The sequence below is a fragment of the Microtus pennsylvanicus genome, chromosome 1 (genome assembly GCF_037038515.1).
Source record: "Microtus pennsylvanicus isolate mMicPen1 chromosome 1, mMicPen1.hap1, whole genome shotgun sequence".
NCBI classification, from domain to species: Eukaryota; Metazoa; Chordata; class Mammalia; order Rodentia; family Cricetidae; genus Microtus; species Microtus pennsylvanicus.
The window spans coordinates 124943076-125087254 of record NC_134579.1 but is presented as its reverse complement, the minus strand read 5'-3'; the positions used below and the strand labels follow the sequence as shown (position 1 = coordinate 125087254).

Below are 144179 nucleotides of genomic sequence, written 5' to 3'. Positions count from 1 at the left end.
AGACAGCCTCCCTGCCACTACCATCCTGGGAACCTGGCACGTGTTCCCAAATCCTGCCACATCTGGATTCCAGAAAGCAGTTCCTGGGCCCAAGTAGGAGCTTACCAACACAGGAACTCACCATCAAAAGGAAGAAAGAAGCTAGAACTGGGGGAGTTGAAGGCTGGGTGGGTGTCATTGTCCCTGAGGCCCCGTTAACACTCACCCCACCTACGGAGAATGGGCAGCTGTGCCCTCACCACTGCCCTGTCCCACAGTGCAAAGAGGAAGTGGCTGTGGTGTGGCCCCACAGCAGACCCAGGCAGCAGTGTGTCGTGTGTTTGACACACTACCTCCAGGGATCCTCAGGTCTGTGGGCCCTGACACCTGCGGGCACCCATCTTTCTCTTTGCCACCCCCATCCTCAGCTCTTGGACCTGGCTGATGCCCTCCCCTTATGCTTCCTACAGCCCATGAACACCCCTGACTGCAGCCATGGACAGTCCAGAGACTTGAGCCAGATCAAGGTTTATTATGTGTTATATCTCCACACCTGAAGAGCTGAGGAGTCCTGAACTGGAGGTGTGGGGAACCCCCCAAAGCCCCCAACTGGACAAAACCTCCACACTGTCGAGGACTGAGGAATGGTGTGGGCTCAGGCTGCCAGACCACTGTGTGAGCAAAGAATGGGCCAAGCCCCTACTCCAGGCTGGGTGTCAGAATCCAGAGCAACACTGTCCCAAATGTCCCTTGGCTTCCCGGTTGCTTCAGGGCCCCGGCAGAGGAGAGCTCTGCTCATCCCCCTCATCCAGGCATCAATAGCAAGATGAGTTGCCCACTCTCAAATCAGGGTTGATTGACACTTGAGAGAACTGGACTCCCTGCATCTCACATTCCAGCTCTGAACCAGAATCGTCCAATGGGGTGCTCCAGAGGAAACCGAGAATGGTATTTCCCAGAGTGGGTGTTGTGAGGCTGGACTTTACAGCCATCGTCACTGCCCTAATACTAACGCATGGGGGAAAGAGAAGCGAAGCCAGACCAATAGGAACCCTTAGAGTAGGTGCATCAGCTCAGAGAGGGCACAGCGGATCCTCAGCTCACGTGACTTTGAGTTTGCGGATCCACGGAGTGCTTAGGGGAACTCTGTGATGAGGCGGGGGTCCTTGCAAGGAGCTTCCTAACTAATCAAGTCCACTGAGCAGAGGAAAAGTGACGCCGACATTCTGGGGATGGAGAGATGAGAAGGCAACCCGCAACAGTTCCTGGCGCAACTGGACACAGGCTGTACTTTGTTTTTCCCCTGTGGCGCAAAGGCAGCTAAGGTCCATGACAAGGCCATTCACTTGACGCGTTCAAATCCAGCAGCCCTGCTTGTCGTCCCAGCCAGATGGAACCGACAGTGTTTGCTGCCTCACCAGGGGCCTCTGGCCTCTTCCTCTTCTGCTGTGTGGCTCCTTTTGGGCGCTGCCTCGATGCAGCTCCATCTGGGGTGTGTCTGTCATTCCTCTTGTAGAGAAGTGGTGCTTTAGGGTGAAGCCCCCAGGAGGGCAAGAGGCATTAAAGGCGCTGGAACTTGGCCAGGTGCTTCCTCGGGTGCATCAGAGGTCATCAGCTCTGCCCATTCAGGGTCAGGATTGGTCAGTAATGGTCAAGGAGGGTTGTCAAGAAGCAGTCAAAGCAGAAGGCTTTTCTTGACCAAGGAGGTGATCCTCGAGGACCCGACAGCCAGACTCAGCAGTTCTGGGGCCGGTTAGACACTGGGGGAGACGCTGCCGCAAGCACAGGAACTTTCAGGGGGCCCGGCTGGTCCCTGGGATTCCTCTGCTGCCGAGAAAGACCCTTCCTGTCCCCCTTGACCGTCACTGGCTTTAGAAGCCCCTATAGCCTCTGCCGAGCCTGACTCTTCTGAGACCCCCAGCTTCTCTGTGGTGGCCCCGCACACTGGGGCTTCTTGGACCTCCTCCTGGCTGCTGGGCACCTCAGCCTTCACCAGCTTTGTTCCCTCCCCACTGCCTGACACCACTCTGGCTGGAGACCGGAGGTTCTGGGTAGCGGCCAGAATGTCAGCCTGGAGCTGCTGGGAGGAGCCCAGGGCCTCTTCCTGCCGGCTGTCAGGTGCCCTGTCAGGGACCTCACTGAAGGCAGGGGGCCCCCCAGCCCGGTCACTCTGGTTCACATACTTCTTCTCGGGGAAGGAGGATGGGTAATAGGCTGTGGCCTTGTGCTTCTGGCGGGTGATGAGCGCGGCGCAGACAATGAACATGAGCAGGAAGGCCAGAGAGCCCACCACCGCAATGAGCATCACGTACTGGCGGAAGAAGTCCATGATCCCATCCAGGAGGTTAGTGGGGGGCACAGGGCCCTCCAGAGCTGTGGGCTGGGGTCTCCCTGATGTGGGGCTGAAGGTTGGAGTCCTGGGTGGCGGCAGGCTGGGGGAAGAGGCTGAGGAACCCTCAGCTTCTCCACTGCCCCCCACATCCTCCAGGAAGGTGGCTGGGAGGGACACAGAGTAGGCCACTACAGGCACAGGCCTCAGAAGTAGCAGCAGAGACAAGAGGAGGCTGGAGTCCATGTTAACGTCAGAACCTGCAGAGAAGCGGTAAGGGAGAAATTAGGCCAAGTCTCCTGTGCCTCCAGGGTCTCAGGTCTCAGGAGTAGCTCGCTGACTCCCAAGGACAACAGAGCCCAGAACACGGTCCAGCAGTCACTTAGCTGAACCCCTCACCATGCAGCAATGTGAACACACTCCCAGGCTGTTGTACATGGAACACCACCTGCCCTGCTTCCTTCTGATGCTCCTGAGGACATCTTGCTCACCTTGGCATCCTCTGTCTTGCACCCGCGTATACACTAAGTGCCCAGTAGATGCTTCTGCACCCATGTGACTGGGTTCACATACCAGCTTACGCTCTCATGGTTTACTGGACATGGGACACCAGTTGAAGATGGGTGCAAAGCCAAAAGATGACCTCGTCGTCTTTTCCCTCAGCACCCTCCACTTTAGTGCCTCTTACTGAAACCTAGTGCTCATGTATTAGGATAGGCAGGCTCCAAGAATCCTTCTGTGTCCCCATCCCTACCGTGGGTATCACAGGCATGTGCCACCATGCTGGCTTTTGACATGGGTGCTAGAGATACGACTCAGGTCTTCCAGAGTCACCACCTGGGCCATCTCCTAGCACAAATGGAAATTTGTCATTGGTAGGGCGGTGGTGATGCATGCCTTTAGTTCTAGCACTTGGGAGGCAGAGGCAGGAGGACCTCTGTGAGTTCAAGGCCAGCCTGGTCTACAGAGTGAATTCCAGGACAGCCATAAATGTTATATAGAGAAACCCTGTCTTGGAAAAAAAAAAAAGAAAGAAAGAAAAGAAATTTGTCATGGAAGCCTGAGAGCTCCCCAGTGGGAGAAGGGGCTATGATTGTGCCCATTTCCAGTTGGCAAAAGACAAGGCTCAGGGGAAACTGAGGCTCAGGGGATCACGTGACTTATCCAGGAAGAGCTGTCAGGCATAAAGGAAGCAATGTCCTGAGGACTCTGGCAGATGGAGGTGGGGTGGGAGATCAGATGTCTGAGGGACACCTCTGCACAGGAAGTGTCCCCAGGACCCCATTACCCTAGGACCTTGGTAGCTCTAGCATAGGCTTTTTCATTCAACTCACTTTCTTTTCCAGAAGATTCTAGGCTTTGAAGCTACCAGGTACACACACACACACACACACACACATCACATACATGTGCACCCTCACACATGGAGGAAGCCTGGCTACCAGGAAGGGGATCAGGGCATTTGTATTCCCGGCCCCCCAATCCTCAGAGGCCTGGACTCCTCTGTGAGCCTCCAAAAAAGTAAGAGGTTCCAGGGGAACCACAGTTCCTGGGGAGACAAAGCTAGCTAGCACTGCAACTCCTCTCTAGTGCCGCGGCCCCTCCCCACCGTGGCCACTAAATGGGAACCAGATGCTTCCCTCCCCCCCTGGAAGGCTGCTCCTGGCATGAACCGCCCAGGCCCCATCTGGCCCAGACAGCCAGGCTAATTAATAAATTCCTCATTGCCCAAGTTTACACTAACTCTCGCAGTCAGGAGAATGAGAGCTGGGGTTCAGACTGTTGCTAGCCCGGCGGAGCGCTCTGGTCCCCTGGCTGGCTAGGGCTAGGAGTCTAAGACAGAGAAAGTTTCAGGGCCCTGTCTCAGGGGGTCTCCCTTGGAGGACTGAGATGGGGAGATAGAGGCAGAGGCCCAGAGCAGGCAACAGACCACACAGCAAGTTCCTGAGATGCACCATGGCCATGCTCCTGCTTGATGAGACAGGTGGCATTACCTGCCCCTTGTGTGGCAAGGACTCAGGAGGCTGGTCATTTAGTGACTGTCCCAGTGGCCTGAAGTCTTCCAGTTATGTGCACTGAGCCCTGGGTATCACAGGAAACTGGCATCAGGGTGTCCCCACCCCCACCCAAAAGAGCCCAAATCAAGTCATTGCATGGAGCCCCTCTCAGCCTCTTGTCTTTTCAGTCAGCTCTGGGTGGCTGACAACACCACAAGGCTGTGGGGAATAGTTACGCTGTTTGCTTTTATTGTTTAACTCTTATAGTTTCTATCAGTCCTCTTCCAAGGTCCATGCCTACAACGGATACATTCAGGTTCAGAGTAGGTGGTGACATGGCCAAGGACATACAGATGATGCGTGACCGGGCTAGGTTTTGAGTCCTCTGCCAGGAATGTGTTATTCTCTTAGGGTGTGCATGTATGTGATTGCGTGTGCATGCATGTGGAGGCCAGACGACAATCTGCAGCATTATGCCCAGGAGTTTCTCTCTGAGAACGAGGTGTCACCAAGTTGGCTAGGCTGGCCCCTGTCTCCACCTTTCCAAGGCTGAGATTTGGGGTGCACATCACTATGCCTACCTTTTTATCTGGGCATTGGGCTTCAACTCATTTTTTTTTGACAAGCATTTTACTGACCTGCTCCCCTTTCTACACCATCCCCCTTCTGGGGTGGTGCTGAGGACTGAACCAAGGGCCCTTTGCAAGTGGGCAAGGGCTCTGCCGCTGATCTATACCCCAACACTGGGTCAGTACTTGGGAGACAGCATGGCAAATTTAAAAACATCCTGGGCTACATATTAAGACGCTGTCTAATGGGGGCTGGAGAGATGGCTCAGTTGTTAAGAGCATTGCCTGCTCTTCCAAAGGTCCTGAGTTCAATTCCCAGCAACCACATGGTGGCTCACGACACCATCTGTAATAAGGTCTGTTGCCCTCTTCTGGCCTGCAGGCATACACACAAACAGAATGTTGTATACGTAATAAGTAAATAAATAAATATTTTTTTAAAAAAAGACGCTGTCTAATAATACGGTTGTGGCAAGTGAGGACTGTTGCTCCAGAAGGACAGGCCACCGTGACTACAGTGCCTGAGCACCACAGAAGTCCCCAGGCAAACTGACTGTCCTGATACATCAGCCGGAAAGTCACTGGGCCGGCTTCATCAACCTGGCCGCCATCATGTCTAAATCTGCCTTACTTTCCCTATCTTCAAAGGGGCAGCAGTGGGTGACTCCAGGCTGAGACTCAGAGAGCTGCTGGGACTGTGTGAGAGAACATTCTAGAGGTGATGGGACAGGCTTGATCCCACAGAAAAGCTGGAATTCAGGAACGGAATGCGCCAGGCAGGATAAGCCAGCATTTTCCCCTCAGCAGACCCATGGCTGTCCTCACTTGCTCTGGCCCCCAACAGCCCCAACAGGAGAGCAGGACACACATGCATACATGTGTGCATGGACACACGTGTGTAGACAGCAATGCCCCGACAAGAGAACACTGGCCTCCTGCTGGCACCCCAGATCAGCCAAAGGGATCCAGAGAGAGCAGAAACTGCTCCCACCTCAAAAAAGGAAGACCCTAACTCCCGGAGCCCCCAACCTTCCTCAGTTCCTCAAGGCTCTCCCAAGAAAGGCAGCCAAGTGTGGGGACTCAGCCCTGCAAAGAACTAGCCAAATCTTGCCGGAGATGGCCATGTGACCCTGAGTGGTTCCTCTAAACTCTCTGGGCCTCAGTTTCCTCTCTGTGGAGTGGAAGAAACTGACCTGAAGAGGCCTGAGATGACCGCTAGACATGTCAGGCAACTTTGGCTGCCTTCTGGGAGGACAGGGCCTACCCGGCCTCCTGGATCCATCCTAAACAAGACTCAGGATCTCAGGCCGGTAAACCTGTTTCCAGCCCAGAGGAAACTCATTGCCCAGCAGAGCCCTTTGGAGAGGTGGCTCAGAGCAGCTGAGTCTGGGGCTGGATGCGTCCACTCCCAGAGCTCCAGCTTCCACATCTGTGCGATGGGGACAGGTCACAGAAGTGCCTGGCACATATGTGTCAGCAAGGGGATGCAGCGGACACTCCAGGACCCTCTCTCTTAGGAGCTGCTGCTTGAAATCGAGATGGTTAGAATAGGCAGATGAGGAAGTTTACCCCTAAGGACTGGGTACCCCAGGATCTGAGACTGCCTAGCCAGAGCCTCTGTTCCACCCCCACCCAGAAAGTGGGGGCCAGGGATGGAGAGGCAGGCCATGGAAACCTGGCTTCAATTAGACTTGGGGGAGGGGGTTCTGGAAGAAGCATTATATCCAAGCCCATTTCCCTGGGGCTGCCAAGGACAGCGACCCCTTGAAAAGCGGCCCAGAGGAAGGCTGAAGTCTCGGAGCCCACACACAAGCTTACACACTCGCACTGCCAGCAGCAGCGTCGGAGCAACAGTCAGAGCCCACAACACAGCTCCGAGACACTCCAGCAAGCTCCCACAGCCTCCAGCTCTCTCACACACACACTAATGGGTGGTATCGGACATCCCAGGCACAGCCTACAGCCGCACGCGAGACAAGTTCCCACCAGCAGCCCCGTGGCCTTGGAAATGACACCCTGACATTCCCAGGACACACATGCACAGTTCTGGTGACCCCAGCACCCATGCACACACAGTTTACCACAGGGTACTCACAGCCTCAAACACATGCTCAGATTGTTCTCCCCACATTCAGGAATTCAGGCAAAGTTCTCTAGGAGTCTGCAGCTCCAAACTCCAGCCCATCTCAGACTTCCATAGCGGCAGGCTGGGACTTACCGGCTTCCGGTGAAGGAAGGCCTGCCAGGTAGAGGAGCCTGGCCCACTAGAGCCAGACAGTCTGCTGTCTGCCGCCAGCTGCTCTGGCTGGTGCCTGCCCGCCTCGGCCTCCAGGCCCTCCTCTTTCCTCCTCCCCACTGGGCTGGAGGACCAGCTTGATTTCATTAAGAGAGCTTGGGGTGGGGACAGTGTAGGGCGGGTCTATGCCGGCCACACGCAGTCCCACCCTCCTCACACTCCCAGCTTGCTTCCTCCTGACCTCAGGTCCCCTGGGCAGACTCAGACAGACTGACAGACCGAGGGGCTTCCAGGAGCGCTTCCCCAGAACGTCCAGCTGAGGTCTTTCCCATCTCCCCACCACATTCCCTGAGGGAAGTCAGGAGGCTCTGAGGCCCTTGGAAGCGGGCAGGAAAACTCTCCATGGCCCATTCCAGCTCTGACTCAGGATTTCCAGACTTAGGGTGCAGAGTGGGAATGGGGGTGTTTCAGGGAAGCCGGTTGGCTCTGAGTTCAGGCACTGTCCCAGCCCTTCCTCCCCAAGTCTTGGTTTCCCCATTCTTGGGGATGAGAGGGATCTCCCTGAAGTACTGGCATTCTACCCCACAAAGCCCCAGCAGGGCAGCTTGGGCAGAAGTTAAGAGCCCATTCCACAGAAGCGGAAAGAAGAGGGGGGAAGTCAAGTGGTGCAGTGAGGTCCTGAGGACTGCAGCTAACCGGCCCTAAAACACTATGGGCGTCTTCACAGGGGAACCCAGTGGTCCCTGGAGCACTGAATTCACTCCCACACACACTCACTCAGGCACTCGCTCACTCACCCGCTCTCACATCCACTCACTCACCCACTCAGCCACTCATTCATTCACTCACTCACGCATGCACTCATACACCCACTCACTCACACACTCACACACTTATTTCTGTCAGTGCTGAACAGATCCCAGATGGGACACAGACTCAGCAACACACACCCCCCTCCAGGAACTCGCGGGCTCCCAGAACTACCTGCACCAAGATTCATCATGAGGTGCGCCTTGCCTTCTGTAAACCAGAAGGGGTTCCATGGCAAGAAAGGGCCTGCGGGGAAGCCATGCAGGGAGGCTGGAACCCCACCTGTAAGCCTGCTGAGCAAAAGGGGGCCTGGCAAGGCACTCGCGGCAGTGAAGGGGTGAGGGCGGCCCTGGCCGTGCCTAACCTTAGACTAGACAGCAGTTTCAGGGGCAGCCAGACCTTCCCAGGGCCACTTCCCAGGGAGCAAGCGCTGTTCCCAACAGAGTTAGCACTTCTGTCAGGACTCTGGTTCTCTCTGGAGGGCCAGATCCCCAGCCTCATCAAGGATTTGGGAGCTTCCCGCATGACGTGGCTTCAAGCATCCTCCTCCTCCGTGTCCAGCAGCCATGCAGAATCTTCAAGCAGTGAGCCCAGTGTCTTGACCCTCTTTCTTTCCCCATATGAAAGTCTCCTTGGGGTGACCAACTAAGGTCACGTAAGTAATACTCTTTACCATGGAGGCTGTCGTGACACAGTCACAGGGTATAGACAATGTAGGTCCCAGATCAGGGTCTACGCACGCCTGTCTTCTGCTCCAGGGATACAGGGTCCGCCCTGGTGCTGACCGGGGCTGGTTCCAGACTCAGATGCCAGAGTCCACGCGTGCTCAAGTTCCTCACGCAACTCTGCATAGTGCCTGTGCAAAACCAGACTTGCTGCCCCGCCCCCACCCTGGTGTCCCTTAACTCATCTATCTCAGTGTGCCTTGGTGACTTCTCTTCCTTTTCATTTCCCCTCTTTTCTTCTGAGACAAGAGTCTCCTGGACTCCAGGCTGGCTCAGATTTGACATGTGACCGAGTACATTCTTGAGCTTCTGATCCTCCTGCCTCTACCTCCAGAGTGCAGGGCTTTCAGCCCCCAGCACAGACAGCATAGGACTCAGGTTTGCATGCCTGCTGGGCCTGATCTGCCTCCAGGTGACTGAGTCTTCTGCAGTAAGGAACAGCCCCTTGCTCTACTCGGCTGTCAAGGGCACGATGTTAAGGGAAAGTCTGCACCTGCTCAGTGCGAATGTTGTCATCTCTGCTGACCCAAGGACACAGGGCCCAAAGATGCTGGGCGGCCACACCTTGCCACTTGAGAGAGGCCTGCCTTTCAGAGTCTGGTGTCCACAGGTTCTGGAGGTGTGAGAGAGGGAAGCTCCAGAACAGGAACCTGAGGCTCACAGTGGAGTGGCAAGGCCAGGGTAGTGGAAGGCTGGACGCAAGGCCCCTTCTGAGGCACCAGTTTCTATTTCCACATCTTCCAAACTATCAGCATCAGATCAGTTTCCACCTCAGACTGGACCATACCCACAGCACAGCCCTCTCCTAGGGAATGTGGGAACACACACACACACACACACACACATCTATTCGCACATGCATGTGTTCACACAGCACATACAAAGGTACACACAGGTATACCATTCCTCACCGTGCACCTCCACCCGTAACCTGTAGATGCTCAGCAAATGCCACTCAGGAGCAGAGACAAAAGAGCCCAGCCCCCAGCCACCACAAACCCCAGCACTTTCCCTGGGCCACAGCTCAACTCCGGTTTGGGTTCAATGCTAGTCACGGACTGCCAGTCCTCAGGCTCCCACCTAGAAACGTTCCAAATTTCACTCACTGTGCAGGTACGTCCCAAGACTCTGGCATCCAGCTCACAGTCGCGTTTTTTGGAGCCAGTAATAGGCAAACAAGTTCACAAAAGAGGTAGGAGAATTGCAACAAACAAAGGAACCACAGGGGGACCCCTGCCTGCACCTGGGCTGAGCTGGGAGGGATCACTCAGGGCTCCATGCACTAGGCAGTCAACTCTGTCCCAGGCTTCCACTGTAGGTAGTGGATGGAGAGAAGGTACTTAGGAAGGCATGAAGGCGGGAGAGTTCCCAGCAGCTGGACCAGCGTTCCCAGTGTGAAGGCCCAGGAGCACAGTGCCCCTGAAGCAGTCCCTAAATACTGTTAGGCCACATCTCTGGGGACTGAGGACTTTGCTTGTTTGGGGCCCTATCCTGACTCTAGCATCTAGAGCCGTGGTTGTCAACCTTCCTAAAGCTGCGACCTTTTAATATAGTTCCGCATGCAATGGTGACCTCCAACCATAAAATTATTTTGTTGCTGCTTCATAACTGTAATTTTCCTACTGTTATGAATTGTAATGTAAAGATCTGATATGCAGGATATCAGATGGGGGCCCCTGAGGGGCGTGTGACCAACAGGTTGAGAACCTGTGGGTTCTGATCTAGGACAATACCGGAAACACAATGGGGCTCAATAAATGGGGCCAACTGCCTGAAGGACGCCTGTGCCGTCTGATCCTGCACCTTCAGGCATCGGTCAGCCAACGCTATGAGAGAAGTTCCATCCTTCCGCAGTGTCTCACAGCACGTCCCGCAGTTTCTGGGGCACGTGTGGGGCCCTGCGATGGCATCTACGGGGCGTGGGCAGGCCTGTGGTGTGGAGCACAGGGTGGGCTGTTCACTTGCAACCCCTAATTTCAGAGTCCCAGAGCAGGGCCAGGGTTTCGCTCTGCCTGGAAACACTTCAGAGACCCTGCCCTGAACCCCTTACAATTAGCTACCACACTGCCCCACTCAGCAGCCCTGGCCAGGGGAGCTCCGGAGGGCTGGGAACGCCCTTAGCTTGTGTCTCTGCTGAGTCTTCCTGCTGGGCTCTGGGCAATGCCAGCCGGCCGCAGTCCCCAGCTCCAGCCCATCATGGGTCCAGGACCACATCTAATTACACAATGCTGGGCCTGCCTTCCAAGCAAAAATAGCTATGTCTTTCATGTGGCCAGAGAGGCCTGGGCTGCAGCTCCATCACAGCCCAGGCCTGTGGCGGAGTACCCTGGAGGAGTACCCATGGAGGAGTACCCATGGAGGAGTACCCATGGAGGAGTGCCCATGGAGGAGTACCCATGGAGGAGTACCCATGGAGGAGTACCCTGGAGGAGTACCCATGGAGGAGTGCCCATGGAGGAGTACCCATGGAGGAGTACCCATGGAGGAGTACCCTGGAGGAGTACCCTGGAGGAGTACCCATGGAGGAGTACCCTGGAGGAGTACCCATGGAGGAGTACCCATGGAGGAGTGCCCATGGAGGAGTGCCCATGGAGGAGTACCCTGGAGGAGTACCCATGGAGGAGTACCTGTGAAGGAGTACCCATGGAGGAGTACCCATGGAGGAGTACCCATGGAGGAGTGCCCATGGAGGAGTACCCTGGAGGAGCATCCTGGAGGAGTACCCTGGAGGAGTACCCATGGAGGAGTACCCATGGAGGAGTGCCTGTGAAGGAGTACCCATGGAGGAGTACCCATGGAGGAGTACCCATGGAGGAGTACCCTGGAGGAGTACCCATGGAGGAGTACCCTGGAGGAGTACCCATGGAGGAGTACCCATGGAGGAGTGCCCATGGAGGAGTGCCCATGGAGGAGTACCCATGGAGGAGTACCCTGGAGGAGTACCCATGGAGGAGTACCCATGGAGGAGTACCCTGGAGGAGTACCCATGGAGGAGTACCCTGGAGGAGTACCCATGGAGGAGTACCCATGGAGGAGTACCCATGGAGGAGTGCCCATGGAGGAGTACCCATGGAGGAGTACCCTGGAGGAGTACCCTGGAGGAGTACCCATGGAGGAGTACCCATGGAGGAGTCCCCTGAAGGAGTACCTGCAGAGGAGTGCCATAGAGGGGTACCCTAGAGGAGCACCCTGAAGGATTACCGTGGAGAACTACCCATGGAGGAGAACCCTAGAGGAGTACCCATGGAGGAGTACCCTGTAGTAGCACCCTGGAGAAGTACCCTGGAGGGTTACCCATAGAGGACTACCCGTGGAAGAATACCCTGGAAGATACCCTGGAGGAGTACCCATGAGGAGTACCCGTGGAGGAGTGCCCTGGAGGAGTACCCGTGAAGGAGCACCCATGGAGGAGTACCCTGGAGGAGCATCCTGGAGGAGTACCCTGGAGGAGCATCCTGGAGGAGTACCCTGGAGGAACACCCTGGAGGACTACCCGTGGAGGAACACCCTAGAGGAGCACCCATGGAGGAGTACCCTGGAGGGGCATCCTGGAGGAGCACCCTGGAGGAGTACCCTGGAGGAACACCCTGGAGGAGTACCCATGGAGGAACACCCTGGAGGAGCGCCCTGGAGGAGTACCCTGGAGGAGCATCCTGGAGGAACACCCTGGAGGAGTACCCATGGAGTTTCATCAGACATTTGTCAGTCTAACCAAGGTGACCATCAAGCTTGGCGACAACAAGCTGGAGACACAGGTAGCTAGACTAGCTTCTTCTTGTTGTTGTGACAAACACCAGGAGCAACTTAGGGGAGAAGAGGCTGGTCACCATCTATGGTCACAGCCCATCATGAAGGGAAGTCAGGGCAGGAAGTCAAGCGGAACACAGCTGCCTGGCTTGTTTTCAGGACTGTGCTCGATCAGCTTTCTCATACGTCCAGGGCTACCTGCCCAGGGCAGTGCTGCCCACCGTGGCATGGGCTCTTCTCCATCCGTCAACAAGACAATCCCCCCACACTGTCAGGTGACTCTAGGCTGTGTCCAGTTGAGAGAGCTAAACACCTGTGGCCCCGACTTCCACCTGCGGCAATGCAGAAACCAGGCATGACAGCACATGTCTGTGATTATACAAGATGGAAGCAAGAGGCTCAGGAGTTCAAAGACATTCCTGGCCACATACTGAGTTCAAGACCAACCCGGGCTACACGAGACCCTGTCTCAAACAAACAAATAAATGAATAAATACACACCCCAAACCCTCAAAACAACAAAGTCAGACTCGGCTGTGGGTTGAGACATCAGAAGAGTAATTCTTGGGGGGTTCTGGCTGGCAAGGGACTTGAGGAACAGGGTAGTCCTGGACACTGTGGCCTTCAGGTCTGGGTCCCATTCAAGGGACACCCGGTGCGGGAAGGCACAGCTGGACACTGGAGATCTGCCTGTCCTGTCCAGGTTATGAGTCAGTTCAAAGTATGCTTAAAAACCCACATCCCTCCACGGGGGGTACGCGCTACAGGCCAGGGACAGGGTCCCAGAGCTTTCTGTGGCCGGGTGGCCAGCCAGCTGTGGCTGTCTTGCAAACATTTACATTCTCCGAGTGGAAGGAATCTTCTCATGAGACTCACAGGGACCCTGGTGGTGTGGGCAGTGCAGCTGGGACTGCTGGCTTTGCCTCAGGCTTCAGCTTGACCAGCTCCATACTGGGGGCTTCCAGGCCATCACAGACCTCCCTGCTCTGCACTGGGGCGGGGGGCGGGGGGATCCTGTACATCTAAGAGCAGGGAGGCCTCTGAAGTTCCCAGTTGCAGGACATCTCCTCCATTTCTCCTGCTCACTATAGCCCTCTAGTTCCTCCAGATTTCACTCCCCTCCCCTTCCTTTCCCTCCCCACCCCCTCCTCTTCCCTCCCTTTCCCCTTCCTCTTCCCCTCCCCCTTCCCTTTCCTCCTCCTCCCCTCCCCTCCCTTTCCCCTTCCTCTTTCCCTCCCCCTTCCCTTTCCTCCCCCTCCCCTTTCCTCCCTCTCCCCTTTCCTCCCCCTCCCCCATCCCCTCTCCCTTCTCTTCCTTTCCTTTCCCTTCCCTTCCCTTCCCCCCCCCCCGCATGGAAAGTTCTGGACATTTTCCAGGTGCCACTCAGCCCTGTCTCTGTGGAACCTACTTTCCGGTCAGAGGTCATGGACCATTTTGAAGATGCCGAGATGGTGCCTTGGTGGTACAGGGCTGGCAGAGCAGGGGGAAGGTAACATTCCAGCAAAAATCTGAAGGGAGGTGACAGCAGGTCCGGAACATGTTCTGGAAAGGTCCAGGCGGAGGAAGAGTGATACAAAGATTCTGGGGTTTGGTCACCCGGCACCATCCAGGAATAAGAAGCAGGAGATGTCACCGGAACAGAGTGGATGAAGAAGGCAAGGGAGGACATGAAGTCAGAAGGCAGTGGGCCAGGCCTGGGGCTCTGGGAACATTTGAAGGGGTTTGGTCTCCATGTATGTAAAACATGGCCACATCCTTCATCCATCAAGCCTCTGTGCACCCACTCTTTTCTCAAGAACCCAGAGAAAGAAGTTTTCAGGATCCCATCTCTAGGCAGGCTCTGTGCCAACCGCCTGATGGCTGGCTATGCAGGCCTCTGGTCCCTGCTCCGTTCCTTCCATCTGACCACATAGTTCCTTCTCAGCTGGCTCCAGAAGCCCTGCCTCATCTTCCTGCAGGTAGCTACTTCGGTCAGCCTCTGCCCCGGACCAGAGGTTACCCAGGGACAGCTGCATGGGGGGTGGCGGTCTTCCAGGACATCGGGACCACCTGCCAGGTGGAACCAGGCTCTTAGGGTGGGATCAACTGATGTCACCAATAGCACCAGGAACACACTACCTACCCTGAGGGTCTGGGGCTTGGCAGGGACACCATGCATTGAGTGGTCAACCAGTCAGGGCCTTTGCCCTCTGTTGTCAGCAAGGATTCTGTGGGAAGTCCTAGAGCTCTTGGCACCCAGATGAGCACCCTCGTGGCAACAAGGGCCGCAGGAGGAACTAAGGGTGATGGTCACAGAATCTGGGTAGAGTCACTCAGCTGGATTTCACAAAGCAAAGAACCCTCAGCCCCCCACCCCTCTTTAATCACACAGTGAGGCCCCCCCATCGTATCTTTACAGAAATGGCTATTCTTGGGCAGCTGCGCACACAGCCACCCCCCCCCACTGGCCACTAAGCCCCAGGGTCTAGGCAGCTGAAGCAGCAGACAGACCCTCAAGCCTGGGCTTAACCTCTCGAGCCTGGGTAGAGGCTAGCAGTGTGGGTCAGCCGGGGTTGGGGGGGATGGGCCCAACAGCTGAAAACATCTGGTTTGAATTGTCACTTAGAAGTTCAGGCCAGGCAGCCAAGGAATTTGTGAGTTAATTTTAGGCCAAAAAACAGCACTCAGCAGGGCGGGGTCTGGGTCCCTCAAACCACAGAGGCAGACAGTCCGAGAGGGTTGTATGGCCCCCATGGTGCCCCAGGATGGTCCTGCTTCCCCACAGCTCTAGACTTACTCACCGATGGGCCCAGATTGGCACCAAGGGCTCTTCTCTCCCCTTCAAGGAGAGGAAATGAGGCTCAGAGGCGAGAGAGTTGTGCTATATACACACCCCATGAGCAAGCATCAGAGCCACGGTTCAAACCAGCTACTGACTTCAGACCTTTGGAGGCTTCCATTTTCAGCTGTGCCTTTAGCCTTTGCAAAGCTTCTCTTTCTATTTCCTTGATCCGTGGGTGTTTTCTGAATCCCCACTGTGTGCCATATACAGTGACAGGGAGGGTGAGCTAAGCCTCACATAGCATCCATCCGCAGTGCCTGGATGGGGAAAGGGGCTGCGGTGGTGACCTCTGATAGAGTGGTTTACCTGGACAGACGGACTTCAAACTGAGACCTAAGGAATCCAAAAACGCCAGCCATACAGAGATCCGTATGTGTATGGAAAAATTAACAAGGATAGAGTGTGGCCCCGACACTCCCATTGGTAAGTGAGCAAGTCATACTCATGAGCCTTGCCTTCAGTGTTCCCACAGGGACTGCTGAACTCTTGGGGGACATCACCTGAATTGTGTCTCTGCGGGACACAGAGGCTGGAGCCAAGGCCAGACAACCATGTGTCCAGAGTGAGCCTCCCTAGGGAGTGAAAGCGTGACCAAGCCAGCAACTGGTGCGTGGGGTTCTGAGCCCACAGTAGCTCTCACCTCCCACTAACCTTGGTCACACGTGGGGTTCTACAGCCCATAGCCACAAGCAGAGGTGGTGGCACCAAGAGGCCGCTCTGCAAACAAGTCATGGGGACCCAGAAGTCAATCGGAACTTCCAGAAACCCCTGGGAAGGAAGCTCTGGGGTGTGGGTGTCTCCTGCTATGTGAGGAGCCTCAGAGCCAAGTCCTCCCTTAGGCACCATGGACACTGGGGATGGTCCTGTAGGCGGACATTGTGTCCTGTTGAGATCCACCCTTATAAGGCTGTTATACCCACCTACTGTGACAACCAGAAACCTACAGGATGACCAAACATCCCCTGGGAGCTGCTGCTGCCACAACTTTCCTGTGTGGGCAGGGGTACCAGGGACGGTGCTTCCACTGCATGGGCGGCTGGTCCCCAACACCTTCACACTAGCAGTTTTTTCTGACCATAGAAATCTTTTTTTTAAAATATTTATTTATTTATTATGTATACAATATTCTGTCTGTGTGTATATCTGCAGGTCAGAAGAGGGCACCAGACCTCATTACAGATGGTTGTGAGCCACCATGTGGTTGCTGGGAATTGAACTCAGGACCTCTGGAAGAGCAGGCAATGCTCTTAACCACTTGAGCCATCTCTCCAGCCCCCTGACCATAGAAATCTTAGGAAAATGGATTCAGACTTCATTTAACATAGATATCATGGACATTTCCCCCTACGTCTTTTTAAATTGTGTGCATGCGTGTGTACGTGTGTGTATGGCACACACATGCTATGGCATATATGTGAAGTTCAGAGGGCAGCTCTGTGGAGTCACTCTTGCCTTGCACCCTCCTGTGAGCTTCTGGGGGATCAAATTCAAATTGTCAGGCTTGTGTGTCAAGTGCCTTTGCCCAGGAATCAGCTCACTGGCCCCTAGTCAGTTGTTCAGGTGTTATTCTGTGGCTCAGGCTGGTGTAGTGTTTGCTATACAGCCCAGGTTACCCTTAAACTTGAAGCTATCCTCCAGCCTCAGCTTCCTGAGTGCTGGGATGACAGACATGGACCACCACAACTGGGTTCCATGTTGTTCTTCAGAACATCACTTGCAGAGGCTTGGGGAATACTCTACTGGGAGAACCTGAGCCGCCTCACCTCACTTCCAGCGGCTAGGGCGTTCAAATGTTTCCCGGGCACCTGCTCTGTGCCAGGGGCTTTGGCAGAAAAACTGAGTCTCTCTTCCTGCCCACAAACATGCCCCATGCCCCATCTATGCCTGGGGACTGTAGTTGGTCATTTTTTAGTTGGTCGCTTTTGCTCTTTACTTTTTGGGGGCCCACCACCCGGCTCTCAAATACACACACACACACACACACACACACACACACACACACACACACACAGAGTCTTATTCTTTCTTATGAATGCCTGGCCTTAGCTCGGCTTATTTCTAGCCAGTTTTTCTTAATTTAAATTATACCATCTACTTTTTGTTTGTTTTTGTTTTTTGAAACAGGGTTTATCTGTAGCTTTGGAGACTGTCCTGGAACTAGCTCTTGTAAACAAGGCTGACTTCAAACTCACAGAGATCCCATGCACCTTTTGTCTCTAGTCTATATATCTTTCTTTCTTTCTTTCTTTCTTTTTTTTTTTTTTTTTTTGGTTTTTCGAGACAGGGTTTCTCTGTGAAACAGTCCTGACTGTACTGAAACTCACTACTTTGTAGACCAGGCTGGTCTTGAACTCAGAGACCCACCTGCCTCTGCCTCCTGAGTGCTGGCATTAAAGGTGCGCATCACCACCACAGGGCCTTTCTTTACTTCTTACTCCATGGCTTGCTGTGCAGCTTGGTGGCTGGCCCCTGGAGTCCTCCTTCTTCTCCTTCTTTCCCTTTTGCTCCTTCTCTTCCCAGATTTCTCCTCCTGCCAGCCAGCCTACTCTTTCTCCTGCCTACCTATTGGCCATTCAGCTCTCTTTATTAGACCAAGTGGGCATTTTAGACAGGCAAAGTATCACAGCTTCACAGAGTTAAACAAATGCAACACAAAAGAATGCAGCACATCTGTGCATCATTAAATATTCGACAACATAAAAAAATTAAAAATCTTTAATATTCTACACCAGAGGACTGCGTGTGACATGAGCAGATGGTGGTCTTAAAAGCTCGAAAGAGAGGAGGCTGGAGAGATGACTGCGGTTAAGAGCACTGGCTGTTCTTCCAAAGGACCAGGTTCAATTACCAGCACCCACATGGAAGTTAACAACTGTCTATAACTCCAGGGGATCTGACACCTTCTCGCTAATGCATATAAAATAATTTCTTTTTTTTAAAAAAAGAAAAGCTCAAAGGAAAAGCCAGGCACATTGGTACACGCCTTTAATCCCAGCACTGGGCAGGCAGAGGCAGGAAGACTGATTTTGAGGCTAGCCTGGTCTATGTAGTGAGTTTCAGGACAGCCAGAACTCTGTAGAAGAGTTTATCTTCCTCTTACAATGCCACACCACTGAGGTTGCCATGGCACTCCACTCTCATGACCTCATTGAACTCCAATTACCTCTCAAAAGCCGAAAGCCCCACTTCTTAATTCTATAAACACATGGATCTCGGGGTCCTTTTCAACACATCCGGGGTCCTTTTCAACACACGGAAACCTCAGCAGCTCCTGCTTCACTCCAGGCAGAGGTTCACACCTTACCGCCCCTCCTGGCAGAGGCTCACACCTTACCGCCCCTCCTGGCCTTCCCTCTACACAGCTGCACTCTCCTGCTGCCAGGTGGGAACTCTGAGCCACTGCCTGCTGTGCAAGCATCAGGCCCTCAGACCTGCTTCCGGCCCCTAACACAAGCTCCCAGAAGAGCAAGTGCAGGGCTGAGAGCATGGTGGCCTGCTCCAGGGCTTCTTCAGGTTAGCCCAGAGAGGTGGACTAAGGTGGCCTCTCTGCTTCCCCCGCCCCAGGCCACTTCCCCTCTGGCCAGATGGCACCACAGTCTTGACTTTTTTCCACCTTTGCTGCCAATTCAAAGTTCTCTGGGAGAGTAATCTTGCTGCTGAAGAGAAGTCAAACCAGAACCTGACTTAGCGATTTAGAAATTTAGGGAGTTCCCAGTCACTGCTCAGAGGGCTAGTTTGTGGTCATGGTTGATCTCAGATCTTTAGGAGCTGGACGGAGTTTGAGCCAGGCACCTATGTCAAGCTGCTCACAATTCCCTACCACTCCAGCCCAGGGGATCTGACATGCTCTGGCCCTGCAGACACCTGTACACACATAAACCCACATCCACCTAAGATTTTAAATTCTTTCAAAATAAAAAATCCTGAGCTAATTAAACTCAGAAAAAGGTGTTTTTTTAGTTTATTTATTTATTTATTATGTATACAGTGTTCTGTCTGCATGTATCCCTGTGGGACAGAAGAGGGCGCCAGATCTCATTACAGATGGTTGTGAGCCACCATGTGGTTGCTGGGAATTGAACTCAGGACCTCTGGAAGAGCAGCCAGTGCTCTTAACCTCTGAGCCATCTCTCCAGCTCCCAGAAAAGGTTTTTTATACTTTATATAATATTGTGTGTTTTTTTTAAAAAAAAACTTTTTGTACTTTTATTTTATTTATTTTTATTTGTTTATTTTGTGTATTTTTATTTTTTGAGACAGGATCTCCATTATTTGGCTCTGGTTGTCTTGGAATTTGCTATGTAGGTCAGACTGGCCTGGAATTTGCTATGTAGATCAGACTGGCCTGGAATTTGCTGTGTAGATCAGACTGGCCTTGAACTCAGAGTTTCACACATCTCTGCTTCCTGATGTCTGTCCTGCCCACATCTGGTCAAAAACAAAAACCAAAACAACACAAAAATTACGCTTTGAAAGGGGTGGGGTGGGGGAGAAAGAGAGCGAGACAGAGACACAGAGAGATTAAGTCCAGGTCTCTGATATCCAGCCTGGAAGGAAGTCTCAGTGAGGCAGTGTTTAGGTTTGGCTTGTTGGCCAGTGGGCACTTTGACAGGGGATTGACTCGAACAGGGAGAAGCCTCCTCTGTGGGCATCATCACTCCTTGGGCAGGGGATTTTGAACTGCACAAGGCTGGAGAAGTGAGCCGAGCAAGATCACATGAGTGCTCGCTCCCTCTCCCAGCTCTTGACTGGATGTGATGTGACCAGCAGTTCCGTGTCCCTGCCACTTGACTCCTCCACGGTGACAGACACGTGAGATAGAATAATCTCCCCAGAAGGATGCACCCTGGGTAGGGAATCTGCGGAGGTTGTTTGTCTCGGGGGAGGGCATCCTATGCCCAATGTCTCCTGAGCCTTGGGACCACCCAGGCTGCAAACACCTAGCCGGTCTCAGGCCGATGTCTGCCCCCTTCCTAAACTGGAGAAAAGAGAACCTGTGAATCTTGGGGTGATTCATCTGAGGGTAAACAGGAAAACAGTGGTCTTTGGTTGACATGAGCAGACACAGAGGCAGCCACCCTGCAGGTGGAGGGTCTGCTGAGCACCCAGGCTCATCTTCACGTCCAGCACCAGAGTGAGGATGGGGGAGATGGCATTTTCCAGAAGAGTGGGGACAAGCACAGGAGGTTGGCACAGTGGCCAGATCCATCCAGAGCTCAGAAACAGCTCCAGTCAGAGAGCTGAGCCCATGAGTGTTGGAGATTCTTCTGTTGTAGTACTTGTTGGGACTTATCCTCAATTATGGAAGCTTGGCCTTTAGCTTAGGCTTGTTCCCAACTAGCTCTTGCAACTCAAATTAACCTGTTTATACTAATCTATATTCTGCTGAAAGACCCTACAGACCCCCTCCTCAAAACCCGCAGCTAGCATGCTCCCGGGGGAATGTCCTGTTTGCTTAAGAACATCTCATGTGCTTGAGAGAGCAGGATGTCTATGAGATAGGAAGACTGCAAGGCAGGATATCGATAAGATAGTACATCAACAAAGCAGGTTGACTACAAAACAGGATATCTATAAGATAGGAACAGGATGACTGCTGCCAGACATCCATGCTGAGAGAGGAAACCATTCATGCCCCCCGCCTCATTCTGATAACCACGCTTTTGCTTCTGTAAACTTGCTTTTTGCTCTTCCCTATAAAAAGCCCACCCTCCAGTTGGCAGGCGCGCAAGTCTTCCAAGAGATCTTGCCGCCCACAGGTACCTGTGTCTACTCAATAAACCTCTTGCAATTTGCATCTGTGTGGTCTCGGCCTGTTCCTTGGCGTTAGGGAGGTCTCCTCCGGAAAAAAGGTCCTCGTCGAGGGTCTTTCACTGCCACATGGCTTTTTACCTTCTGTTCATTCTGTTTTCCTGGGTCCCTCCCTGTCTTCCTGACATCTCTCGCAGGCTAGATTCATCCCCCTGAGTTCCTCCTTCTCCAGGAAGTCCCACCTAACTTCTTCCTGTGTAGCTATTGGCCATTTAGTTCTTTATTAAGCCAATCAGAAGGCAACGACACATCCTAACAGTGTACAAAAAGATTATCCCATGAATTTTTGTCTCTACAGCCCACCTTACCATAGAACATGTGGGTTTCAGGGATCTAAACTCAGATCCTTGAGCGTTGTTGATAAATACTTTACTTACGGAGCCCTTTCCCTAGCCCTTCTGAACTTTAAAAATCGTTTTAGATTTTTTAGATTACACATGCGGATGGATATGTTTCTGTATAGGCATATGTGTATGCATGCAGTGCTCAGGAAGACCAGAAGAGGGTGTTGGATCCCATGGAGCTGGAATTGCAAGTGGTTGTGAGCTCCCATGTATCCAGAAAGGAACGCAGACTCTCTGGAAGAGCAGCTGGTGCTCTTAACCGCCAAGCTGTCTCTACGGCCCCTTCCTGGACACTATGTCCTTCAAATCCACACTCTACACACAGCCTCTGTGCCTGGCTTCTGCCATTCAGTGAGTAGGCATGCTGGTATCTGCTCTTGTTTATGCTGAGTGCTATTCCACCGCGTGGACATACCCTTCACCAGCTGAACCTGGCTGTCGGACCAAGGCAGCTACCAGACTGTGAATGGCTTCAGACCAGCATGTGTTTGCATTCTTGTGCACAGTGACTGTGGTGAAATATATGGGAATCTGTTCAACTGGTCTCCAAAGCAGATGCAGCATCTGGGACCCCATCAACCATGGCAAGGGCCCCAACCCCTCCCCATCCTCATCAGCAGTTGGGTGCTGCCACGAATAATAACTCTACCAGCCACGCTGCACCTCGGCCTCTCCCCAACCAGCTGCATGTTGCTGTCCCCTTCACTTTCAGCCTTGCTGTGCTGTGGCCCTCATGGGGTTTCCCTAAGCTTTCTCCTGATAGCTGATGATGTCAAACAGCGTTTGTCTTGGAAAGCACCTGAAGGGCCTTCACACCCCACAAAGCTAAAACCCCACTAGGGACCCCTCCCTTCCTCATCCCAGCCCTTTACCCACAGCCCCTCTTCAGAATGGCTGCCCATGTCAGAACCCTGAGGTCTTAGCTCGTGTTTCCTTCTGTTGCTGCTAAGTCCAGCATCCCTAGGTGTGTCTCAACCACTCCTTCACCCACATCCTCAATCGCCCCTACCCCTGCAAGAGCTCTTCCTCTTCTAGATGCCCTCCTTTGCCTTGTTCTCTTCCCTCACACACACACCCGTGCTCACACTCCCACACTCTGGCACCCTGTGACTTGTGCGTGTGGCAGACAGGAAAAGCCTGAGCTCTTGCAGCTCTTGCCCAGATCTGCTGTCAAGAGAAACACTCATGTGATGGGTGGGAGAGGGCAGCGCCTGACAGGGAGGAGGCAGAGACTGGGCATAAACTTAGCCTACCAACTACCTGCCCACCACCTCCTGCCTGACCCGAATCTCCTCCCTGCCTGACCCCTTCCTGCCTCTCCTGGCTCTTTGACAAAATGCAACCTGTTTGCTCTGGGTTTCTAAGCTGCAGTCCTGCCCCCCTCCTTCCTTCCCCGCAGCAGCACTGTGATTTCTGCCCCCTATTAGGCAGTCCCCTTAGGACCTAAATGAAGCAATAGAGACAAAGGTTAGGCGGGCAGGGCCTCCCACCTCGGTGCTGGGCCTCCCACTGCATCATCCTGATATCTACAGAGAGGGGCTAGTTCTGCTCTGTCACCTTTCCTCTGCTCCAAGGAGCAAGGGGGTGACAAGGGGGACTTCAAGATGACAGGAAGGTTAGCAGAGTGAGACTTTGGGGCACAGGATTCCCCCAGAACCCCACTGTGGTGAGGAGAATAGACTGATGTCTATAGCATCACTATAGAGCTAAGTGACACTATAGACATCATCTATAGAGCTAAGAGCCTGGCTGCAGGACCTGGGTTCCAGTCCCACATCCTCTGTGTTATGGGAGCTGGAAGTTCACGTCTCTGAGCCTCCATTCCCTCCTCTATGAAATGGCAAGGCTGTTTGAGGGGTTCAGGAGATCCTGCAGACGTGTGTGGATCGCGAGTGGATGCCTTGACTGAGTCAGATTCTGTATGATCAGGGGCATACAGAGACAGGGCAGGGCAGTGTGTGCAAGGGACACCTGGAATTTGCCCGAGGGCCAGGTATCAAGTTTTGAGAATCAGCTGATCAGCAACTATACCAGAGTATATGTCCACACTCAAAACCCCAGGCTGCCCAGCCCCTCATCACAACATCGCCCTTCAGAAGCAGGTGACCAGCGCCCCCTGGTGGCTGTTCCTCCCATCCAGGGTGAACCCCATTCCAAGCAAGAAAACCACAGCTGCGTTTTCACAGCATCCTCAGGAAGGTCCCAGGGAACTGCAGCTCAAGTCCTGTCGTCGCTGGATCTGCGAATCCTCCTTCCTACTCTTTTTGACCCAGGGGAGATAAACCCCAACCGGCCCAGCCCACCAGCTGACCTCCTCTAGCGGCCCAGAGGGAAGCACCTCCAGATACTGGGCCATCTCTCCACAGTCCCTACTCTCCCCGAGGGGCCCATCCCCTGCCATGTTCCTTCCTGTTTTCCCTGTGGCTCTCCTAATGGTTTTCCTATTCCACTCTCCCAAGATGCAGCCTCCTCTTGCATGCAGGTCACGTCCTGAGCAGGTGGGTCAAGGTCTCTTCGTCCCCGACAGTGTTTTCCCTCCTCCCTGGTGCTGTGTTCCCAACAGCTGTCTCTTGTCTATGGAAATGATGGGAAGAAAGGCCGTGGGGGTGGGTCAAGAGTGAGAGCTCAGGGGTCCATGTGGGGTTGGGAGGAGTCAGGGCATGTCCACCGTTCATGTGACCCACGTACGGGCAGCCCTCCTGACTTGCTAGAGTTGGGGGGTTTCAGAACATAGGCTCTAGTGCCAAGATCAGAAAGTCAGCAAATTTGTGACCCTGTGTGACCCTGCCCTGCAATTAGGGCTCAAACTTACAGAACCCAAGTTGGCTTGCTGTGTGTGTGTGTGTGTGTGTGTGTGTGTAGGTATATGTGTAGGTGTATATGTGTGTGTAGGCATGTGTGTAGGTGTATATGTGTGTGTAGGTTTATATGTGTGTAGGTGTGCGTATGTGTGAGTGTGTAGGTATGTGTATGTGTGAGTATGTAGGTGTGTGTAGGTGTGTGAGTGTGTAGGTGTGTAGGTGTGTGTAGGTGTGTGAGTGTGTAGGTGTGTGTAGGTATATGTGTGTAGGTGTGTACAGGTGTGAGTGTGTAGGTGTGTGTATGTGTGAGTGTGTAGGTATGTGTATGTGTGAGTATGTAGGTGTGTGTAGGTGTGTGAGTGTGTAGGTGTGTAGGTGTGTGTAGGTGTGTGTAGGTATATGTGTGTAGGTGTGTACAGGTGTGAGTGTGTAGGTGTGTGTAGGTATATGTGTGTAGGTGTGTACAGGTGTGAGTGTGTAGGTGTGTGTAGGTATATGTGTGTAGGTGTGTACAGGTGTGAGTGTGTAGGTGTGTACAGGTGTGAGTGTGTAGGTGTGTGTAGGTGTGTGTAGGTGTGTGTAGGTGTGCGAGTGTGTAGGTGTGTGTGTAGGTGTGTGTATGTGAGTGTGTACGTGTATGTGTTTGTACATGTATGCATGTGCACACGGAGGCCAGAGGACAGTCTCAGCCGTCGTTCTTCTGGAGCTATCTATCTTCCTTTTGAGATTGTCTCTTATTGGCCTGGAGTTTTCAAGGGGACAGATTAGCTGATCAGAGAACAACCAGTTTCTGCTGCCCCAAGCCTGGGGTTCAGAGTGTAAATCACCAAGCCTGGTTTGTGTGTGTGTGTGTGGTGAGGGGTTCTGGGGATTAAATTCAGGTCCTCACGTTAGTAAGACACGTGGTTTCCCTACCGAGCCAACTCCCTATAACAGAGCACAGTGACATCATCACCACACACGACACCATCATCACCACACACTGTGGTTTAGAGAACCGATGTAGGGAGCTGCAGTAGAGACGGTGTGGTACCCACAGCCGAAATACTCACCATCTTAGCCTTGAAAAGAAATTGGTTAATCCCAAGCTCTCGGCAACAGCCCATGGGGAGGGCTGGGAGGTAAGGGACAGCCTGGAAAGGGTCTTGGATGGCAGGGGCTATGCCAGTGCGTGAGGATCCGCTAGAAGACCTTAGTGGGGATGGGCACCCTGTGGAGGGAGAGGTTTCTGGGCAGGATCATGTGGACAAACTTGGTAAGGGTGTATTCAATGAAGCTCTCCAGTTGGTTTATTTGCTCAGTTTTGTTTGTTTATTGTGTGTGGAGGTCCGAGGACAATTTCTGGGGAGCAGTTTTCTCCTTCCACCATGTAGGCCCCAGTCAAGCTTACGATACCAGGCGTGGCTGCAAGCGCCCCTACCTGCTGAGCCAGCCAGCCAGAGACAGGGTCTCAGGGACCCCAGGCTGCTCTCAAGCTTGCTACAATGTCAAGGATGCCCTTGACCTCCAGCCCCTCAGCTCTCTAGTGCTGGGAGCATAGATGTGTGCAATTACATTGTGCTGTCCCCTGCAGTCACCCAAGGAGGCACTAAAAATCTCTATTGTCTGAGAGGAAGACAGAGATTGGCCTGAGAGCCCTTCAGGAACCCTGCCTGGAGGTGGCAGCCTGGGCCCACAAAGGACTCAGCCACCATTTGTCATACACATTTATTGAGTGCCTGTGCTGTGCCACCATGGGAGGCTACTGTCACCAGACAGAAGCTCAGGGGTTCACAAGACCCAAGCCTGGTCCTGGGATCCTCAGACAGGTGCCTGGGAAGGCCAAGAGCTGCCCCTCACTGCGGGTAGAGAAACAGACATGGCCAGAGGGCAGCCTTCCCAGAGATCCTTTCTTATCAGGCAACCATGGCAACTGAGAGGAAGGTTTGGGAGTGGGGTAAGGGAATTCGTTCTTTCTTGGGGATGTGCAGCCAGGACTTCAGTGACCTGCAGGAAGCTGAACAGCACTGGGAGGCATTGTGGCTGGGGCGACAGAAAAAGCAGCAGACAGGTCGGAGAGAGGCATCTAGGAGCAGCAGCTGCTACCATGGTCCTTGGCTTGGAGGCCACTGGATTCCATGAATGAAGCAGAAGATGCAGGACTTTGGAGGCTCTGGGCCCTGATTGGGGTGGGTCCAGGCCCCTTCCCTAAAGATCCCTATGGATAAAGTCCACCTAGGAAGCCCAGCTCTGTGGCCTTGGCGAACAGTGGGTGGAGGTACAGCAAGGGCCTTGCTCAGGTAGCCAGGGAGGCTAAGGGAGGAAGCTGCGCAGGGTGAGGTCATCCCCATCTCGGTCCTCACTGGGCTCTGTCTTCGGGTCCTGGACCTTGGGCAAGTCCCCATTGGCTGTGACAGGGGCCCCTTCACCCCCCTCAGGCAGTAAGGATGAGATGCAGATCATCTCAGTGGGGGAGTAGTTCCGCACCGGGTACATGTGGTTCTTACGGGAAAGGCGGACTGCCAGCACCACCGTGCACACCAGGAAGATGGTGGCCAGAGAGGCTAAGATGAGGATGACCAGCAGGCATTGCTTCACGGGAATGAGGTCCGAGATCCCTGGGGTCGTTGTGGCCAGAGAGCTCCTAGGAGTCACAAACAGCCCATTCTTCAAGCCATTGTCATTCAAGTGGCCAGTTGCCACGTCATTGTCCTTATGGGTCACAGATGAGCCAAGGAAGATGGTAGAGTCAGTGGACATGGTTTCCGTGGCAGTGGACTCCATGGGCATGGTCTCTGTGGCAGTGGGTTCTGTAGAAGGTGCTTCTGTGGCTGTGGCCTCTGTGAACAGACTTTTTACAACCTGACTCCCGGGAAGCTGTGAGGTCTCTACCTCCGTGGGTGCTGGCTGTGAGGTCTCTGCCTCTGTGGGTACTGGCTGTGAGGTCTCTGCTTCTGTGGGTGCTGGCTGTGAGGTCTCTGCCTCTGTGGGTACTGGCTGTGAGGTCTCTGCTTCTGTGGGTGCTGGCTGCGAGGTCTCTGCCTCTGTGGGTACTGGCTGTGATGTCTCTGCTTCTGTGAGTGCTGGCTGTGAGGTCTCTGCTTCTGTGGGCGCTGGCTGTGAGGTCTCTGCCTCCGTGGCTGCTGGTTGGATGGTCATCTCCACTGTGCTTGGCCTCCACTCTGTGGCTGATTCTGTACTCACTATTTCAACAGCCAGTCCTCCTGCGTCTGGACCAGCAGGGCTGGTGGCGGTAACCTCGGCAGTAGTTGACTCAGAGGTTCCGGCCCCCACAGAAACTCTCTGCTCCAGCATGGCCAAAACGGTCGGAGACTCAGGGTTTGCAGCCACAGCACTGGTGACATTGATCAGCGTTTCTGGGGGTTCTGTGCCTTCCAGGAAATAATAATACTCCCCCAAATCATCATCTCCAGTTGCTTGTCTCCGTTCCCGAAGAGGCACAGGGCCTGAGGCTACCTTGGTTCCGTGCTCCTGGATGTCCCATGACTGGAGGCTGTCGCTAGGGCCCAAGAGGCTCAGCAACAGCAGGAAGCGTGGAAGCATGGTACCTGGGGAGACAGGGGCAGAGAGGCGGGGATGGCATCACCCTATGCCTGCTGAAGACCTCACAGGCAAAGCTGGTCTGGTCTGGGGCAGGCACTGTGGCATCAGGCATCTCTTGAGGTGGGACCTGGCTGCATTGAGAAGCACTGTGCTCATCCACACAAGCAATGCCATCCAACCATCAGAGACGGTTCACTAACCTCTCTGGCATTTTTGGTTAAATTTTGTTTCCTTTCTCCTCCTGCCTCAACCTCCTGAGCGCTGAGATTATAGCTATGAGCTATACAATGCTCAGTGGTTAATATATAGATTAATTATATTAATTTATATATATATAACATAATTATATAATCTATGTATTTTCATTTTGTTTGTATGAATGTTTTGCCTTCTTGCATGTCTATGCACCCACCATATGTGTGCGTGTCTGAGGAGGCCACGGGATCCTCTGGAACTGGAGATATAGCTATAGGCTGCCACGTGGGAGCTGGGAATCAAACCCTGGTCCTCTGGGTGAATAGTCAGTGCTCTTAGCCACTGAGCTGTCTCTCCAGTCCTAAAATGTTTTATTTCTACTAGGCTCAAGACTATAATCCCAGGGCCGGGCGGTGGTGGCGCACGCCTGTAATCCCAGCACTAGGGAGGCAGAGGCAGGCGGATCTCTGTGAGTTCGAGACCAGCCTGGTCTACAAGAGCTAATTCCAGGACAGGCTCCAAAACCACAGAGAAACCTTGTCTCGAAAAAACCAAAAAAAAAAAAAAAAAAAAAAAGACTATAATCCCAGTATTGAGAGACTGAGGCGGGGGACTGCAAATTTGAAGTAGGTCTATCTACGTAGTGAGATCAAGGCCAGCCTGCGTGGCTTAATGAGATTCTGTTTCAAAACAAATAAAAACAAAATTAAGAAGAAGCCCAAAGGGTCTGGGGATGGTGGCACGTGCCTGTAACCACAACACCCAGGAGGCAGATCCTGTTTTAAACATGAAAAAAAAAAAAAAAAAAGAGGAAGGTGAGGGGCTGTGAAAGCCAAGTCAGCACTGGGAACCTACTGAGAGCATGTGTGAGTCTCCAGATTCAGTCCCGAAACCTGAAAATAGGAAATAAAAAATGAGCAGGCACGGTGGCTCCTTCTGTCCCAGCACTCTGCAGGCAGAGGTAGGTGGATCACTGTGGGGTCAAGACTAGCATGACCTATATAGAAAATTCCAAGCCAGCCAGGGTCAGTAGCAAGACCCTGCCTCCAAAAACAAAAGTAAATAAACAAAAAGAATGAAAACAATTGATCTGTGGGCAAAACAATCCATTGAGGTAGAGCAAGTGAATGGATTTTCATCTCCTTTTTTTGTAGTTTTGTTTGGGATTCTCTTTCTTTGTTGTTTTGTTTTTGTTTTGTTCTGCTTTTTTTCCCCCCAAGATGGTGTTTCTCTGTGTATCCCTGTCTGTCCTGGAACTCACCCTGTAGACCAGCCTGACCTTGAACTCATAGATCTGCCTGCCCTGCCTCAGAGCGTGTGTGTGTGTGTGTGTGTGTGTGTGTGTGTATTTGTGCGCACACACAAGCCATGTGTGCAGATGGGGGTCTGTTCTCTCCTCATGGGTTCAGGGATGCAAACAGCTGCCAGTCTTGCCAGCAGATGCCTTGACAGCTGACCTCTCACCTGCACACTGTTTCTATTTTAGATAATAACAACTTCAAAAGAAAAAGTTACACACGGACCAGTGGGCGTGGCCCTCACAAAACAGAGGCTGAGTGGAAGAGCCCACCCTGGTCTGAGAACGGCAGCTTGCTGGTCCCTAATGCTTCTCCTTCACCCCCACCCCCCGCCCCATCTATCTGTCTCCTCCCTGCCCCCGCCCCTGCCCCCACCCCCACCCCCATCTATCTATCTGTCTCCTCCCTGCCCACACACAATTTTTTGCCTTTCCTTAGGTCTTTGTCTCTTTTACTAAAAAAGTGATCTATTTGAACTGAAAAAGGACAACATCAATAGACATGCCAAAGTGGAGGGGAGGACCTCAGCCCCCAGGCAAGAACTAGAGCCAACTAAGGAAGGAGAATGGAAATTGTGTCCCCAGGAAAGAGCACCCTGACTGGTTATCCACCGCCCAGTAGTCGTTTCTGAAAAGACACACAAAGCAACCTTATCCAGAAACAACAATTAATGAAAAAAGAGGTTATGAGTTTGAAATAGAACAAGGAAAGGCATGGTGGGGGGTGGGGGGGTTGGCTTGAGAAAAGCAACAGAGGAAATGATGTAATTACAGTCTCAAAACAAAACAAACCCTGCTGGGCAGTGGTGGCACATACTTTTAATCCCAGTACTTGGGAGGCAAAGGCAGGTGGATCTCTGTGAGTTTGAGGTCAGCCTGGTCTACAGAGTGAGTTTCAGGATAGCCAGGGCTGTTACACAGAGAAACCCTGTCCTAAAAACCAAAAGAAGACAAAAAGAAAATCAAAAACAAAACAAAACCTTTAAAAAAGGGTTTTTAAAAAAACCCTTGGCATTTTAAATTATTCATATGATGTATCTGTGTGGGGGTCTGTGCACCTGAGTGCAGGTGTCTGCAGGGACTAGAGGCATCCGATCCTCTGGAGCTGAAGTTACAAGTGGTTGTGAGATGTCAGACATGGGTGCTGGGAACCGAACTCAGGTCCTCTGGAAAAGCAGCAAGTGTTCTTAACCATTGAGCCATCTCTCCCCTTGGTTGGTCTCTCTCAGCATTGCCCTTTGTGTCTTTGCTTAGACACCAGGGATGGCAAGACCCGCCTCAAAGGCACTGTGAAGGTCCTTTAGAAAGGGACAGCAGACAATGGTGTCGGATGGGAGGCGGTTCAAACACTGCCTCTTAGACGCTGTGACTTTGAGACAGACGCTTGGCTCTCTGAGAAGGGTTCCTTCTTAGAGGAAAAAGACACAGCCTGCCTTGCCTCGGTGCCACTTTCCTGTGGGGAGAGCAATGCAGGAAGAAGCCCCGGTGCCGAGGTACAAGGTACGTGTCATCACCATGACACAGATACCAACACAGCCCAACACCCACTACCTCCCCTTGGTTCCTGGAAGGCAGAGACTAAACCACTTCCTGAAACAGTGGGGGTGGGAGGTTAACCCTTCAGTTCCTGGGGGCAAGGCAGCTTGTGGGGTACCAGAGGGACTGAAAGTCAGGGGTCCTATCTGCAGGTAAGGGCCAATCAGAAAGGAGCCAGGCTACTTTCTACCCACAATCCCAGGCACACAGAGACGACCTGGGGTGAAGGTAGGGCTGGCCCACATTCCCCCTTCAGCAGCTATATGCCTCTGACACTCAGCTGCCACTGTACGTAAAACGAGTGACATTGGTTCAAAGATGTCCAATGGAAGGCCACAGATGCTGGCTTCTGAAAGGAAGAAATAGGGGAAACCTTCTGTGGGGACACAGAGGCTCAGGCTCAAAGGGGCCATGGAGATGAGAAGGCTGCTCTGTGGGCAGTCAGGGAACAAGAGCCCTTCCCTGCTGTGGGCAGGTGCTGGGCGGGAGCGAGCAGGTGGAAGCTCTGGGCATCCCAGCTATTCCAAAGGATCTCTGGAGCCCAGAGTCTAACACCAGCCTGGGCAACACAGCAAGACTGTCTCGTATAAAGAAGTAAATACATAAATTAATATAATTTCTTTTTAAAATATGGGCAGGCCTGCTGATGTGTAGCTGTAACCCCAGCATTTGGTTGGTAGAGGCAGAAGAACAAAAGCTCATATGGAAAGGTAAATAAACAAGAGCTGGGGCCGTACCTCCTGGTTGAGGGTGCCCCTCAGTGGCAGAACATTTGCTCAGCACAGAAAAAGACGAGGCTCCTTGGGAGAGCCTGAAGCTCTGTCCCTGGGCCTGTCCAGAGTGACCAGTTTGACCCACAAGTCAGACATCACAGAAGTCCCTCAGTCTCTACTAAGCAGGGCCACCGGCCACCCCAGGCCAGTCCCTGCCATCTGTGTACCCTTACAGGCCTGATCCTGGAACACCAGGACCTGGGACATCTGCCCTCTGCAAGGATAGGATCCCACAGCTCCGATGGAAGCCATGTCCTAAATAGGTGGGCTGGAGCCCAGCACCAGCTGCATCACTGGTGACGTCTCCTGAGGTCCAGGCATGTTCTACAGGGAAAGCGACGTTCATCAACCCCATCACGCTGCCACTGCGGTGGGCTCTTCTCTGGATGAACTCCCCCGTCTTCTTCCAGGGAAGCCCAGCTCCCAGGACCCCCATGACACAGATGAGGGATAGCAAGAGTGGGCTAGGCTCAACTTTAAGGTGAAGCCACATCCAATTTGTCTCGATACTCGCCTGCCTATTTCCTGTCCTTCACCCCCAAACCAGTAGCTACCCCCCTAGGCCCTGGAGTTTATGAAGGGTGGGCTTTGAGAGGCCTCAGTCCTCTGAGAAGCTTGGACCCTCCCATTTTGAGTCCCTGAATATCATCTTAGAGCTTCAGACTCCAAGAAAGGCAAAGCCTACACCAACAATCAGGGGAGACTGAGGCACAGGTACCCCAGGTCCCAAGAGGGGTTTATAGGAGAGTCAGATAACAGTCCATCATAGGTCTGTCCCAAGCAAAGCTGTGTGACCTTGGGCAACTCAATTCACCTCTCTGAGCCATGGATATCAGATCTGCAATGTAGGTGCGCCTCAGTTTACCATGGGGTTTAGGGCCTATAAATCCATGGTAGATAAACATGTGAGCACACTTGACCTGAAAAACATTGCGGGGGGGGGGGGGGGGGGGGGGTAGCCAGGCCCACGTGAAAAGTGTTGGAAAGGCTGACCTTAGCCTGCAGTTGGCAACAGTGTTGCTAACTCCAGCCTGCAGTGTTTAAGAATCAATAGCCCAGGATAGATAAGATTCAAAACTTAAAGTGTGGGTCCTGTCCTCCACAATGGAGAACTTCCTTTTTTGTTTTTGTTTTGTTTTATTCTTTTGTTTTTCGAGGCAAGGTTTCTCGGTAACTTTGGAGCCTGTCATGGAACTAGCTCTTCTAGACCAGGCTGCCCTCAAACTCACAGAGATCTGCCTGCCTCCCCTAGTGCCAGGATTAAAGGTGTGGCCCAGAAGGGTGAACTTTCACACCACAATGAGGGCAAAGCGTCACAAATCAGGTCAAGGGTGAGGACAGTTGTGTGAAGAGGCAAGAGATTCCACGGCTCACAGGGCTGCTGAGGATAGTGAGGATGGGATGTCCCCGTGGGATGTTTAGAACCCAGTAAATGCTCAATAAAAGCCAGCTTAATTAACATCATCATTATCATTATTTTCAAACGGGGTCTCACCATGTGGCCCTGGCTAGTCTGGAAGCTCACTATGTATACCAGGCTGGTCTTAAACTCACAGAGATCCAACCACCTCTTCCTCCTAAGTGGTGGGACTGAAACCACGCATTGTCATAATTTTGAATTTTGCATTTAGGGCAAGGGGCTCCCTGTTAACCATTGCTGGGTCCTGGGAAATCCCCAGCTTGGGAGCAGCCTGGAACTGGCCTCTGCTTCCTTAGAGAACCGAGAAGCCCAACAGTCGGTCACTATAGCAGGATCTAGATGCGGCCTCCATCTCATCGACTCCAGGCTCGTGAGTCATGCACACTGAGTACGACCTGTATGTGTGCTGGGCCCTGCTCTAGGTCTCGCCTGGCCCATTAAAGGATGGGAACCATTGTTCTGAGGGCCTCCGGGCATCTAGAGTCACCCTGACCAGGAGCAGGGCCTGGAAGCTAGGCAGTGCCTCTGCAGAGCGAGTCCCAAACCATCTTTGCTTGGAGCCATCCAGATCATCTCAGGTTTGGTCCAGCATCTTCCATTTTGTAAACCTTCCTGAAGTTTGTCTCCTAAAACTCCACTCAAGTTAACCCATGAACTCCAGAAGCTCAACACTGCAGCCACGTGGAGACAGTGACACATGCCCAGGGTCCAGCAACGGGCGGGCACAGCTGGGGTCTCTCTTGGCTCATGGGCACTGTGATAATCTGCCCTGTGCCACCTCACCAGCCCACAAGCTTACGGAGGGCAGAGACTCTGAGGTCTCAGAACCAACAGGCCCGATATCCCTAAACAGGGCCATTCCAGACCCCAGAACTGCAGACATGCGGTCTCAGTCTCTTCGCAGTGTATTTGTAAACTGCCACATCCCACCAATCAAGGGCTCTTTTTTCTTTTCTTTTTTTAAAATTTTCAAAACAAGGTTTCTCTGTAGCTTTGGAGCCTGTCCTGGAACTAGCTCTTGTAGACCAGGCTGGCCTCGAACTCACAGAGATCTGCCTGCCTCTGCCTCCTGAGAACTGGGACTAAAGGTGTGCGCCACCACTGCCTAGCTTGGACCCCGCTCCCTTTTTTTTGTAATTCCCATTCCCACCCTATAAACTTTTTGTTTGTTCTGAAGCAGTCTCATGTAGCCCAGGCTGACCTACAACTCTGTAGCCAAAAATGACCTTGAATTACTGAGTCTCCTGCCTCTGCCTCCTGAGTGCTGAGATTATAGCTGTGTGCCTTGACACTCAGCCCCTATCATTCATTCATTCATTCATTCTGAGACTATGTGGCCCAGGCTGGCTTCAAACTCATAGAGGTCTGCCTGCCTCTGCTTCCAGAAAATGCTGAAATTAAGGGCGTGCGCCTTCACTCCTGCTCCTGTGACTCTTTACTAGTAAACACCCTGTGTGTCTAATTAATATCCTGTGGGCCCTTGCAAGGTCACAAGCATAACTTTAGATAACGTAGGGGCTCCTTAACCCCAGGAACTAAGCACGACTTGTTGGAACCCCAGGGCACTGGCCAGCTACAGATTAGCCGTGAGATTTAGCGCAAGTTCAAAGAGAGCTTCCCCTGGCTTTCTCAAGTGGCACAAACAGCACATGTCCTAGCCGGCCAATCTGTCTGTCCAGTGCATCACTTCCTGCAGCAAAGGGGACTGACAGATATGGTCACCACAGGGCCAGGGTCCTGCAGCCATAGGCCTTCTTGACCATGACATCACGTGTGGCTGTCATCTCTCCCTCAGAGCCTGGTTTCCCCACCTATAAACAGCAGCACCATCCATCGGAACACTCAGGTGACCTCAAAGCACCAAAGCCCCTCCGGTGACCCAACAGGGATCCAACCCAGATTTTCTGGAGAGCTTGGCAGGGTGACCTAGTCCCTTTCTTCCTCAGTTTCAGCTCTCTGGCTGCTGGCCAATATGGTGAGGAAGGAACATCCTCACAGGGTGTGGTACCACCAGAGGCACCCAGAAGAGCTACCTCCCTCACCCTTGGCCACCGAGAGGTCAGACCCTTGTAGATAGAACCTAGTTCCAGGAAAAGAAGTAAAAATGAGGCCAGCAAAAAACCGCGTTGTTAGACAAAGGAACCAATTTCTATCTAGAGGTGAAGGGCTGAGGATGCTCAGTGGTAAAGCACTGGCCAAGCTTGACAAAAGGCCTGGACTCAAACCCAACATCATTCAGCAAAGCACAACACAGATCTGTAGGTGTGGGGGCTGGGCTCTGCTTGATCTTCAGCCCCTGCCAGTCTCCAGTGGGCAATACACTTGCCTAGCTTGCCTGAAGCTCTGGTTTTGATTCCAGCATCAAGGAACCGGGTGTGGTAGAGGTACATGCCTGTAATCACAGCACTTGAAACTGGAGGTACAGAATTTAAGATACTCCGTGGCTATGTAGGAGATTTGAGGCCAGCCTGGACTAGACAAGATTGTCTCAAAACACTGAGCCTGGAGAGATGGCTCAGCAGGATTAGAGAGCACTAGCTCCTTTTCCAGAGCACCCGGTTTGATCTCCAGCACCCACACAGAGGCTCTCAGCTTCCAAGGGATCCAACATTGTTTTCTGGCCTATGAAGGCACCGTACACATATGATGTGCAGACATACATGCAATCAAAATACCCATACACATAACATTTTTTAAAACTTAGACTAATTTAAAAACAATTTCCCATAAACAAGTTTTATTTTCTCAATCTGATTTTTTAAAAAAAAAGCAAAAAAGATCTGGGTGGGTTAGATGACTCCAAGGGCAAAAGGGCCTGCTAGGAACGTCCACTGACCTGGGTCCAATTCCCAGAACCCACAGGGCAAGGAGAGAACCAACTCCCTCAAGCTATTGTCTGACCTCCACACATGCCGATGACACTCCTGGGCTGTTCGTGCACACAAGTTCATAGGCACACACCCCCACACAAAGTAATATGCAAATAAAAATTTAAAATAATCAAAGAAGGCTGGTATGGCGGTGTATGCCCGCAACCCCAGCACTAGGCCAAGGCCAGAGGATAGCCTGGGCTTCACAGAGTTCCAAGTCAGCCTAATGAACCAACGGAAACCACATCTAATTTGAAAGAGAGAGGAGAGAGAATTCCAAAGAATATTCTCATGCTTTAACAACCTCAAGACAGACCGCAGTCTGTCTTTTCTCGACTCCTCTAGGCTCAGTCTTAACACTGGCCTTAAGTTTCCCACTCATGAAAAGAGGGGTAGGATGGTTTCTAGGGAGAGGGCCCAGACTTCTCTGAACCTCCATTCAGTGACTACAAGGCGGCAGCCATAGCCTGGCACCCAGACAGCAGTTAGTATCAGGGGAGACCCACAGCTAAGGCTGGAGAAGATCCAGTCTCTATGGAGACCACGGTCCAGAGCCTCAGTGCCACTCGGAAGGGCTCCTGGTTCTGCCCTGTGTGCTATCAATGGAAAGGCAAGCTTCTTATCCCTTGGGCCACCAGCCACTCCCCAGTTTTGCAAATCAGTACTTACCTGCTCAGCAAAGCATGGGGCAGCTGCCTCGGGGCCCAGAAGCAACTCTGCCTCAATGACAAGGCCCCAGCCCACACTGCCAGACACTTGCAGTCCCAATCGGACAACCCCCAACGGCAGGGTGTGGAAGAAGGAAGTGAGAATGTGGTTACTCAGGCTGGTCACGTGACACCCCACACCCCCTTGTTTGTGACAGTTTTGGTGACAAATCTGATTCAAGTTGGGTGGGCAGTATGACAGTGAGGTGCTTGGCCTGATAGCACTCTTGGAAATACAAGGAAGGAATGGGACCTTACAGGTGAGGGGACCTCTGGGTGAGACTTCGGAGAGAGAGTGCTGGTCAGAAAGAACCCTGCCTTGGGAGGCTGAAAAGGAAGACAGGTCTCAATTCCATTCAAGGCAGAAAATGGGAGGCAGAGGGGTGGGAACCACAAAGTACCCATCTCTCTGGGGCTGGTGCAGAGAATAGCTTTCATGTTGTGTGAGTGTGTGTGTACCTGTGTGTGTATGCATGCATGTGAGTACATGTGTTTGTATGTGTGCATGTGTGTATGTGCATGTGAGTGTGTGTATGTGTACGTGTATATGTGTGTATTTGTATATGTGTGTATATGTATGTGTGCGTGTGTGTGAGCACATGTGTTTGTGTGTGTATGTGCATGTGAGTGTGTGTATGTGTACGTGTATATATGTATATGTGTGTATTTGTATATGTGTGTATGTATATGCGTGCGTGTGTGTGAGCACATGTGTTTGTGTGTGTATGTGCATGTGTGTGTATGTGTATATGTGTGCGTGTGGACCTCCACCTCTATAGCTCTGCTTGGCCTCAGGATCCTCCTTCTCCTGGGCAATAGGATGCTTTTCTTCTCAATAGGATGGTGAGGCCAGCCAGTAAACAATTACCATGACCTCATGCCTGAAGTAAACGTGTCACTCCAAGGTGGGTTGTAGAGTCAGGCAGAAGTGGCAGTGACATCAGGAGTGACGGGTAGACAGGCTGACAGATCAGGATGAAGAGGAGGGGATTAAGCTCCAGGGTCTGTCCTGCGGTTTGACAGGGCCAGGCTCGGGAGCCATATAGAGAAAAGCATACAATGCCTTGCACGTAGATTGTTTAAAAATGAAAGCCAGCAGGACAAGGTGTTATAGCCTGTAACCCCAGCACTCAAAAGCTGACAATAAGAACAAGGGTCTGCGGTCAGCCTGAGCTACAAAATGAGAAGACCCAGCCCAATAAAATAAGAGGCAGGTATGGTAGTTCATGCCTGTCATCCCAGCACTTGAGAGGCTGAGCCCAGCCTGGATAATATAATGAATAGCAGGCCAACAAGGGTCCCATAGCTCATCTCAAAAAACAAAATAGGACCATTTATAAAGTTGCCTGCTACCAAACCCCAATAACTTGAGCTCAAGAACTGGAATCTACCTCGTAGAACAGACTCCTGAAAGGTGATTTCTGTCTGTCTGTCTGTCTCTCTCTCTCACCATGGCATGAATATGTATGATGTGGGATTTCCCTCTGTATGCTGTGAATACCACTGGCAAATAAAGAAACTGGCTTGGCTTGATAGGGTAGAGTAGAGCTAGGCGCGGGGTGGGGTGGGGGCTAAACTGAATGCTGGGAGAAAGGAGGCAGAGTCAGAGAGAAGCCATGTAGCTCCACCAGAACTTTATCTGGTAAGCCACAGCCTCATGGCGATACACAGATTAATAGAAATGGGTTAAATTAAGATGTAAGAGTTAGCCAATAAGAAGCTAGAGCTAATGGGCCAAGCAGTGACTTAATTAATACAGTTTCTGTGTGGTTCTTTTGGGAGTCTGGGTCAAGCGGTCTCCTACTACATGTATATGCATGTATACACACACACAAAATAAATATATAAAACAAAATAATGTTTAAAGTAAAGCAAACACATAAAACAAGGCAGACAGACAGACCTGATACTCCATGGTGAGTCGGGACGGGATCTTTCAATAGCCTGAGGAAGCCAACGCTAAGGTCCACAGCTGAGCCCACCAGAGTAGACAGATAAGCTGCAGCAACAGGACTCACATCTAGGCTGTGATGTAGCGACATGGAAAGGAACCGTGACCGTTCTGTCCCGGAAAGTGCCCTGCCATCTAGCTCCGCCCCAGCCAGTTTACGTGGCGGGAGACAGAGGCAGCAGCCTTTGAGCCCTATCAAGGCCCACTGAGCAGAAGACATGCTTTCTAGAGGTGCACACACTGCCAAGTGGAGTCCAGTTCATGCTTTCTGTGTGGAGACCATGAAACCACATCCTCCTGCACCTGACACCTGCGAGACCAGCATCCACAGTGAGCAGTTTGGTGACTCTAGGAATGGACCCTCAAGGACCTCAACATGAGAGAACACTTGGGGAAACAGAAGTCCCACACCAGAAAGATCTGTCCCTTGGTGGAGTACAAAGCAGGCACTAAAAATCACATCTCTGCTTGTTAAAGCAGATTTAGAAGGAGACAGACTGAAAGGTCATGAGCATACAGCCAGGTGGTTACAGACAGACAGGCCTGCTTGATTTGCAAACAGACATAAGCAAAGTTTCAGTCACTTCTTGGAACTACCTAAAGACAGACTGAACTCGCACTCAGCCAATCAGAAGTAGCCAATGCAGTTAAAATCAAAAACTAAGAATCTTCCAAACCAATCAGATCTCTGTTTTCCTTTTGAGTCTTTTGAGTACCCTCAGCAGGACTCCTGAAACCTCACTGGCTTGAAGCTTCTTGATTTACTAATTTTCATTACAGTGTGTGTGTGTGTGTGTGTGTGTGAGAGAGAGAGAGAGAGAGAGAGAGAGAGAGAGAGAGAGAGAGAGAGAGAGAGAGAGAGAACAGGTCAAAGGGTAATCTTTTTGAGGAGGGGGTTCGAGACAGGGTTTTTTTTTTGTAGCTTTGGCTGTCCGGGAACTAGCTCTGTAGACCAGACTGGCCTTGAACTTACAGAGATCCGCCTGCCTCTGCCTCCAGAGTGCTAGGATTAAAGGCATGTGCCATCACCACTTGGCCAAAGGGCAACTTTAAAGAGTCAGTTTTCTCCTTTTCCCCTACTATATGGGTCTTGGGGATTGAACTCAGGTTGTGAGGCTTGTTGGCAAGTGCCTTTGGCCATCTTGTCAAGCCCTGAGCATCATAATTTATGCATCATTGTTGGAGTAAACTTTCCAAAAATGTTTTTTCTTATGTCTCAGCTTACCTGAGGGCAAAGCACACAGGTACCTGTTATCAAGGAGGTAAGCACTCTCCCTCCCAGACTTTTGTTGAGGCAGGAGCTTGCTAAATTCCCAAGACTGGCTTTGAACTCATTCTGTGGTGTAGGCAATCCTTGAACTCATGGCCCTACGTCCCACATAGCTGGGACAGCGGGCCCATGCTCCAGCCACGTTCTGCTTTTCAGAAATGGAGCCTGGAAAGATTCAAAATCTCTCACAGAGCACAGCAATGATTATTTGTATAAGAGATTTGAGGAGCTGAATGTGGTGGCACACACTTGCAATTCTAGCACTCTGCAGGCCGAGACAGGAGGATTACAGTAAGTTCAAGTTCAGCCTGAACTATGAGTGGAGATCCAGGCCAGCCAGGGCCAGGGATCAAGGCTCTATGTCAATAAACAGGGCCAGGCCTGGTGATGCATGCCTTTAATCCCAGCACTGTAAAGGGAGATAGGAGGAAGCCTATGAGTTTGAGAACAGCCTGGTCTACAGAGTGAGCCCCTACTTGTGAGACGCAGGCACTGGATCTATGCCCTTATCATGTGTCCACAAAGCATGTCCTGCTCCTCGAGGGAAAGGCAAGGCACCGACACGTGTGGTTGGCAAAGCTTAAATGTGTGGGTGCTCTGAGCTCACATGGCTGTCCCTGAGAAGCAGGATGGGCACCATCTCCTTTGCCACTCTCTACTTCTTATAGAAACTTTTAAATGCTCATGATGATGCCGTGTTCCTTTGTCATCCTTTATGTTTAGGTATTATTGAATCTGCCCGTGGCCCTCGCGTGCGCTAGACCTCTGAGCTATAGCCTCAGCCCTGTTTACTTTATAATTAGGAAAGAGAGCTCTTGAAGGCGGAAAGGACCTTATGGACATTCTGTATTCTTGACTTCTTTCTTTTTCTGGGATCCATGGGGTCAGTTTCCTACATGTCTTACCACTTCTTAGAGCTACCAACTGTGGCTCCTTCCCATGGCCACAAATGGCACTAATCCTGCTGTTTTCCGGATCTCTGTGGAGGAGTTTCTGAAGGGTGTGGCAGTCTCTTTAGGCATTACAGAATGAACTTCCAGAGGGTAACTCGTTACCCACAAGAGAGCTTTCGTCTGAAAAGGACCAGATAGTAAATCTTCCCTGTTTTATGGATCTGTTAAGTCATAAGAACAGCTATGGTATGTAAACAAATGTATGGACTGTGTTTCAATAAAACTTTATTGACAAGAATAGGTGGAGGGCCAGATTTGTCTCTGCGGTCTGCAGCTTGTCTTCCTTCTGCCTTGGGTACTTTTTTATTTTCTTTTAATCAGCAACTGCTTCTGACTCATTGTACTCTATCTCACGTGTCTCTTCAAGCCTTCCCAGTTCACTGTACCCCTTCCCCACCATTTCAGAGCACCCAGCCCCACCCCTGCTTGATGTTTGCCTGTCTCCCTGGAAGCCACAGTGAAAAAGCCATGTCAGTTTTGCTCATCGTGGCTTCTCCTTGTCCTCTCTCCGTACCTAGCACTAAGAGATAGCTGCTGCTTGGGTTCCCAGGCCCTGTGCTGGGCTCTTCATTATAGCTGTCCCGTAGGTAGGTACTATTGCTGTTCCCATTGTACAGGTGAGAAATACCAGGTCCAGAGGATCCAAATATCCTGCCCAGGGTGATCTACTGGTGGGTGGCAAAGCTGGAGTAGATACAAAAAGTGCCTCTCAGACACTGTATCTCAGCTCCTCCCCATACCCCAACCTGCTGTGATCTGGAAGGATGCAATGTTTCTAGCCCCTCACAAGTTATGAGCTCCTGGGGTGTGGAGTAGGAATCATAACTAACAATGCTGATGGGTGCTGGAGTCCAGGGCTCAGCTAAGCCTGGGGACTGAGGTCTGTCTCTGGGCCTGCTGGGGAGGTCATTGCTGACATAGTCCCATCTTAAAAGTGAAACTGTGGCTTCTGCTTGGTGGACAAGTAAGGATGTGATGACCAAAGCACCCTCAGCCTCCTGATCCCAGTCTCCTGGACAGTCATCCCTGCCCTGAACCTGGTCTTGTTTCAGCTGATTTTGGGGGGAGGGCTCCCCAGGCTCCTGGACACACAGTTTTAGGGACAAACATCACTATGGCCACATGGGTCTGCCAGGCACCTTTTAATACACTTTGTGCCAGTTATTTCTGAGTGAAGGTTGAGAGGGGAAACCGAAACCCAGTGACTTCATTAAACAGGGAGGAAGCATTGGGTGATCAAAACTGGCTCGAGACTCAACTGGCCAGGATCATAACAGGCAGGTACACACTCAGTTATTAAGGGAATCTTGGAATTAAGTAGATGGGCCATGACTGAATCTATCCATCCCAGTACAACCTGAACTGTAAACGAGTTTTGTTTTTTTTGTTGTTGTTTTGTTTTTTTGTTTTTTAATTTTTATAGCTGGGTGGTGGTGGCAGATGTCTTTAATCCTAGCATTCAGAAGGCAGAAGTAGGCAGATCTCTGTGAGTTTGAGGCCAGCCTGGTCTACAAAGAGTCCCAGGACATCCAGAGCAGTTACACAGAGAAACCCTGTCTCAAAAAAACAAAAGTAAACAAATAAACAAACAAAACTTATGAATGTTTCACCTGCATGTTTGCCTGTGCATCACAGGTGCTCCCGTTGTCCGTCTTCCTCATCGCAGGTGCTCCTGCTGTGTCTTCCTCATCGCAGGTGCTCCTGCTGTGTCTTCCTCATCGCAGGTGCTCCTGCTGTGTCTCCCTCATCGCAGGTGCTCCTGCTGTGTCTTCCTCATCGCAGGTGCTCCTGCCGTGTCTTCCTCATTGCAGGTGCTCCTGCCATCCGTCCTCATCGTAGGTGCTCCTTGTTTCTTCCTCAATTACCCACCATCTTACTTATTTAGTTATTTGGAGACAGAGTCTCAGGGAACCTGGATCTCAAGGATTCCACTAGACTAACTGACCAGCAAGTGCCAGGGACCCTCCTGTCTCCCCATCCCTAGCCCCAGGCATACACTATTAGGCCCAACCTTCCTGTGGAGTCAGGGGATCCAAACCAGTTCCCCAAGTATGGCCACTAAGACTGGACTCTGCTTAGCCTGGGAGATAGCCCCAGGCTCAAATGCCCCCATACTGTCCCCACAATGTCACCTTTCAGAAAGAAAAATATGACTGTGTAGGAGGATTCCTGGCAGGACATCTCCCCCAAGTTTATCATGTTTAGGAGCACATAAGACAAACTTGAGAGGGATAAATAGTGTTGCTTTCAGCAGGAACCAAACGTTCTTTGGTTCCCAGGTTAGACCATTGCTGAGCTCCAACACCCATTGACTTTGCTGAACATAGATTACAATGACCAGAGTTCAGGTCCCAGCTCCCATATGGCAGCTCACAATGGTCTGTAACTTGTTTCAGGGAATCCAGTGAATTCTTCTGGCTGGCAAACCCATTGTACATAGACATACATGCAAGCAAAGCATCCATACACAGTAATAATTAAAAATAAAAATAATCTTTAAAAAATTAAAACCAGGCCTGTTGGATACAGTCTTTGCCATCTATGCATTTCTGAGATTCTCCATCTCCTGGAGGTGAAGGTGCCATAAAGAAAAGGGCTATTTTGCTCTGAAAGTCCTGGCTGGCAGAGGGATTCATTCCCACACCCAGTATCTTCCACTCAAGGTGGCCTGCAGGTTTGCTCGTCTGAGTCATCTGAAGGGGAAATGGCTACTGCCTCCTCCTCCCCACCAGATTCGATTCCCTCCTCAAACAGGAACAGGGTATGGAGTGTTTAATTTCTTTTCTTTTTTTGGGGAGGGAGGAATAGTTTCAAGATAGGTTTTCTCTGCATAGCCCTGGCTGTCCTGGAACTCTTTCTGTAGACTGGGCTGGCCTTAAACTCAGAGATCCACCTTCTCTGCCTCCTGAGACTAGAGATGTGTGTCACCCCTGCTGGCTGGTGTTGACTTTCAAGCCCAGATTCTGAATGCCCGCATGGACAGTACCTGAAGCTGTTTCCACACTGGAGACTGAAGTGTAGGGTGTTCCCTCAGAGGCAGCAGAAAGTGGGTGATAGTTTCTCCCCCCACCTGAAGCTGTGCTGTGCAGGGCAAAGCCAAGCATGCAGATATGCACTATAATCCCAGCAATGACATCGTGAACTGCAAAAGTGGCCAAAAAATCAAAATCAAAATAAATAGCCCGAGCAATACACACCTGCTATAACCTTCCCGAGGCACCAGCTGGAACCTGTGCCCAGCAGAGCACACGACAGACTGCAGATTTCAAAGGGGTCTCCTTCCAGGTTGCTGGGGGAGACAGTCCTTCTCTGAAGATCCACCAGGGTCTTGGCTGCATACCCAATTATCATGGGTGTAGGAGGTAAGGTCCCCTCCAGGATTGTGCCTTGAAAACTTGCTTCCTTGGCTTGTGAAGTTTCAGAGGAAAGTCTGAGAGCCCCTTAAACACTCTTCTTAGGGCCACTCCCTAGCTTGAGCTTTAAGAATGTGTGGTTCTAGTGAGCTGGGCTAGAAAAATTCTAAGTACGTGAGTCAGGAGAGACCAGCACCACCGAAGTGAAACCTCTGCTTTGCTGGGACAGTCAATGCTGGTGACCTGGAACTGTGAAATTAGCAGTGATTAGAAAGAGACCAGCACTGCTGAGGACTGTAAATTTGGATTACTTCCTCAAGTAAGCACACAGAAGCTATGGTCTGTGGTCTAAAGGTAGCTAAGGCTGCATCTTATGCTGGCCAAGCTTGGCAACTTGTAAGAGTTTCCAAGGTGTTACTAGCTTTGAAGCATGAAGTGCCATGGAGGGCAGAGGAGGCTTGGCACCAAGTGGCAGGGTCAGGCTCCCTGCAGAGCCTAGGAGAGGTGCAGCCCAGCTGCAGCAAAGACCCGGACATCTTGGAGATCACAGTACTGTGGAACAACCACCATGGGCAGCAGCAGCTGAGGGTTGGAGCTGAGGATGAAGCTGACAAGGGGCCTGGGTCCTCTGGAGCCCAGAGGATCATGAATGGGTCCCAGAAGTCAAGCATTGAAGTCTTTACATCGTTACACTTTGATTCCATCACAACTGTGCTCTGGTTCTACCCTTGTGGGAGTAAAAAAGTATTTTAACTTGTTCTGATCTTATAGGGGACCACAGTGTTGTTCCTTTGGTCCCTGCCCTGGCCACGCCCACTCCTTTTAACTCCTGACCCTGCCCTGACATCGCTCTCTTTCTGCTTTTCCTCTCACACGGGGCTTTTGTCTCTCTCTCTCCTCTCTCTCTCGCTCCCCCCTTCTCTCTCTCCTCTCTCTCTCTCTCTCTCTCCCTCTCTCCCTCCCTCCCTCTCTCTCTCTTTCCCTTTATTTCTTTCTTTCCTTGTTAATAAATTCTTATATGGCTATTTCCTGTGTTTATATGTCTGACCCGCCGCCACCGCCACCGCCGGGACCCGCCGCGTGTGTGCCCTCCCGCTGGTGAGAAGCTGTAGCCGCTTGCTCAGGTGCCTAGAGCTGGCGCCCGGCACTGCTGTGACCCTCCGGAGTTTGCTGCGGGCGGGGGGACCCCAGAGATTTATTATTTAACAACAATTGGCGCCGTTTGACTCATCTGAACCGACTGCCTACCACGGCCATTCACCTCATCATCATCCGTGAGTTAACCTAAGTTGGCTTCCCTTCCCCCGGGGCGCTCAGAGACTGTCCGGCTTTCTCTGCTGTGTCCCGGACTGGGTCGCCAACCTCCTTTCCCACCCCCCCCTTGCTTCTTGCCCTTGGCCTAGGCCTGCGTCACCCGCAACCGGGAGTTCGGTGCTTCCGGCCTTTTTTCTCCTTTTTTTCTAAACTTTCCTGTCTCCGGCCCGCTACGGTGCGGTGCCTCCGGGCAGTACGCCCTAAAGAGCTTAATTGTCTCCTCCCAGCCGGGGTTTCTTTCTCCCCCGTACAGTTGTTGGGTTCGGGCCAATTAAGCCTTAGCACGCCCCAAGAACCTCGGGGACGCCCAAGTTCTTGGCCTTGCTGTGTTCGCGGTACTTTTTGGGGTACCTTTTTTGCGGGTGAGCTGCGCTTCAGCTATGGGCTCTGACCTCAAACTCCATACCCCCCCCACCGCTCCTGGAGGGGCCACTCGCTCTCGCTCCGCCCAGTCGAGCGATAGCGATTGGCTCACACATTCCTCCTCCTCCCAAGGTTTACTCGCCTGCACCTTTCTCCCATGTCGCCTGCACCTTTCCCCCTTTTGCCCCTCCCCTCTGCGGCTTTTTGTTATGGCATGGCGGCTCACCAACAGAGCAGACAACACGTGGCAGTCGCCATCTTGGCTGAAGGCCAGATGGGTCAGGTGACCTTTTCCGCCATCTTGGCTGAGGGCCAGACCACGTGACCACACTCTCCCGGTTTTAGTCCCAGTTTTACCCTGTCTTCTCACCCGGTTTTCACTAAAATCCTCCTGTTAACTCTGTTACATGTGTTTTGAGCAATGGCATGTCTCTGATAGGGCCCATCAGAATTGTCCACTTGCCCAATTCCTGTACACTCTTTCTATACATAATAATACATATATTTTAAACTGCTATGTACCTTTAAGTCTCTTAAGCTGTTCTCTACCATTGTCAGTTCTGCCACTAATTACAAGCAGTTTTTTCCCTCTATCTGCCTTTTTACAAATGTAAATCTTACCTGTTGAGAGCCAGTGCGGTCAAGCTCAGACCCAACTTTCCAAACGAATTCTATGCTATAGTTATACCTGATAAACAGCCCTCAACTGCTCAGAGATCTGGGGAATGTGATATTTAAGTATTTAATTTTTAAAAACTTTTCACAACAATAAAAAAGAGACAGGTTGGCTCCTAGCAGCAGCTCTCTGCTCCCTCCAAAGAAGACAAAAGACAGACATGCGCAGAACAACGTCCTTCAACTGCAGAGTGCTGACCATTGGGCAAACCTGCCTTTCATCTGAAGTAAAGACCTCTAGACGTGGACGGAATCACTGGAATCGACAGCCTAGCTGCTCAGGTCAAGGTAGGCCTGTCTTCCTACAGATTTCTTAGCCCACAGGATATTCTGGAGCCTGGCAGGCCCTGCGCTAAACAACAAAGTTCAAGTGCAACCTTCAGCGACCATGGAGGACCCAAAAAGAGTAGCTCTGGGTGCCAACCAAGTAAGTTCTCTGTTATTTTCTAATCAGTAACTCAAGTAATCTTATCCTTCTCAAAGATCTCTGACAGTTTGACAGCTGAGAGGTTTTGCAAAGTGACCTCACCAAACAAATTTCAAACCAAATTTATCTCTTATGCTACAGTCATTATGTGTCTAAAACTTCTGTTTTCACAAATCCAAGGAGTTCTCGTGAGTTCCAGGGAGCCGAATTAAAGAATCCATCTTAAACAGGTCAGATACCCCCTCAATCCCCTAGTCCTAAAAATTTTTTCCCCTTAATTTAACTTTGTTCTGCCAATACCTTAAACAGGATAAGAGATATCAGTTCCATGCCACAGACATCGGTCAAGGGCGAAGAGACCAGCTATGCCAGGATGTTCCCAGCACCCAGCCTTCTCTCGCGCCCCCCCAAAGACGACGCCCACAATCAGCCGGAAGCAGTCTTGAGAATTCGCCGCCCCAATTCCTTCAAACTGGAGTGTCTAATTTGCTTTTTATTAAAAGCAAGATGTGGGAATGTTGTTCCTTTGGTCCCTGCCCTAGCCATGCCCACTCCTTTTAACTCCTGACCCCGCCCTGACATCGCTCTCTTTCTGCTTTTCCTCTCACACGGGGCTTTTGTCTCTCTCTCTCCTCTCTCTTGCTCCCCCCTTCTCTCTCTCCTCTCTCTCTCCCTCTCTCCCTCCCTCTCTCTCTCTCTTTCCCTTTATTTCTTTCTTTCCTTGTTAATAAATTCTTATATGGCTATTTCCTGTGTTTATATGTCTGACCCGCCGCCACCGCCACAGCCGCCACCGCCGGGACCCGCCGTGTGTGTGCCCTCCCGCTGGTGAGAAGCTGTAGCCGCTTGCTCGGGTGCCTAAAGCTGGCGCCCGGCACTGCTGTGACCCGCCGGAGTTTGCTGTGGGCGGGGGGACCCCAGAGATTTATTATTTAACAACACACAGTGTTTTAGAAACTTTGGAATTTTACAGACACTTTGGAAATTTTAGAGATTTTTGGATATTCTAGAAAGACTTTGAACTTTGAAGGAGACTTTGAATGCTTTTTTCCCCTAATTTTTAAAGACTCTTATTGTTTTATGTGTATGAGTGTTTTGCCTGCATGTATGGTTGTGTACCACACGTAATGTGGTGTCCACTGAGGTCAGTAGAGGACATTTGATCCCTGGGAACTGGAGTTAAGAGATGTTGCAAGCCAATACATGGATTCTGGGAATTGACTAATGGAAAAGCTGCTTATGTTGTCAATGACAAAGGACACGTGGTACAGACAAAACCAGCTTCAGCTCAAATAGTTGAACTGCGGGATGTAGCTCTGGTATTTGAAAATTTTGATAATAAGGCCTTTAATTTATATACTGATAGCCGGTATATTTATGAAGCATTAAGGATCCTCAAAACAGTGTCGTATATAGCAACTAAAAATGAACAAGTTAAAATATTGTTTCAGCAGATTCAGAATGCCATACAATGTAGAAAGTTACCATGTTTTGTGGGACATATCAGAGCGCATTCAAGTCTTCCTGGTCCGTTAGCTGAAGGTAATGCTCTAGCTGACGAACTTACAAAAGTAATTGCTGGATCTCAGGTTGAACTTGCACAGCAGTCACATGCTTTGCACCATCAAAACAGCTTAAGTTTAAGAAAACAGTTTAAGCTGACCAGAGAAGCTGCTCGACAAATTGTTAAACAATGTGAAAGATGCCCACAATATCTACCTGTGCCTCATTTGGGGGTAAATCCCTGAGGACTGCTTCCTAACCATATATGGCAAATGGATGTAACTCACATTACTGAGTTTGGAAAATTGAGATATATACATGTGACAATTGATACTTACTCAGGATTCATAATGGCCACAACACAAACTGGAGAAGCTGCCAAGCATGTAATAACTCATTGCTTAAAATGCTTTTCATACATGGGAACCCCAAAGGTAATAAAGACGGACAATGGATCCAGATATGTTAACAAAGCTTTTCAAAGATTCTGTACTCAATGAAATATTGTTCATAAGACTGGTATTCCATATAATACTTAAGAAAAAGAAATTATGGAGCGTGCACACAGCTCCTTAAAAACACAACTCCAAAAAATAAAGACAGGGGAGTTGTATCCTCAGATGCCACACAATGCCTTAAATCATGCATTGTTTACGCTAAACTTTCTAAATACAGATGTCCATGAGCGATCAGCTGTGGACAGATTGTGGCATAATGGTACAAAAACCACATTTGCTAAAGCCAAATGGAAAGATCCTTATAATGGGACTTGGAAGGGACCCGACCCCATTTTAATATGGGGTCGAGGGCATATCTGTGTTTTCTCACAGGACGAAAACCAAGCGAGATGGCTTCCAGAACGTCTAATACGATGCATTCAGCAAAAGGACAATGGACCTGAGGACAGCGTAGCTGACAACCGCACTGCAGAAAGAACAGAAAAAAATCGGCTCCAGGAGGAATCCAGTAACCCAGTCCACAGAGAGGAGCCTGATCTGGACCTGCAGCAAAGAGACTTCGGACAAAGAGATCCTGCTGAGACGAGCTGACTGAAACCTGTTGCTTCAGAACTAAGATACAAACTAAACATTTGAGTGTTCTCGGTTTATGGGACAGGACTCATTTTGAATAAAATATTAAACCTAAGAACTAAGACCTAAGCTTTCCCCTCAGGGAAAGAAAGATGCAAAATAAAGTATGTCTAAAACCCCCCTTTACTTAACAAGGGGGCAGACTGAGGGTTTAACAGCTACACAGAGACTGAAAATGAGATTTAATAACAGCAAATGGTATTATGCTCTTAACGGTAATGACCTGATATTTACAGCTGCATATAAGGTGATGGGAAAAATCTGGTAATGACCAATGATGCCAAATACATCGGTAATGACTGAAAGGAATATGAATTTATGGTAAAGAAAATTATGAAATTATGAATAATTGGAGAGCTGGTACTGACCAGCTAAACATGAAAATATGAATAATTCGGAGAGCTGGTACTGACCGGCTGAATATGAAATTATCAATAATTGGGAAAGCTGGTTTTGACCGGCCAAACACGAAATTATAAAAATTGGGAGAGCTGGTTTTGACCGGCTAAACATGAAATTACGGTATTAGAAATTTAAAGATCGATATTGACCGATGTGGAAAAATCATGATTGTGAGTTGCTGCAATTAACAGTTGGCTGAAAGAGAGGTTGTGACGATGAATGTTGAGAGTTGATACGCATGCTGAGAAAGTAAACTCTGAATGATGGTCTGTACCAGCGGAAGAAACATTTTCAACTCAGGCAATTCTACTTTCCTTTAAGATAGGAGAATATAGTCTTTGGGAGCATAATTATACATAAAGCATTGTGATGCATCCTGACAAGATATGGCTGATACACAGGGCCTGAAAAGTATATTTCTCTCCGCTAATCTCTTCTCTTTACAGAGGTCGGCAGTCAATGACAGGTTTGAAGCTTCTTCTCCCCAGATGCCTAAGACAGGGGCTTGCATAAAAGATGCCTGTTCCAATGACGGAAAAATTTGGGTAAATGAAGAGGACTTTGCCCAAGTCAGGAGCGACGTATCTATCCTATTGCAGAAGCACAGAGTTTATTAAAATTAATAAGAGAGAGTGGATTGTGGGCCCATATTTCGATATGGCACAAAAGCCATTACCCTGGTCCGAGCTCTGCAGACAAGCTGTCTCTGCCCTTAACAAAAGCCAGGATGCCTGCTCCTAGCTTCTTTTGTTAAAATGTGGATTACCTGAGAAGAGATGTTTGACTGAAGCTGATGACTTAGGAGTTTAGATGTTTGGTGCTTCCTTCCTTTCGTAATTTGGAGGATGTCTTATAGAGACGCTAATTCAGGGCCTACCTGACTGCTAGATGGGGACGTGACTTGAGCCCAGGCACCTGGTTGCCTAGGTGATGGCGTAATGTGTCCCCCCCCATGCTCAATTCGGTGTGGGTATATAAAATGTTTGGACAATAAACGGGGATTCTGGCATTTTCCATGATGACGGTGTAAGCTGTGTCAGTTTTATTCCTTGCGACTCCGTTCCAGCCGGGTTAGGGAATTTATGTTGGACCCTCACGGGGTCCTATCTTGCAACGGAGGCCTCTCTTCACTAGCATTAGAGCCTGCCTCTTCAGGACTCTGATGTAAACTGCAGACCAGCTGAGATATCAGCCTCATGGACCAAACTACTGGGTCCTTGGACTTTGCCCCAGGACGCAGCCATTGCTGGCCCGGCTGGAGCACAGCCTGCAAACCACTGTTGTAGGGACCCTGACTCCAAGAGGTGAGGTGAACCGGACCCTTTCCTCTTTTATAGACACTAAGGTGAACCGGACCCTTTCCTCTTTTATAGACACTAAGGTGAACCGGACCCTTTCCTCTTTTATAGACACTAAGGTGAACCGGACCCTTTCCTCTTTTATAGACACTAAGGTGAACCGGACCCTTTCCTCTTTTATAGACACTAAGGTGAACCGGACCCTTTCCTCTTTTATAGACACTAAGACAGCAGCAGTATTCTAGGTTCCATAGCAAACAGTGCCACTCAGATCGCCCAGTGCTCAGGAAAAACAGCCACAATGTAAGGCATGCTCAAGTTAAAATAACCTACATTCTGTTTTTGATTATGTCTATCTTTCCGTATGTGTGTGCAGCAAATTACAGGTGCTCAGAGAGGCCAGGAGTGGGTGCGGGATGCCTGGTTGTGAGCTGCCTGATGTGGGTGCTGAGTACACACTCAGCTGCTGAGCCAGCTGTCAGCCCCAGCATGTTCCAATTGTTTACAGAGTAGGCTTTGAATTTCATGATTCTTCTCATTAAATAGGTTTTTGTTAACTACTTAAAAATGCAAATACCACCAAGTATGCACACACCTTCAGTCCTAGCCCTGTGAAAGCAGAGGCAGGTTAATCTCTTGAGTTCGAGGTCAGCCTGCTCTACAAGAGTTCTGTGACAGCCAAGGTTACAGAGTGAGCTCTTTTCTCAAACAAGTCAAAACAACAACAACAACAAAAAACCACCCCAGCTTTTATCATGATTATTGCTTTTCTCCCCCCCTTCCATTTTTTTTTTTTGTTTTTTCGAGACAGGGGTTCTCTGTGGCTTTTTGGAGCCTGTTCTGGAACTAGCTCTGTAGACCAGGCTGGTCTCGAACTCACAGAGATCCGCCTGCCTCTGCCTCCCAAGTGCTGGGATTAAAGGCGTGTACCACCATTGCCCGGCCCCCCCGTTCCATTTTGTTTTTTCAAGACAGGGTCTGAAAAACCTGTGTAGCCCTGGCTGTCCTGGAACTTGGTTGAGAGACCATGTTAGCCTTGAACTCTCAATCTTCCAGAGTGATGGGATTTAGGTGTGTGCAGCCATATCCAGTCAGTTATGTACATATACAATAAACATTGTATATTAAAAGCAAAAGTCAGAATCAACTATATCCTACTTTTTCTAAGATTTTTTTTTTTTTTCGAGACAGGGTTTCTCTGTAGCTTTGGTGCCTGTCCTGGAACTAGCTCTTGTAGACCAGGCTGGCCTCGAACTCACAGAGATCCGCCTGTCTCTGCCTCCCGAGTGCTGGGATTAAAGGCGTGCGCCACCACCGCCCGGCTCTAAGATTTATTTTTATGTGTATTTGTGTGTCTGTGTACCAGGGAGCACATGTGTGCAGGTGGTCTCTAAGGCCAGACAAGGACATCAGATTGCCTGGAATGGAGCCACGTTTGTGTGTCTAGACACACGCTCCTAACTGCTGTGCCCTTTCTCCAGCCCCCAACTACAACCTTTTTAAAAAAATGTTTCTTACTCAATATCCTTCTTAAATGACTAAATAGTCACAGGCATTACAGGAATGTGACCAGTGACTGTGGGGCCAGTTCCCAGCCTTCTAAGTCTTTATGCCCCACTGGTGTTTGGGGCAAAACTCTCCAGTGAGAAGCAAGGGTAAAAGCTATGCATATTAAGTCTGGACTTGCCCGTGGGCCTGCCTGCCTTCCAGAAAGGTGCTGTCATTGTGCACATGTGACCTCTAGTGAGGGAGTAAAGGACCCACCTCTCCAGTGTTCTTTGGAGGTTACTGCATCCCGGGCAACAAATGCAAACTGTGCCACTGGCCGCAAAATCATGTCCACGAGTCAGTGACAATTTCAGGACTCCTAACTGCGCTGGCAGGAGACAGGGCTACTTACAGTCAACAGCTTCCTTGAGACACAACAGCAAGCTTTCCTGAACACAGAGCACTAAGCAGAGGGGGGGAAGTAACCCTAAAAAGTAAGTTCTCTCCAGACAACGTCTGTCTGTCTGTCTGTCTGAGAGTTAGCGACACAGAACTGTCAGGTCTCCTGGCAGAGGATCAAGGTGGCCAAAACCAGACAACAGGCCAGTCGTAAACAAACCACCAGGCTACTCCCCCACAGCTGGGGTCCCCAGAGAGAGACCTGCCAACTTCCCCTCCCAGGGGCATGGAAAACCAGTTGCTGCTCCCTCTGCTCAGGAGGAAGGACCTGGGGTGGCGGTAGGGGCATCAGTTTCCTGTTACTTGCTCATCACATCATAAGCACCAAGAAAAGGTAAACACGGAGACTTCTTCCCTACAAATACTGAAATGTCATCAGGGATGGAGTAATAGAAAAGAAGAAGTTGGAGGGTACAATGAAGACACAGCGAACCTGCTGGAACACAAAGCACAGGCAAGGTTTCTCTTCTACTGAAAACCCTGCTTTAACACACACACACACACACACACACACACACACACACACACACACACACCCATGCACCCCAGTTACTCAGGTTACAGAGGCAAGAGGCCCAAGGCTATCTAGCATACAAGAAGTTCAAACACAGCCTGAGGTACCCAAGACCATGTCTTTCTTCTTTTTAAGATAAGGTCTTACTATATACCCCTAGCTGTCCTGGAACTCACTATGTAGACCAGGCTGACCTTGCTTCTGCTCTGAGTGCTGGGATTATAGGTACGTGCCCCTACTCCTGACTCTGAGACCTTGTCTTAAACAACAACAATAAAACAACAAAACCCTAGAACAAAAGTCAGGTCTGAGGGTGTGGCTCAGTAGGTAAAGTGCTTGCTGAACATGCACAAAGCCCACATGAACCAGGCATGGTGGAGCACGTCTGTGATCCCAGGCACTTGGAAGATGGAGGAAGAAAGATTTGAGGTCAGCAAATTTAAAATCACCCTAGGCTACATGATGCCTTGTCTCAAAATTCCAGGAAGCCCCTTCCCCAACCCCTATTCTGGCCATGTTGTCTCTGTGCAAGAGGCCCAGTGGTCAGCTTGGGTGTTTCTCTCCTCCAAAGCACATGGGATTAGCATCCTTTCCCTAATCCAGGGAAGAAACAGGGGAAGATGAGCTTGGCTTCGGGTCACACTGGCCGCCAAGGCTGGAGGCAGGATCTACCAGGCAGGTCTGAGAGTCTGGACCACAGCACCAGCTGCTGAGGCCCCCCTGATCACCCTTCCTTGGAGCACAGGGTCCACCCAACTCCTCGTACTTACTTCCAGAGAGCACTGTCATGCAGCTGCTGCAGCATGCCTGTGTCCAGCAGGAGTGAGGTGTGAAAGAAACACAGCACACAATTCTAATCAATGTCTTTTATATTTGAAAATGGAAGCAAGTGGTTTGACAGAACACTATGGCCACTCTATAAGAGCGGATCTGGGAGCAGTTCACTGTCCTCTGGTGTCCCAGCTTTAGGAAGACAGCGACAAGACAGGGAAAGATCCAGCATATAGCGGGTGCCTACTCTGAGCCTGGCACACACTGTGGCCGCTGGCTTCTCCTCGCTCCTTCCTCTCTCTGAACCACATTCCCTCTGGTGCTCCATCACCAGCCCCAACAACCGCTACTTAATTAATTCGACCAGACTCCAGCACATTTCTGAATTCTGGAACAAAGATGCTCGCCCAGCAGCGCACACTGCTGTCCGTGCAGTGTGCCTGTGAGTCGCTCTAGCCATTTCTTCACATCTCAGTATCCACGTCAACATTAAAACACAAGACAGACACACAAACCCACAAAGGTGCAGACGCCCTGGAGCGGAGCTGGCAAGCCCATATGGTGGCTGCGAACCTTTCTTATAACACTACCCAGCCAGCCCACACACTCTAACTCTGCCTCTGTCCTGATACCCTGTGGATTTGCTTGCAGCCAGCACTGTGCCCACACCAGCATGGACACATGCCAAGGCCTGCCTTCTATGATCCCCTGACACTATCTGATCAACTGCTTTCACAAACATGCAATACCAGGAGCTAAGTTCCAGCTGCCCCAGGAGGCAAATAAGGCTCAGCCTGTCCTCTGTAGGTCCAGGGAACGCAGTGCTCCACAGTCATGGTCAGTGCTGGGGAACAGTAGCCTGATTTGTGTGGCACTGAGGACAGTGCCTGCCCATGGTGAACTACAGCCTATCTCTACAACCCCCTTTCTACTTTCTTCTGGACTTTTCCCTCAGTCACAATGTTTAAGAGCCCTCAGGTCATATCCTGCACACTGATTAGGCCTGACAGGCAGTGGGCAGACAGAAGTGGTTGGGCTCCAGAGACAGGAGGCAGCAGAGTGAGGTGGGGGGGGGGGGTCACAGAAGATGTGGGAAACACGACCGCCAGGCAGAGGCTCCACTCACAGCTCCTGGGTTCAAGCCCCACACCATGCCCAAGGGCCAAGGCAAGCTGCATCACTGGACAAGAACACCTCAACACACGTGCATCCTTTTGTCTTGGGCGCCCTTGTCCAATATGGACCGAAATGGAACCACAATGCTGGAGGGGACAGAAGCAGCAGAGCCTAGTAGAACAAAGCTGCAGAAACACATGCTAGTTTGGGTTAGATCATAATCATGTGAAACATCAAGAAGCTAAATTCCATCTGTACAACCACCCACTCCTAGAAGAGAGAGGACAAGAGCTGTTTGATCGAAGACTCAACGGAGTGGAGGGTGGTGTGTGGGTCCACGTGATTCCTCAAGTCTCCCTGCTGGACAGCCATTAGATGACTGGGTTTGTGCTGCAAGTGACCAGCACTGTGTGGCTACGCTGATTGTTCCCGTGACACTTTATACAAAATAATCTTCTCATCTTCATTTTGTTTATAAACATACACAGTGCTGTCCCTTTCAAATAAAGAAGGGAAAAAAACCAAAAGAACCAACCACACAAATACTGTAAAGTAGCAAAGTACAAAGACAAAAGCTACTTTTGGTTTTGGCAACATTAAAAAAGGAGAAATACACAGAGCAAAGGTGGTGTTGGCCCCACTCAAAAGGTGTGTGGGCAGGACACTGGGTCGGGTGGGCTTTCTAAAATTCAGAATATCTGGCATTTAAATGTAGTAAAGTTCAATGTCACTGGGCCTGTCAAACACCAAAAAGCTTCCTGATAAAAAGCTCAGCTTTCATTTTTTTTTTTTTTTTTTTGCAAATTTGGGAGAGGAATTGAGTTCTTATTGGAATGTGGCCTATCGCTGGCTGACAGATTTGAAATGGAATGTCTCCAAATGGCAGTGCTTCCCTTTCTGCCCTCCCTCGGAGCACACCAATGAGCAGCTGCCAACTGTGGAGGTGGGCGGGCCTCAGACCGCCATCTTTGCCAGCTGCTGCTCTAACTTCGAAATGCGCTCGTCTTGATTGCAGATTGTGTCTTTTATGGATTTGATCTCTTTTAAAATCTCATCCAATTTGGCTTCGTTTTGCTAAGAAAACAAACAGAAAAAGGTGACCAACAACATTAATGAAGTCTAACAGGGCAGAACGGGGAAACTTAGCTCAACATTCCTACTCTGGGAACAGCTAGGACACCAGGTCTTTCCGAGACACGTGACACTCCTGAGACAGAGGAGTTCACAAGGAAAATGCAGTGCTCAGTGAGACTCCCAATCCTCACCTGCACATCTAGCTGGGCAAAGCCCTACAGCCCACTCACGCCTCTGGTTGTTAGCAGCAGCCCCCATTTGTTCTGGGAGACTCCTTCAGCCATAGAGGGCTTCCCGCCGCTAGGTCTTCTGAGGAAGCCCTATTTTCTCTTACTTGAGCTTATTCAGTGGAAACCTTAGGGCACCAAGTCCAGATGCCAACTTCTTGGTCAAGGCCCAAAGAACTAGCTTCTTCAGGCACTCTGGTCCACGTGGTTTCCTTTGCTCCTCCCCGTTCCTGGACAGATACCTATCCTTTCCTGTGATGGCAGTGCCCTCTGGTGGTAGGCTGGGCTGCCCCTAAACCCTATGGCTCTAGCCAAGGTCGTCCATATTGCTACCCCAGAGTCACTACAGCACTATGCAGTACCCACGGGTACCATGTCCTTCTCTTGGAACACTCACTTGGCTCCTGCAACCCTGAACCCCATGATGCTTTACTGGAGAAAGGGATGAAGAAAACCCTGCAGGGATCCTGTCCACTCTCAGACAGCACAGTAGGCAATACAAAGGCAGTGCTAGCTAGCCAAGAAACCACAGTCACCTTGTCACTGGACACTGGTCTGCACCAGGGAACTTTCCAGAGGACACACCAAGTCCAGCCCCAACTACACACTCCTTACCACACTGGTTGTGTCTGTGGTCTTCTTGGGAGCACTGATGAGATCACTCTTCTTATTTGCAGCTGGCTTGCTGTCCAGAATGTTCTTCTTGACCACCTTGAGATCCCTGTTCTTGCCTGGAATGTACCCATGCTTCAAGGAGATGAGGATCGGGTCTGCATTCTTCCCCTCAAACCACTCCTCTGCTTCCAGGGCAGCTTCCGGCCCCGCTGTGTCAGGGTATAGGTCATCTTGGAAGAGGTCAGACTACAAAAGGTATTTGGGCAACATTTGAGAAGCGAGAAAGGCTGGGGCTTTCCTGAGCTGTTCATCTTTCTGTAGTGCTGAAAACTAAGTCCTGTGCGCATGTATGCAGGGCAAGTGTTCTACCTCAAGCTGTATGTTCCCACTCTTTACTTATTTGCCTATAATTTGGATAGCAGGATTACAAGCATGTGCCATCACACTGATCTGAGTTTTTGTTTTTTTAAATATAAGTTACTTAAAAACTGGGTACGTGGAGCTGGAGAGATGGTAGACTGGCTAGTTTTATGTCATTTTGAAAGAGGGAACCTCAACTGAGAAAATGCCATAGACTGCCTTGTGGACAAGCCTATAGTGCATTTCCTTGATTGATGATTAATGGGGGGGGGGCACAATTCACTGTAAATGGAGCCACCATTGGGCAGGTGGTCCTGAGTGCTGTAATAAAGCAGACTGAGCAAGTCATGAGAGCAAACCAGCAAGCAGTGCTCCTCCATGGCTACTGTATCAACTCCTGCTTCCAGGCTAGAGTGTGACCCGAGAGTTGTAAAGAAACGCTTTATGGTCATGAAGGGTGGCTCAGGGCTTATAGCATTTGCTGTTCTTGCAGAGGACCTAGGTCTGACTGCCAGCACCCATGTTCCAGGGGAGCTGACACTACCTTCTGAACTCCTTGAGCAGCAGGCAGGCGTGCAGATGGCATACAGACACACACAGAGGCAAACACTTGGACACTTACCTTCCTGGGGACAGTCATGATGATAGGTTCACACTTTCTCTCATGAAGCTTGAAGAACCTTCAGAAGAGAAATAAAAACAAAGTGGCAGCTCAAGACTACTTTCCGAAGCGTCGGTGAGATGTGAACACACGTCACTGACTACCTCATCCGCTGTTCCAAACCTCCGCATGGCTTTGTGCTCCCTTTACAGAGGGGGGAACAGACTGAGGTCATCCCTGCAGCTGGAGACGGCGAGTGTGAGAGGTCTGTGAAAGATGTAGTGCCACGCCACGGGGACTCACAGTGTTCCCAGACATGAGGCACTGAGCATGCGACACATAAACAGCATTTTTCTCTTTGGGTTTTCATGTGTGTGTCTTGTGTTTCTGCACACATGGCACATGTGTGGTGCTCAGGAGACAACTGCTGGCGCTGGTCTGCAGGTTCTTTTCCACTTTCTTATAGTTTTTATAATTATTATTTCTGTGTGTGTTAGTATATAGGTGTACATGCCACAGCATACATGTGCAGGTCAGAGGACAACTATGGAGTCAGTTCCCTTCTTCCACTTTTACAGGGTTCTAAGGCTCACACTCTGGCTATCAGGTCCATGTGGCCAGTGTCTTTACCCACTAAGAAATTCTGCCGGCCCTGCCTTCCTCCTTTCATTTGAGGCCTGGAACACTGACTCTAGAGCTTCTGGGGATCTGTTTCCTCCACCTTCCATCTCATTATCACTGGGATTACAGGTGTGCAACATAGTGCATTAACATAGGTCCTGGGGACCTACATTTAATTTACACTCAAAAGGCCAGAGTTTTACCAACTGCACCATCTACTTTTTTTTTTTAAAGGCAGGGTTTCTCTGTGTAGCTCTGGCCACCCTGGAACTTGCTCTGTAGACCCGGTTGGCCTCAAATTCAGAGATCTACCTGATTCTGCGTCCTAAATGCTGGGATTAAAAGTGTGAACCACCGGGGGCTGGAGAGATGGCTCAGTGGTTAAGAGCATTGTCTGCTCTTCCAAAGGTCATGAGTTCAATTCCCGGCAACCACATGGTGGCTCACAACCATCTGTAATGAGGTCTGGCGCCCTCTTCTGGTCTGCAGACACACACAGACAGAATATTGTATACATAATAAATAAATGAATAGATATTTAAAAAAAAAAGTGTGAACCACCACCACCCACCGTACTGTAACTTTTAAAAAAGAAAAAAGAAGCCAAACATGATGGTGTAGGTCTGGAACCATAGCACGTGGGAGATGAAGGCACTTCATCTTACCCACTTGCCCATCAGGGAACACTACTACTCAGAATGAAGGAAGTGAGCATGTGAAACACGGGACCGAGTGGTATAACTGCTTTGCTCCATTGCAAGTCACAAGGTCACATGCTACAATCAGCTCCAAATACACCCAAGGTAGCCTAGTTGGTCTGTTCTGTCATGAACACTGGACACTTTGGGTTCAATTCTTTACCTAGCAATCTCACATTTGTTGACATCAAGTCCCCGCTTAGACATGTAGCCCATCCCTCGTTGAGGTTCCTTGCTGCTGAATGTGTTGAGGTAGTGGACATACGGGGATTCATCCGTGATTTCAAAATAGCGGATACTACTGTCACCCTACAAAAAACAGAGACAAGAAATGTTTTGTTTAACAGGGTAAAACCCCTTACCACCCCAGAATTCAAGGGAATCTAACTTCAGTAGCTGACTACTGCTTTTTCCAAAAACATTTGCCTGAAATATAAAACAGTTGTTTCCCCACCAAGATAAGTCCTTCCTACTTAGAATTTTGTAACACATTCTTTAGAAGGCTCCTCTGCCTCTATTCTGGGCCCAGAAAACAGGTCAGGGTCAGGGCAAAAATGTTACTGGTCCACACAACTGCCCCAAGCACCAACTTCAAAGTCAAGCAAGCAGAGGAGGCGGCTGAGAGCACAACCACCTGTCTGTGCATTCACTCCCTGGCCAGGGGAACAATGGAGTCTCTCTAAAAGAAACCTGGATAGCATCAAAGGCTCTCCTCGCAGTGTGTAAAACCCCACGGTCATCTTGTTTATAGTGGTCAGCTATTTTTTGGTAAGCTGCTTGAGGCAGGTGTTCACTAGGCTAAGAATAAATGATAGTTATGTCAGTGTGCCCGATGACTGCAACCTGGTCTGAAAGAGGACATGCATGCATGTGTACACACGTACACACATACACACGTACACACACACTGTGGGACTCCCCTTTGTATACCATGGGTTAATGAATAAAGAAGCTGCTTTCGGCCAATGGCTTAAAAGAATATAGCAAGGCTGGAAAAGACATAGAGAGAGAGTAGGTGGAATCAGAGAGAAGCTATGTAGCTGCTGCCAAAGACATATGCACCAGAACCTTGCCAGTAAGCCACAGCTATGTGGCGAAATACAGATTAATAGAAATGGGTTAATTCGTCAGTCTGCAAGCAAGATGTGACTGCCTCGCCAAAAAAGGTACCAAGTCACATGGCTAACACAAACAAGTATTATGAGCTAATATAAGTTATAAGAGTTAATAAGAAGCCTGAGCTACTAGGCTAATCACTTTATATTTAATGTAGACCTCTGTGTGATTTCTTTGCGACTTAACTACTGCTGGAACCAGACAGGAAAGAAAGACCTCAGTCAACAGAATGGCGTGCCAACTGTAGAACCTTAAGACAATTCTGAAGTCATTTCTGACAATTCTGAGCCCTCTCAGTCTCAGCAGTAATGCTCCCCACGTCCCCCCAGGGAACCAAGGACCTAACAATTGCCCCCACATGTACTAAAATGTTGGGAACTTTCCATCGTCTCCCTGAGTCCTTGTGAATGTTCTCCAAATAGAACTCAGTTATTGAATAGGGGCAAGATAACTGTTAGGTGTTGACTCAGTTACTGATGTTTTGACTTAGGCCCTGGGAAAGGGGCAAAGTGACCCTCAGATGTTTTCCTTTACCTCATCTGATCTCACAACCACTCTCCAGCCAATTATTGGTAATAGCCCTTTTGAATAAGCCAATCATAATAGTTAAAGAACAACCCCCAGACAATCCCTTCCTTCTGTGGCTTTTCCTTTAAAAATAGCCTGTACCAGCCATTTGGGGTCTTTCTAGCCTCCCGACTGCTGGAAGACCCTGTCACGACAGAATTAATAAAAATCCTCATGCTTTTATATTAGCTGTGGTGTGAGAGATGGTCTCTTGGGGGCGACTCCTCCTCGGTGATTGGACTCTAGGGTCCAACACAACGTGGGGCTAACCAAATCCACTTAAAAGCCTGAGAGAGCTTGGGAAGTTATTCTAGATAGAAAAGAATAGAATTAAGCACTGCTTCTTGATAGCAGCACTTTCTCAGGTAGCCTCTGCTTACTAGAGAAGCTTCCTGACTGTAAAACCTTGCAGCTCTTTTAAGAGGTCCTGCCACAAAACCACTTAAATGGTGTTGATGAAAAGCTGACTGCATATTGGTGGTGACAGGGACCTTGAAACCCAATAAACATGGCTCCGGCCAGTACCTCTGCCATGAGGCTAGACTCTCAGAAAAAAGCTAAGAAAAAATGGGCTAGATCCAGCTGTCAAAGCCAGGGCTTTAATCCTAGCCATACTGCTTAGCAAATTAAAGACTCATGTGGTCAGAAAAAGAGATATACAGTAAATATAGAAAGATGAAGAAAACCTCTAAATGGTTTACTGTATATTTAAAAATATATGTAGGCTTGGGAGAAAAAAAAAAGGTAAAGTCCTTAAAAGAAAAGAGAGTCATTGAGTGTTGTGGCACACACCTTTAATCCCAACACTTGTGAGGCAGAGGCAGGTGAATCTCTGTGAGTTCAAGGCCAACCTGGTCTACAGAGGGAATTCTAGGACAGCCAAAGATACACAGAGAAACTCTGTCTCAAAAAGCCAAAAATTAAAAATAAAAGAAATAGAGGTTAAAATAAAGCCACATAAAGATGAAAAATACAGAGAGAGTCTGGATACTGTATGTTATTGTGTTGTCTATAAATTGTCTGATAAGGGGCTGGAGAGATAGCTCAGTGATTAAGAGCACTGCCTGCTCTCCCAAGGGTCCTGAGTTCAATTCCCAGCAACCACATGGTGGCTCACAACCTGTAATGAGATCTGGTGCCCTCTTCTGGCCTGCAGGCATGCATGCAGACAGAATACTGAGAATACTGTATACATAATAAATAAATTAATTAAAAAAATTGTCTGATGACTGAGGAAGGAACAAAAGCTGCTAAAAGATATTTGATTATAGATGCTGTTGGATTAATCCAATATATATACTTTAAAAATGCTCTGACTTTAAAATTTAAGTACAAAGATATGTTACTTTGGAGAAGAGGTTTTGCTTTGGTTTCCACAGGAAATGAGGCACTGTGGATTCATTCTGCATTAAGAAAAATCAGGTTTGACCAAGGAAGACCCCTGAGAAATCTCTGATAGGAGGAATGGCCCAGATGTCTGAGTTCTGCATCCATGTAAAAATGGAAAATTCACTGAGAGTCTGGATTATGTATATTATTGTGTTTTCTTTGAATTTTTTGACTGTGAAGGAGCTAAGTACAGAGAGGTATTTCATTGTTCGGGCTGCTAAGCTAAACCAACATACATATTGTAAAGGTATCTTGACTTCAAGGATTTGCTGCTATGGAAAAGAGGTTCTGCTTTTGTTTCCACAGAAGATGAGAACCTATGGATTCCTTCCAGGATAATGTGGTTTGATGGACCAAGAACCCCTCCCCCAAAGGTCTCTGTGAACCTCTGAAAAGAAAATACTTTGCCCAAGAAAAAGCAAGAAGTTTGTAGAGAACTATGCCCCAATTCCCTAAAAGATGGTTTATACACGTTTGTTTACATTTAAAGGGGAATATGATATAGAGATCAATACTTTGCATTGGTACAGATCTTGGTCTACTGATAAAAATTTTAGACCAATTTTGTTATATGGATATTTCTGCTCTTGATTAAAGTACTGTGTGTGCAGTTCATTTAAAAGTGTAATGTATAATTAAGAAATATAGGTTAATAGTTAATCATCTATAATAGTCAAGCTTATGGTCATGTTAGGTTTTCTAGATATATTAGATAGGTATTCTTCAAATCTTTCAGAGACCTTCAGAATATGGCATTTAAAATGTTTTAAGAATTTAGGACTCATCATGACAATAAGACACATCTGCTCCTGGCAGCAGCAATTACTTCAAGAGGAAAATGGGCATCGAAGAGCTCCTTATGGAGTTTATTAGCTATTTGGGCAAGAAACTACTCTTGCCTGGACTGCTTGATATTATGCTATATGAACTGGACATGCAGGACTCACAGAAAAATGACTGCTGAACTTGTGTAAAGGTCCTTCAGGGTTCCTGCTTCATGAAAAAGTCTGCCAGACATTCTGCAGGACACAGGAGAAAGCGACTAAAAAACTGCCAATATAGGCGGAACTGTCTTTGAAATTTCCTATGTCATGGAAAAGTCTGCTACATACTACGGGCCTGTGGACTGAAGATGAATGCCCCAACGATACAGAAGAGCTCTGGGTAACTGTCCAGGCAGCAAGATGTCTCTGTCAATTCTAGAGTTTTGGAACTTGCTTACAATGCACTTCCCGTTTACTTAGGTAATATTATATCTTTCTGGAGTCTTTGATGGAGTTGAAGAATAGATAGTTATATTTATAATTTTTCTTAGTTATGACAAAAGATAAAGTAGATATAAATATTGTGACTGTAATCCTTGCTTGATACCTGTTCTGTTATATTTACTTTTACTATGTTAAAGTTAAAACCTTCCTTTTTATTTAGACAGAAAAGGGGAGGTAATGTGGGATTCCTCTGTGTATACCATTGGTTAATGAATAAAGAAGCTGCTTTGGGCCAATGGCTTAACAAAAGATAGCCAGGCTGGAAAAGATATATATAGAGAGAGTAGGCAGAGTCAGGGAAGAAGCCATGTAGCTGCCACCAGGGACAGATGCTCTGGAACTTTGCCAGTAAGCTACAGCCACGTGGTGATACACAGATTAATAGAAATGGGTTATTTCAAGATATAAGTGCTAGGTAGCAATATGCTTAAGCTATTGGCCAAACAGTATTGCAAATAATATAGTTTCTGTGTGATTATTTCATGTCAGCAGCCAGGAATAAACAAGTAGCTCCCAACTACACACACACGTCAGTTTAAAAACATTTAACCCTGTCTCTTCTAGGGTTGATGTCATATCAGACATAGGGTTCCTGTTTACCTTTCCACACAAGTAAATGATACTGGTGTCTGGGTCGTAGAAAGGCAGCAGCACCCCATTGCTAGTGTCCATCTCATGAAGAGCGATCGGTTCCTGCATGTTTTTCTGAAAATGAGTCCATAAACAACATACAGACATGTACAGACACATATTTAATATACACATGCATAGGGACGTATTTAATACACACATGTAGGCACGTGTTAGAAGACAAATTCTCATAACCTTATTATACATTCTTTAATATAATCCATTTTCCCAGCAGAATCTAGATTCTAAACAACATGGGCATATCCTTATACATGCAAACACCAGGGACCAAACTCACTGACAACTATGTTGACTGTATTGTACATGGGCAAACATCAGCATGGCTCCACAACACAGACAAAAAAAGCCTTTCTGCTTTGCAGCTGTTTTACTTTTTAATAAAGATTTTTGGCCGCATGTAAGGGGTGCACGCCTTTAATCCCAGCACTTGGAAGGCAGAGGTGGATCTTTATGAGTTCAAGGCCAACCTGGTCTACAGAGTGAGTTCCAGGACAACCAGGAGAAACTCTGTCTTGAAAAACCAAAAAAAAAAAAAAAAAAAGATTTTTTTGTTTTAAAAGGCCAATCTGGCCTACACAGCAAGTTCCAGGTCACCCAGGGCCATGTGGCAATCCCTGCTTCCAATGGCTATGCATGAGTGCAGTTGCCTGCTGAAGCCAGAGAGGACATTAGCAATCTGCAAATGCTCTTGCCCCGAGCCATCTCTCCAGCCAGCACTTGCTGTATAGAATACACATACTGAAAAAAGTTAAAAAGAAACAGCCCAGCCCAGCAGGCGGCAGGAGCACCGCCCTGTGGACACTCCTAAGTGGACTGTGTGCAGACACAGAACTCATTCCCAGAGCTAGCAGGTGCTGGGCCTCGGGAGCTCCACGAGTGCATCTCGAAAGTGCATTTACCGTGCTCCATTGAGCATGAGAACCTTCTGCTAAATTAAAGCAGCAGGATCTTAAAAATCACACTGAGGCTAAGAAGTAGCAGTGCACCCCTTTAATCCTAGCACTTGGGAGGCAGAGAACTCTGAGTTCAAGACCAGCCTGGTCTACAGAACTAGTTCCAGATCAGTCAGGGTCACACACAGTGAAACCCTGTCTCAATAAAAACAAAACAAAAAACAAAACAAACAAAAAACAATCCGCACCCCCACAAAAAATCCCCACACTGAGACCCTAAGACCCTGTCAGCCCCAAAGCCCTGCTCAGAACAAGGGAAAACTGGGAAGGGGCCTACCGGGTTCCAGAGTGCCAACTGCCGCTCACTCATGCGGCTAAAGCCAGTAGTGAAGACGTTGCCGTCGGCCAGGAAGATGGCACGCATGGGCCTGGCTCCTTCGTGTGCTTTTTCCTTCTCCTAGGAAGGAAGGGAGCAGATGCAGATTTTAGACATTTAGACAGGATGGGTAGGTTGAGTGTGAAGCCCATATTGGGAGCCAGTCTCATTTCACACACGCAGTGGGCCATTCCATGTTCCCTGGGCAAGACCTTAAGGTCACGGTTAACTACTGCCTCCCCGTCATGAGAAGTGACACCTAGTAATATGGTCAAAGTCAGCAAGCAGAGCCTAGGACAGACTGAGGGAGGAGCTCCATTCCTACACATTCTGTTGCTGTCCCAGCCCACACACTACAGCCATCAAACACACATCCAAGGGCTCTGCCATACACATTTCTCAAGAGGGTAACCTACAGGCTGGGGCAGCCACTAGTTTCTCCAACATCAAAGAGCATAAGGAAGGCTGCTCCTAGCCCTGTCTGGTTAATGAGAGCAGCTCAGCAGCCACCCTTGAAGATACTGGGTGGACAAGCACAGGGCCTGGAAAGACCCTGTGGTGGTGGGTAAGCACTCACCACGACTACTGTCCAGCACTAGACAGGGCTGTGAGTCACTACATCTCAGCTGGCCTCAGAGCACAGCTAAGGTGAGCTGTTCTTGGACTTCCCATCTGCAGCTGCAGGCCCGACATATACCTCTTCAGGCAGGATGTGCGACTTCGTTGAAGCCCTACTGGGTAGCAGATCCTGGGCACTAAGATGATGGCAGGACCTGCTGCAGGTCTGCAGGGCACCTGGATACTGTTCTGGGATTGGGATGGACATCAACTACAGAGCACCAGTGAGATTCCCAGACAGGTCATAGTTCGTTCGGGCTCATCAAGACCTGAAAACTTCTAGGGATATCATGAGCTGTTAAGTGCCCCTGCTGTACCAATACTCGGAAGGCAGAGGCTAACATATTTGTGAGTTCCAGGCTAGTAAGGACTATACAGTGAGATTCAGTCTAAAGCCACCATGAAGGGACAGAGCTGAGCCAAGGCTGAAAATGACTGGAGAGAAGAGAGACTGAGGCAGTCACCTCCCTGCACACAAGGACACCATGGCTTAAGCGTGCAGGTCCTCCAAGTAGAGTCTAGATCACTGATTGGCTACCAAGGCTGTACTAAGAACACTCACCGCAACGATCTCCTGTTTCCTGGGATCAATGACTCTCACTTTCTTGTCTTTGGACGCTGTGCAGATGAGGCTGCCGTTGCGGTTCCAGCTCACATTGTAAATCATGTCTGAATGCATGTCGTCCAAATTGATGAGGGCTTCCCCTGTCCCCACATTCCAGATGATAATGGCGTTATCACAGCCTGCACCAAGCAGATCAACCACAAGATGAGAAACGCCCACACAACATATGAGACAAAGCTGCAAGCCCACAGGGACACAAAGGCATGGGAAGGAAGATGCTGATGACAAGAGGCCCTACCTACTTACTGGGGGGCCGGAGTGATAGGATTTCTGTAAAGCAACACGGTGAAGCCATCAGCCAACAAAAACAAGAACCACACCAAAGCCAGAGTCCTGTTTTTTAGAGTCAGCTGGACTAATGGAACTAGGCAGTTTCAAGAAGGTACCCTTTTCCAGAAAGATAACATCAGAATGGACATCATTTCTGCTCCTGAGGAACCTGGGGTAGCACTGACTCAAGTCTGACACTGTGAGCCAGGGGTCCTTCCTGTATATGAAATCAGGGTAAGCTACAGCAACAGAAGGGAAACAGGACTGGCTTGCTGTTCTCAGAGATCTTATCTTAAAAAGGGAAGTTGGGGCCAGAGTGATCTGTCCATGATGAGAAGGCTGCAGTGAAATCACGCAGACATATGGATTCAGAAGATGTTTCCCAGAGAGGCCCATGATCCCTTAGACACTCAGCCCCATCCCTGCTTCAAAAGTATCTTCTAAGCCAGTGGTTATCAACCTGTGGGTCTTGATCCCTTTGGCAAACCTATCTCCAAAAATGCTTACGTAGCCGGGCGGTGGTGGCGCACGCCTTTAATCCCAGCACTCCAGAGGCAGAGGCAGGCGGATCTCTGTGAGTTCGAGACCAGCCTGGTCTACAAGAGCTAGTTCCAGGACAGGCTCCAAAGCCACAGAGAAACCCTGTCTCGAAAAACAAAAACAAAAAAAACAAAAAAAAAAAAAAACCCAAAAAACCAAAAATGCTTACGTTATTTACATTAGGATTCATAACAGTAGCAAAATTACATTGTATAGTAGCAGCAAAATAGTTTTATGGTTTGGCATCACCACAACATATGGAACTGTATTAAAGAGTCAAAGTGTTAGGAAAGTTGACAACCACTGTTCTAAGAACATACCTGAGAACCAAGAGCTAGAAGCAGGAAACTCGTGTTGGAAAACATGTACAACAATATAAAATGCTGTAGCTGACTTCTGGGGTGGAGAGCTGAGCCTTCCTGTACTGGCTCCTCCAGGGAGCCTGCTCTCGAGGGAGTGCCAGGCATAGAGTGGTCGGACAGTCCGGAGGTATAGGCCCAGCAGTCAACCAACCAGTCTCCTCTGCTTGCACAAGGCAAACAGGAAAACAGGGTGAGCCTGTATGGTCCCAAGTGACGAGGGAGGACAGCAGGTCCTTTCCATCATGCAGGCGCCCCCTCCGCCCCCGCTCAGGCTTTGGTCCCTAGATCGTCAGAAAGACTCAGGTATGGTCAACCATGGCTATGAAAATTGATGCCCTACAGTGTCTTCTGTGAAGAGGCCTTTGGCAGGTACCTGGAATTAAATTTTTAACTTCACTCACCATAAATAAACATCTCCTATTCTTGATGTGCCCAACTTGAAAAAAGACATGTTTTTAAAATAAGTCAGTATTGATAAGGTATAATTCACACATACCCATTACACTTAAGGTAAGCTCTGACAAATACCTATAACCAAGAAAGAGCTTACTTCCATTACCCCAAACAGTTTAACTACAGCCATCTGTATTCCCGTGTGTGTGCACTGTAGGATCTTGCCATCAGCTAGTCTGGTCTGTCATTTGATCCCAGGGACATCCATTTCTTTCTCTCCGCACTGGGACTGAAAACACTTGCGTCACACCTGGTTTCCCTAACAAGGGCTCTGGGGACCAGACTTAAGAGATCTGAAGCACTTTATTGAATGAGACATCTCCCCAACAGGCTAGTCTTGAACTTATTGAACTACCACATCCAGTTGATGTATTGCTTTTAGAAAAAAAGAAGGGAGGGAGGGAAGGGAAAGAAAAATCTAAAATTTGGGCATAAGCAAAAATTTCTGTAAGATGAATCTGGAAATGAGGCAAGAGCCAGTAGGAGCTGGAAGACAGACACTTCCATACTCCACACTGAGCTAGGTGCCAAAGTTCACTGTGGTGCAGTCTAACTGAAAATCCAGAGGCAGCATCGGTGCCCAGAGCCAGGGCTGAGTAGATAAACGGGGCTTTGCTGGCAGAGGGCAGCGGGAGTGTGTGCAAAGAGCACAGAGCACCACACCAAGTGTGCGACCCTGTCTACACTTAAAGAGTCTGCCATGGTCCTTGGTCCGCTTCAGTGGAGTCACACTCCCCGCCACACGAGGCCAGGCAGCCTGTGGGGCTCCTACCTGCACTAAGAAGCACATTGCGGGCCGTCGGATGCCAGGCAACGATGCCAACTCGTTTTGAATGACCTTCTAAAATCACCACAGGTTCAGTCAGGGAAAGGGTCAGTCCATTTTCTGGGATCTGCCAAACCTGTTGGAAAAGGAAGGAGAGTGTTAGTTTGAAAGCCCTGTCACATTTTATTTCCAGGTCACCGTGGCCACCCAGTGACACCTGGGTAAAACGTACAATAAAGTGACTGTCCTTTTTTTGGTTTTTCGAGACAGGGTTTCTCTGTGGCTTTGGAGCCTGTCCTGGAACTAGCTCTGTAGACCAGGCTGGTCTCGAACTCACAGAGATCCGCCTGCCTCTGCCTCCCGAGTGCTGGGATTAAAGGCGTGCGCCACCATCGCCTGGCAGTGACTGTCTTAAAAATGAAAATATATAGGGTTGGAGAGATGGCTCAGTGGTTAAGAGCACTGGCCACTCTTCCTGAGGATCTGGGTTCAGTTCCTAGCACTCACATGGTGGCTCACAGTCATCTATGGTGGAATCCAATGCCCTCTTCTGATGTGGAGGCTTTATGCAGATAGAGTGAGCACTTATCTACATAAAATTAGAAAATTTTTTAAAAAAATGTAAATATACTAAGTACTTGATAACTTTGTGTTTCCTCATTTGGGGCCTGCCAGACCAATAGAGTCCTTAGAAGCACAGGCTGTTCGTTTTGACTGAATCCTGTTTTCTTTTCTCTTCAGTAAGATTTCCTTTCTATAATGTCATAGAAATATTACCAACATCCCAATATAAAGCAAGAGCCTGTTCTTACAAGCATTCGTCCCGCAGAGGGCACACCTCAGTGCTTCTTTGGGGGGATTCAGTCATTTGTCCTTTCTTTCAGTGTTCCATCTCTCCCTACTGTATGGCTCTCAACTACCGCACATTAAAGGTCATGGGAGTCACCACACCCAATCTCACATTACTTTTTGAGATAGTGAAAATTTCTAAAATCTCTGTTGGTGGTTGTATGTATCCATGAACATATTAGAACTCTTTAAGCCAGACAAAGTGGCACATGTCTTTAATCCCAGAGGAAAGTGGATCTCTGTGAGTTTGAGGCCAGCCTGGTCTACAGAGCGAGTTCCAGGACAGCCAGGACTATAAAGAAAAACCCTGTCTCCAAAAACAAAACAAAACAAAACAATAAAAAAAGAACAAAAACAAAACAAATCAAAACCAAAAGAGAAAAATCATTGAATTGTACTTTTTTTCCCCATGTGAGATGGACAGGGTTTCTCTGGGTCACAGGGAGAGGAATGGCTTCTTTGGTCTTATTTTAGAGTCTTGCTATGCAGCCCAGTCTGGCATCAAATTCAAAACCACCCTCCCCACCTCAGTCTGATAACTCCGAGATCACAAGCCTGAGCCACAGACACAGCAGGTGAAGAGGGAGGTCTTAAAAGCCAAGCACAGGATACTCTCTCTTTCAAACCTGTTACAAGTAAGCGGAGTGGCACCGCTGCCCTAGAAGAGCACTAAGAGTGTACTAAGTAGTACATGGCATCTACTTCATAAAAGAAGTTTAAAACAATTATTCCTTAAGACCCAGGTACTCTTTGAGAACAGCTAGCAGCCTCAGGGGCAGCCCTCTCTCCAGACCAGCATACTGCCTCACCCCTCCTTGATAGGTCTGCTCCCTTGCGGTGTGGGGCAACTGTTTCCTTTCCAGTAGGACAGTGTGTTTTCATCCTGATACACAATTTCTTTACCTCAATAAAACTAAAAGGTTTATAATTAGCCAAACAGCTCTGGGTTGAACTTGGCCATCTGAGTATAATCAGGATTGGAACTGTCAACAGAACACACAGGAAACAATAATTATTACTTTGAGGAAAGCATGAAGTTGGCAGAGACAATCATGAAAACTGGTGCCTCAAAAGGTACTCGTGTGGCAGTGCCACATACTAGCTCCAGATGGCGCCCTCGTACCAGCCTGCTGGGGTTCCTATGAGCCACAGCAGTGAGCTTTGTAAACCCTGAGCATGACTGAGAGAGCATTTCCCCCTGGGAATACAGGAGCTGCAGAGGCCAGCACCGGCTTGCTTTCTCTAGCACCCTTCACCCATCTTCTGCTTGAATGGAGAGGAAACGTCAACATGGAAAGCAGCGTTGATTATAGGGTGGGAGTCTTAAACCTGGACAGCTGTGTCTGCACTGTACTGCGAGCAGACTTAATGGCTCTCCATCAGGTAGGCAGATGCCCTAGACTAGGCACTCAAGCTTCTTTTACTCCCTAGGTCCAACACACACACAGTATTTACACCACAAAGCAGGTCTGGTACTAATGATCTACTGGGCCCGACTCTAGGACTCCATGGCTGAACAAGAAACTGAGCTTTTCAATAGACTGACAACCAGGATCAGCAAATATAAGTGGTAGAACATGGAAGGTGCTGGAGCTGGATGAGATCAAATCACATAAATGTGCTACAAATGTAGTCTGCCCACAGCAGTTGTGACCTGAGGTGATGATGGTGGAGGGTGGATATGGTGACATGAACCAATGCATTTTAGATGATGCCCCGCATAAGCAGAAACACTGTAGCATCAGTTAGGTTTGTCCCTCATGTTATTTAGAGTCTAGTGTGACCAGAGCTGTGCTGCCGTAAGTAGGCGCTGCTGGAAAACACAAGAGTCTCCAGTACCATACTACACAAGCTGGCCCATCGATGAGTCCCTGAAGAGACGACCTCTAAGAATGAAAAAAAGTAGGCAAAAGGGAGGAATAAAGAAAATCAAGTAGCCAGTTTCCAAAAGAAACACCACAAATGCACAAAGCAATTTTCTAAAAAGCATTTAAACAATGCTTCAGAGAGGCTGGCTGAGGGGCCAGAGAAAGGAACCAGTCAAGATGATAATGCCACAGGCTCTGACAGCTGAAGAAGTGTCTGGGAAAGTCTGGGAAACAAAATGAAAAGACACCAGAACCAGTGCGTGGATGAGAATAAACAGTGCTCTCCCCGCCGGGAACTGTGGGAAAGGGCTGTGTGTCTTCCCACACTCAGCACACCCTCTGGCTGGCGCTGCAGACCCTGCTCATGGGCTGTCATTATCTGGCTCTCTGCCCAGAGGGTGCCTGCTACTTCTGGTAATGGCCTGTCAATGTGGACTGAAGGTCTTGCTTCCTGGGGACAAAGAGCATAGTGCCATTCTATGCCTGAGTCTTATGCACAAGTTGGCACTCTAGCCTGGGCCTTTGGGGCTACGATGCTAATTAGCCATGTTAGCACCAAACTCTTCACTGCTGGGAGCCAAACTCCTTGTTTATCCTGAGGGAGCATGGGCTGTGCTCACAGAGGGTTCTGGAAAGGTCAACTGAGCTAAGGCTCTGCACAGCATTACCCTAATAGGAAACTGCTAATGGGGAGGGACAATGGCTCTGGAGCTTAAAAGCCTGGGTCCTGGGCACTGCCCCCCTCAGCTGCATGACACCTCTGACAAAACCGTGCTCATGTGAGCCTGAGTTTCCTAGTCATATGACGGGTGCTGTCTCTGCCTCCCCTGTGCTACTGCAGTGATCACGTACACAAATGTACACAGACACACACACACACATCAAGGCTTGGGGAGTCAATGAGCTTGCTGCATTCATTCCAGACTGCACCTCTTCCCTACTGTGACCACATACATTTTTAGGTTTGAACACCATGATTTCTGAAAGGAATCTTGTCTTATACTGAAATAAATTAGTACCTACTTACACCCAACGTGTCCAACGTGTGAAAGCCTGTGTTTGTACCTGAGACAATTCATGCTGATGTTGTTTGTGCAGGCTGGTGAGCTTTGCTTTGTTCTGTGGCACCCCAGCACCAACCTGCTTTCTTACCAACACTGAGTGAGCAGGGAGACAAACAGCAGAAATACCCTCCACAGAGGGCCTCACAGCACAGCAGGGAGCAGGGACAAGTCACTACCTACCCTACTAAAAGAAAAAAAAAAAAACCAAAAGCTTTTGAGTCCCTAAAATGTTCTACTGGACAACACATTACCACAGCAATGTTTTGTTCCAAAAGAAAGGAAAGCAAGACAATGAGCTCCAAAGGGCTTCCAGATGAAAGCGGGCGTCAATCATTGAAAACCACCAAGGTTCTGAAAAAACTACTCAAGCATGTGTTTGTGACAACTGTGTCCTTTGCTCATTTGAAAGCAAGAGGACAGCAAGGGAGGCAGTTCAACGGAGCCACGCAGGGAGGAGCCGGGCTCCTCTGAAGTATAAATGCAATTGGTTTAACAGTTTTATTTCCAAACATGGCACAAATTTCAAGCAGACCCCACTCTCCTATCTTGATTGCCCTCTGGGAGCCTGCTGCTGGTGAGGCACTAGAGCTACACTGCAGAGTGCTTTCCTTGCCAAAGGCCGTGTTTTCAAAAAGCCAAAGACACTGATTTCAAGGGAACATGAAGTTGAGATGGTCTCTCAAGACACCAGGTGAGGGATTTGCTGTAGCAGCTTGGAGGGCCCTGTGTGAGGCAGAGTGTGGAGCCTCAGCATTTTCTGGAGAGCAAGCTGAGCCTGGAATTAAGTCTGGAGCCGCCAAAGGCAAAGGATCAACAACCCAGAGCAATCTGTGCACCAGACACACTACAGGACATGCCACATCACGGTTTCCACTTCTACTCCAAGAAATAAAGTTTGCTGGAAAATCCGTGATAAAAGAGCAAACAAACATGGTGCAGTGCCTACTTCTGTTCATTTCTATAGGCTAAAGACTGATCTGGGAAGAGGGGTGAAAACATTCGCCAAAAATAAATAATCTGCCGCTGTTTAGGACGTGATAGCTGGAGACAGCTAAGGGTTACCTTTTCATCTCCCAGACTCTGGGGGACACTGCTATGCACATCCCCTCCCCTATTGGAACTACAGCTTTTACACTTCTATCTGAGCACCGCTCTACAGACATGGGTAGCCAACAGCAGGCATGGACCTAACTTGACTGTTCTTGGAATTATTTCAATCACTGCCATTTACTGGGGCTAAAATTCCTCCAAGTAAAATATTTAGAAACCACAATCTCAAAAACTCTCTGTATGAAGCTATTGCCAAGGAACAGAAAGCACAATACAAAACCCTGGACTGGCAAAGGGCAAAGGTAGCTTCTGGAAAGAGAATTCACCTGCTATTTGTTAGTGTCAAACACTGTTCCATACAGCAGGACCTAAAATGCAAGCTGTCCACTGGACTCCACTTTTAAGTTGCCTTTAGGGTCTGGAGAGAAGGCTCAGCAATTAAAAGCACTGGCTGCTCTTCCAGAGGGCTTAGGTTCAATTCCCAGCACCTACATGGTAGCTCACACTGTCTGTAATTCCAGTTGTAAGGGATCTGACACCCATACACATGCAGACAAAACACCAAGAAACAATTTTGCTGGGTGCCTTTAAATCCAGCACTTGGAAGGCAGAGGCAGGTGATCTTTGTGAGTTCAAGGACAGCTAGGGCTATACTGAGAAACCCTGTCTCGAAAAACCAACACACACACACAGCCTTAAAAGATGGGAAGTGGGGCTGGGCGAGATGGCTCAGTGGGTGAAAGTGATTTCTGTACAAGCTGATGGCAGGGTTCAATCCCTGAAAGCCATGTGAAAAAGATGGACATGGTGGTGCACAGCTGCAGCATCAGTACTCCTCCCAGAAGGAGGTGGAGAGGAGGGCTGCCTGGGGATCACCTAACCCTGACTACACAGTGCACGGCACAGGGGACCCAGCCTCAACAAGGTAGAAAGAGAACCAGTTCCAAAAAATGTCCTCTGACTGGCACATGCCACTCCACACAACAACAAGTAAAACATAAAACAAACAAATAAAAGATGGAAAAGCCAGGCATGGTGGCCACACCTATAATCTAGCATTTGGGAGATGGAAGCAGGAGAACCCTAAGTTCAAAGCTATAAATAGATAATGGAGATTGGCCTTTCCTGTCCTAACACTGGAGAGATACTGCTTCAGGCGAGGCAGCTGACAAAATGAACAAACCCATGATCACAACTCAATGGGTGTAAATAATTCAAAAGCAATTTTTAAATTTAGGCTTATCCTCTCACAGGCATGGAGGAACCGGCTCTGCTGTCCCCCTACAGAACATCAGCTGAAGGTGTCCTTTCGGCCATGGATCCACAGCACATACCCAAAGTCACCACAGCAGGCCTCACAATCTTCCAGTTCCGCCTGACCCTCTCACACAGCACCCCACTGGCTATGTGAGGTGGAAGCTGAGAATCTGGGAACGTCTTGGCTGGGCACACTGCTAATACCTGAGGCTGTGGGGCCACCGCCACTGCCAATAACCCATGCAGGGCTCTTCTGTTTGAAATAAAAAGGTATGTGTGTTTGTGTGAAAGTCTCCAGCTACTACCCTTAGCACAGAGGTGGAGGGAAGTGTCACGGCAGATGGGGATGAGCAGACGTGCTTATAAAGGTCACTTCAGCTGCTCAGCTCTCAACTTCAACAAGTCTGTCAGAACACACAACTTAGAGTCACTGAGTGATTCAAGCATGATCTAAGTGGCAGGCCCGTACTTAAGAGTTTAGGAAAATTAGGGAGATTTAGCCTAGAACACTATTTAATTAAAAAAGTGTTTGCTCTGCCAAGATGGGGCAGCATCAGAGGATTCTGGGAAGAGAGTGGTCTGAATAACAGCTGGTATTGGGATGGCCCCAAACCTCAAATATACAGAGCAAGTAACAGACCAAAGCACTCAGGGACAGATGAGGACTCAAAATCCCAGTGATGTGGGGGGAGGGAGGGAAGAGTGGGAGGACGGGGAGAAGGGTGGGAGGAGGGGGAAGGAAATGGGAGGCTGGGAGGAGGCGGAAACTTGTTTTTTTTTTCTTTTCTCAATAAAAAAAAAAGAAAAGCTATATACAATAAAAAATAAATAAAATCTAAGTACCAAAACTTTAAAAAAAAAAAATCCCAGTGACAGAGCACACTTCTTCTCTGACCTGACACAGCAGGCTATGAACACACTCTGGCAACCAAGAGGGGTTTGCCTGTCTTAGCAGCAGCTGATCATGGGAGACCCCTACCCCCACCCCAAGGCCTGGAGAGTCAAATACACCCTGGACCTAGTGCTCTCAAACCCCACCAGCAAGGACTTCTTTTCCTTGACAAGAAAGGCCAATGGAAGAGAAAGAACCCAGAGGGAATGGTTGACCCCACTGGAGCAGGCAGGAAACAGGGGGGTGGGGTGGGAATAGCAAAGGAATGAGAGAGGCCAAACAAAAGGCAGGCCAGGAAAGCAAACCTCCATAAACATGCTTTGTGAGAGCACAGGCCAAAGCAAACCACCTTCTGGAAACTTCAAACTAAACTCACACAAAACTTCAGTGTGAGCACTCTTCCACGCACACACATGCGCTCCCACTCCCGTGATGAGAGTGGCGTGAGAGAGAGAGAGAGATAGCTCAGTAGTTAAGAGCTCTTGTTGTTGGAGGACCCAGGTTCTATTTCCAGCACCCACATGGTAGCTCACAAACTTATCTAACTCCAGTTCTAGGGGATCTGATGCCCTCTTCTGACCTCCATGGGCACCAGGCACATACTTGATGCACAGACGACACACAATAAAATATCCACACATGTAAAATATATAAACCTAAGAAAAAAAGTAATTTTAAGAGCATGCTAAAAAGACATGCTTTAAAAGTTAATAAAAAAGTGGCATGCTATTTCAAAATAAAATTAAAAAGACATTAAGAAAAAAGATAAATCAAAACTGAAAATTTAAAAGATAAATCCAAAAAAATTAGAAATTAAAAAAATATCACTTTAAAAATAAAGGAGGGGGCATACTGGAGAGATGGCTCAAAAATTAAGAGCATTGGCTATTCTTATAGAAAACCTAGGTTCAATTCTAAGCACCCACAATGTGGCTCACAACCTTTTTTAACCCCAGTCCTAAAGGATCCAATGGTATCTCTGGTATCTGTGGTTCTCGCAGGCACATGGCGCACATAAACTCATAAGCATAAACATAAACAAACCAATAAGGTACTCCAAATAAAAGCAGCCACCCAACAGGCCCAGGGGAAGATGGTAGCCTAGCTCCAGCAATTGTAAAGAGGTGGGAGGCCGTCTGAGGAAAGTCTAAGAGCACTGGCACTGGAGAGCACCTTCCCCACCACCTGCTGTGTGGCTGTAGCATCCCAAGAAGCTGCTCTTTGTAATGAGCTGGAAACAGCCTCCTGCCCATCACCAGTTCTTTCCAAGTGCTGAAGCTGGTCCTGGATGTCTCCATAGGAAACCACCTGGTCTACCTTAGTGGCTCATGATGAGTAACGGGCTGGGTGCTGACAGCACATGTGCTGTCTTCCTGTTAACTGTGCCATAGGATGGGTACTTTCTAAGTGCAGTGTCAAGGGGAAGACCAGATGGACATCTGGTCTACCCGAAGACTTGGACCACCATTGCCTACCCTCAGGTCATCTGGGCAGACAAGCCTCCATGAGGTCACCAGCACTGAAGGGTCATGTTCCTCATCCAAGGTCTGTAGTTCAACTGCCAAGCTGAAAAAGCAAAGACTGTAGGACTTGGCACTAAGCCAAATCAAACGAGTACTATACACAAAAGGAAAAGTTCTCCAAAGTAAATAGCATGGAAGAAACATCAGTAAGACCTACAGTCTAAAGAAGGAAGAAAAGGCCCAGAGCAAAACCCAGGTATACAAATCCTACCCAGGAAACAGAAGGAAATGAATCTGTGAATTCCAGCCCATCTTGGTTTATACAGAAATTCCAGGCCAGAAGGCTACACAATGAGTGTCTTAAAATACAGCAAAAAAGTCTGGACAAACTGACAAATACTGAAGACAGGAACAGGTCATAGGAGCTTCCAAATGGTGTGTGGTGGGCACACCTACAGTTTCGGCACTTTGCACACCGAGCCAAGAACATTGCTGGCTTGAGGTAAGTCTGGGCTATAATGCAAGACCCTATTTCACACACACACACATGCACACAATCCTGATAATTTGGAGTAATTTTCTGGGGTTGGAGAGATGACTTGAAACTATGGGGCTGAAGAGATGGCTCAGCGGTTAAGAACACTGGCTGCTCTTGCAGACTGGGTTCTGTTCCCAGCACCCATCTGGCAGATCATAACATAAATATCTGTAGGTGATGGTGGCGCACGCTTTTAATCCCAGTATTTGAGAGGCAGAGGCAGGCAGATCTTCATGAGTTTGAGGCCACTCTGGTCTACAAAGTAGGGTCCAGGACAGCTAGGATTGTTATACAAAGAAACCCTGTCTCGAAAAACCAGGGGGATAAAAACAAACAAACAAACAAACAGCACCACTAACAACAACTCACCGCCCCCTGACAAAAAAAAAAAACAAACACCTAAAAACAAACAAAAAAATCTGTAGCTCCAGTTCCAGGGAATCCAATGCCCTTTTCTAGCCTCTTTGGGAACCAGGAATACAAGTAATAAACATATGTACGTGCAGGCCAAACCTTCATACAAATAAAATAAATAAATCTAAAAAAAATTTAGAGACTTGGACTATATATTAATATATCACACCATATATTTAGGAGCATTGATTCTGAATTACCAAGAACAAAGAAAAAAAAAAACCTTATAAGTAGCCGGGCAGTGGGGGTACATACCTTTAATCTCAGCACTCGGGAGACAGAGACAGGTGGATCTCTGTCCAGCCTGGTCTACAGAGCGAGTTCTAGGACTGGCTCCATAGCTCCTGAGAAACCCTGTCTTGAAAAACCAAAACCAAATAAAACAACAAAAAACTTATAACTAAGCAAAAGGAATGACTGATAAGGAAAAGAAAGTTAATATCTGATTTCCACAGCAACACCATTTATCAAAAGAAAATCAAACAATACCCAGCTAGATCTTCACCTGTGGGTAGTGTGTGTGTGTGTGTGTGTGTGTGTGTGTATGTGTGTGTGTGTGTGTGTGTGTATGAGAGAGAGAGAGAGACTGGGGGAGATAAAGATTTCTTCTGCACACAAGATCTGTGTACAATGGATGTATGCAACACCAGATATTTAATACAGATGACCAAACATCTGTGCATTCTAGATTCTGGGCCAATGGTAGCTCCTGAACCAATCCTGAGGGATGACTACTTTTTTTTTATTGACAGGACAGCCCAGGATGCTCTCAAACTTATGAACTTCCTGTCTCGGCCTCCAGAGTGCTGAGGTGTCAATCTGATTTCACACCAGGCCTGAACATCTTTAGTAAACGGGTGGAAAAAGCAACAGCATGGCTTTAAAAGCTACTGGCCTCCTTATAAACTATTGTCTGGGGCTGGAGAGATGGCTCCTTAGTTAAGAGCACTGGCTCCTTTTTCAGAGGACCTGTGTTCAAATCCTGTATCCACAAGGTACCCCCAAACTACCTATAAATCCAGTTTCAAAAGACCCTACATACACACTGCACACAGATACATGTAGATAAAACACTCATACACATAAATTTTTTATTTTTATCTTAAAAAGCACACTATTTACATTATAATTCTTTTGGGGGGGTGAAGTAGGTGGGTCTTCTGTCTATGTATTATTTTCATTGGTTAATAAAGAGACTGCCTTGGCCCTTTGATAGGACAGAAAATTAGGTAGGCGGGGGCGAAAAACAGAACAGAATGCTGGGAGAAAGAAAGCATAGTTGGGCAGATGCCATGGATCCAGCCACCAGGTCAGACATGCTGAATCTTTCCCGGTAAGCCACCACCTTGTGGTGCTACACAGATTACTAAATATGGGTTAAGCAAGATATGAGAGTTAGCCAAGAAGAGGCTAGATATAATGGGCCAGGCAGTGTTTAAAAGAATACACTTTGTGTGTTGTTATTTCAGGGGCAAAGCTAGCCATGCGGAAGCCGAGCAGGCCTGCTCACCTCCTCACTACAGGGGGGTGGGTTTGAGACAGGGTTTCTCAGTAGCTATAGAGCCAGTCCTGAAACTCACTCTGTAGATCAAGCTGGTCTTGAACTCTCAGAGATCCACCTGTCTCTGCCTTCTGAGGGCTGGGATTAAAGGTATGCTCCACCACCACCCAACTACATTATAATTCTTAACAGTAGCCAAATTATAGTTATGAAGAAGCCACAAAAATAATTTTATGGTGGGGGTTATCACAATATGAAGAACTGTATTAAAGGGTAGCAGCGTTAGTTAGGTTGAGAACTGCTGCCCTAGATCACTAAGAACGAGCAACAATCACAATTACCTCTAGCACCCAGACCATGATGTAGAAACATTACTTTTCATTCGAAGAAACCAGGGTGTAATAGAAATGGTCAGTCAATGTCTGGCAGAGATGCCCAAGGTGAGCTTGAGACCCTTGAACGAACCACAGTGAGGAGCAATCAAAGACAACACAGCCGTTTCAGATCTCAGCGAATACAGGGCAGGCTGAGCATGGAGACATGGCAGTTTTTGAAAGTGATCAAATACGTTCAAGTTCATTAGTTCAAATGAAGTGAAGAAAAAACTTCATTTTCTGAGGATGACAGAGTGTTAACTTGTCACCTTGGAAACAGAGTAAACTGAAGGTAGTTGCCCACACTCCCTTTCCTATGCAATCCAGAATACCAGGTAACTGAACAGAAAGCAGGTGAGCTGCACTGGGCAAAATTTGGCTCAAACTCAAAAACAGAACAGAAGCAGCTATGAGAGCTACTCTGTGCTCCTTTAATGATTCGCTATCTGTAGGAATGAAGCTCTAACAGTTGTGCAAACCCAAGAGGACAGAACTACAAGGGACTGGACCTGTGTTGATTCTGGGATCTAACTTCACATTTGCAGGAAACTCAGGCTGGAGCCCCTGATCTGCTCCCGAAGGACACAGTCAGCAAAAAACAGACAGTCGAAAAGTACAAACCAAACATTGGCATTCTTTTTTTTTTTTTTTAAGATTTATTTATTCAATATGTATACCATGTTCTGCCTGCGTGTATGCCTGCACGCCAGAAGAGGGCACCAGAACTCATTACAGATGGCTGTGAGCCACCACATGGTTGCTGGGAATTGAACTGAGGACCTCTGGAAGAGCAGGAAGTGCCTTAACCACTGAGCCATCTCTCCAGCCCCAAACATTAGCATTCTATGCAACACTGATCTGGCATTTAGAGAAGCACGTGTGAGCGAGCAGCATCCTAAAGAAAGATACACAAGTGATCTGAAGGCCATCACTCACAGAGCAGCGGCTGTGTGGGGAAATCACCTGGCCCACTCCATTCCCTTTGGCACCACCTCTTTCAATACTGGTGTTTTATGGAAGCTGTTGTATTAAAGGATAACAGGATCGGCAAGGTTGGCAATGCGGAAACAGATAAAACCGGCTTCCTCACAGCAGTCAGGACTCTCAGCTGTATGCTCTGGCAGCAGGCCTAACCTGTGTTCTCTTCCAGTAGCTAACATATCCACAGTCACTGGCCATCAGTCTAGAAGCACACACAAAAGGACTGACTCCTTTACTGGCAGCATGCCCAATATGCTTTTAGCTGCCAAAAGCCCACAAGAAAGGTGGGGAAATGTTTAAACAATGTAGTTCAGGAACTGATTTGTTTGTGTACATTATTTTAGTTAATAAAGCATCCTAAGCAACAGACAAAAGAAAGAAAATGGAAGGAGTATGGTTCTCCATGCTTTGCCTAAAGTAGACTACAGAACATTGAGGTAGTCATATCTAACCTTGTTGACATATCGTGGGAAAGTGTTGTCTTAGGGTTTTTATTGCTGTGATAAATACCATGACAAAAAGCAAGCTAGGGAAGAAAGGAGTTAATTCAGCGTCACAGTTCCACATCACCATCCATCACTGAGGGGGGGCAGGGCAAGCACCTGGAGGCAGGAGCTGATGCAGAGGCCGTGGGGGTGGGGGTGGCACTGCCCACAGTGAGTTGGGCCCTCTCATATCAATCATTAGTTAAGAAAATGCCCCCAAAAAGGCTTGCCCATAGGCCAATCTAGTGGGGACATTTTCTCAACTGAGGGTCTCTCTTCCTAAATGACTCTAGTTTGTATTTAGTTGTCAGAAAACTAGCCAGCACACACTGAGAAGTGATCCAAGTTAATGATCCTACTAGAGGGATAGATAGTTCACACTGAGGAGCAGGAAGCTGTACCCTAAAAGGCGTCTTGTGGACGTGATTGGGAAGCTGAGGCAGGAGGATCACCGAAGCCTAGGGAGTTTCAACACCAGAATGGGCCACTAGCAAGAAAGATCTTCAAAATAAACTTTATGGGCCGGAGAGATGGCTCGGTGATTAAGAGCACTGGCTGCGCTTAGAAAGGACCTGGGTTCAAGCTCCCACATGGCAGCTCACAAAGACTTGCTAACTCCAGTTCCAATGCCCTCTTTTGCCAATATGAGTGCTGTATTTACAGGGTGTACAAATTCCAATGCACACAGGCGTAACACCTATACACATAAAATAAAGGTCAAAATAGCAGCATGTGAAAAATACTTTCCAACATCAACTTGGAAACCAGCCCTTGCTATGTTCCCATTGTCCCCAATAATTGCTGTTATTATACTTTATCTGCACAACTTTTGGCATCTTGCTGTCCTGGAACACAAAGTTTAAGAGAGTACTTTTTTCACTATTTATTTATTTATTTGGTAGGGGTGTTCAGTTAAATGTCATTAACAAAATGATTAGAAAATCATCTTACTTGCATCGAAGTCTTTCCTACAGATATCAATTGTCAATGGGCAGGTCGTTATCCCCTCAGACAGAAAAGAACAAAGAACAGTACAACTTGTTGATACAGAGCTTGTAAAGGCTACCTGTCATTAAGCCTTGATGTATAATCCAATGTAGTCACTCGGCTAGGATGCCTACTTTTTTAAAAAAAAAAATATTTATTTATTTATTATGTATACAATATTCTGTCTGTATGCCTGAAGGCCAGAAGAGAATGCTAGACCTCTTTACAGATGGTTGTGAGCCACCATGTGGTTGCTGGGAATTGAACTCAGGACCTTTGGAAGAGCAGGCAATGCTCTTAACCACTGAGCCATCTCTCCAGCCCCCAGGATGCCTACTTTTTAAGCCCTGTACATGTGTGTATATGTGTGTATACAGCACTGGAAGCAAGAAGTGAGTCCCAGTGCCATGGATCTTGGAACTTACCATAACAGTGCAGTCCTCTGAACCACTGGCAATAACCTGGTCGTTATGTGGACACCAGTCTATATCCAGCACTGGCCCAGTGTGGCCACATACCGTAGGATAGGATTTGTCAATTCGCCCCGTCTGAAAGAAGAGATAAACCATTACGTGACATGGTGATATGGATACCATCAGCACATGCTCACCATCACTGCCCAGTCGCTGCTGTCTGTGTATGATCATGTTCATCTTGCTCAGTGCCAACCAGTGAGAACCAACCATTTCCACTTTAGAACAGTCACTACTAACGGCACTCTGTCACATTACAAGGACTCAAAGTTCTGGAACCAAAATATTTTGTCTGCATTAAAAATAGCAAAGACAGCTGGTGCACACCTTTAATCTCAGCACTTGGGAGGCAGAGGCAGGTGGATTTCTGAATTCGAGGCCAGTCTAGCCTACAAAGTGTGTTCCAGGACAGCCAAGGCCACAAAGAAAAGACCCTGTCTTGGAAAAAAAAAGAAAAAAAAAAAAAGAAAAACAGCAAGGAGAATTCATGTCTTTTTCCCAAAATATAATTCTATAGCAGCCACATTGCTGTAGACGAGTTTTACTGGGATAAGGGGGCCCTTTGGTATTACTTTTTAAAAGTTTACTTTATTCTAAACTATGGGGTTTGTGTGTACAGGGGTGCCATGCCTATGGAGGTCAGGGGTGCTGAATCCCCTTGGAGCTAGAGTTATAGGTAGCTATGTGCTGGAAACTGAACTTGGGTCCTCTGAGAGAGCAGTGCAAGTTCTCAAGTGCTAACCCACTTCTCCAGTCCCCAAGTGTAAGAAAACAAGCTACTAAAGTATATATGGTGACTGCTTCAGAAATGACAGACACTGTTAAGGAAAGCTGGAGCTACTGCACAGGGGCTAAAGCGTGAGGTTGTAACACCTCCATCAATAGAAATGCGCTAGTCTAGTTCACACCAGGCGGGACCTTCCCACCTAGTTCCATATTCCACTAAGAAAAGGATGTTGTTCAAAGTTACCACAAAGCACATATGTTATGTGTTAGAATCTAACAGACAATCTAACAATTTGGGGCCAATCGAGACAACTACATTATGGTGATCTGGGTAAAATATCAGAGCAGTCAGGAGATCAAAGAAGGCACAATAAACACCAGAACAGGAGGAGCACAACTGACAGGTGGGACCCCGAAGCAACAACTCCAGAGGAAACAATCTTATACACACACAAATGTAACCTGTCAAAACTTACTCTATTAAAACAAAACAAAAACAGACAAAAATACAACAAACTTGAAATACCACTGGAAAGGAAGTTCCAGGCCAACAGGGACTACACAGTGAGATCCTGTGAAAAATATTGTCCAAAACAGCTTTCCAAAGAACAGAAAGGGGAATGTCACTGACACTGCCTCGGAAGGACATGCAGAAAGGGAAGCACAGACAGAGTACAGCCAGAAACATGAGCATTCAAATATCCACGCACACCATACAGTCTTTAAAAAAGAAAAGGGGGCTGAGAGATGGCTCAACAGTGAGGAGCACCAGCTAGCTCCTCCATAGGACCAGGATTTGTTTCCCACCACTGACACAGCAGCTCACAGTCATCTGTAACTTCAAATCCAGAGGAGCTAGTGCCATCTCTGGCCTCTGAGGACACAAGGCAGGCACATATGCAGGCAAAATCCTCATACATATAAAAATAAATAAGTAACATGGAAGGAAGGAAGGAAGGAAAGAAGGAAGGAAGGAAGGAAGGAAGGAAGGAAGGAAGGAAGGAAGGAAGGAAGGAAGGAAGGAAGGAAGGGTAGGATATTCTAAAATATGGTGGTTCATGCCTGTAATCCCAGGACTAGGGAAAATGAGCAAGAGGTATGTGAGTTTGAGACCAGCCTGGCTACAAAGACCCTGTCTCAAAACAAGAGAACACAATATATAGGCCAAGGAAAAAGACAAGTTTGAAAGCAGAGGAGACACAACAGCACAGCCACTGAGTTATCACAGATAGAACAGGAGATGATATGAGCAGAGGGTTCACATGGGGGAAACCCAGGAACCAAGAAGATAACCTGTTTCTCTCTCTGGTAACAAGAGAACTGCCAGTTAAAATGACAAGGGCTGAGAGACTGCACAGTGGCTAAGGACCCTTGCTGCTCTCCCGTAAGACTTGTGTTCAGTCCCCAGTATCAATGTTGGGCAGCTCACAACCAATCGTTATTCCAGCTACAGAGAATCCCACACACACTCTATCCACCATGGGAATCTTCAAATGCACATGCATACCAACACACACACAATAAATTAAAAATAATGAGGCACTACTTGACATCTATTACAAATATAACTGAAAGAGTCTAAACAGAAGTGCAGGAGGAATGTCTTGTTATACTTCTTCTGTAATAGTGACAGGTACACTGATGACATTTCCCCAAAGTGTCACTTTCTAAATAATCTCGGTGGGGGAAATGTTCCTATATTGTTTATATGAAGAAGATTCCCTATGGCAGCACTGCTAATAGTGGCAGAAGTTAAGAGTCACTTCACTGTCCTCAACCATGGGAACAAACATTTACATGAAAGTTTCATGCCCACAAACACACACAGAAAAATGGAAATGTGTATGAACACTGCCTGACAAAAGAAAACAATTTAAAAACAGAAACAAATGAGCAGATGTGAGAAGATCCTCTCTGATGAGGAAAAGGACAGGTGGTTTTCCACCTACAGCTGTTGTACTTTTCTTCCAAGATAGAGACGAGGCCAGGCAGTGGTGGCACATGCCTTTAATCCCAGCACTCTGGAGGCAGAAACAGGTGGATCTCTGTGAGTTCAAGGCCAGCCTGGTATAAAGAGCTAGTTTCAGGACAGGCTCCAAAACTAGAGAAACCCTGTCTTCAAAATCAAAAAAAACAGAGATGAGACCAATATGGCAAGCCCACAGCATCAGAACATCATGCTCTATTTTCCCAGAAACGTGCCTACTGCTAAAAGGGCAACTTCCACATACTTCCTTCCTATTGGAACCAAATAATAATAAACAGAGCATGGTGGAGCACACCTTTAATACCAGCACTCTGGAGGTAGAGGTGAATGAATCTCTGTGAGTTCAAGGGCCAGCCTGATCTACAGAGCGAGTTATAGGCCAGCCAACAGAAACACCAACTAAAACAAATGAGCAACAACAACAACAACAACAGGTAATGGTGATAGATAATGTTTCGGAGTGTGTATGGGAACTAAATTATTCTCTCTCTCTAAATAAATGGAGGCACAGTACCCAAGAGGCAGTTATCTTAAATGTCACTGGCCATCCATACTAGGCTTGAATAGGGAAAGAAAATTCCCACCAGGACATGGGCTATGCAAAGGGCGCAACAGTAGCCTTGCAAGCACTGGCAGCCGGCCATCAGAAACACGGAGTTAATAAAAACGGATACTCTGTAAGCAGCTGCTTCCTCTGCCTACGGTGATGTCACCGTAAATCCTGCTAACAAATGAAGCAGCGTTACACTGCAGCACTGCACAGAGTGAACTGATTACACACAGAGAGACAAGTACAAGCATGAACATAGCCAGGAAATGGCATTCTGGGTGCACACTGACCATCTGACACACTGCGTACAGAATGGCAGCTACCTTGTTCTCAGGATTTATAACCTCCAAATAAAATTAAAACTGAAGCACAATCACACTTTTAAACCACTATTAAGACTGTGATGATGGGGCCCAACAAGGTGCCAAGCCTGATGACCTGAGTTCAATTTCCAGAACCCAAATGGAACTGACTCCTTCCAGCAAACTATCTTCTGGCCCCTACATGTGCACTTGGTACATTTTTGTCCCCTAAAAAACAAGTAAACAAACAAACACAATACTGTAGATGGAATATCTTGGTAACTGTGACAATGAGCTAAACTTGTAAGGATGAGAAGACATCACTGAGAAAGACTGAGAGGCACAGAGTTCTCATTCACTCAAGACACATATTCATTTGTCATCCAGTGAACAGCTGAGGAAGTGTGACTGCTCTGTGGGTCTGCTAGACACTCCAGGATGCCACAGCGTACCTGCCCCTCAGCAGCACGTGTCAATAATAGCACAGCTGGAAAGCTTATAAATTTAATACCAGTTTTTCAGTATCTTTTGTTGACTAAAAAAAGACATTTTAAGGGCCTCTGCAATTTTCCAATGTTCTATATTAAATGATTTCATTTTACTAACTTTGCTTCATCCTGGGTTTCACTACTTTTCTTTTTAAAAATTTATTTCTCGTTTGTGCACAAGTGAGTACACATGCCATGGAGGTCACAGAACAGCACTGTGGATTCTGGGGACTTAACTAAGGGTGCCAGGCTTGCATAGTAAGCACTTTCACCTGCCATTTCATTGACCCAGATAGCAAATATCGCTAATTTTGCTTTAGCTTGTTTCATTGTCTCACTGTGCAGCTGGCTGTCCTGGGGCTTGATGTATACCAGGCATGCATACCACACCACCCAGCATCGCTCCTTTTCTAGTACAGAAACTGCAGCTTTTTGTGTTCTGAGCCTTCAATAAGGTTTTAATTCATTTACTTCCTACTTAGTTGTCTGGTCATATGTCACAGAGTGGCTTCATTGTGCCTCCCCAACCACAACCCCAAGTGGTTGAGATTACCCATAGTAAACTCAATAACTGTCAAAACCAACACACAGGTTTCTAGAGACTCTGCTCCAGGTCCTGCCTCATAAGCTCACGAGACAGTGCTGAAATGGGTCAGGACCCTGGCATCCTCTCCTCAGTACCTGACAGATCCAGTGGCCTGTTCCGAGCCAAGCAACATGAGCCCAAGGGAAAATTCAGCCTTTGAAGTGTGCAGACAGCTGGCACAAGGCAGAGGTGTAAGGGAACAGTTTCCACGTGGCTGGCCTGAGCCAAAGGTGACAACTTTGAGCACATCCCAGCCAGCAACCCCCAGCCTGCAAAAAAGTTGTTGCCAGCTTTGGGTTTGGGGCAAGACTTTAAAATTTCAAGCAAGTGTAAATAAGATTCAGCCTCTGGACAGAGCTCACACTTCTTAACAAAATATTCAATTAGGCAGCAAGTCCTGCCACAGGCATGGGGAGGGTGGAAGAGAATGGGGGAAAATGGAAGCATCAGTAAACATAAAACTCTATATAATAGGCCTTTAAAAAAAGAATGTTTCGCCAGCATGGTAGAGGAAGCTTTTAATCCCATCACTTGGGAGGCAGAAGCAGGTGGATCTCTGAGTTCAAGGCCAGCCTGGTCTACAGAGTGAGTTCTAGGAAAGGATCCAAAGTTACAAAGAGAAACCCTGTCTCGAAAAACTGAAAAAAAAAAAAATTTTTTTTTTTTGAACTGAACTGATTTTGCAAAAGCATTCCTCTTTAAATGTAAACCTCTGGTTACAATGGTATGGCCACCGATTCCAAGAGAAAACATCTGCCTCACACTTCCATCTTAGGCAGTATGTGCTACATGTGCTAAGGTCACACTGTGAGATCAAACACTAAATGCTACAACATACAGCAAATTTCCCACGGACATTATTATACAGGGATGCTACTCTGCGGAGAGATGGACCTGGAGCATTTTCACCCTCATGGACCCTAAGGCTTGTAATGTGTCCTCTGTGATTTATACAAGATCATGCACAAAAGAGCAATTCCTTACACTGTGTGCTCAACAGTCAGTCAATCAGACACAATGAAACTGCTGCTAGAAAGGACCAATGAGCAGTCGTCACCCACCGGCCCCTTCCGGCACAGAAACATGTAGCATTTGTTAACCTGTTCCTAAGTAACACATACCTTTGCAAAGGTAGTAACTACTCCAATGGCAAAGTGGCAGTGGCACATGGGACATCAGTCTCAAATATTCCCTTGAGACACTCAAGGCAGCTGCACACTTCCTCCTAGCGTCTATCCTGAAACTTACTACATAACCCCAACCTCTGCTTCCTGTTCGTCTCCTATCAAGTTGGGCAGATGCCTCACTTTCGTGTCCTTTCCAACTTCCTAGCTAGGCCTCTGTTCCAAACTGGGTCTGGCCAGGCAAATGTGAGGGTCCAGTGAGCCGCACTCCAGACTAGAGAAGGGAAGCCACCTCGGGAAGAGCAGCTCAGTCTTTCCAATGTTTGCTTTTTATTTAAGGAAAAAATGAGGACAAACCCATTTGATGTGCCCATATTTCAGTAACAATTCCTTTCCAGCTTTGGGTCAATAGACTGAGAACTGGTGAACTTCAGCAGGGAGAATGGAATCAAACCCGTGCTTGGAAGTAAAGGAAAGTTTCAGTAAAGCATAAGGGCTCCATTCACAGGAGCAGGGTTCAAAGGAGTCAGGAAAGGGCATCTGCTGAAGCTGCTGCCTTCTCCAGCTTCATTTTTCTAAGAGAGAATTATTTACGGAGTACATATTCTGCTAGGATCTGTGCGCTCAGCTGCTCCACAGGGACTAGCTGCACACCATGGGGGACTTGCTGATGAAACACAAGGAGAAGTTTTGTTTTAAGAGAACAGAAACACCAGCCTTCAGGTATGTGGGCGTGTTCTGGAGTCAAACAGACTGAGTTACGCTGTGAGGTAAAATAAGCCAGCAGCAAAGGCTGCCAGGGGAGGTGTGGTCTGAGGGAAAACAGACTGTGCCTATGGCACACAGGTAACCTTTGCATAACAGGCTGCCTCAAGAGCTGGACTCAACAACTTTCTTTTTTGTGAGGCGGGGCCTCTTATATAGTGTCCAGGCTGGCTTGGAATTCAGAGATCTGCCTTACTCTACTTCCCAAGTGCTAGGATTAAAGGTGTATGCCACCATGCCCATGTTTCAAAATAATTTTTAAATTTATTACTGTGTGTGTGTGTATGGTGGAGGTCACGTACATGCTACATCACTCATGTGGCAGTCAGAGGGCAAGTCTGTGGAGAAGCTTCTCTCTTTTCACTTTAAAGATATTCTAGGATTAAACTTAGACAGCAATTACCTTTGTCTGCTGAGGCATCTTGCTGCCCAAGTACTGGATTTAATATAGATCAGACCTAAAGTAAAGCCCATTGAGAACTTGAGAGATATTACTATAAAACTATGAATATTTCATCAGAAGGCAAAAAAGAGTGAAAAAGTTAACATGTTCTTATTCAAATAAGCCACACTGGGATGTAGTTCAGTGGTAGAATAATGGACAGACACACAGTCCTAAATGCAATCCTTATAGCAACAGAACAATAAAAGCCCCAAACTGAACCTGTTTGGGGCTCCCACCAGCCCACAGGAGTTCTTTCCTATGCTTCATAACAATCAGTATCCTCTCTGCTTTCAAAAAATACAAAACAGCAACCTGAAAAATGGATTTCCTTTGTGGAGGATAGGGATTTAGTTTATTGAGACAGGGTATCACTATGTAACCTTAGCTGGCTGGAACTCAGTATTTAGACTAGGCTGGCCTCAAACTCAGAGATCTGCCTGCCTCTGTCTCAGTGCTGGGATTAAAGGTGTGTGCCAATCCTAACCGCAATGGCCAACCCAGTATTTCTTAAATGACTTGAGAAAAAATTTACAAAGTAAAAACCCAATACTTCTGATCATCATACTTTCATGTGACACCTCTGAGCTGAGATCAGACAAAAATCAAGAACCATAATCGGGCAGAATATAGTCAAAACCATGATTGGGTAGAATATAGTCAAACCAGCTTTTCAGCTTAAAAGAACAGGAGTATAGATCTAAGTGCACTATAGAGGGTGTCCCACCATTAAAGAGGAAGTGGTTGTCTAATCTGTCCTAGTGAGCAAATGGAGCTGCAGCACAGTTTGCGTCTTGTGAACCAGGTAGAGGAGTGGAGTGCAGACTCAACTCAGTGGCAGGTGTCACTTCTGCAGGACTCAGTTCTGCCAGATGAAACCCACTTACCACCAGCAAACACGCACCCCAGCTCAGTCTTCCCTGAACTCTACAGGTCTCTCTACCCAAGCAGCAAGGATCTTCAACTTGCCAAGAACAGTTTGCTGCATGTGTAGAGGACATTGCAAAAATGTGTTCATTCCACACCGAGGACTTAGTCTGGGAGCAGCGACTGGTGTGCTCAGTGAGGACCTTACGATATCCAGGAACCCAGCAAAGAGTTAAACATTCCCTGCCTGGACTAGGTGGCTTCTCACCACACACTTTCAGATCCCATCATTCTCCAAGCAGCTGTGCAGCCAATCAAAGCAAAGGGAGGAAATTATCCTGGCCAGCTGTCAGCCCCAGAGCACTGATGGCCATATATGGTAAAAACCACTGTCAGAGACAGTCAGGCCTGCAGGCCGGCTGCTGGGGACACATCCGTGAACTGCAGCGGCAGAAGCTGGATGAGGTGAGGAGATGTACAAAGGACAGGCTGCCTGCTCATCTGGGGGTGGGGGTGGGGTGGAAACCATCATCTGCTGGGCATACTCTCAGTGAGTCACAGCCATTTGCAGTCATCAAAAATAGCCCCAGGGCACACTGTGAGGTTCCTTCTGCCAGCACTTTGTGCCTCGTTGTTAACTGGGGGGGGGGGGGGGGGGGGGGAGCAGAGCTTTCCCTCCTTGCTCCCTCCAATAAGTCTGGAAAACACAGGCATTAGGAGGAAATGAAAGGGTCCTTCTGTGGCACTTCATGTGGTAATGAGGCCATGCAGCACTCATGTGGCTGGCAGCTCAGGACATAATTTAGAAGTCATTGTTCTGCACCTGGTGCCCTCCCACTGCATCCCTAGCCCATCCCCCAGCCTTTCAGGGCCCACACACTTCAGAGTGTGTGGAGGCATCAGACAGACTATTTCAGTAGACAGTGGACAGGCAGCTCACAACACACCAAGAAATGGCACGTAATAAGACCCTCTTCCATTAACACCAAAAGCTATGAAGTGCCAAACAGCCACCTCTATACAGTGGACAATCAGCATCACTCTTCGTGGAAAGGAAAATCGCCTGTCAGCATGTTCAGCTGACACAGCAATGCAGCCAATGCAAATCTGGCAGGTGCTGGCACAGTGGGTCACACAGAAGCGCACCATGGGAGCCTGAGCTCCTTTTGAATCGCCTGTGAAAGGAGGAACTTATCAGCTCAGTGCCTTGCACTTAAAGGAAATCCTCAGGACAGAGCTGTTGGGATCTCATTACTATCACAACGTATGGCACACATGGAGACTGAACACCTGACACTATCTGGGCCAATAGCAGGAAGACCAAGCTGTTGTCTGGTTAAGCTTTCCATCAGGGAGAGAATGCAAAAAGGTTCAACTAGACTACAAGTCCCTAAGATCCCTGGTCCTTCACATATAATAGGAAAGAAAAAAACAACAACAAAATGGAAGATTTGGACATGGAAGTTCAAAATAAGAAAAGGCCTGCGGTCTGAGGCAGTCGCTCCTGTACCAGGTTCAAATTCCGCAGGAAAGAGCAGCCAAACAAAGGGCAAAGCTCACAGCTCATGAAGAACATCCTTCAAACACAGCTGGATGGAAATATGGCATCCCACTCAAGCCCCTGCCTCCTCCTGAGGTTAAGGGAAGACATCTGGTTGGTGCAGCGTTACAGGACCTGAGCGTTTGTTGGGTTCTTCACATGCTCTCAAGGAAAATGACAATTCTGCACAATTCATATTAGAAGAAAAAAAGCCCAACAAATGTGTGATTTTCTACCATAAAGCTACTTTCAACAACTTCTGACTTACAGTGTTGGTTCATGTGACACACAAATGATCAGATCCATTTCCTCTAGCATGCCATTCTCCCATGCCAAGAAAATCAACCTACACCACTGCCTTCCTGGGGCAGAACACATCCCCATACTTCTCAGATTGTACACTGATGGGGCTTTGCAAACAATCTTCCTCATCTTCTAGCCTTAGGTGGGATTCATCACCCAGGGCTGGAGCACTTGATGCAGTCACAAAGCTCAGCACTGGGTTATTAAAAACAGTTACCTAGAGCTGGGCGGTGGTGGTGCACGCCTTTAATCCCAGCACCCAGGAGGTGGAGGCAGAGGCAGGCAGATCTCTGTGAGTTCGAGGCCAACCTGGTCTACAAGAGCTAGTTCAAGGACAGCTTGGACTGTTACACAAAGAAACCCTGTCTTGAAAAACAAAACAAAAACAATCAAAAACCAATTACCTAGACAAAACCTCCTGCCCACAGGTGGAGTTGTCATCCTCGAATGGCAGCAGGCACAGTGCAGCAGTAGCTGTGTGGTGTGGAAGTGACAGCACTCCCATCTTCCATGCTCTGAGCTTGTGTGGGATGTGAAGCCTACTATGGGCATACTACCAGCAGACAAAGAAAAGTACCAACCAATTGGTTCCTCCTACCATGAGAAACTTGTTCAACTCAGAAGTCATCTTCTCAGACAATGAGATGAGCCTGTTGGACAAGAACCATGACTTTGGATAAAATTACACCCGCACATACATTCATTTTCAACATTGCTCAGATCAATCACCACTGTCTTGTGGAAACCAGAAGTATGAGTCAGACCCAAGTTTTGTGATTCCTGGAGAGTGCCATTCAAGACTGACGCCGTACAATACAGCCAGTGGGGAATGTCTACAGAGGCCTTAGTGTTGCGCCCGATGAAGAAGTGACTGGCACCCTAAGAGACACCACAGACCCTTGAAGCAAATGAATGACTTCTATGAGAAGAGTTCTCGGGGCACCACAAAGCAGTTCAGGGATATCTTTCTGCTTGAGATGACCCTGCTGTTCTCTGTCCTGAAGAGCACACTAATGATATGCACCTGTATAAAAATGTTGATGATTCAATTAGGAGTCCACATCAAAGGAATAACATACAGAGGGATCGAAGCAGATAATGAAAAGTCCATTCACTCTGCTAAGCAGACTCAAGATGCTCCTTGCCACCAGCCCCAGAAGCTTCGTGGACAAAGGATAGGCACATTACTGGAGAGATCTGTGCGACCTGGTTCAGAGGCCACAGTTCAGACAAGAAGTTAAGCTCCTTAAGGTATGTGGGGCCCTTCTGAAAGGTGAGTAAGAATGGCTCTGACTGGGATGAACCCTAGATACAGAGAGGCCAGATGTACAGCAGAACAATCAGCAGAAATTTTTGAAGTTCACTGGATTGAAAAGAGCTCAAGTGCTATATTTTGATGACAACATACACAATAAACTGGCAGACATGATGCTAACGTGCAGCTGACTGACTGTGCACTGAGTGTGGTCCAAAATCAAAGCCACGAATATGAAGGAGTCCATTCAAACATGGTGTGGCTACACACCTGACCACAGACTGGGCTGCTGGAACAAGTGTAGGCTCACAGAAGCAATGAGTTGCAGTTGGTTTCGTAGGCATGAAAAAGGGAGAGGAAGAGGATAAAAGTAAAGACCAAACTTGTTTTCTTCAATGCTGAGTTCAGTTTTAAACGGACCAGACCTCAACCTTTCCCAAGGGGGAGGTCACAACTCATAGATCGATTATATAGTGTTTCTGAGCCATCTCCTAAACTGTGACACCCACCATATGTTCTACCTCAGGATTCCTCTGCAGCACGGTCATGCTGAATGGTCACAGTCCCTCTACCTTCAGAGAACCCCTGTTTCAGAGAGACCCAGGGCCAGTACACTGTATGGCAAGAGTGAGGCATATCACCAAAGAGACCAGTGGGACCTGCTCAATGTGGTTAGGAAAAAGTCATTGCAGGTCAACAACTTGACAGGGTCGGCTTTCAATGAGACTATCGATTTCTAAAAAGCATAAATCAATATGCCTTTTGGTATTTATTTTCTACCTTGTGGAGATACCCAGGTTGAGACAGGTGCTAGCCACCTAAGATGTGGCCTTCCTGCACACAGGGCCCAAGGGCAGGTTTCATGTTGAGACTCTGATGCAGCCCTTTGGGACTGATGAGTCTACTTGATGTCATCTGTGTTCATCAGGTAAAGGGAGAGACTGTTCTCAACAATTTGTGAGAAATTTCCTGATTGTTTACAGGCAAAATGATGGCAAAGGCAGGGATACAGTGACATGCAAAGATAGCCACTGGCAGAAGGCAGATGATCTAGGGAGCAATTCATCAGCACCAGCCTGCAGCGAGGAGCAGAGGGGAGTCCAATCTGCAGCCAGTTCCCAAGCCTTCTGGCCCTTAGGCTTTCACAGATGTCCCACACTGCTTCAAAAGAATGCAGTCTCCTGGAAGCACTTTCTTGATCCCTCAGTATATGCTTGCTGTGCCCCGACAATGTAACAGGTGGTTCTCTGTTCTATAGAGATGGGACACTATACAGTAAGGCAAGAACAGAAGTGAAACCTCAGGGCTCAGCCCATGAGTGGGAAAGGCAGCCAAGACTTGAGAGAGATTCACTGAGAAACAGGTGAAGGGCAGATCTTCTTCCCTTCCCCTCTGGAGGAAGAAGAATCCTTTTTAATGTCTGTATCTACAGCTTCTGTCAACATATCTGAGGGCCACAGGAATGGCTGGAGTTAGGAGTCACCATCTTGTTTAATGGCATTTTCATTGCAGATGATGGCTATGTGCCTATGGACAGAATAGCAGTGGTTCATATTACAGGACTCACTGTGAGTCTTTGCTCTGACCTAGCATATATTCTTTCGGTTGTGTTTTGGTTTTTCAGATAGGATCTCACCATGGAATTCAGGCTGTCCTCAGATCCTCCTGCCTCAGTTTGGAGTCCCAAATGACAAGGTGGTAGGGCGGGTTTGGTGAGTATTAAATCTGGATTATGGCAAGATCATGAAGGAGGCGTGCATCTAACTGCAAAGTATAGTGTGTAAATGCCTTACAGCTGGATCTTATAAAGGCATTGTCTCAGCTAAGGTTCCCTCCTTTCAAATAACTCTAGCTTATGTTACACTGACATAAAACTAGCTAGCACAACTCTTACTGCTCACATATGGAGTGTAAACAACCATTATATGTCAAAGACTATAGTCTGATAATACCTATATTACAGTTGCTGCCTGCCTATCAAGTTACCCCAAAACACAATTGCCTAAATATGAACATTTATTTATCACCTCACAGCTTCTACTATCAGGAATTCAAAACTGGTTATGTAGTGTTTTGTGTCAAAGTCTCATAGGACAACAAAGGACAGGGTCTGTCCTGAATAAGCTAATGAGCTACGGCACTGTTGGAGGGTCCACGGCACTGTTGGAGGGTCCACGGGCCTCTCCGCAGAGTTGTTTGAATGTCCTCACAACATGGCAGCTCCAAAGAGGCTATTAGGCTTTATGACCTACTCTCAGAAGCCATGCTCCAACACTTCCACCACATCCAGAGACCCACACAATGGCACAAATACCAGAGGTCAGAGTCACCAGACACCATCTTGGAGATTGATCCCACAACACTGTTTGGACAGACTTTGAGAGGCTGGACAGTCACTTGGTTTACACTCTCCACCCAAGTGAATCAAGAAAGTATGATCAAATGATGGCCCTGTCTATAGTGGGTAAGAAAGTAATCATAATACAGTGTGACGGTGCAGCCTGTGGTACAGCACAGCACTGCAAGCAACCAAGAGAACCCAAAGTGTGCTTTTCTCTGCTCAGCAAGTCATGACTGATTTTGACCTGAGTACTGAACAGTAAGAAGCGACCAATTATCAGACACTTGGAATACTGACTGGAATCAAATTTTCTTCTCCCAAACATGACAGAAACTCTAGAGTAGTCCTCGTCAAACCTAGTCCTATCTGAGACTTGGGTCTTAACATCATAAGGCAGTTGTTGCAAAAAGTGAATTGGGTTCTCTAGTGCGTCTAGCAAGAGCTATGCACCATTCCTGCAAGAACCGAGACAATGACCAGTGATTGTTTTCTGTACATTCTGAGAGCATTTGCTGATTTTTTTTCACCAACTGATAGTTGAGACAGACTACAAAATGAGTTAAGACTGGAGTTCACAGCCACAAAGCAAAATCCCTACAGTCTTACATATTCGTTCCCAAGGTAGCGGGAGAAACTAACTGTGCAGGAGCCAGTGAGGTTGCTCAGTAGATACAGGCTCTTACAGCCAGGCCTGACAACTGGAGACCAATGCCCAGGACCTACATGGTGGAAGGACAACTTCCACAAGTTGTCCTCTGACCATCATAAGAGCAATCACTATGAACATCATACACACACACACGCACGCACACACACCTATCTAAATAAATAAATAAAGGTACTGCCCAGCAACACTGAAGGGACAAAGAGATGACAGTGGCACAAAGGTTAAAGAGTCCCAGTCAGCCTATCAAGGCCTATACCTCTCCAGACAGTCATTGCACCAAGGAAATCAGTAGTCACTCCAAGACACAAAGATCCTTTACAACAGAATAGTCAAGTGGGAGGGAGAGGCACCAGGGGGACAGGAGCCTGCAGTGTGGATCCTCCATCCTAGCTGGAGAGCAAGTGCACACAGCTTGAAGAGCACCCTCCACCCTTACTTGTTAAGGCAGGACTGACATGTTCTCTGAGGTCCAAAGTTCATGTGTATGCCTAACAGGAACTGCTGCTTGTTGTGCTTGCTTGAGTCTCCATGATTCATAGCTGGGAGGGGATGTTTGCTTCAGCTACACATCATGAGTATGGCTACTCTACAGAAGAAAGATTGTTCATGCTAGCCTGGCAGACTGTCAGGGGACTGAAAACCTGCATGTTGGAGACAGGGCAGCTTGGATACTTGTAACAAGGGAAAAACTATTCCTCATGCTAACCAAAACCGCAAAGCCTTTATGCATTTCGCAAGACTGCCATGTCTTATTCATTCTCGGAAGGACTGAAGAACAAGAACACACCAAACCATACCTATACAAGTCAGGGTAGAGTGGCATGCCATGGCGTGAGCAACATTACAGACGAGACAGTGCTCACGTGGGCTAAGCCAACCCACTACACTTTAGCTGAGAACGTTCCTTATTCCTCAGCAGGAGCTTCTAACAATCACTTTCTCTAATAAAATCATCCACATAAAAAACTCATAAATCGCATGCTTAAAACATGATCCAACATGCTGACTGCTCATGTGTATGCCAGTTCTTGTGTATGTGCATACACACACATACACACACACACACACTTACTTCAGTATATTATTAACATTTTGAATCTTAAGTCCTAGAAGACAGAGACTGTCTAACTCATTTATATTCTCTGAGGATCTAATCAACAAGACTCTCAGATTACAATAATGTGATTTACTGTGGGCAGATATTAGCTTTTAAATGTGAGACTCTCTGAAAGGTCATGAGCCCTTTGATCAGTATGTGCACACTCAATATTGCTGCGTGAACAGAGTCCCAAAGAATCATCAGAAGCCTCTGAGAGGGACTAAGAGCATAACTAGGGACTGGAAAGATGGCTCAATGGATAAAAGATCAATGGTAATGGCTGCTCTTTCCAGAGGACCCATGTTCAATTCCCAGCATGCACAGAGAGGCTCACTCCAGTTCCAGGGGATCCAACGACCTCTTCTGGCCTCTGCAGGCATTGCACAAACATGCAGACAGGCAAAACACTCATACACATAAAAATAAATAGTTTTTTAAAAATAAAATCAAAGTCACATCTTGCTCTCCTTTCTTTCAGAGTAACTTTAGGCAGTTAGTTGCAGGCAGAGCAAGCTGGTGCTCACCAAGAGCTCAAGTCCTTGCTATCTTTTCTTTGTCTTCTCTCTCTTTGGGTAGGACAGGGTGCTGAGACAGGATCTTACTATGTAGCACTGGCTGGCCTGGAACTAACTATGTAGGTTGCCTCCCCAGTGTTGGAAATAAAGGTGTATACCATCACACAGGGCCAGTAGCAGCAATCTGATACTTTCTGGTGCAGATCAGAAAACTGACCACAGTGTTTGGGGTGCAGGGTAGTAGGGTGCAGCTTGGTGACAGAGATCTTAACTAGCAGGAGTCAGGCCTGAGGTTTAATGATGGGGATGACCACAACAAAAAGTAGATTCAAATCTTTCTAAAGGGCAAAAATGCTGGCAGTGCAGGCACTGAGTTTACAAACAGCAAACCAACGCATCACATGTGATGGTCAAAAACAATGAAATATCAGCAACAATGTAAAGTCCACAATCCATACGCAAATACCTAGGGTTATATATAAATTACAGGGTAGGTATTTCCTGCCAACATAGAGGACATGGATGGTCCTATTTTCTACAGCTATTGATGCCCAGCAGCTAGGCAACATCTTAGGAAGAACAAAAACACCAGTGCCAGCTGACACCCAGCCTCATGGCCAGGCCTTGCTATCACAGCACAGGACTGTGCAGGGGCACCTCTTGAGGGCCCCCAGGACTGACCACCACCCTTTCTAGCTGGGCAGGGACCTGGCAACTGTTCTTTGAAAGAAGGGGGAACAATGGAACACCAACATTTGCTTTCTGGATTCTGAATACTGAACCCACACAGAAACTGCCTCAGAGCTGATGGCCATAGGAGAGGAAACACACTGAGAGCATACAGAATTACCAGGGGGAGATAAATATACAAACACACACACACACACACACAAAACACACACACACATTCTTTAAGTTAGAGAAAGAGAAATAGAAGGACACAATGACAGATCCATGTCCCACTACAAGGTGACCCAGCCAGGACTCGATTTCACAGCTTTTCAGTTCCCAGACCTTATTTTTTCCTCAAAGCCCCTCTGACACAAAGAGTTAACTGTGCGCATTAATGTCTGAAAAGCAGAGCGGCTGTAAGCTTGCTGAGGAGAGAAGTCAAGAACGTCAAGCACTGGTCTACCTTCCAATGCTGTCACTAAGTTCACATCATTGTTAATCCAGCTATGGAAGGAACCTAGACGACTCCTCCAAAGGAGAATATATGTGTATCTGTGTATGCACACATGTATGGTTGCATTCACCTGTGTGTGCACAGCGGAGGTCTCTTCTATTGTTTTCTACCTTATTTTTAGAGATAATGTCTCTCAGTGAGAACTCACTATTCTCGATAGACAAGCAGCCAGTGAGCCCCTGGGCTTCTCCTGCCTCTGCCCCCCTAGTGACAGTGTTATAGACATGCATTTTGGGCCTAGTTTATCACATGATGCTGAAGATCCAAACTCAGGTTCTCATGCTAACACTACCCACTAAGCCATCTCCCAGTCAAAGCATAACAATGTTCAACGGACTCCTCTATTCTCATTCCCGTGAGGATAGTTACAGAACAACACAGGCCATTTAATGTAGGTAAGAACCAAACCAAACAGATCTTCTGGAAATGCTGTGAATTTCAAAGTCTCCCATGGTTTGCAAAAGCGAAGATGGACTCACTGCGCCTTTTGCGGATGTGGAATCTGAAGGAACTGTCTGAGCTCAGTGGAAGATTAGCCATTCACAGTTTATTTTGGGTTCCATAATTGGCTTGTTCCAGTTCTTTGAAGAAAAGAATGTCTTGAATTTGTCCCGCAGTTTATAAAAAGAAAAATACTTTAACTCCAAACAGACCATGAGTCCCTGACCTGGCTGACAAGCTGTGGTTGTCCTCTCAGATGGCCGCCCTGAGCCATAGTAATAAAAAGAACACACGGCTCAGAGGTTAAGAGCACTTGCTGCTCTTCCAAGAGGACCTGAGCTCTCCTCTCTTACCCATACCAGGTGGCTCACAACTATCTCTAGCCTCAGCTCCAGGGGATCCAATGCCTCTGGCTTACATGTGCACATGTGCCCTCAGGTGCATGCATATGCTTACATGCACACAGACACTTAACATAGGTAAGGACCATACCAAATAGATCTGCTGGAAGTGCTGTGAGGTTCAAAGTCTCATGTGCAAAAGCAAAGATGGACCCACTGAGCCTTTTGTGGATGTGGAATATTCCTTTACACTGTATGAAGATGTTACTGTGATTAGTTTAGCAAAATGTTAAATGGCCAAAGGATTTTCAGGACAGAGAGAATACTGGGTAGAAGAAAGGGGAGAAGTCAGACACAGAATGAGTTGGACACACAAAATGGGAGAGAGGTAAAAGCCATACGGTACAAAGTAGATTAATAAAAATATAGGTTAATTTAAGTTCTTTTTTTTAATTAATTAATTTATTTATTAAAGATTTCTGCCTCTTCCCCGCCACTGCCTCCCATTTCCCTCCCCCTCCCCCGATCAAGTCCCCCTCCCTCATCAGCTCAAAGAGCAATCAGGGTTCCCTGTCCTGTGGGAAGCCCAAGGACCACCCACCTCCGTCCAGGTCTAGTAAGGTGAGCATCCAAACTGCCTAGGCTCCCCCAAAGCCAGTACGTGCAGTAGGATCGAAAACCCACTGCGATTGTTCTTGAGTTCTCAGTAGTCCTCATTGTCCGCTATGTTCAGCAAGTCCCGTTTTATCCCATGCTTTTTCTAAGAGTTAGTTAAGAACAAGCCTAAGCTATCAGTCGAGCTTTCATAATTAATAAGAAGTCTTAGCAGGCAGGACAGAAAAATCTGCCTACATCTATATGTAATTAAAAACAAACCCTTGAAAAATAAAGGAACACACTAAACAGATGTATGGGCAAAGCACAACAGACATTCAGTGCAAACCCACTCCAAAATCAGGTTAAGTTACCATGGTATGGCATTAGTCAACAGAAACAAAGGTATCAAAGTAGAAATCTCCAAGGTTCACATTTGCCAATTAGAAGCTGCACGGGAAATGAGTGTTTGCCTTGTTCCCTGAGCACCCATCTCCCTAATTCTTTGGAGAGCTGGTTCAGTTGTGTGATAAATCTAGCCACAGAAGTCAAACACAAATGGAAAACAAACAAGCTAGTCATGAACACCCAAGAGGAACTCCAGGAGAGCCAGAAGTTTCCCCAAGGGGAAACCTCCACCTGATGTGGAACAGTACTCTACTGACAAAAAAGCTGACTTCACCGTGTCTGCTTTTAGAGCCCATGATCCATAGTGAGCTGTGCGCTAGTCCACATGGCTCAGAAGCAGATGTGAGGGTGGGCAAGGTCCCCTGTGGATATGCACAGCAGGGAACTAGCGGTACTCACTGCCTGCATCTTCACATGGCGGTAAGGGCACTAAACCCTTGCCTCCATCCAGAGTTCGGGACTCACCAAATCCCTTTTCCTCCTACTGCTAAGGAGAAGAGGTGCACAAAAGCTCCACCTCATGCCCATCTGGGACAGAGCTCAATGGACAGAGCCACTCAGTCAGGGCCTTTCAGTCTACACCGTGTTAAACAGCTTAGATCCTATGCTGTGACTTATTACCAGAGCTGGGATAATCTTGAATCCTGTGTGTCTGTGTGAACCCCTCCAACACCCCTGCCCTGGCAACAGGGATGGAACCAGGGTCATGTGTACACTAAACAATGAGATACAACAATCTACCATTGAGCTATAACCCATTTCTCGGAACATTTTCTTGAGTTCACATTCCACTTACAACTCAAAATCCAAAAGGCCAGGGGCTGAAGAGTTGGCTCAGTGGGTCAGAGTACTTGCTAGCCCTTGCAGAGGACCTGGGTTCAGTTCCCAGCACCCACATAAGGCGACTTAGAAACCAACTGCTTGTACCTCCAGCTCCAGAATGGGGCATCACTCACCTTGTGCAGAGGAAGCACCAGGAACGCTCCTCCCCCACTCGCTTCTATGATGATGGCAACAAATCTGGGGTTGACAGCACAAAAGGAACTGTCCCAGGTCACTCGGGAGACTCGGATGTCATCGTAGCACTGGTCGTTTTTCACTGCCTGTCCAAAGACATGCCGGAACTTGCTCTGCCGCACAACTCGTCGCATCGTGTCTGCAAAAAGAAGAGAGGATACATGAGTATGTATCATGGGCCACAATTGGCAACAGTAGCTGGCAAAACAGAACACCTTGGCATTCAGTCTAATGTCCTAAAAAGTAGTCAGACTGCAAACTCCAGTTCCCTCTACAGCATACACGGAGAGCAACAGAGCACAGAAGACCACGTCAGGACACGGAGAGCAAGAGAGCACTGCAGACCGTGTCAGGACACAGAGAGCAACAGAGCACAGAAGACCATGTCAGGACACGGAGAGCAAGAGAGCACTGCAGACCGTGTCAGGACACGGAGAGCACTGCAGACCGTGTCAGGACACGGAGGGCAAGAGAGCACTGCAGACCGTGTCAGGACACGGAGGGCACTGCAGACCGTGTCAGGACACAGAGAGCACTGCAGACCGTGTCAGGACACGGAGAGCAACAGAGCACAGAAGACCACGTCAGGACACGGAGAGCAAGAGAGCACTGCAGACCGTGTCAGGACACAGAGAGCAACAGAGCACAGAAGACCATGTCAGGACACGGAGAGCAAGAGAGCACTGCAGACCGTGTCAGGACACGGAGGGCAAGAGAGCACTGCAGACCGTGTCAGGACACGGAGGGCAAGAGAGCACTGCAGACCGTGTCAGGACACGGAGGGCACTGCAGACCGTGTCAGGACACGGAGGGCAAGAGAGCACTGCAGACCGTGTCAGGACACGGAGGGCACTGCAGACCGTGTCAGGACACGGAGAGCAAGAGAGCACTGCAGACCGTGTCAGGACACAGAGGGCAAGAGAGCACTGCAGACCGTGTCAGGACACGGAGAGCAAGAGAGCACTGCAGACCGTGTCAGGACACGGAGGGCACTGCAGACCGTGTCAGGACACGGAGAGCAAGAGAGCACTGCAGACCGTGTCAGGACACGGAGGGCACTGCAGACCGTGTCAGGACACGGAGGGCACTGCAGACCGTGTCAGGACACGGAGGGCACTGCAGACCGTGTCAGGACACGGAGAGCACAGACAGTGATGCAGACCATGTTGGTAAGACTTATAACACCCAGAGCCAGTCTATAGCTTTAACTTATGATCATGAAGGAAAATCCATCTTTCAGGGGTGGGTGGGAAAGCTCATTCCACCCTTCCTATTTTGGAGATGGGAAAATACCAAAGGGAATATACCTGTAGATATGAAGCTAAAGTCCCAAACAAGTTATGATCTGGTGGCTTTCTCCTCAGCCTGCAGGGTCATTTTCCAGTTTTTACACATCTGCCTCTCCCTGACATCAGCATTCCTCTGGCTGAGCGTTGTGCTGGCTCCCCAGAGCGACTCCACATTGCCAACTATGCAGACTCAAGAGACAGAAGCAGTTGCCCTGTCTCCAAGTGCCTGGCTACTATCCTCCTGAAACAGGCTTGCCCTTCAGAGCAACCCAAACCAACTGCTGGCTGCTAAGCATCCCAGTGAAGAATGGGAAATCCGACCTGAGTCAAGAGCCAGGTCTTAGAAAAAGGAGAAGCAATTAAGTGGGAAGTGGTTGATGGGGGCTACCTTACCATGACAGTGACTCTGGCAATCCCACCCTGCATGGAAAGGTTAGGAGCCAGGTACTGTTCTAAAAGTCAGGGCAGTCAAAAACAGCCTGATGACATGATGATGGTGGCAGCTAGACAGAAGAAATGGAACAGGCCACAGTGGAAGAGAAAGGAGACCATGGAGAGAGTCTCATGTCGGATCACTCAACATCTGGCAGAGTAAGCTAGGCATGGGGAATGTGGGTGACAGTTAGCTGGGGTCCTTGGCTCCTCATGGGTCATTTTAGACAAATCCCACTGGGTTGCCAGATGGACCTGAACACGGAAAGCTTTGTGCTTCAGGCCAAGGCCCCATCCACTCAGGTTTTCTAGCTGGCACTTGATGTAATTTTCCCGTCTGCTTCTGTATGGCATTCTGCTCAACAGACAAATGGAACGTGGATAAAGCTAAGTGGAACTGGCATGTGGCCAAACCCTGACAAATCTGTTGAAAACCAGATCACTGTGAACAGAAGAGGCCAGCACCTGTCCATTTGTGCCAAGTGGGACATGTGGTGGGCAATTCTATTTCTTGTCCTCTAACAGCCTCTTGTGTAGCCCTGAAACCACGCTCAGATGCAGAAGAAGAGTTTGTTTATGCCAGAACCTCCTGTCTTCACAAGGCTTGTGTAGACTGTCCCCTTTTCCTCTTTGCAATGCTGGGGTGTGTGGCTAGGCAGAGGCAAAAGTTCGGTGGCAGATCGCTGAGCCCCGTGTTCTGGAGCCCAGCTGCTGTCTGACCTTCCCTGCTGACTATTGAGATGTACACACTTTGAATGCTTGGTAGAGATGCTAAGGACTAACACTCAGCCAACAGCCTTCAAATGAAATCGTGTGAGTTCCTCAGGCATGAGTCAGACATAGCTTCCACTGTGGCAAAAACGAGAGGCACACACCTCCATACTGGTTGCTCTCAGAAGCCACCGCCCTCACAGCCAACAGTATTACAAGCCACTAAGGCTGGAGTCCCCACCAGCACTCCCCAGAAAGGTCAGTTTAAGGAGTTGAGAGATGGCTCAGCAGTTAGTGTCTCTACTGTTCTCTCAGAGGCCCCACATTTAGTTCCCACACACGTCCAGCTGCCTGTAGCTCTTGCTCCAGTGACTCCAACACCCTCCTCAGCCTCCGTGGATACTCGAACTCATATTCACATACCATAAATAAAAATAAATCTTTAAAAATAGTTAAAACAGAAAAGAAAAAGACTATACTAGATTAGTCAATGTTTTTAAGGATTAAAATATTTTACAAATTCATAAAATTAAAACCAAAAGAAAAAGTCTGTGACTCACACCTTTAGTCCCAGCACTTGGAAGGCTGAGTCAAGTGGATCTCTGAGTTTGAGGTTAACCTTGTCTACAGAGTGAGTACCAAGATAGCCAGAGCTACACAGAGAAAAAAACTCTGTCTAAAATCAAATTTTAAAAGGACACAAAACAAAAACCACTAGAAAAGTAGGCAAAAAAAACCCACAAACAGGTAACACACACATAGACAGAGAGAGAGGGAGAGACAGAAAGAGAAAGACAGAGGGGGGGAGGGAGGGAGAGAGGGAGGGAGGGAGGGAGGGAGGGAGGGAGGGGGAGAGAGAGAGAGAGAGAGAGAGAGAGAGAGAGAGAGAGAGAGAGAGAACTCACCACCATTCCCTCCCCAAGTCCTAGACCTATGACAGCAAAGGAATAAGTGAGTGTGAACACACAGGATTAAGACAGGAACAGAGCCCCCCAGAGAGCAGACCGGACAACAAACTTAGAAAAGCCTAAATCACTGAATGATTGCCGTGGGCACCTCCTACACTCAGCTGAGCATCTTAGGACACTCTCACAAGGACTGTAAATCCCTAGCATAAACAGAAAGGAGAGCTGGGTGTAGTACTGCAAACCTGCATTCCTGCAGGGAAGGCCAGGATCTCAAGGTCATCCTCAGTTCACCAAGGTAAAGGGCCAGCATGGGCCACTCAGCCTTAATAAACCAAACAGTCCCATTCACCTTACATGAAGTCAAGCTAACTTTCATTCTAATTACATGTTTGTAGGTGGAGACTGTTGATTTCTTTCCCAGCCGCCCAGACCCGAAATATCACATAGAAATCATATTAATTACAACACTGTTTGGCCAATAACTCAGGCATATTTCTAGCTAACTATTACCCCTAAAATTGACCCATTTCTATTAATGTGTACATTGCCACAAGGCTGTGGCTTACCGAAAGGTTCCAGGTCCTTCTCCTTCATCCTTCTGACTCTGCCTACTTTCTCTCTATATCTCTGTTAAGATTTTCCGCCTGGTTTTACTCTGCTAAGCCATTTTGGCCAAAACTGCTTTATTCATTAGCCAGTAAAAGCAACACATATACAAAAGGGCATCACAGGTTCTTACAGTTCAATAGAAGAATACAATTTTAGCCGAGAGCACAGTGTGAAGGCGCAGCCAGCTTTCTTGGCCTGAGCTGACTCAACCAAGCAGAATTGGGGCTTGACAGGGAGTTTGAGCCCATTCATGTTCAAGATCAAATCTAATCTGAGCCCAGCTGTCCACCTGTGACACTGCTGCTTCGGCTGCAGAGAAAGTCTCCAGCCCTTCAAACACAACAGAGAACAGCAGTACCAAGAGCAAGCTCCAGAACCTGTGAGCATGCGTGTGAATGGCACAGAGTCTGGCCACAGTTCACCGGGATAAACCACAGACCCTGTGTCAGTGTCCTGCCTGAAAGTAGGGACAGACACATACATAAAGTTGACATGATGGTTACATGAGCACTCCACGATGAGTCATAAGAGATGGCTCTGCTACAGCATCTAGTATCAACACACAAAAACCATCACTCAACAAATGTCACCATCCTAGTAACTGGCCTAAAATAATCTGGACTCAAACTCCAGTTCTGCCACTTGTCAGCAAGTTACTTTACCCTCTGAACCCAATACCCTCATTACAGAATGAAGAGCGCATGTTTGAGAAAGCAAGCTGGAAGCACAGTCCAGTGGCTCCATCAGCAGTCTACAAAGCAGAGTTGATGCCACTTCACAAGCGCCTCCCAAAACTACAAAGCAGGAACACTATAAGCGGCCTGAGTTCTGATGCAAAACAAGATGTCTCACACACACTACAAGTCAACACTTCTCATGAGCATGGGGACAAAACCCTCAGCAAAATGCTAGCAAAGCATGTCCTGCAACACATGACAAGGAAACACACATCAAGACCAAGTGGGATTTACCTCTGGTAAATGCGACAAAAGTTGATTCAACATACGAAAAGTGACTGGTGGGACCTACCACACCAATAGAAGAAAGAGAAAACTCACATGACCACCACAGACGCAAAGCATTTGACAAACCATGATAGAGCACTCAGCAGAGGAGGAATAAAAAGGGACTTCCTCACAATAAAGGGAAGAAGGAATGACCACACCTAACACAATGTCCAGTGTTGTAAGGTTACTCTCTGAAACATAAACGAAACAAACTGCACTCTGGCCACTTCTACTCAGGACTGCACTACAGGAAAAATGAACAAATGCAGCCAGGTGCAAGAACCAGGAGCAACGCCCAACAATCAGCTATGTTTCTATACATTCACAACAGGCAATGCAAAAATTGTTAAGAAACAATTCCAATCACAACAGCATTAAAAGGGGGGCAGTGGTGATGCATGACTTTAATCCCAGTACTTGGGAGGCAGAGGCAGGCGGATCTACAGAGTTCCAGTACAGCCAAGGCTGTTACACAAACAAACAAAACCAAAAAGGAAAAAAAAGGACTATACGTACAAATAAGCCTAAGAGGAGTGAAAGACCTGCACACTCAAACCACACACCACTGCAGAAAGAAATTAAAGAATGGAAAAGCATCCCATGCTTGACCACTATTAAGACAGCAGGATCGGCTGGGTGGTGGTGGCACATGTCTTTAATCCCAGCACTTGGGAGGCAGGCAGAGCTCTGTGAGTTTGAGGTCAGCTTGGCCTACTAGGACAGCCAAGGTGACACAGAGAAACCCTGTCTTGAAAACCCAAAAAACAGCAGGATTCCTGAAGCGAGGTATAGATTCCAGTAAAGTCTTCTAGAAGCTCAGGTAAACACTTCATAGAAGTGGATGAACTGACTCTAAAACTCGCATGGAATCACAGAGGGGCCAAAACAGTTAAATAACCGTGTAACTGTTAAAAAGGACACATTAGGAAAACTCCTTTCCTAATGTCAAAACTCACTACAGGCCCAGGGGGAGTGGCGTACATCTTTACAGCACTTGGGGGACAAAGGCAGGTGAATCTCTGAGTTCGAGGCCAGCCTGGCCTACAGAGTAAGTTCCAGAACAGCCATGGCTACACAGAGAAACCCTGTCTCAAAAAAACAAACAAAAAAGACAAACAAACAAAAAGATGATGATGATCAAAAGTGTCAAGGGCACAGACAAAAGAGCGGAAACTATACAGCTCCCAGAAGCAAACCTTCCTGGCCCTGGGTGGCAAAAGACCTTAAGTGCAACACTACAAGCAACAAAAGAGAACAAACAGAGCCCTTCTCAGCCTGCACAACAGCTCAGGGAGATGGTGGCAAGAACAGCTCAGCTCACACAGCACTTGACATATAAGGAATAGGACCTGAATTTGTCCCCCAAAACTAATGTACAAGAGCCGTGTGTGGTGCACACTTGCAACCCGAGTGCTAGGGATCAATAACCCGAGTGTAGGTCCCAGGGAGACTGTCTCAGAAAAAAAAAAAAGGACAAGGAATGACACCAAGGTTGACCTCTGGACTCCCTGAAAACACACATGCACCTGTACACTCACGTGCATGTGCGCAGGAACACACAAAACAAAACAATTTAAAATACTGGCATACTTAAGTCATTGAGCAAATCAAGGAAATAGTCAACAGATTTCACAACAAATTCCAGTTAGCAGGAGGCAATGAAAATGTCTTTTAATTTCCACAAAATGTAGCTAGATGTGGCGATGCACGTCTTTATTCCCAGCACTTAGAGACACAGGCAGGTGTGGATCTGAGTTTAAGGACAGCCTGGTCTACTTAGTGACTTCTAGGCCACCCAAGGCTATATAAGGAGACCCTGGTCTCAATGCCCCTCCACCCCGCGTGTGCCTCCACCAACATGTACACACGTGCATGCACATGCACTACAAATATAAACCCCTTACAAGATGCAATATACCACCCTACCATAATTCCAATAAGATGGCAGGATTCTTGAATGGGTTTCAAAGAGTAAAAAAACAGAATGCCATTATCAGCTACTCAACGGGCTGAAGGAGAAGAAGCTTGTGTTGAGGCCAATCTGGGCTACATAGCACAGACGTGACAGGGGATGTGTGGAAGAGGAGAAGGAAGAACAACAAAAACCCACCACAGTCAGATGTGATGTCACTCACCTGTAATCTAGCACCTGGAAGGCAGAGGCAAGATTACATTATCCTTGGCTACATATACATAGCAAGTTTGAACTCAGCCTGGGTTACCTAATGTGCCAACTAGCTTTATGTCAACTATAGACATGTAAGAGGAAAGAACCCTAATTGAGAAAATGCCTCCATAAGATCCAGCTGTAGGGCATTTTCTTAATTCATGATTGATGGGGAGGGGTGAGGGCCCAGCCCATTGTGGTGGTGCTGGGTTCTATAAGAAAGTAGACTGAGCAAGCCATGGGAGTAAACCAGTAAGCAGCACCCTTCCATCAGCTCCTGCCTCCATGTTCCTGCCCTGTTTGAGTTCCTGTCCTGACTTCCTTCAATGATGAACAGTGATGTGAAAGTTTAAGCCAAATAAACTCTATCTTCTTGAGTTGCTTTTGATCATGGTGTTTCTATAAAGCAATAGTAACCCTAAGTAGGACACCTGAATAGCCCAGTAGAGAGTAAGCTTGCAGCCTAGGCCTCCACACAATGTCCTCTCTAAGTAGGGCTGGCTTGAATCTCAGAAACAACCATCTGTCTCTCTGCCCTGGTTTCTAGGTTAACAGTGAAGCCAGAAAATAACTGATTATCCAGCAATCCAGGCTTTCGTTTTGTTTCTTAGATAGGAACTCTCTATGTAGCCCAGGCTAGACTCAAACTTGCAATCTTCCTGCTCTGACTAACCATGTGTTGGGATTCTAGGCCTGTGCCACCATCTTCCTAAGGTGTTGGTAGCAGACAGTATACACTACTACTTTTGACTCCAAATAAAGAAAACCTAAACCCTGAAAAGTACTATTCATTATTCTAACACCCAAAGAAACAAAAACATAAACAAAAAACTGCTTCAATTTCCTTGTATTTTGGGTAGGCATGTAACCAAGAATGACCAGCAAGGGCCCCTCATGGCTAAGGGCTGACTAAGCTGTAATGGCTCTTACAATCGCCACTCCCAAGGCTGCTGACAGCATTAAGCCCCGAAGACTGAATGGCAGGCATCACAGGGTCCTGCAGTAACTTCACAGGGAGTACAATAAGTGTATTTGAGAGAAAATACAAGACAGAGCTGTTATACCACAATGGCATAAATAAAGTATACTCAAAACACCCGAGTAAATGTTTCTCTATTTTCTCAGTCTACCTCTACCACAAAGGACAGCCATCTCGACATTTTCCTGTTTATTGGGAAGTTGTCTAAAGACTCGTGCAGGTGTATTTCTATAGTGCGTATGAAAGGAAACACATCCTGCAAGACACACACAGGAAAGACCCTATTAACGAAGCCTTGCTAGCAAGTCTGCAGACACCATTCCAGTACATCAGAGTCCACAGCAGATCGCTCAGATTCCCTCAGCCAGGAGCAACCACAGAAAGGCTCCAAAGAGTCCATGAGGGATAGGTCACACCCTTTCCAGGCATGTTTCAATGGAGACTAGATATGTTATTTTATATTTTATTTTACTTTTTTATTTTTCAAGAAAGGGTTTTTCTGTGTAGCCCTGGCTGTCCTGGAACTTGCTCTATAAACCAGGCTGGCCTCGAACTCAAGAGATCCAGCTGCCTCTGCCTTTAAAGTACTAGGATTATAGGCATGCGCCACCACTCCCCAGCATGAATGTGTTATTTTAAAAAGAACAGCAGGCGGCTAAGAGATGGCTCAGCAGTTAACAGCACTGATTACTGTCCCAGAGGGCCCAGGTTCAAGTCCCAGGACCCACATGATAGCTCACAACTGTCTATGAACTCCAGTCTAGGGAACCCAATGCCACGGCACACAAGTGATGCAAAGACATATATGTAGGCCAAACATATTATTTATTTTTTAAACTAAAAAGATTGGTAGGATAGCAGCTGAGGCAAACCTCTTAAACTCTGAGTTTGCTTTTAAGAAGTAAGAAATGGGAACTCACCAAGACCAGCTGGCCTGGGTCTGGAAAAGCCTGGGATAAAACCGAACTCTGAACATAACGGACAATGAGGACTACTGACAACTCAAGAACAATGGCAATGGGTTTCTGATCCTACTGCACGCACTGGCTTTGTGGGAGCCTAGGCAGTTTGGATGCTCAACTTACTAGACCTGGATGGAGGTGGGGGTTCCTTGGACTTCCCACAGGACAGGGAACCCTGATTGCTTTTCGGGCTGGGGGAGGGGACTTAATTGGGGGAGGGGGAGGGAAATGGGAGGCGGTGGCGGGGAAGAGACAGAAATCTTTAATAAATAAATAAATTTAAAAAAAAAAGAAGTAAGAAATGTAGTAACCTGTCCACCTATGTAGAACACATTCACAAGAGCAAATGAACAAAGCAAGACAGAGGGTTCCTGATTAAAACATGGCATGAGGAGGTGGCTGACCTTTTTCAATTTGTCTTAAAGCCCATCAGTGACATTCTAAGAATCCACAAACCAAACATTTTTACTACAGTCAACATTAACAACTTCACAGGACACATTTAAAGGAAAAAACAGGCCATGTGTAGTAGCTCACACCTTTAATCCATCCTGGTATTCTGGAGGCAGAGACAGGTGGCTTTCTGTGAATTTACGGTCTAACCTGTTCTACAAAGCAAGTTCCAAGACAGTTAGGGCCACACAGTGAGACCTGGTTTTTTTTTTTAAAACAAACAAACAACACTTACCTAATTTAATATGCATTATTTTATGTGTATGAGTATCCTGTCTGCATGTTTGTCTATGTACCACATGCATACTTGGTGCCCAAGGTCAGTTCCACTTGCTGGCTGTGTGACTTTAAATATAGACCTACAATGTACCTACACTTTGTAAGTAGAAATGGAAAAGCCAGAATACAGAAGTGATTATAGATGGACTACAATGAAATGAAGCCAAGAAGGTAGTAGCCACTATCTGTGTTCAACTGTGTGAGAACATGGAATGATCATAAAGGACTAGAAACAGACGCGAACATGCACACACCCATGCACACACATGCACACTGACACATGGGCTGACACACACACTCCATCAGAACTGCAGTCCTTAAAGGCAAGTGTGCTGACATTACTCTACATCTTGATGCTTTTTAGAACCTTCATGTTTTACAGCTTGTCCTCATTTTAGGGGACAAGTTAGATACAACCTCACAAGAAACATGAGCACTCACTGAAAATTCAGAGTAGACGGTGACACCATGCAGATGTCTGCTCCACATCACATCCAACAAGAAATGAACCGTGGGTGATATGAGCATGATGCAACTCTACAGACCAAGAATTCATGCTCACACTTACATCCAGGAACCCTCTGGGAAGCGCCATCAAAGAGTAAATCGGCTAAGGTGGAATATGGAAGAATGACAGATATTAGGAGACAGCCCTAGTTCTCCGATACCAGAAGTACAATTCTTATTACAGAGCTCGCATGCAAAGATGCTTGTTCAGAATCCCTCCCTCTCCTAATCCTCTGCTTATCACCACTGTCTTTATGATAACAACCACCTCCCCCAGCCCAGGGCTCTAAAGGACTGCAGGAGAGGCCTCCATCTGAAGACCTCTCGGCACTCCCTGCCCCAGAGAACATGAGGTGACAGCCCAGAAACCATCCAAGGCTGTGGGCATCTCCCAGAGACCTCAGTCAAGAGCCAAATTAACCCCACGAGTGCTGAGGCTGAGTGAAGAACTTTTGCAGGCTATACTGATGACCTACTTTTTTTTTTTTATCAACAAGGGGGTGGGGACTATGTAGGCTGTCCCAGCTTGTTAAATCTATATTTTACTACTTAGTCAATGGAATTTTTCTTACAATAAAATTTTAATAATTCTTTGGAAATTTTATTGTTTCAAGAAATGAAATTACTGAGTTCTCCAATCAGAATAATAAGATAAAATAAGAAGGAATGTTTATAATGAACCTCTTAAGACTAGTCACAGAGTCAGGCAGTGGTGGTGCACATCTTTAATCCCAGCACTCAGGAGGCAGAGGCAGGCGGATCTCTGAGTTTGAGACCAGCCTGGTCTACAAGAGCTAGTTCCAGGATAGGCTCCAAAGCTACAGAGAAACCCTGTCTTGCAAAACAAAATACAAAAACAAAAACAAACAAAAAAAGACTAGTCACAGATAAAACTAGCAGTGTCACAAAACAAAACCAGTCCAGGCATAACCCTAGCCCAGGGGTGCTGAGGTGGGAAGGCCAGGGTGGCTGGCTGGCCTGGCAATGTAGCCAGACACTATCTCAGCTTTTCAAAGACAGCTTCAGCTGAGGACTTCTGGTCATCTTTTGATACCCTATGCCAGCAGGGGTACAGGAATACACACACACTCCTGATGATGTGTCATTGGAAGCTGCAGGTGAACACAAAGAACTATGGTTCTGATGACAAGTTTATCCTGACTGCCACCTACCTGCCTAAGTCATTCTGGTCCCCAGGTTATTGCTTCTTCAGTTATAAACTAGGAAACTGAGATGAACTGTTTCTTTACCATCACGCAAAGCCCAAGTCTGGAACTCGGTGCACACCTCCCTAGGAAACATACATGGGCCACTGAGAACAAATTCATCGCTGGTGTCCACAGGGTCCCACACAACACACTCAAACGCGAATGCTGAATAGGTCCTTACATCTCTTACTCATTTGTTCAACAATGACTTTTAAGCCTTAGCCATGTGCCTGGACCATGCTGGACACTGAGGGAAACTGACAAGTACCTGCTGTCATAGAAGTGGCCCTTGAGCTGAACTCGAGGCATAAGCAGATGTGAACTGAACAAGAGGAGGACAACTGCATGGGCGTCTGCATCAAGAGCCAAGCAGTCTGAACATGGCTGGCGTCAGAAAGCCTGAGCTTTCTCTGAGCATGGATGAGGCAAAGAAGATAAGACAGCAGCACACTTGGATCACACGGCTTTAGGTCATGTTACAGATTTCACCTTTACCTGTAAAGCATTGGGAGGTACATGCACTGCCACACACACACAAACACACCACTGTTGAAAAGTCCAGTGTACAAGGTGATCTGTATGGCATTTTAAAAGCCACTCCTTTTAAATGGAGACTGGATATAGGTGGGAGCACCTGAGAGCACTCAGGGAAGCACTGTCCAGGCCAGAAGTGACAGTCCCAGAGGAACCAGGAAAAAGCCTACTGTGTTTCAAATACTAACTGATAAGAAGAGCATCAAAACTGATCTTAGTATTTTTTTTTAAAAAAATCATTCATTGTATGACTGCAGGGGCATGAATGTTACTGCATATGTATGGAGGACAAAGGAGCACTTGTGGGAGCTGCCTTTTCTCCTTCCACTAGGATTAAACTCAGGGGCCAGGCCTGCATGGCAAGCCCTTTTACCCAGTAGTGAGTCATCTCACTTTTGATCAATGCAGACAGATTGCTAGGAGTGCGCCCCTCCCAAAAGAAGAGCCAAGAATGGCTGACCTCCCACCTCAGCAGCTGCTTCAAAGACCCTTCTCACCATGGCCAGGTGTGCAAAAGCTGGACAAAAACAACGGCCTTTCACACTGACGGCAGCGTATGAGAGTGCATGGGGCTGAGGTATATAGCTCAGGGGTAAGACATCTGCCCAGCATGGGGGAAGCTGCAGATTCAACTGTCAATCACCACACACACACAGGAGAGTAAAAGAAAAATTCTCTAGTCACAAAGAACATGAAACATAGTATCAGTGATAGTAAGACTCTAATAAGCAACTGCATTTATAGTCTGTAGGAATCTCTAAAAACTACCAGAAATGACAAACACCTACAGATACACAAATGTAGTCATCTCTAAAAATTGCCAGAATGACAAACAAACACCCACAAATATACAAATGCAATTGCAAACCAATTCATTTTTGTTGCCATTTATAACACTGAAGCCCACCGTTTTTCAGACTATAGTGTATACAAATGAGCTCTTAGTGCTGGGATGGAACAGATGAAGCAGTGATGCTCTGCCCTACCCCCCTCACCTGCACTTCAATTCCTTTGGGGCTAGACTAGGAGCCCCCACAGGCTTCCTCTGCACCAACTTCTCCAGGGTAGTGGGGGCATTTGTAAGGTGGTCAGCATGTCAAAGGAAGGCACACTGAAAGGAATTCTAACCCTTATGTGGATACACACCATGGCTTTTCCTGAATCCACTTTGACAATGACTTCATATGATTGCAAACTTTTAGTTCTGTTTAAAGCTAAACTCACTGGTCAGAGCTACAAAACCAAGTTGTAAGCATCCCCAGGTGGCAAGGTGCAGTAGCCTTTGGTCTCAGCACTCCAGAGGTTGAGGCAGGAGAATCTCAACCTCAAGACCAGCTGAGGCTACACAGTGAGTGTGAGGCAAGTCTGGGTTTAGAGCAAACAAAGCAAGGAGCTGGGAATATGGAGCAACCCATTCTGCAAGAATGTAGGCATGAGTTCTGATCTCCAACACCTACATAAAAAGCCAGGGGTGGCCAGGCAGTGGTGGTGCATACCTTTAGTCCCAGTACTCAGGAGGCATAAGCAGCTGGATCTCTGTGAGTTCGAGACCAGCCTGGTTACAGAATGGATTCCAGGACAGACTTGGAGAAAGCTTGTCTCAAAACAAACAAACACACAAAACACCCGGGGGTGACTGCATGTGCCTGGAACCCCAGATTGTGGGGTTCCACAAATAGCCAAGTCCTGAGAGACTTCTGACCAGCAAGCCTGGCTGAAAAGGCAACTTCTGGTTCAGGAAGGACCCTGTCTCAAGGCAGAAATGCAGAGACCAGTGAGGAACATTGCAGTCACTGACTCTGGCCTCCACACATGGACATAGGCGTGCACACTCATGTCCAGCCCACAATAGACAAACTCTCAATACTACAATATTTTGAATTTATCCAAGAACTCAGCCAAGAAAATTTGTAATAACCAAAATGTGGGCTGGCATGATGGCTTAGTAAGATGTTTGTGGTTAAGCCTGATAACCTGAGCTCTAAATTCCATTCCCCAGACCCACGTGGTTGGAGAGAACCAATTCCTGTAAATTGTCCTCTGACCTTCAAATGTACTCAGTGGTCCATGTGATAAATAAATATGGATTGTTGTTGTTGTTGTTTTGGGGGAAGGGTTGAGACATGGTTTCTCTGTGTAGCCCTGGCTGTCCTGGAACTCACAGAGATCCTCCTGCCTCTGCCTCCCGAGTGCTGGGATTAAAGGAGTGCACCACCACCGCCAAGATGTGTTTTTAATTTTTAAAGAAAGGAAAATACAAGTAAGTCTCCACCTACAAGTGTGGCATGCAATCATTCAATTATTCAACTTACACTTATTGAGCACCAGCTGCATACAAGCCAAGTTATGCTGAGAAACAAAGGCACAAAAATATTAAACATTCTTAACCTTCAAGAAATTCAGAATATAATGGTAACGGTGTTCCCAGTCTCTAACGAAAATCAAACTCATACTTCACTTAATAGTTAATTTCTATTACTTTAATCCAAAAAGTAATTAGTGCTAGCAGAGAAGCTACTGACGAGCATCACAAACTAGCATCTACCTCTGTAGCACCGTGTCTAAATAAACTACACTAGCATCTACCTCTGTAGCACCATGTCTAAACTATACTTTTTTTTTTTTTGAGACAGGCTCTCCTTCTATAGCTAGACTGATCTCAAAATCACAACAATCCCCCTGCCTCCCCCTGCTAGGAGCTAATATTACAGGTGTGAGCCACTATGCCAGGCTACTGCAAATCATATATTTACATTCTACTCAATACTCACTGAATGGGGGCTGGAGAGATGCCTCAGCAATTAAGAACACTGGCCGCTCTTTCAGAGGTCCTGAGTTCAATTCCCAGCAACCACATGGCAGCATACAACTGTTTGTAATCCAGCTCCAAGTGAGTTAACACCCTCGCGCAGACATACAAACATGCAAAATACCAAAGCACATGAAATACAAATAAAGATTTTTTAAAACTACATTGAGTGAAGGCAGATTCTAGTATTACAACCTTCATCAGTCTGAACAATACCACCCACCTCAAACTGTTCTTCCCCCTTATTACTCCTGTTCTAGGTCAAACACCATCACACACACCCTCAGGCATATCCTTGCTCTGAACACTTCATCAGCACTGACTTTCCAACACCTGTCTCCCGAATTCCCACAGGGTTCATTGTCTATCCAAAGAATATGCATGAGATCCACAGAAGCTTGTGACATGTTTTTTAAATCTTTTGCAAGACCTTGAATCTCAGAACTCCAGAGGCAGATCTCTATGGATTCAGGGCCATCCTGGTTGACATAGTAAGCTACAGGACAGTCATGATAACATAGAGAGATCCTGTCTCAAAAAAACAAAAGGACTACAACAACAAAACCCTTTTGTACACTTTCAGGGTAAAGCAACACATTAAGTCGTAATAAACTTTGTAAATAAGAAACTGCATAATTGTACCAGGAAAAATCAAGTTCCTGGCCCTTCTTCCTACACTTAGCAGCATGGGATGTCTGAAAAATGAGCTATAAGGGAAGCAATAAAAGCAGTCACTTTCCACCATGTGACGTAAGCAATAACTTTTTGGTACATGTTTACAGAGGAGCAGAAATCCAGGCAGAGAATTTCTCTGGCCACTGCAAAGCTCGTAACCATCACCACTCTGCCCTAATAATCTTCCCAAAGGTCACAGGAGTCACTTTGACTTCCAGCTAAGGTTTTCAAATGGAAAAGAGAAAAGAAGGAGGAAGAGGAAGGTCATGACTATTTTGAGAACACTAGCAAACTCTCTCTTTTATAGGTAACAGTAGGCAGAGCATCTTCCCTTCCAGCTGTTGGGGCACCCTTGCATGGGTCCAGCCTGACCCCCTCATCCACTCAACTGTTCTCCTGAAACCTTGGTACCCTGAACACAAACAGTTCATACAAAATCTGTTCATTGGCAAGGAAACTCCTTTTAAAAACTACTAGGCTGGCCAGATGGTGGTGGTGCATACCTTTTAATCCCAGCACTTGGAAGGGAGAGGTAGGCAGATCTCTGTGAGTTCGAGGCCAGCCTGGTCTACAGAGTAAGTTCCAGAACAGTCAGGGATACATAGACAGACCCTGTCTCAAAACACCAAAAAATAAAATAAAATAAAAATAAAAATTACTAGTCTTGAGAGATGGCCCAGCTGTTAAGAACATGTACCCTCTTGCAGAGTTCGATTCCCACATTGGGTAGCTCACAGCTGCCTGTAACTACCGCTACATCTCTGGTCTATGCATGTTCCAGCACTCATGTGCAACAACTCCACCAAAACACACATATAATTAAAAATAAAATACATCTTTAAAAAAAATTGTTACCATGAAGATAAGGATGTAGATAAGCTTGTAGACTTAGCAGGAAGCCAAGGATCTGATCCTCAACAACACATAATGCTTATTTATAATCCCAACATTCAGGAAACAGACAAGATGATCCTAAATTCAGGGTCATCCTCAGCAAGACTGGGCATCTTGTGAGTGGAATGATACAGCCTGTAGCTGTCCAGCAATAAATTACTGGTTAATCTGTGATAACAACAACCATCAGTGAGCAAGAGAGAAAATAACTCAAGCCATTTGCTTGGGTCCCACCATTCAAAGGTCAGCTGAACTGGGGAAAAGGAGCTTCAAAGGAAGATGGAGATGAAGGTAGATGATGCTCCTAGGAGGCCAGAGTAGTCAGGAGGCCTTGGGATGCATGTCCTGCGGAGAAAAGTTAGGGCTTAGAGCAAGGCTCCTACTTGTCTACCAAATGAGTCTGGGCAAGCAAGAACCAGAATTCTACTCCACCATTAACAAGCTTACACTGCTGCAAGTTGAACAGTCTCTCCATGTAGGCTGGAGATTTGCTTATGATGCTGAATTTATACTTCAAAAATCATCTGAGTCCCAAATACCCGTCAGTCTCTGGACCACAACTTGTTCTGGGTTGACAAGGGACTTCAAACATGATCTCCAGACAGAGGCAGCATCTGGGTTTGGGGTCATTCAGAGAACTCCATGGTCACAGCTAGTCCCCTGATGATGTAGCTCAGTCCAGGGCATTCAAGTCACCCTTAAACTGCATGAGACCAAAGTGGCAGGCTCAGAGAGGGAGGAAAAAAATCAAGCCTTCCAACTTTGCCTCTGAAGCTTTGCGAGAAAGCAGCAGTGGTCAGCACAGGAGAGAACCAAGGGCAGCTACTCTACTCCTAGGAGACAATGGGCCAGCAAGACGGTCCAGAGAGGAAAGGCACTTGCCATAAAAGTCTGCTGACCAGAATTTGATCTCTAGAATCAAATAAAGGTGGAAGGAGAGAACCATTCCACAAGCTATCCTCCGACTCTATACCCACACTATAGCACGTTATTCCGTGACACAACATGCACTCACACAGAGTAAATTTTAAAACTTAAAAATAAAACAGATAACACATCTTACCAAGTATCATCCAAAGAGCAGCGGCCTGCCCTTGCTGGCTCCAGTCACTCTCTTGCTTGCCAAGAAAAACTAAGATGACAATGTTTAGCTAAAGATACTATTAACCACAGAATGAATTCACTGGCTCACTTTACAGCAACTGTTCTCATAAATTCCAAGTTTGGATCTCAGCTCAGGCACCTGCACTCATATGCACACCCACCCACACTGAGAGACATACATACATATATGTATACCCCACCTGTGTCAGACACAGTCTCTCTCTCTCTCTCTCTCTCTCTCTAAATGCAAAATGTTATGTGAAAATGTACAAAATGCTTTGTGCCCTTTATTTATTTTTTTTTAAAGATTTATTTATTTATTATGTATACAACATTCTGCCTCCATGTATGCCCGCACGCCAGAAGAGGGCGCCAGACCTCACCACAGATGGTTGTGAGTCACCATGTGGCTGCTGGGAATTGAACTCAGGACCTCTGGAAGAGCAGCCAGTGCTCCCAACCACTGAGCCATCTCTCCAGCCCCCTGCCCTTTATTTTTTTAAATACAGATATTTCACTTGAAGTAGCCCCGGCTCTAGTTCTATAGAGTTTAGCTATTTAATAAATTTCTTGAAATATTTTTACATTTACTTATATTTATTCTATGTGTATGAGTATTTTGTCTATATGTGTATCTGTGTCCTACAAGCTTTGCTGGAGGTTAAAAAAAGGCTTCAGGCCCCTGGAACTGGAGTTATATATAATTGCGAGCTGTCATATGGGAGTTGGGAATCTAACCTGGTGCTTTTAACCACCAAACCTTCTCTCCAGCCATAGTTATTTAATATTTTTATGGAAGAAATGTTTAGTTCTGGAAAAGGTAAATGCTTGTATTTTTATCTCTATGGCCTGGGGCACTCCCTAGTCCATACCTTCTTTAATTGATCACATCTTCCCTGCTATGTTAGGAAAATAGAACTGATAATCCAAAAACTAAAGGTTATAGAAAAATACTGCACATAAACAGCAGCATAAATATTCACAAAATGATCTCAAGTTTGACTCAAAATAAGTATTTAGATAGACTATTACAAGTGTTTAATTAGAGCTTTTTCTTAAATTTGAGCTATACTGCTTTTAATATCCCTTTTTTGTATTATGTTAATGAAAAAATAAACATTAATAATGTCTTATTTTTTCTGACTATATGTTACAATGAAATAAAATGTATGTTGAAATAGAAACAATGTAAAATTTAAGAATACAAATAATTTTAAATCTCTCTGCTTAATGGAGATGACAGCTCCGGTTCACACATGTCCCCAGGCACCACTTGGGCAGCAGGCACATTTTTATATGAATAAATCAGTCTCAATTCTTTAAGTCCCTAAGAATGAAAAGAATTAGAATCTTTAACTGGGAAAGAATGCTGACAGTTATGAAAAGGAATTTCAGCGTGCCTCGTGTGAAGTAAGCAAATAATGATTAAACGTTCATCCTCAGAAGAGCTGCTCCGAACCCTGTCAAGTCCCCCCAATGCCAAGAGTGGGGAAACGCATCCCCAAGGCCCCTCCCTCACACTCTCATCAAGCTTGGCCCAGAAACAGCTACAGTTCTGTTCACCTGGTATGGGGAACCTCAGCAGCTGCTAGCACCTGGGGACTCAATTCTCATGTGACTGTTGCTCCTCCAAGTCACCATGTGACTAGACTCAAAGACTGTTCTGGCTCCCAGAGGTAGGACGACCCCATGGGAAGCAGTGATCTCCACGTGGTCTATCAGAATCCATGTGGTTCCAGCAATAGCTGATGTGTTGTTCCCGTCCAAAACTCAGCATGTTCATGTGCTGATGGTGACTAGTGCCCCTTTTTTCAGCCAGACATGATAAAAGTCATTTTTAACAAGCCTTTAAAACATTAAAAAAAAGTGACCATTGTTTATCATATTGAAAAAATAAAAATGAATAATACTGTCTTCAACCCCCAGTGCCATAAATGAATTAATTAAAAACAGGAAATCCGCCAGATGTGGTGATACATGCTTGTCATCCCAGCACTCCAGAGGCTGAGGGAGATGACCTCTAGCTCAAGGCTATCCTGGGTTACAGAACAAGTTCCTGGTCAGTCTAGGCAACACAGTAAGACCCTGTCACAAACAAAAACTAGGAAGTGAAATCTACTGAAGCTTATCCAAGACCTACATTCTGTCACATTTCCACAGTCCTGACAACCTGGACCAATTCACCAGTGTTTTAACCCAGGTCCAACCAGACTGCGAGAACAGCACGTGGCAGTAAACTGCAGTGACAAGTCCTGGACCCGGTCTCAGTTTAAAGGTCTAGCAGAAGCCCACAGTGGAGATCAGGAGAAGGGAGGCATTACACGGGGTCAGACCCTAAAACTGGCAGGGTCACAGTATAAAAAGGAAACTCTGTTTTTAACTTACGGACCCATAGTGTACTACACACCCATTTTTAAACTGCATGAAATGCAGGGGACAGTTGAGTTATGGCTCTTAGGCCAATGAGTCTCAAAGGCTCCTGGAACACAGCCCTGGCATCTAAAAAGCCAGAGCAGCCCAGTGTCTCCAGCTCTGGCCATCAAAAGAGCCACCAGGAAACTCCAAGCAGGCAGCTGGATTCACAGAGGTCTACAGTGACACCTCCCACGTAGGCAGAATGAGGACTCTCTCAACTCCTAAGAGGACATACTCCTTAAAAGGTGGCCTGGTACTGCAAGATTTTTTTCCCCAATGTGTAGCCTTGAGTGTCCTGGGACTGCTCTGTAGACCAGGCAAGTCTCAAACTCACAGAGATCTGCAAGTCCAATGAAGCTAGCAGGAGGACCTCTGCTAAAGCAGTGTTCTTAACCACTGAGCCATTTCTTTTCTCTGATTCACGGTTTTGCATGTGTTATTTTACAGCAAACTGCCTTCCCCAGTACTGACAATTAAAACTTAGACCTCAAGCACGCTACCCTGGAGCTCCACTCAGCTTCAGCTGTAGTTGTGTGAATTTCAAGATGCAAAGGCAGGCATGGCAATAGATGCACACCTATAATCCCAGCACTCAGGAGAGTGAGGCAAAAGAACCCAGAGTTTGAGACTACAGAGGCTCTTCTCCCAGAGAGCACTCCACTTCCCCACAGCAATGCCAGGCACATTACAATGCAACTCCCTTCCAAACTGTGAAGAGAACAACAGTCTTGTACCTGGAACGAAGTCCTTGTCCTTGAACCAGACAGACAGGCAAACAGATCAAATAAACACAAGCATAAGGCCTAAATAAGGGACACACATTTCAACAGGCACAGACAAACAGGTGCAAAACCACGGCCTCAGATTCATCACCTCCCCTCCTAAAATTAAACATTCTTTCCTCTTCAGAGACTGAACTAGAGTTCAATGTCTAAAATGCTCAGGCCAAGGGCTGGAGAGACTACGCCAGTTTATGAGCCTAGTCTAAACTCTTACGGCTCTTCCAAAGGACCCAAAATTCAGTTCCTAGAACTCATGACCAGCTGCTCACAACATGACAGGATCGAATACCTCGGGCTTCTGTGGGCACCTGCACTTATGTGCATGTATATATACACACACATACAAACACATGCAATCACAGGCTAAGGTGGGACTGAGGCCCCATCTCTTAATAGCTTAGCAGAAGTATATTAAGCTCACAGATCTCTTCTCCACAGCTGCACTCTGACAGACATTTAGCAGCAAGAGAAGAGAAAGCAGCTGATGTCTATGCTGTACTATGCACTTTATGTGTCTTCCTCTTAGGCTGATAACAACCCTGGAAGGCTGGGTGATAAATACTACAGTGGAGAAAACTCCTCAGGGAGATGAGGGCACTGAGAGTGAATGCTGGCCAGTTTGGCTACTAAAGCCTACACTGACTTTCCTGGCCTCAGAGCCACTACACGCAGGCCAGTCTTAGAACGAGGACCTGGAGCTCACCAAACCTGAGTCGGCAGAGATTTGGAACTGCCCTCTTCTTTACCACCCTGCCACTTCAGTGAATGAGAAAAGCCATATTCCCAAATGGTTTATCCCTTTGCAGAAAGATAGTAAGGGAAATGTTTTTAATTAGAATATCAGGAACAAGCATTGCTGGGAATATTCACTCAGGTCACTGTGAAATACCCTAGAACACAAACAGAGGGTGAAAAGGCACCTTTAATCCCAGCACTCTGGGACTTCGGGGCCAAACTGTCTACATGGTGAGTACATGATGCCAGGGCTACATAGTATGACCCTATCTCAAAACAAACAAACAAGTACGTCACCTTAGGATTCAAGGTCTACCTACTTCCCTGAGTGCACTACACTCTGGCACTTGTGGTGGCTACTACTGACCACTGATTGCCATCAAGGCCAGCTCTAAGCACCTAGTGGCTCAATCATATCCAACTGTTTGCCCTACTGAAAGAGGTTGTGTCCCAAGCGCTACTGTTCAGAGGGAAGGAGCCCAAACAAGTATGGCCTGGCCTCAGGGGAAGGTCTCCAGTTTCAGTTTTACATTTGAGCACTCCTAGAGTAAGAAGCTGGCTTGATGCCAGGAAGGCAGAGGGAAATTACCCATCTTTCATTCTTATTCTGTAAAGGCAGTAAAGATGTCAGCAATCAGGAAACCTACTGTCTTCAGGATAATCCCAGCTAGCTTCTATAAATTGTCCCAGTAGGCATCAGTGGCTAAGCCATGAACAACAGACCCTCGGTTTGCCTTCCACATTCTGCATCTACTGGGAAGACAGCTTTCACACTATCTGCTCAGATTCAGGTCCAGATCCTTGGAACAGACAGCAGTGATATGATATTTAAGGGCAGGAACAATGTCAGCTAGTGTGGAAGAGTTGTCAAGGAGTCAAACCTCCCAAAGGACAGGAAGGAAGGATCCAGAAAGCAGGAGGGAGTGTAATAATAAGCTCCTCAGGAGACCTGAGAACTGACACTTCAGTGAGTAGCGTGGAGAAGACATGGAGCAACAGTGCAAGGCAAGGCAGGCTGCTATCAGACACTATTTCCCTCCACAGTCACAGAAGGAAGTCTGAAGCTGGCATCATAGCTCAGTGGTTGAAGACATTCACAAAACAGGCCTGCAAATCGGAGCTGGATCCTAAGAACCCAGACAAAGCTGGAGGTTGTCTTCTGACCACCACAGGTATTCTGTGGTACACGTGCCCACATATGTAATCACTCATATACATATGCACAGACACACGAGTACATCATTCAATTATACAAACACACAAACATCATTCATAGACATATTTCATTCATACATACATATCATTCATACATATACACCATTCATACACACAAACATCATTAGTACACACATATTAAATGAAATTTTAAAAAATCTGAACTTAATTTTGGAGGGCGAACACTTACAAGATTCGAAAAAGCAATACTTTTGCTCTACAGTCCCTTCAAAGTAAATTAATTCAATTCTTTTCTCAACTCTCTAACATGTATCCTTTTTTATCTTTCTTGGTTTTTCGAGACAGGGTCTCTCTATAGCTTTGGAGCCTGTCCTGGAACTAGCTCTGTAGACCAGCTGGCCTGAACTCACAGAGATCCATCTGTCTCTGCCTCCCGAGTGCTGGGATTAAATGCATGAGCCACCACTATCTGGCTCACATGTATTTTTTAATTTACATAACTAAAATGCTAGAGCACTTGGGAGGCTGAGGCAGGAAGATCGGTGTGAGATTCAGGCCAGTTTGGGCTGTAGGGAAACCCTACTGCAAAACAAAAATAAAAAGGGAAAGAAAACAACAAACCAGACAGATAGATAAATAGATAAAAATGTGGTTTAAGGTCTAAGTAATTTCTAGTTTGTAAGAATTTACTACTTATAAAAACTTAGTTTTGTGCTTCAATGGGCACTGTTAAGAAAAACTAACTCGCTAGGTGGTGGTGGCACACACTCTTAATCCCAGCACTTGGAAGGCAGAGGCAGGTGGATCTCAGAGAGTACGAGGTCAACCTGATCTTCTACAAAGTAAGTTCCAATACACAGAGAAACCCTGTCTCGGGGGGGGGGGGGAGAAAAGGAAAGGAAAGGAAAGGAAAGGAAAGGGAAGGAAAGGAAAGGAAAACTAGCTCACAAATAGGTAAAACAAATGTCAAATCATGTAACCGAAAGGGTGTTTATAAAAATAACTCTTAGCAGGCAACAGTGCTGCACACCTTTAATCCCAGCATTCAGGAGGCAAAGACAGGCAGATCTCTCTGAATTCTAGGCCAGCCTCTACAGAGAGAGTTCCAGGACAGCCAGGGATACACAGAGAAACCCTGTCTTGATAAAGAAATAAAATTGAAACATGTATCTGTTTTAAAAATAGGCAAAGAATATAAATACACAGGTCTCCAAAAATCCTGTCACTGGTACAACAGAAACCAGGCCCACATGGTACACTAACAGTCAGAAGACGGCTACAATCAAAAGGGCAGATAATAACAAGTGTTGGTAAAGATGCAGAAAAACTGTAGTCTTTGCTCATTATGTATTAAAAGCGTCAAACACCGCAGCTGCTTTGGAAAACACCATGATAATTCCTCCAAATAGATAAATACAGGCTTACCAGATAACCAGCAATTCCATTCTCAGGTCAATATTCAAGAGATAAGAAAATACATTTCACATACAAACTTATACACGAATGCTCACAGCAGACTTACTTGTATTGTAGTAACTAGCCCAAAAGGCAAGCACCCATGAAGAACAAATGAATGAACAAAATATGGTATGTCCATACAATGAAATATTATTCAAGCATAAAAAGACTATTCCATAAATGGTTACATAAATACATAAATGGTTTTGTTTGTTTGTTTCAGACAGGGTTTAGCTGTGTTGTGTAGCCCTGGCTGTCCTGGATCTCGCTCTGTAGACCAGGCTGGACTTGAAGTCACAGAGATCCACCTGTGTCTGCCTCCAGAGTACTGGGACTAAAGTTGTACGCTACCACTGCCAGGACATAAATCTTAAAATATGATTAAAGTGAGAAACAAAAGACCATATACTGAATGTTCTAGACACAGTATGTCTGAGGAGAGCAAACCCATACAGAGGTAGCTTAGTGGTTGCTAGGACTGGGAGGGGAGAATGATGAACTATTTTAACTGAGGGAAATGACTAAACGGCTGCACTACTCTGTGACAGCACTGCACCTGAGCAACTGTACACCTTAGTGAGTTAAACTGTGCGGTATGTGAATTACAGTTCAATAAAGCCTCTACGAAACAACAAGAACCCACTGTGCACTGTCAGAGTACTAAGCAGGCACTAAAATAGTAGAGAAGCTTGCCCGTGAACTTCAGAGAACCTCAACTAGGGCAATGAAAACCCAAGAGATTCCATTACTTAACATCTAGGTACTAGGCCATGCTGAAATATTCATGAAGAATTCCATGTTTTAATACAGAAGGCTGTCTCTAGTTTAAAAGACATGGGCCAGTCCCAGAAGAGTTCTGGTGACTCCGACGCTGACACTGGGAAGTCACCCGATGGAACACAAGCCCTACAGCCTTTACCACATGTGTCAGTAGGCTGAGTGTCAAAAGTAGCTCTCACTGAACCAACCCAGGAGAGGTTAGGCACTACAGTTACTGTTTCTAAAGCACCAATATGCAACATCAAAATGTTAAATGGATATTGTGCTCTCATAAAAAACCAGGTCTTCCACAACCCCACTTACTTAGCTAAGAAACTACCTTACCATTTCAAACATTCTATCACATAAACATTAGAGCAACTCTACTCCCCACACAGCAGGAATGAATCCCAGGAGTAATGTTTAAAAATGCTATTTAACAATCCTGAATCTAATCCTAAGTTATACATAGACACAAACACTAATTAGCACGACCTGGTCGAAGTAACAAATAACCATGAAAACTTTAATGTGCCTACAGTAACATTTCTCCAATATATATATTTATATTAAAACTCACGACACTTGGGAGACTGGAGAGATGGCCAAGATGCTAAGAGCACTTGCTGCTCTTCCAGAGGAACCAGGTTGGGTTCTCAGCACCCACACAGGTGGCTCATTACCATCTGTAACTCCAGCTCCAGGGGATCCCAAGCCTTTGGCCTCCGAGGATGCACACACACAACTTAATCATGAAGATCTTTTAAAGTCATCAGGCTTTCATGTACTGTCCACAATTAAAACATAAGTAACACACTCACAGAGAGAGAAAGCATGTTCTGATTTCTTATAGAAGATTGCACTTGACCTTTCTATCAGTCTGCTTATGTGACTGTCAATTACCAAAAACTGTGCACTTGTAGACCTATGGTACAAGGCAAGCCTGTGTTTCCTCATTTCTTTAGTCTATTCATGCATGTGTCTTAGTCAGGGTTACTACAGCTGTGATGAAACACCATAACCAAAGCAACTTGGGGAGGAAAGGGTTAATTCAGCTTATGTTTCCACAGCATAGTTTATCATCCAAAGGAAGTCAGGACAGGAACTCAAACAGGGCAGGAACCTGGAGGCAGGAGCTGATGCAAAGGCCATGCAGGGGTGGTGCTTACTGGCTTGTTCCTCAGGGCTTGATCAGCCTGTTTTCTTATAGAACCCAGGGCTAGGAGCCCAGTGGTGACCACACCCACAATTGCTGGGCCCTCCTCACGTGATTCACTAAGAAAATGCCCCACAGGCTTGCCTACAACCTGATCTTTCCGAGACATTTTCTCAACTGAGACTCCTCTCTGATGACTCTAGCTTGTGTCAAGTTGACAGAAAACCAGCCAGTACAACACACAACCTCTTAGAGTCGATGCTCACTATTGGGCTGTCTACCAGAACATTACAGAGTGTGAAACACACCTCAAGTCTCCCTAGGTCAGTCTTCTGACACACGCAGAGCCAAATTCTCAACAGCCTTTGCCCTGGAGCTCCTGAGGCTGCAGAAGGGAATATGAGCCACCGATTTGTCTTCATGACTGAACAGGAGGCAGAAACAACTGCTTGTACTTAATCGTGTTCCTGCCTCTGCTAGCAGGCCCTAGCGCCAGGGTTCTGCCAGACACGGACAATGAGACACTTTATTATATAGGATGACTAAGGGCCTCCCAAGTACTGTTTAAGGATATAATCCCAGCAAGGAAAGCCATGGTACGGGGATACAATATTTTGTGCCAACCATTTCCAAAACTAAACATATGTGGCACTGTGTATAAACACACTTGCGGTCAATTCTTTTTAAATGCTTACAGGAAGGGAAGGCCTTAGGATCTTGCAATTCTAGGAGAGATGAACAACTTGCAATTTGCTTCTCACTCCTAATCCCACGACCGAAATGTGTAGAGCAAACCGTTCCGACACCACAAAACAAGGGCAGCCTACATGAATGCCAAATATAGGATGTGATTCTAAACCACGATGGAGCAAAGCCTGCATTTCCTTTTCCAGCCTACAAAAACCCTTTGAACACTCCCAAAAAAGGACGTCGGGGCCGGCACCTCCCTCGGGGAGGAAGCCCCTTTCTTCTCGGCAAGCCTGTAGCCGGCCACTTCCCCTGGCGCGTTCACAGCACTGGAGACCGGGCTGCTGTGCGTACACCCGCGGGGGGACCGGCGGCGGAGCTGGGCTGAGCGTCCCCACCCTCCACATCTGATGTCATCCTAGCCATCTCGGCGCGGCTGAGCCCCACCTGCCCCGCGGGTCACTAGGTTCCGCGCCGGGCCTCCCTACAGAGTTCCTCCTCCCCGCCACGCCGCTGCAGGCTGCCCCCGCCTCAGGTCTTCAGAGTCCAGGAGGCCGTGCACCCCGAGCCAGGCGGAGCCCTGGCCGAGCGACCGACCTCGCCCCGCGCATCCGGCCCCACGTGAGCGCCCAGCCCCGGCCTCCCCGCAGCCACCGCCTCACGGTAGCCGGGCCCAAGGCCGAGTGCCCGCTGCCCGCAGACGGCCATTCCCCGGCCGCAGCACCTCGGGCACGCGAGTGCGTCCCGCACACTTAGCCCCGCCGGCTCCTGTCATCCCGGGCTTCACACGCGGGCCCAACGCCGAGTGCCCGCTGCCCACAGACGGCCATTCTCCGGCCGCAGCACCTCGGGCACGCGCGTGCGTCCCGCACACTCAGCGCCGCCGGCTCCTGTCAGCCTGGGGCTTCACTCGCGGGCCCCGAAGGTCCGCCCGCCCCGGCTCGCTCCCGAGCCGCCTCGCCTGAGCGCGCGCCGCTTACCAGAGCCCGGGTGCCCGAGGCGCCGCCGAAGTCCCAGCTGCACAGCCCCGCGAAGCCTTCAACCGCTGCCGCCTCCCGCCTGGCACTGAGCGCCGCGCGGGGGAGGGGCGCGGCCGCCGCTGCCCAGACCTCCTCGCGCAGGCCGCGCCCCAGAGCCGCGCCGCGTCCAATCAGCACCGCCGAACCGCGCCTTGCCACGCCCACTTCCGGAAGGTCCGAGTTAGGCTCCCGGCGATCCTTAGAGCGCCCCCTCTGGTGGTGTAGAGCAATACAGGGAGGCTCCGAGCACACGCTGCTTTCCTGAGCATTTGAAAGGCCGGGCAGCCACGCCCATGGGCTCCTTCGAGCCCCACCCAGTTCTTTAGAACCTGAGTGGACGTGCTCAAGCTCCGCCCACCGGCCCTGTGCAGCCTCCCTATGAACTTGGTCTTTTGACGACGCTAACTCCCATCGAGCCCGTGAGCCAGGCCCGGTCGTCTCTGACCTAGCTTTCCCCAAGCTCAGCCCCACAAATCTCGGCTCGGGTATCCAGGAGTCCCGTCCCGGAACCCGTAATCATCCTATTTGCTGCATCCCGGGCCCCGCCCACGGCCCTGCACGGACTTAAACTGCAAGCCCCGCCCCAAATTCTTAGAAGCCCCGCCCCTGTCAGGGCCTGCTCACGCCTCTCACCCACGCTCCATCCCTCCCACTACCGTCCTGAATCAACCCAGGACACCATGGCCGCCCTTGGGCTGCGCCACACCTACCAGAGAGAGCTAATGACTCGATTCCTCAGGTAAGGGAGTGAAAACTCCGTGCTAAAGTCCCGCAATAAGTCGAGAGTACGCGGATTCCAGTTCCAGCTCTGTTATCAGATGGAGTGGGCCAGGGCACAGTTTCCTCACCTCTTTGGGTCTCGGTTTTCTAATCTTGAGTGTGAGGTTATCCCATTATTACCCAAAGCCTTTCAGAAATATTAAGCTTTGAAATACCAAGATCTAACTGGGTGCAGGGAACTGGGTCAGCCTAGGAGTTGGGTTATTTATTTCCCAAAGCTAGGCATCTTTACAATTCATAGCCCAGAAATGTCCAGGAACCCGGGGTCGGTGCTCAGCCCTGAATTCCATGTTGCAGAACCTGGGTTAAACTGCCAACTCAAAACAGGAACTGGGTGTGGTTGAGCATGCCTTTAATCCCAAGCAGAGGCAAGTGGATCTCTCTGAGTTTGAGGTCAGCCTGTCTACATAACTCCAGGACAGCCAGGGTTATGTAGACAAACCCTGTCTCAAAAAATCAAAAATAAAAATAAAAAAAAAATCAAGCAGTGTGTGTGTGTTGTATAAATCAAGATCTACCAGAACCAAACAACTTTCCTGGCAAGTTTTTACTCTGCAATGCTCTACTTTTAAAAATGCTTATTTATTTTATATGCATGCACCTGTGTGCATGTATGCACTACATGCAGTGTCCTAGCAGGTCAGAGGAGGCTCCAACTGGCTGGAACTGGAGTTACAGGGACTTGCGAGAGGACCGCTGTGGGTGCTGTGAACCAAACTGGCATCCTCTTGAGTGCAGAGCACCTCTCCAGCCCCAAAGCTTGGCGTCTTTACCTGTGACATGGAAATAACAGCCCCTCCCTGACAGTGCTTAGTTACTGACTTGTGGCACTTGCACTGTGACATTCAGTAATATGGAGAATAGGTTTTGTTTGCCTCTAAGCGGGCCAATGCTAAGAGGAGGGACTTGTTATTCCACACCCAGCAAGCTTTGCTACTCCACTTAAGTGAGATAGAGGTGGTAAAGCTCCTGTCATAGTCGCTGAAGTATGGTGATGTGGAAAAAACCAGTTGCTCTTGTTACGATCCTTTATTTAATTAAAAGAGGGCGTAGATTATGGAGGCCCAGTGAGTCGGGGAGAATGAAGAGCAACAGACTGAAAGAGAACTGAGACATACTGAGAACACTGACCACGCCTTCAGAAACAGAAGCTATCCAACACTCATCCATCACTTGCATACAGCAGGCGCTGAGTGCCCCTTAGCGCAGAATTGTTAGACATGCTTTCAACAACCCTGTGGCCATAGGAAGCCTCTCAAAATCTAGCTATGAAAGTGAAGAAACAGAGAATCGGAGACATTGACTTGCCTAAGGTTAACCAGCACGGACCCGGTGGAACCGCACAGCTTGCTCTTAGCTGGTTAGTCATCACCCTAAACTGCCTCAGAGGTAGTGGACAAAGCAGAAAACAAAACAACAACAAAAATAAACCACATGAGCTTTGGATTTTGACAGGCAGGTTTAATTCAGACTTAGTCACCGTCTGACAGATATTAGACAAATCATTTCCCTTCATCTTACTGGTGTGCACCTGTGTGTGCAGGGTGTATGTACAGGGAAGTCACAAGAGGACATCAGTTAGACTGCTCTGCTGATGTCCACCTTATTCTCTTGAGACCGATTATCTCACTGAACCTGAACTTGCGCTGACAACCTAGAGTAAGCCCAACAGTTCTCGCTCCAGCACCAACAGTGCTGGGGTTACAGGCAACCACAGCTGTCACCAGCGTCATCTAACAGGGTACTAGGGACTTGAACTCAAGTCCTAATACTTGCACAGCAGGTGCTCTTACCTGGTGAGTCATTTGCATGGTTCCAGTTCCCTTCTTTTTCTATTCTATATATGGAAATGCACTTCAGGAAGTGATTTGGAGGAATTAAGAGTTTGGGGTTCTGTTGTTGGTGACACGGAGGAGTTAACCTTGGGCCTCTACCAGTGAGTTCTCCCCAGCCCTCCCAATTTAATTACCCCTCTCATCAGTATTGGGGGAGGGTTGGGCTCAAATGTAAGTGCCGGCGGATAACATTGGGAGTCACACCCCATCTTATTTTTTGAGACAAGGTCTCTCCATAAACTTGGAATTAACCAATTATTGGCAACTAATGTGTAACAGTCTTCTCCAAGATTGAAGCACTCCATCCTGCAGGGAAGCTTCTCAAAGAAGGAAGATAAACAACTCAAAATAATTTCAGGAAGTCCCTGAAACTGACCAGTTTCAGTAGAGACTTTGACACCAGACCAGCTGCCTAGGAGAAACAGAAACCATGCCAGCTGGCTGGAAGAGCTTTAGACCAACTGGGGCACCTGGAAATGATACTCTCCAACCTGCTGAGCAACCTACCTGTTCAGTATGCACAGGTTCTCAGATTTTATGAGCTGCCACCCATGTTGGGACGGACTTTGGTGATACAGCTGTCTTTAAGTGATTTCCATTTCTGTAGGCAATGCCTCACCCATACACTGTGAGTGACCCCAATAAAACTCATTGGTTTATGAAGTTGGACTTTAGTAGTATCTGTACTTTGGTATGTCATGGTTCCTCCCTATCTGCGGTGCATAGACATATATGTTGTGCCTCCCCAGAAAAAGTTTTGTCACACAACAGCTAGACTGGCTAGCCACCCAACTTCAGGGGTCTCCCTCTCTTCATACCCCCACATCTGGGGTTATATGTGCGTGCTACAAACCTAGCATTTTGCATGGGTGTTGGGGATCCAAACTCAGGTCCTCACACTTAAACTATCAGTCCATCTGCTGCCCCATCATTCTTCGAACAATGAAATTGGAAGACATCTGATGATACCGAATTCCCAAGGTAACCCTACCACAGCACCTGTCTCAAGGATGTCCCTTCCCCGCTGCCCATTTCTTTCCCTGCTTTTATCCCTGAATTGGTGGGGAGGAGACTGTTGTATGGAAACGTGTCAAGCCAGAAGCAGTTACCTCCCTCCATATCTGTCCCACATGTGGCCAGCAATCTGCTCCTCCAAGAACAGCAAGAAAACTGTGTAACCCTTTGCTGTGAGAAAGCTCTACCACCTCACTGCAGTTCAGTTGACAGTAATTCCTGCATGGACCTGAGGGTATCAGAGCTCCTGGAAGTGTAGTTACAGATGGTTTTGAACCACCGTATGGGTACTGGGAATTGAAACTGGGTCCTCTGGAAGAACAGCCAGTGCTCTTAACCGCTAAACCATCTCTCTAGCCTGTTTTTAAAAATATATTCTTTGGGAGAGGCGGGGTTTAAGACAGGGTTTCTCTGTAGCTTTGGAGCCTGTCCTGGAACTTGCTCTTGTAGACCAGGCTGGCCTCGAACTCAGAGATCTGCCTGGCTCTGCATCCTGAGTGCTGGAATTAAGTCATTTTTATTTTTTAAATTACATGTATGTGTGTGAGTATGTGCACATGTGTGCAGGTGCCCTCTGAGCCACATGATGTAGGTCCTAGGAACTGAACTCAGATCCTCTGGAAGACCAGTCCCTGCTCTAAACCACTGAGCTATTTCTGAAGCCTGTTTTATTTTATTTCTGAGACAAGATCTCACACAGCATAGGCTGTCCCTCACCACACAGCTAAGACTGGCCCTCTCACACTCACACGAACTAATTCACTCGGAGAGACCAGTATTAACTCCTCCATGGGCAATGCCCCCACGACCTACCTGCCTTAAGATCTCTCCCGCCTTTTAAAGTTATACTGAGTCCCTGCATAACTGTGCTGGGGTCCAGGCTCCCAGCACATGTGAATTCACAAATGTGGCGTCCATGAACAGTGAGGATCAAGCATGAATGCATGTGGACATACATGGAACTCCTTTTCCCCATGAGCCACCTTGGCCAAGCATCAAGGGGAGACAGGCAAATACATTTCAGTGCTCTCCACTGGAGATGTCATCAGAGGTACAGGGTGTGGCTGGGTGCTGGGGGCAGCCTGCACCTCACCCCGGAGGTAAAAAAACAACTCCCAGGACCCAGCCTCTGCTCAGCCCCGCAAGAAGTCAATGTCTCCGGCTTTTAAGTGTCCATGACTCCTGGAGAGGGCTGTGACTCGGCAGAACATGGAGCGTAGTCTCAGGCTGCTGTCTGTGAGGGAGAGTAGTCCCTGGCTACCGGAAGCTATGGAAGTTATCTCAAGCAGGAAACAGAAAATAAGTTTGTAGAGGAGTATTTGTTATTTAATGATGTACAAAGATTTTCTAGATGTGCTAAATAAAAAGGGGTCAGGAAAGAAGGAGTCTAGCTTTTATAAAACACAAAGTAATTGGAATTATTTTATTTTGGGCATATTAGCTAGTGTTCCATGGGGAGAGGTAATCAGTGAGCTAGACAGACAGGAAAATGACAGAAAGACAGAAGACAGACAGATAGATAGATAGAATAGATTTTTTTGGGCTTTTTGTTTGTTTTTGGTTTTTCTGAGATAGGGATTCTCTGTAGCTTTGGAGCCTGTCCTGGAACTCACTCTGTAGACCAGGCTGGCCTTGAACTCACAGAGATTCACCTGCCTCTGCCTCTAGAGTGCTGGGATCAAAGGCATGCGTGTAGCTGCCTGGCAGGATAGATATTTTTATGAAGTTTCTCTCACCTGAGCTTGGAACCTGAAGAGCCCCACACTCTGCCACCCTCCTTGGAGACTCAGGGAAGCTAACTTCTCAAACTCCCGAGAACCAGACAGCCAGTGGAGCAGATTCACATTCAAGTGAGAAGGCCTAACAACCAGAAGCATCAAGGGCACAGAAGATTGAAGCTGTAGCCCAAAGAAGCAGAAGGAAACCAAGCATGGTGGCCCAGGCCTATGATCCCACTACAAGGGAGGTAAAGACCCAAGGAACATCTTTGCTACGTAATGAGGTCAGCCTGGGCTATGTGAGACCCTGTCTCACAAACAAACAAAACCCAAGGAGATGGAGAACTTCAACCCCCCTCAGCTTTTCGATTCAGGTTCTTTGTGGGCTGGATGTGTGCATCTGTGTGGGCAGATCACCTACTCACCTCCATCCACCATTTAAATGCTTATCTTTGGCTGGTGGCACACACTCTTCACCCAACACTAGGGAGGCAGACAGAGGCAGGTGGCTCATAAGTTTCAGGGCAGCCTAAACCCACTGCCTCTGGAAACCCCCCTCACACACCCAGAAATCATATTTAATCAGCTACCTGGACATCAATTGTGTGGTCAAGTAGACACACAAGATCAACTTGTGGGTAAACTGATGATGGGTAAACTTCCTGTGCCCACTTCCTTTTCTGTATTTTCTCATTTTCCTGCAAGTGTGAGTGAAGGAGGAAGGTCATTGGTTAAATTAAAAGAAACTGCTTGGCTCTCATTGGTTAGGAGATAGGTGGGAGGAGTAAACAGAACAAAACGCTGGGAGGAAGAGGAAGTGAGGTCAGACCTGACAGCTCTCCTCTCGGGAGCAGACGCCTCAGCAGAGACGCCAGGCCCCGGTCCCAGGCAGACACACGTGATGAAGCTCCGACCTAGAATCTTCCCGGTAAGACCGGTGCTCACAGATTATTAGAGATGGGTTGATTGGGATATCAGAATTAGCCAGTAAGGGCTACAGCTAAGGGCCAAGCAGTGATTAAAAGAATACAGTGTCTGTGTAATTATTTCGGGGCATAAGCTAGCCGGGCAGGCGGTCGGGGTGCTGGGGACGCAGCCCCGCAGCTCATATTACTACAAATGATGCCCAGACGTGTGGCTAACTGAGTCCACAAAAAGCCTGAGAAAGCTTGGAAAAGAATAAAGCATGTTTCTTGTGGCAATCTCTTGGGTCTACTCTGCTTGCCAGAGGCAAGCAAGCGCCTCATCTAAGAGAGGCTTCCTGACTCAGCTTTAGCTGCAAAGCCTGCAGCTCATTAAGAGGTCCTGCCACGAAACACTTAAACGGTGTTGACTAAAAGCTGAACGCATGCTTTTCGGTCTTCAGCCGTAGCAGGAAAAAAGCTGTGTGTTTAAAAATGCCTGCTTTCTGGGCCATCCTGCCAGGGCAAACTCTGACTGTTTGAGGCAGGAGGGCCGGCTACCGAGAGAGGACTTGAGTGTTGTCTGTTGTAGCTCGCTGGCTGGCAGGGAACTTGAAACGCCATAGAGGTGTGGCTATAAACGTGGCTACAGCCAGTACCTCAGCCATGAGGCTGGAAAGCTAAGGAATGGGCTACATCTGGCCCACAAAGCCACGCCTTTAGTCCTACTGATATTGCTTGGTAAATTAAAGACTCATGTGGTCAAAAAACAGAGAGATATACAGTAAAGAGAGATTCAAAGACAGAGAAAATTTCTGAATGGTTTAAAGTGTGTTAAAAATATATGCAGACTAAAAGTTGAAGTTCTTAAAGCAAAAATCAAAAAAAGGAAGAGAGTTGTTGTGTGTCATAGTACACACCTTTAATCCCAATACTTGGGAGGCAGAGGGAGATAGACCTCTGTGACTTCAAGGTGTGTTAGCACATGCCTTTAATCCAGTGCCTAAAAGACAGAGACAAACAGATCTCTGTGAGTTCAAGGTGTAGTAGCAAACACCTTTAATCCCAGTGCCAGGGAGGCAGAGACAGGCAGATCTCCGAGAGTTCAAAGACAGCCTGGTCTACAGATATATGCTCAAAAAGCAAAAAGTTAACTTAGGAATGTCACAGCTTAGATTCTTAAGTGCCTAGTGATTTAAAGGCGCAAATCAAAAGTGCTCCTGGATAGTAAAAAATTGCAGATTCACAATAGGACAGATTCAGACCACTAAATGAATCACACTGTTGGATGAATGTACGTTGGCTTGGGAGAGAGAAGAAAAAGAATATAGAGAATAAAATTAATGGTTTAAAAAGAAAAAAGTAAGAGTAAAGTCTTTAAAGAGACAGAATACAGATAGTTATAGATATAAATAAAAATAAGCCACGTAAAAATGGAAAATTCACAGAGAGTCTGGATTCTTTGTATTATTGTGTTTTCTTTAAAATTTTTGACTGTGAAGGAGCTAAGTACAGAGAGACATTTCATTATATGGGCTGCCCAGTGGAACCAGAACGGATATCATGAGGGTATGATTTCAGAATTTGGATCTAAGGATATGATACTTTGGAAAAGAGATTCTTCTTTTGTTTTCACAGAGGATGAGACTCTATGGATTTCTTCTATTCCGATTTGGTATGATGGACCACGTCCTCCTAAAGGGTTGCTGTGAACATCTTCAGAAAATTGCTTTGCTCAACTGCCAACTGAGATGAAACTAGCACACAGGTTATACCATGAAAGACCTAATTAACGACGCCCCCATTCAGCAGGAAGCAGTTTGGAGAGAAAAAACTGCGCCCATGTTCCCAAATATAGTTTATAAATGTTCTTTTACATTTAAAGGGGGATATGATATAGACATGAATAATTTGCATTAGTATAGATTTTGCTTTATTGATAGAGATTTACGGTCAATTTTGTTATATGTATAAATGTTTCTGATGTAACTTTTACTTGATAACTGTTTTGTTATATGTAATTTTGCTATGTTAAAGTTAAAGCCTTTTTTTGTTTAAACCGAAAAAGGGGAAATGATGGAGGAAGGTCATTGGTTAAATTAAAAGAAACTGCTTGGCTCTCATTGGTTAGGAGATAGGTGGGAGGAGTAAACAGAACAAAACGCTGGGAGGAAGAGGAAGTGAGGTCAGACCTGACAGCTCTCCTCTCGGGAGCAGACGCCTCAGCAGAGATGCCAGGCCCCGGTCCCAGGCAGACACACGTGATGAAGCTCCGACCTAGAATCTTCCCGGTAAGACCGGTGCTCACAGATTATTAGAGATGGGTTGATTGGGATATCAGAATTAGCCAGTAAGGGCTACAGCTAAGGGCCAAGCAGTGATTAAAAGAATACAGTGTCTGTGTAATTATTTCGGGGCATAAGCTAGCCGGGCAGGCGGTCGGGGTGCTGGGGACGCAGCCCCGCCGCTCATATTACTACATGTGAGTGTTTGGCTATCATATGGGAAAAGAATTCCATAAAGTCACGGTCCCTAAGCCCAGTGTCGCCATTTGACAGCAAAGGTTTGGAGCGGTGGCTCTCAACTGCAGGTGCCTTGCTCCCCTCCTTCCCCCAAGTGACAGTCTGTGATATTTAGAGACATTTTGGCTGCAGCGGGCAGAGGAGTGGACCTGGATTCTAGAGCACAGAGCCAGGAATGCTGTTAAACAGTCTACAGTGTGGAGGATTGTCCCACAAAGAAGTGTTAGGCCAAAACATTGAGAAACCCTGGCCATTCGAATGTATGGAACCTTACTGGGTCTTACTGGATAAGGAACTTTGAAGAAAAAAGCACCAACTGTGCTGAAGCGTGGGGGTCTGCTATGCCTACTCTACAGACCAGAAAACAGAGGCTTCCAGCATGGACAGGACTTGAGAACACATAGTTGCTCTATTTTGTGCAACTGAGGGTCACACAGCAGAGCTGACAGGATGCCTCAGCGAACAGAAGTGTTTGCACACAGGCCTGAGGACCCGAGTTCTATCCCCAGATCTCCAAGTTGGCAAGAGAGAACCGAGTTCCACCAATGCTCTGTGGCATGGATGAGCCTATATTTACATACAAGCAACATTAAAGAATTAATTAAAAAAGGAAGTGTTGCCAGGCATGGTGGTACATGACTTGCTTGAACCCTAGCACTTGGGAAGAAGACACAGGGTTGTTGTTTTTTTTTTTTAAACAAAATCTCAATCATTTGATTTTACCAATAAAGACCTGGAGCCAGATGCTATGGTGAAAACCAGCTAGCTCAGAGAGGCAGAGAAAGCACCGAGCCGACCTTCCTCCTCAGTGGACGGCTCATAAAGAAAGGTCCTACACTGTCTCAAACAAAACTCAAGCTGAATGTCCCTCCCTCCTACTTCCTGTGTGTGTCTCTCTCCATCCTCCTGACTCCCTCTCGTTCTCTACTGTTTTTCTTTTCCTGTTTGCTGTTTTTTCCTGGTTGCTAGGTCCACTTCTTGACCTATAGTTGACTTTATTTAATCCTTTTTACAATATTCAAGCAGAAAGCTCTTGTATTAAAGGTGTGTGCTAGGGCTGAGCCACACAACAACTAGAAACAGATTTTCCTAGTAAATAGCATAACCTCAGGTGATCAACTACCCTGCAACACAGGTAGATCTCTATGAGTTCAAGGCTAACCTGGACTACATCGAGAGGACCAAGTCAACTAGGGTTATGTAGTAAGGCTGGTTTAAAATGTGAAGCTGGACAGTAGTGGCTCATACCCTTAACTCCAGCTCTTGGGAGGCAGAGGTAGGCAGATCCCTGAGTTCTAGGTCAGCCTGGTCTACAGAGAAAATTCCAGGACAGCCAGAACTACACAGAGAAAACTTGTCTTAAAAAAACAAAAACAAAACATGAGTATGACAATTTCAGGACCAGGCTGGGCTACACAGGGAGATCTTATCTCAAAAAATTCATATTGCTAATATTAGAGAGCCCAAATTCTTCCCCTCCCCAGGGCCCAGTTGCCGTGTTGTTACTATACTGTTATTTTTGTGAAAACTTTTCAGCACAAATAAAAGGAAAGAATCCAATGACCAAGCTCGCCATGGATGGCAGTGGGAACAGCAGCTAGGGTCACTGAGCAACAAGGTGATCATAATGGGTCTAGGCCCTCTGGAAATGTGGTTTGGAAAGCTCCCTGTTCTGTCAGGGCTTGCTTCTAGCCACACGCACCAAAGATTCAGATGTGAGATTATCTGTTTCCTATTCAAGTAAAGTGTCACTTCGCTTTGCAAAAGGTGAAAAAATGGCTTTCCCAAAGAAAGTCGCTGTGGGAGTATACACACTTGGAATCATGGATTTTCTTGTCACCAACAGTGTTAGTAGCAGGAAGGGGTGACCTGTTTTCTCATCCTGTCTACAAGTGCACACAAATTCCCTTAAGGAAGTAGTCATATCTTTCATTCACACAAATGATCTCTAGTTTCCACCTATGCCAGGCTCCACTGAGCCCAACTCCCCATTATAAATGACAAAGCAAATCAACAAAAACCCGCAGGCTGGCTTCTCTCACACATGCCAGGCTTGTCTTGTGCATTAGGAGATCCCTGGCCTTGCAACCCAGACAGAGGTTCTCCTGACTCCTACTCATGCTAGAAATGGACTACAAGGGCTGGGAAGCTGCAGAAGGGCTAGTCATGGATGTGGCTTGGTGGAGTCAAGCAGGCTGCTCTGGCCTCAAAGTTCCAGCTCTCCCACAAATTGTCTGTGTGATTCTGGGCACACTGGGATTTCGATCCATTCAGTCAATGACTTTGGGTGCAGCAAGCCCTAGAGCATGGTCTTGTCTGCATACAACAGTTTAAAAGTGGAGGGAGAGGGTGGCATGCTTTCTCTTGCTCTCGCGCTCTCTTGGATGGTCAGAGTGGAGCAGATGGCAGAGAGACAGCTTGTGGTTGGCACTCTTTACCCCTGGGCAGAATGGCTGGACAGAGAAAGCCAGATCAGTGGCAGCATCTCATTTGTTCTGTATCTGTGAGTTTGTCTTTTCACTGCATCCCTTAACAATTTGGTTATTAAACTTTTGTGGGTTCTTGCATCATCTGGCACCCCATGTTGGGTGCCATTTGTAACTGGAGGTTTCTCTCCCAACTGTCAATTCCCAAATAACCACTTTGTGGCTTAATATTAAATACAAACTGTTTGGCCTATCACGTCAGGCTTATTATTAAGTAGCTTTTACAACTTAAATTAACCCATTTCTATTATTCTATATTTTACCACGAGGCTCATGGCTTGTTACCTCACATCTTTCTTCCCCAGCAGCTACTGGCATTTTCCCCAACTCCACCTTCTTTCTCCCTGTATTCAGCTTGACTTTCCCACCTACCTATATTCTGCCCTGCCATACACCAAAGCAGCTTCCTTATTAGTCAATGACAATAAAACATACTCTCCAGCCTGGTGAGATGGGCTGGAGAGATGGTTCATCCGTTAAGAGCACTGCCTACTCTTCCAAAGGTCCTGAGTTGAATTCCCAGCAACCACATGGTAACTCACAACCATCTGAGATCTGGTGCCCTCTTGAAGAAGAGACCTGGTCAGTCATCCTTGTCAACTTAGATCATAAAATCCAATAGGGACAAGTTCAACAGGACTGCCTTATATGGGCTGCCCATGCATGCTTCAGCATTGCCAGGGCATAAATTTTATTTTATTTTCATAATAAAACATATTGACAAAGCCAGGCAGTGGTGGCACATGCCTTTAATCCCAGCACTGTGATTTCAAGGCCAGCCTGGTCTACAGAGTGAGTTCCAGGACAGAGTTAATAAAAAAAATCTACACAGAGAAACCCTGTTTCAATAAACAAACAACAACAAAACAAAAAAGCCCCACCATATTCACAGCACACAGAGGGGCATCCCACACATCATGTAGCAAGTTTGAGACTCTGCTATGAATCAGAATATTTGCTATTTTATTTTGAAGTGTATATGCATAGTTCATGTTGTAGAGGATCAAACCCAGGGTCTTATGTGAGCTAGGCAAATGTTCTGCCACTGAGTAGCACCCCCAATTCTGGCTATTGATTTTGTTTGTTTGTTTTTTGTTTTGTTTTTCAAGACTGAATTTCTCTGTGTAGTCCTGGCTATACTGGAACTTGCTTTATATTTGTAGACCAGGCTGGCCCTGAACTCACAGAGATCTGCCTGTCTCTGCCTTCTAAGTGCAGGGATTAAAGGCATGTGCCATCACCGCCTGGCTTTAGCTATTATTTTTATTTCTCTTTCAAATCCTGTAATTTTTCATTTGTTCTTCCCAATACTTCTGCTGGGGACATTATAGTAGATTACAAGAACGGTCATACATTCTTTTTTTTTCTGTTTTGTTTTTCAAGACAGGATTTCTCTGTAGTTTTGGAGTCTGTCCTGGAACTAGCTCTTGTAGACCAGGCTGGCCCTGAACTCACAGAGATCCGCCTGCCTCTGCCTCCCGAGTGCAGGGATTAAAGGCTGGATGTTGACCTTTCTAAGCTTGTTCCATGAATGACAAAGTACTACCTTTAAGTGAAACCTATGCAAATAGCAGGAATACCCTGCAAGCTCCCTTCCCGAGCATGGCCCTTGCAGCAGACCCTGCAGCCAGCGGTCTATACACCTGTCATCATAGAATACTGCAGAAGTAAAAGTCGACAGCTCTGGCTGAGAGTTCAGACTGCATGCATGGGTATAAATCCTCACAGCATTCACTCTCCAGTGACCCTTCTTACCTACTGGTGCCACACCGTCCCACTTACTGCATGGGGCTCTCAGGGCTGTCTGGTAGATTTCAGGTATCCATAGAGATTTGGTGCAGGGGATCCCAGATGCAGGATGATCTGAAGACTCTGATGGCCGCAGACACCACATCCAGGAGCACGCTCACACATGCACAC

At 47.6% G+C, this 144179-nt stretch overlaps 3 protein-coding genes across 5 annotated transcripts; all 3 read right to left on the bottom strand.

Moving 5' to 3' along the window:
• Positions 1-491: 491 nt before the first annotated feature.
• Tmem119 (transmembrane protein 119) lies at positions 492-7228 on the bottom strand. Its single transcript, XM_075983160.1, has 2 exons — positions 7093-7228; positions 492-2568 (listed from the first exon to the last, which is right to left on the bottom strand). Exon 2 carries the CDS (start codon positions 2552-2554, stop codon positions 1733-1735), a length of 822 nt encoding a protein of 273 aa, XP_075839275.1. The 5' UTR covers positions 2555-2568; positions 7093-7228; the 3' UTR covers positions 492-1732.
• Positions 7229-25463: 18235 nt separating this feature from the next.
• Selplg (selectin P ligand) lies at positions 25464-38517 on the bottom strand. 2 transcript variants are annotated; one of them, XM_075983145.1, is made up of 2 exons: positions 38414-38517; positions 25464-27717 (listed from the first exon to the last, which is right to left on the bottom strand). In XM_075983145.1, the coding sequence occupies exon 2, from the start codon at positions 27710-27712 to the stop codon at positions 26462-26464; it is 1251 nt and encodes a 416-aa protein (XP_075839260.1). In that variant the 5' UTR covers positions 27713-27717; positions 38414-38517; the 3' UTR covers positions 25464-26461. The 2 variants fall into 2 exon arrangements, with proteins under 2 accessions (XP_075839260.1, XP_075839251.1); XM_075983136.1 differs by lacking the exon at positions 38414-38517 and adding an exon at positions 36473-36578.
• A 17716-nt stretch (positions 38518-56233) lies between these two features.
• On the bottom strand, positions 56234-131101 carry Coro1c (coronin 1C). 2 transcript variants are annotated; one of them, XM_075983112.1, is made up of 11 exons: positions 130964-131101; positions 103228-103427; positions 83697-83819; positions 69555-69684; positions 67095-67276; positions 65876-65995; positions 64595-64699; positions 59818-59963; positions 58357-58414; positions 57375-57620; positions 56234-56532 (listed from the first exon to the last, which is right to left on the bottom strand). In XM_075983112.1, exons 2-11 carry the CDS (start codon positions 103420-103422, stop codon positions 56413-56415), a joined length of 1425 nt encoding a protein of 474 aa, XP_075839227.1. In that variant the 5' UTR covers positions 103423-103427; positions 130964-131101; the 3' UTR covers positions 56234-56412. The 2 variants fall into 2 exon arrangements, with proteins under 2 accessions (XP_075839227.1, XP_075839236.1); XM_075983121.1 differs by lacking the exon at positions 130964-131101 and adding an exon at positions 130708-130904.
• Positions 131102-144179: the final 13078 nt, after the last annotated feature.

What these genes read in the sequence shown, in the direction of transcription:
- Tmem119 (XM_075983160.1), bottom strand. Translation starts at nt 2,554, where the DNA reads ATGGACTCCAGCCTCCTCTTGTCTCTGCTGCTACTTCTGAGGCCTGTG.
- Selplg (XM_075983145.1), bottom strand. Translation starts at nt 27,712, where the DNA reads ATGCTTCCACGCTTCCTGCTGTTGCTGAGCCTCTTGGGCCCTAGCGAC.
- Coro1c (XM_075983112.1), bottom strand. Translation starts at nt 103,422, where the DNA reads ATGCGACGAGTTGTGCGGCAGAGCAAGTTCCGGCATGTCTTTGGACAG. An exon ending in TGGTGCTTCCTCTGCACAAG is followed by an intron (nt 83,820 to 103,227) that starts GTGAGTGATGCC and finishes CTCTTCTTTCAG; the next exon opens with ACGGGGCGAATTGACAAATC. An exon ending in AACAAATGTGAGATTGCTAG is followed by an intron (nt 58,415 to 59,817) that starts GTAAAGAATTGA and finishes TCTCTTCTGAAG; the next exon opens with GTTCTTCAAGCTTCATGAGA.